This window comes from Eretmochelys imbricata, chromosome 1 (genome assembly GCF_965152235.1).
Source record: "Eretmochelys imbricata isolate rEreImb1 chromosome 1, rEreImb1.hap1, whole genome shotgun sequence".
In the NCBI taxonomy this organism is placed as follows: Eukaryota; Metazoa; Chordata; order Testudines; family Cheloniidae; genus Eretmochelys; species Eretmochelys imbricata.
The window spans coordinates 23,582,764-23,726,942 of record NC_135572.1 but is presented as its reverse complement, the minus strand read 5'-3'; the positions used below and the strand labels follow the sequence as shown (position 1 = coordinate 23,726,942).

The 144,179-nt window shown below is 42.2% G+C and overlaps 1 protein-coding gene across 20 annotated transcripts; it reads left to right on the top strand.

Annotated features, from left to right (window-relative positions):
* The first annotated feature begins 28,709 nt into the window (after window positions 1–28,709).
* PICALM (phosphatidylinositol binding clathrin assembly protein) lies at window positions 28,710–142,342 on the top strand. 20 transcript variants are annotated; one of them, XM_077807890.1, is made up of 23 exons: window positions 28,711–29,091; window positions 54,684–54,826; window positions 62,248–62,323; window positions 67,075–67,177; window positions 71,822–71,915; window positions 72,477–72,588; window positions 75,144–75,250; window positions 76,778–76,819; window positions 78,484–78,569; window positions 88,256–88,379; window positions 88,720–88,856; window positions 96,443–96,543; window positions 106,282–106,434; window positions 108,111–108,191; window positions 111,476–111,583; window positions 114,109–114,240; window positions 114,334–114,364; window positions 115,866–115,965; window positions 118,244–118,267; window positions 120,775–120,834; window positions 122,752–122,856; window positions 133,540–133,642; window positions 141,006–141,141. In XM_077807890.1, exons 1-22 carry the CDS (start codon window positions 28,962–28,964, stop codon window positions 133,630–133,632), a joined length of 2,142 nt encoding a protein of 713 aa, XP_077664016.1. In that variant the 5' UTR covers window positions 28,711–28,961; the 3' UTR covers window positions 133,633–133,642; window positions 141,006–141,141. The 20 variants fall into 20 exon arrangements, 19 of the variants coding, with proteins under 19 accessions (XP_077664023.1, XP_077664075.1, XP_077664016.1 ...); XM_077807943.1 differs by lacking the exon at window positions 28,711–29,091 and adding an exon at window positions 43,248–44,121; XM_077807922.1 differs by lacking the exon at window positions 28,711–29,091 and adding an exon at window positions 45,435–45,570.
* The last annotated feature ends 1,837 nt before the right edge of the window (window positions 142,343–144,179 follow it).

Below are 144,179 nucleotides of genomic sequence, written 5' to 3'. Positions count from 1 at the left end.
TGCAGCAGACTTTATATATACACAGAGAATATGAAACAATACCTCCTCCCACCCCACTGTCCTGCTGGTAATAGCTTATCTAAAGTGATCATCAGGTTGGGCCATTTCCAGCACAAATCCAGGTTTTCTCACCCTCCACCCCCTCACACAAATTCACTCTCCTGCTGGTGATAGCCCATCCAAAGTGACAACTCTTTACACAATGTGCATGATAATCAAGTTGGGCCATTTCCTGCACAAATCCAGGTTCTCTCACCCCCTAACCCCCCTCCCAAAAACCACACACACAAACTCACTATCCTGCTGGTAATAGCTCATCCAAAGTGACCATTCTCCCTACAATGTGCATGATAATCAAGGTGGGCCATTTCCAGCACAAATCCAGGTTTTCTCACATCCCCCCCACCCCCATACACACACAAACTCACTCTCCTGCTGGTAATAGCTCATCCAAACTGACCACTCTCCAAGTTTAAATCCAAGTTAAACCAGAACATCGTGGGGGGGGGGTAGGAAAAAACAAGAGGAAATAGGCTACCTTGCATAATGACTTAGCCACTCCCAGTCTCTATTTAAGCCTAAATTAATAGTATCCAATTTGCAAATGAATTCCAATTCAGCAGTTTCTCGCTGGAGTCTGGATTTGAAGTTTTTTTGTATTTTTTCATGCTTTGTGTGTATATAAAAAGATCTTCTACACTTTCCACAGTATGCATCCGATGAAGTGAGCTGTAGCTCATGAAAGCTTATGCTCAGATAAATTGGTTAGTCTCTAAGGTGCCACAAGTACTCCTTTTCTATTTGCGAATACAGACTAACATGGCTGTTACTCTGAAACCTGCTTTCATGTAGGCTCTCCATGGATATTATACTGACAAAATAAAACATTTAGTTGTACTATATCACCAGTTGTTTCAGCATCATCACTATTGAGCAATATACAACTTCAAATATGAAAGAAAAAAAACTTGACAATAACCAGCTGTTAGGCTAATGATGTAATACACTTCCCAAAGACATCTGGCCTACAGTCTGTGATTCCTCCTTTATGGTGTTTCCCAGTCTCAATCCCACTCACTTCTGTAAAATTACAGGAAACTTTACTGAGATCCAACTCCAAATTGAAGGCTTGTCTACGTTTACAGTGCTGCAGCTATGCTGCTGTAATGCTTAGGACTTGTCTACACTGGCAAGTTTCTGCACAGTAAAGCAGCTTTCTGTGGTGTAACTCTCGAGGTGTACACACTGCCAAGCCACTTAGTGCACAGAAACTGTGCGGTTACAGCGCTGAAAAAATCCCACCCCGCCTCTTCTCTGCCTCCTCCCCTGAGTGCGCCACGTCCCTCCTCCTACCCCCACCCCTTCCTAGAAAGTCCTAAGCGCCACCAAACAGCTGTTTGGCAGCAGGAAGCGCTGGGAGGTAGGAGGAGGAGCGGGGACAATGGTGCACTTGGGGGGGGGGGCGAGGGGAGCTTGGCTGCCGGTGGAGTCTGCGCCTATGGCGGGCTGCAGGAAATAACTCAGCTATGTCAAGTGTAAGAGGAACCATGCCATTAAAAAAATTAATTTATTATTTTCACAAAAAGAACATTCAATATATAAACATGAAAGCTTTATATTGGCATAAATACAAAGGCAAAGTTGTAAAAATAGAATAATAATTTAACTAAAATATGTTTTGAAATATGCCTGCTTGCATTATAAAATAGTTTCAAATTAACATATTTTTGTCTATGATTTCTTAATTAGTAGATATGAAAACTTTATGTCTACAGGAACACAAAAGCAGTTACTGTTATACAGACTGGCTTACTAAATGGAGGCAGTACAACCTACAGTATGTCTGTTTGCAGATCACATTAATTTTAACACTGAAATTTAAAACATTTTCTTTTGTGATTTTTGGAGAGCTAAGTCATTGATGATGTCCTCAAATTATAAGCTACAGAGTTTGTCACTTTTGATGCACAGAATGCATAAGGCAGATAACTTTTCTTGCAGCATTTTCTAGACAGACTTCTCTCTTCACGTTCACTTCTCTATCCTCTGTCTCCCCCAGGACCACTAATTAGTCTCGAGTAAACACCTCGGACATACAGAGTGACAAAAAGCTATATGCGGGAAAGAGAAAGAAAGAATTTACCAGTAAAAAGACTGGTATTCTCTAGACAGGCATTGAGAAAGTGAGAAAGGCTAGCCTATATTCAAGCAAATATAATGAATATTATAGGCTTTAATAGCCTATAACTCATATGTGTACATAGTTTGAAATAACTTGCTCACCAAGTACTCAAAATATTTTAATATATATGTATATCTTCCTTCACTTCTGTCAAGGTTCTTTCCCCACTCTGAACTCTAGGGTACAGATGTGGGGACCTGCATGAAAACCCCCTAAGCTTATTTTTACCAGCTTAGGTTAAAACTTTCCCAAGGTACAAACTATTTTACCTTTTGCCCTTGGACTTTATTGCTGCCACCACCAAGCGTCTAACAAATATATAACAGGGAAAGAGCCCGCTTGGACACGTTTTTTCTCCCCCTCCCAAAAAATCCTCCCAAACCCTACACCCCCTTTCCTGGGAAAGGCGTGATAAAAATCCTCACCAATTTGCATAGGTGAACGCAGACCCAAACCCTTGGATCTTAAGAACAATGAAAAAGCACTCAGGTTCTTAAGATCCAAGGGTTTGGGTCTGCATTCACCTATGCAAATTGGTGAAGATTTTTATCAAGCCTTCCCCAGGAAAGGGGGTGTAGGGTTTGGCAGGATTTTTTTGGGGGGGGGGAAAGACGTTTCCAAGCGGGCTCTTTCCCTGTTATATATTTGTTAGACGCTTGGTGGTGGCCATTTAAATAAACCAGAATCTAACACATATCTAGCTAGATTACTTTCTAAGTTCTAAGATTCCATTCCTTTTCTGTTCCTGGCAAAACAACACACAGACAGATAGAACCTTTGTTTCTCCCTCCCTCCAGCTTTGAAAGTGTCTTGTCTCCTCATTGGTCATTTTGGTCAGATCCCAATGAGGTTATCCTAGCTTCTTAACCCTTTACAGGTGAAAGGGTTTTTCCTCTGGCCAGGAGGGATTTTAAAGGTGTTTACCCTTCCCTTTATATTTATGACAACTTCTCTCAAAACCGTCTATTTATCCTTTCGTCAGCACTCTCTGATATTTACTGTGAAGGTTCCCGAAACTGACGGGAACTGACTGGTGCTCAAAATGTCGGCCAGTTTTGTACCCCTGACAGAACTCAATAATGATTAGCCACGAGCTTCCAGCTTTTGACTATGGGGAGGGGGCATAATGTATGTACATACAGCAATGTCTGTCCTTAATGATGCCTTCCACACTAGATTCAAAAACAGCTACTGAGCATGGTTAATAACTTCCTGCACTCCCTCTAGTGTGCTAAAATAGCAACTACTTCTCTGCAGTCACTCTATGCTGCCACCTTGTCTGGGAATGTTTCTATATCAACTCCGAGCAAGTAGAAACAGCAGCTGTAATTACAGCAATAAGTGTTTTTGGCTGAAAACCATGAAATAAGAAAAAGAAAAGGGGGGTACACCTAGTTAAAGCATGATATGAAAGAGATTGGTAAAGATAATTATCTTGCCCAAATACTATGGTGATGAGAACTATATAAATACTTAGGGCTTGTCTCCACTTATGCGTGGCGATCGATCCACCAGGGGTCGATTTAGCGGGTCTTCATTAGATCACTCTCCTGATCGCTGATTGCTCTCCCGTCTACTCCAGTACTCCAACAGAATAGGAAGCATAAGGTAAGTCGACAGGAGAGACACCACAAATATTCACGTAGCTGGAGTTGCGTAACTTAGATCGACTTAGCCCCATAGTGTAGACCTGCCCTTAGATAGCTCCACCTCACTGTGCACTAGCCTTTTTCCAAATAACTGCATGATTTTTAAAAAATATTTCTCTCTCTTCTTCCTCCCCCAGTCATCTTTGTGGCATCAAGTGTTACTAGTTTGTGATCTCTCTGAGGCTGGCACCACTTTGGGGTGCTGTTACTGTAATAACTAGTCATACAGACAGGCGAGAGACTTCTCTGCTGCAGGTATGATGTATAATAATTGGGTCTGGTTTTGGTTGTGGTTGGGTTTTTGTGTATTATGATATTAGTTGGAGATTGGTCCTGCTTTGAGCAGGGGGTTGGACTAGATGACCTCCTGAAGTCCCTTCCAACCCTGATATTCTATGATTCTAAGCCTTCCAGATGGTATAACATACAGAGGGGAATCTTAGACCACATTTCAAAGTAGTTTCTACACCTAAACAGTATGCCCAAACTGGACCCTCCACTTGACATGTTTGCTGGAAAGTGGACTGATAGTAGAATATAACAACAGCCAGGCGCACATAACCTGAAGGCTCCTCAAGTAACTCTCATATTTCATGGATCAAATTCATCCCAAGTGCAATTGCACTAACGTCAATGGAGTTACACCAGCAATAAATTTGGAAGGAAGAGATTTCCGTCATAAAATGCAGTTCTGCTATGAAAGATGCCTCTGTAAAAATGACATCATGAGATTCCATAGCTGTTGTTGCTATTACTATTATTTGTAATACTGTAGCAACTAGGAGCTGCTGTCATGGACCAGAACCCTGTTGTGTTAGGTGCTGTACAAACACAGACCAAAAGGACAGTCCCTGAGAGAGAACTTACAATCTCAGTAAGTAAGTAGTGGTTGTCTCATTCTAGATCAGATTGCTTAGTTTTCACATAAATACTATTGTTATTGTTTTGTTTTTCAAGCTGCCAGCACTACAAATTCATGTTGGGATATGAAAATCAAGCTAGATTTTTCGCTTTTGCATCACCATCATTAGTAAAGATACTGCATGCCAAACGTTGCCCTTAGTTATGCCTACACAACCCATTAGCCAATCAAGTATCTAGCTACTGTGGACATGTCAAATAATGCTGCCATATCACAAATCTAAACCTGCTAACAAATAAGTAACTGAAGCACAGGGCCCTGTTAATTGCACTTCCTGAGGACTTGATCCTGCTTCCATTGAAATCAATGGGTAAACTCCTGTTGACTCCAGTTGGAACAGGATCATGCTCTTAAACAGCTGTGCTTTTTAACTCCAGAGAGGCTGCAGTCAGTGTTATCAGTTTGTAAAGTGCTTTGGGATCCCTTGGGAGGAAAGATGCTATGTAGCTGTAAATTGTTAACATCAGTGCTACTTTCAAGGGACTTATTCTGTAAGGATTTGCACCCTTGTGTGGTCATGTTGGGTGATCACCTGAGGCACCAAAGTTTGGGCCAATCTGATGTGGGGAGAAGCAAAAGAACAGAAATGTTAAAGCCCCGTGTGGATGCTTGCTGAATATTGAGTACATACTGCCAATGCTTACCATTGAATTCATCCACCCATGCTTTCCGTCCGCTTCCAATGGCTTGAAGGCTGTGCTCAAACGTCTTGAAGGAGTCTATATGGGAAGCCTCCAGGCATCCCTGGGTCAATAAGAGAAACTGACAGACATTTGACAAGTAAGTCAGTACCAGGGCAGCAGTGAACTGACTGAGCATCCTGGGGACTCTGGTACATACAGAATGGTAGGAAAAGAAGAACAGAATCTGGGAGTGTCAAGGCTGCTGTCTAATTGGCAGCTGGCTGTAGACTTGCATAAGTCGAGCTTTTCCAAGTGTAAATTGCTTGCAAAACTCCTACAGGGAGATTATTCTGTATTATTGGTACAAAGGCGTTCTGTGTACTACTTCTGTGTACTACTTGCACTTAACAGGAAATGTGTGTGAAATGAGCATCTTGCAAAGGTGGGTTCTGGGGAATGCCATCCTTCTCTGGGGATGCAGGAATTCCTGACCTGAGACTGTTTCAGAAATACCGATCTGCAGTCTCATGCATTTCAAAGGTAAATATTTTTTCTCATCAGAAATATTTTTATGAGCCAGAGACAGGAGGGGTAACTAGAGTCATGGGAATTCCTCCACAATCTCCCAGTCCACTGTTCTTTTCTGTTAACTGTTCCATCATCAGGTGGTTGATCCTCCCCACATGGAACAAATGGGGGTTCAGTCCCAAACCCTGTGAATCCTGGAAGATGTGTGGTAGCCACCCTGCTGGCCATTCCTCTCCCTGTCAACATTGCCCCATTGACAGAGCCCTGCACAGATACAAAATTGGAAACCGCATCCAATTCGCAATCCACAAACATGGTCCGTGGACATAAAGCAGATATCCACAGATTTGCAGGGGTCTACCCACTGGCTGACCCTATGCTGTGCAGCTGCAACTTTGAAGCAGCATTGACAGCCAATCAGGCTGCCAAGAAATATGCAGGGTCACTAGAGGTGATACTGTTCCTTGGCTCCCTTCATCACCCCTGGGATAAGGCTTAATTTCCATCACTTGTAAGGCAAAGGAGAGAACCCCAATTAGTCATGATCCACATCTGGGAGGTGATTAACTAATTGCCGCCTGGTCAGAGAAGGCAGAACTAGACCTGATAAATAGACCGAGGGGAGCTCAGGTGGAGAGAAAGTGGTCTCTTTGGCAGAGAAAAGCCCTGGGATAAGGTTTAACAGACAGGAAACAATGGAGAAAGAACACTATAGGAGCAGGTTGGGCTCCAACAGGGAGAGCCCAGAGGTAGGGCCAAGAATTACTCTGAAGCTGAAAGGAGTGGAAGGGTTTGAAGATTTGTTTGGACTTTTGTGCTATTTTGGAAGGGGTTTATACACTTCTGTGTCTTGGCCCTCTGGCCAGGGCACATAACACCCAGAGCAGGAGTTGAGGAAAGATGCAGGCTGAGAAAGGCCCATTGCAGATCTGGGGGAGAGCCAAACAAGGGGTGCCAGAGATGAGGATCTCTGTGATGCTGTGTCCAGGCACGAGGGGGTATCCTAAAGGTGAGGCTGTGTGCTTACTACCCCCAAATTCTTCATGGAATATTGAACTCCACAAGTGGGAACAAAGCAGCGTCCAACAGGCTCCCAGGAATGGACAGAGCAGGTCACAGAGCAACGCCTGCCTCCTGGCTATCCACCCCCGAGCCAGGATCTAACAAATGGGGAAAGAAAGGGCAGAATATTGCCCTTAATCTGTAGCTCAGTTTCCTCATCTGTAAAAGGGGGATAAGAATACACACTTGCCTACCTCTCAAGGGTGTGGAGAGAATAATTGGTTAACCTTTATCAAGAGCTCTATAACTGCTACAAATTTTATTGTGAAATGTGTGAGCAGCATAATAAAAAGAAATCCTATTTCCAGTTAAAGCCATGTTTTAGCTGAAGCCTTACAGTAAAGCAGCAACTTAAAAATAGCAATAGGGAATTCTGACTGCAATTTTAATATTGCAGGAAACACAGAGTGGAGGCAAGTAGCCACTGGTGAATGAAGTGTATGGAGCGACCTGACTCTGTGTCTGGGGAGACATTGCCCTTTTATTCCATCTAAACTAGTGCAATAGTCCTTATAATAGAGTATAAGTGGTGGCTAGGTTTGCCTTAGCGCCATGCACAGGGTTGAATTTCACCCCATTGTGTTACTTAATCCTGCCTCGAATGCAGGCGCCTGGACTAGAAGACCTCTCGAGGTCCCTTCCAGTCCTACAATTCTATGATTCTATCCAAGAACAGAGTGTGGCCTCACATGGTTCACTAGCCAGCACTGATGTGGTTAACACCTTTCCTGTTATATAAATAGCAATATTTACACCATGCAAAAATAAAAAGCGTAGGTGAGGAGCTCAAGTAGCCTGAAAGCCGAAGAACTCTACCTATCCCATAATTAAATTTAAAAATAGTTGCAATCACACCTCCACACTGCAAGTAAGGCTGCTCTGTTCATTTGAATAACAGTGGATTGGCTCTCCTCGCCCTTCTTTCTGCTGACTCCCACATCCGTGTCAAAGGTATGACTGCATGACATCCAAAGTTTAAGTACATGCTTGCTCAGATCTACAAGGTCTGTTACTGCCGGTTGGACATTTGTGCTACCTGCAAGAGAAAAGCTGCTTTTTTAAACTTGCTGTTTATAATGAAAAGTGAAAATACCCAGAATGGTCCCTGAGGAGGAACTTCTCCATGGTGGAAACCAAGGCAAGGAAAACTTCCAAAAAACACATTCCAGCCAGCTAAGCTTTTCTCTAGGCCCCGATAAAATAAAGTCCAGTTTTTATAATGGGTGCTAAGCAAATCTCCTGTGGGAGATTCAGATGCCTCTGAGGCAGCTCAGGACTGGAAAGCCAGCAAATCCTGAATTCTAATCCTGTTCCTGACTCTAGGCCTGATTTTCACAAGTATGGGACAACCACAACCCCAAGTGAAATTAGTAGGAGCTTCAGGTACTTGACACTACTGAAAAACAGGCCTTTGATGGCTGGCCTTTCGCAAGTCGCTGTACGTCCCAATCTAGAGATATTAGTATAGTACTTTGAACATTAAAAATGCTACGCAACTGTAATTATCTCGCCTCAGCTGTGTTAAGGCTGAAACCGGGCTTTGAGACCTATGTGTCTTTCATTCATTCTTATTTGGCTGGATATCAAAGGCATGAGGAAATCATGCTAGCCAGGGACAATGTCTTGTGGGGCAAATATTCAAATGGCTGAGACCAGACTCCCTTCTGGTGCCCACAATCACATAGTTAGAAAACAAGTTCTCAGGTTTGCAGCCACATGTCCAGGATGTGGGAGCAAATTTTGTGGGCACGAAGTGCAGTTACAGAATGGAGGCCACTCCCTTGAAAATGTGTCCCTCTGCATTTGTTTAATCTCAGAATTTCAAAATCAATGTTATTAATAAACTATTTTTTCCCCATTCAGGTATAGTTTTTTAATTGAACAAATCCACTATAAATTCCCTTGTCCTTAAACTGTAATTCAAATTTTGTTTCCCAAAATAAAAATGCTGACATCTGTTTTAAACAGCAGTGTCTCAGCCAAGTAGAATTTTAAATCTATCCTGGGGCCACGCAGTGCTCTTGACCTGAGTGCAGAACTCCCATACAGGCCCTCAGGAATGGAAACTGTTAAAATTACTAACATTTCAAATGCTCCTCAATTTCAAAGGTCACTTGAGGATTCTATTCTTTGTAATGCTTAAAATGTTTTGTACTCACTGTTTAAAACCCCTTAGATGCCTGAAATGAAAATGTGTCTTCTTTATTGAGCGTCGTTTCCATTGTAGGCATGCACTGGACTTGGTTAAGAGGACTTGGTTGTTGGCACTGGTTTATTTTTGAAAAGAAGGCTGGTGGAAACAGTGGAGTATTTTATTTTGTGTGTGTAAAATACATAAATTAGATGACCCTGCCAACAAATAATGGGGGAATATGAAGGGGAGAGGGCTGGAAGGTAAATTGCAAGTCTACTAATCTTGTAAAAAGAAAAGGAGTACTTGTGGCACCTGACAAATGTATTTGAGCATAAGCTTCCGTGAGCTACAACTCACTTCATCGAATGCATTCAGTGGAAAATACAGTGGGGAGATTCATATACACAGAGAACATGAAACAATGGGTGTTATCGTACATACTGTAAGGAAAGTGATCACTTAAGATGAGCTAATACCAGCAGGAGAGCGGGAGGGGCGGGGGGGCGGGGGGCTTCTTTTCCATGGGTCCAGATGATGAAGATGTCATCAATATAGTGCAAGTAGAGTAGGGGCATTAGGGGACGAGAGCTGAGGAAGCGTTGTTCTAAGTCAGCCATAAAAACGTTGGAATACTGTGGGGCCATGCGGGTACCCATAGCAGTGCCGCTCTATATTGATGACATCTTCATCATCTGGACCCATGGAAAAGAAGCCCTTGAGGAATTCCACCATGATTTCAACAATTTCCATCCCATCATCAACCTCAGCCTGGACCAGTCCACACAAGAGATCCACTTCCTGGACTCTACGGTGTTAATAAGTGATGGTCACATAAACACAACCCTATACCGGAAACCTACTGACCGCTATTCCTACCTACATGCCTCCAGCTTTCACCCAGATCACATCACACGATCCATTGTCTACAGCCAAGCCTTACGATACAACCGCATTTGCTCCAACCCCTCAGACAGAGACAAACACCTACAAGATCTCTATCAAGCATTCTTACAACTACAATACCCACCTGCTGAAGTGAAGAAACAGATTGACAGAGCCAGAAGAGTACCCAGAAGTCACCTACTATAGGACAGGCCCAACAAAGAAAATAACAGAACGCCACTAGCCATCACCTTCAGCCCCCAACTAAAACCTCTACAATGCATTATCAAGGATCTACAACCTATCCTGAAGGACAACCCATCACTCTCACAGATCTTGGGAGACAGGCCAGTCCTTGCTTACAGACAGCCCTGCAATCTGAAGCAAATACTCACCAGCAACCACACACCACACAACAGAACCACTAACTCAGGAACCTATCCTTGCAACAAAGCCCGTTGCCAACTGTGTCCACATATCTATTCAGGGGACACCATCATAGGGCCTAATCACATCAGCCACACTATCAGAGGCTCGTTCACCTGCACATCCACCAATGTGATATATGCCATCATGTGCCAGCAATGCCCCTCTGCCATGTACCTTGGTCAAACTGGACAGTCTCTACGTAAAAGAATAAATGGACACAAATCAGATGTCAAGAATTATAACATTCATAAACCAGTCGGAGAACACTTCAATCTCTCTGGTCACTCGATTACAGACCTAAAAGTCGCAATATTACAACAAAAAGACTTCAAAAACAGATTCCAACGAGAGACTGCTGAATTGGAATTAATTTGCAAACTGGATACAATTCACTTAGGCTTGAATAGATACTGGGAGTGGATGGGTCATTACACAAAGTAAAACTATTTCCCCATGTTTATCCCCCCCGACTGTTCCTCAGACATTCTTGTCAACTGCTGGAAATGGCCCACCTTGATTATCACTACAAAAGGTTTTCTCTCCCCCCCCCCCGCTCTCCCGCTGGTATTAGCTCATCTTAAGTGATCACTCTCCTTACAGTGTGTATGGTAACACCCATTGTTTCATGTTCTCTTTGTATATAAATCTCCCCACTGTATTTTCCACTGAATGCATCCGATGAAGTGAGCTGTAGCTCACGAAAGCTTATGCTCAAATAAATGGGTTAGTCTCATAATAAGGTGCCACAAGTCCTCCTTTTCTTTTTGCGAATGCAGCCTAACACGGCTGCTACTCTGAATGTCCCTTTTAAACTACAGTTGCAATAGTTATGGAAACACACCATAGCACCAAAGGTGCAATGAATGCTTTACCGGCAAAGGAGAAGATAGTCCGTGCTCTGAGGAGTTTGCAGTCTAAGGCCATGTCTACACTTACAAGCTTACAGCGGCACAGCTGTACTGATACAGTTGCGCTGCTGTAAGAGCACTGGTGTAGCCCCGTGATGCTGATGGGAGGGAACTCTCCTGTTGACATAATAAAACCAACTCAATGAGTGACAGTAGCTATGTCAGCGGAAGAACGTCTCCCGCCAACATAGCGCTGTGCACACAAACACTTATGCCGGCAAAACTTATGTCGCTCAGGGGGATGTTTTTTCACACTCCTGAGCGACAAAAATTTTGCCGACATAAGTGCTAGTGTAGACATGGCCTAAAGCCGTCATCCTCTGAAGATTTAAGCTTACATACTTTAAGCACTGCAAGTAGTTCTATTAATTTAAACAGGACTACTTACAGTGCAAAAAGTTTAATGTTGTTGCCAACTTTTGTGATTTTATGAGGCTCTTAATACTGGGTGTTTTTCTTAAAGCCCCAGCTGGTAGTGTCTTGTGATTGTGAGAATTTCAGCTATCATTTCAAAATAAAAGTTAGTTTCTAGCCCGCTTGGTTACAGAGAAAAACTTGAAAACATGAATTGTAAAGGCGCAAAAAAACCACACAAAAAACAACAACCAGAAGGCAAATTTTTTAAAAAGCCCCACATTTAATATTTGTTAAATTTCATGATTTTTAAGCCACTCTCATGATTTTTGGGCTCTGACTCACAATTTTTGAAGGCTTGGCATTGATAATGTTGAGTTAAGCAGAAGAGTAAGTCTCTACAGGATCTAGGCCTGCATCTCTGGTTCAGCAAGGAGCTCTGCATGGGTGGACCCTGTACTTACATGGCACTCACTGAAGAGGTCTAATCAGACTACATAGGCTGATGGATGTTGGATGGTATATGACAATCACATGACTCAGTGATGCTGTTTAGCACTTGCCTTATCAGTTGCATGGTTTTTGTTTTGTATACTGTTATTAGCTATTTTATTAACCATTCTTTAAGGGGAGTGTAACTTGGTGGCTTGCCCCACAGGCTGGAAAGGCAGGGGTCAGCCAACCCTGATTACATAATTAGCCATACCTAATAGGGATCAGGTGTTTTCCCTATAAAAATCAGCAGGAGGCTGTAGTCAGGGGAGGGGTGGGCATGGTAAGAAAGACAAGAAATTACCAGGAGTCAGCAGGCTCCAGTAGAGAGCCCTAGGATGGGGGATTGAAACTATAGGCAGGAACGGCTGGGGAGTGACCCAACAAGAGGGTAAAAATGGATGGATTTGGTTTGGGGACTTTCAGCGTTTTACTTTCGAGTTTACTTTGGGCAGGTCTAAACTTAAAAAGCTGCAGCAGCAGCATGGCTGTACTTCTGTCATGCTTCAGTGAAGATGATACTACACCCACGGGAGAGCTTATCCCATCGGCATAGTTAATCCAACTCTGTGAGAGACAGTAGCTCTGTGGACGGGAGATGCTGTCTACACTGTGCTTATAACTGTGCTGCTCAGTAGTGTGGATTTTTCACACCCCGGAGAAACACAGTTATACCAGTGTAAGCTTGTTGGGTCGACCTGGCCTTTATCTAAACAAATCGAGAGCCCAGGAAGGCATACTGTGATTGGATGAACAGATGCGTGTGGAATCTGTGTGAATGGGCCTGAATGAAGGCGAATAAAGAGCAGGGCAGGGCAGTGCAGTGCAGAGGCACCCCTGGCCAGGAGGGGGCACATGGGTGGTGGCTAACAATATTGTAGGGAGTGCTGGGGTTTTTATGCCTCTTGCTAGAAGCAATGTGCCTCAAGGAGGGCAGGTCAGGGATGGGGGATTCCGGGCAGAGCAGCCACAGGGAAGAAGATGTTGAGATGAGACTGGGAGTAGGGCACAAAGTGTGTGTGGGGAGGCGGGGTTGATATGTTGGGTGGAGCAAAGGGAGCAAGGAGGGGAAAGAAAAATGACAGCACGGAGATGGGCAGGTGCTAAACTGTGCAGGGGCTTGAAGGGGAAAAGAAGGAGCTTACATATGAAGTGGAAGGCGTTCAAAGAGCGTCCGTCTGATCATGGCTGGAGCACTTGTAAAGAAACTGATAGATTTTTACGGCAGTGTTTGAGATAAATAAAAGAGGGCCTGGGAAGAGTCTGGGAGGCCATGTCTTTCTCCACATTTTCTGGTGATGGGCCACCCAGGGTCTGAAGCGAGTGACTCAGATGTTCTGACTGGCAGAATGTTTTAATTAAACAAATTGTTTCAGCCCTATGCTGTACAAGCTCCAGTCTCAATCTTCAAAGCTCCTCCTCTCCCAGTGCTGCGTCAAAAACTCATGCCGCTTTTTTGGCCTCAGGAAGTATCAGCATAGCTCTAAAGCAGAAGATGTGACTCCTGAGGCTCCTGGACTGGCTAGATTTAAATAAGCTTTTATCAAATGCTCCATACTCCCAGGAAAACACCTTCAATAAATTACAATCCCACAGTTGCTCCTTTTTTGGCCATACATGGCTGTAGCTGCAGTTTGGTTTGCTAATGTGTTTATGTTCCTCTGCTTTTTTTAAGAAAGGAGGCAGTATTGTTCAGGGCTTATTGCAGAGGACTGGGAGTTAGGAATGTGTTCTCAGCTCTTCCACTTTCTCCCTGTATATCCTTGGGCAAATCACTTAGAGGCAAATCCATCCCCTACCCTCTTGGGTCAGAAGGCCTTGGATGCAGTGGCATTAGTGAAGTTCTGCTGTATGTCAGGAGGAAACGATGAGAATCATATGTGAGGATTCCCATGCACCATAGCCATGCTGGAGAGTCATGCACCCTAGCACAAATGGGATTTCAGAGATGGTGTAGAGAAGAGGTCTGTGGATCTCGAACTATGGGGATCAAAGGTGGTCAAATACCCCTCATATGGTGGGAGGTCACAGCAGCTGTGTGGGGTTGGCTGTAAAGTGAGTCAGTGGTGGTCACTGTTATGATCTGCCTCTGGGGAAGGTTTCTGTCCCACCATCAAATCATCATGTCCTTAATGTCTCTATGCCTTGGTTTCCCCAACTGCAAAATGGGTTGCATTACAATTATCCCTACCTACCTCACAAGATGATGCATTCATTGTCTGTAAAGTTGTTTGAGAGGAAAGCCAGTGCAGAAGTACAAATAGCCATATTGTGCCATAAATTTTTAAGCTACATCTGCCAGTGAAAGCAGGGGGGCAGGTGTGAGTGGGGGTTGGGGTGGGGATCCCTGGTGCACAGCTCTGTTTGAGCCAGAGAATGGGGAAAGGGGACACAGAGGCACTGAGCCAGCAAGAGTTTGTACATGCTCTCTTTTGAATCCCACCAGAGCTGTGAGGTTTGAAAACTAGCTTTGTGACCTTCTCCAGAAAGAGATAAACTGCACCTTCCACTGAACACTGGGGGAGAAATTCTGCATGGGGATCTTCCTTCCTTTTAGCCCTATCCTGTGTGTTCTAGCCCAGGCAGGGCAATCCAGTCTGTGGAGTGGTACTGAGGATCTGCAATTCCTACAGACTTCAACAGGAGATCTGGGCGCTCAGCATCTCAGGATCTGGCCTGAAGAGATAAGGAAAGATCACAAAGAATAAGCACATCCAAAAGCAACTTGTTCAGAGGTACAAAGGTCCTCAAAGTTGGCCTGAACCTCCCCTTGTAAGTTCTATCCTCCCACTACAAGTATGAGATAAATTTCAAGGGGACACTACGTGTTTGTCCACACTGGCACTGTGCCAATAGTCCAGTTCTGACAAAGGATGTATGTCACTCTGGAAAAGAGAATAACTGTGCTGGCAAAAAATAAATGGTTTTGTTGGTGGGATGCAAAATTAAGTATGGACACATACCAGGCTGTGCTGACAGAAGAGGACTTTTGCTGGTAAATCTTTGTAGCGTAGACGAGAACTCAGATTATGCGTGCTACACTTCTTGACCTTTGGAAGGATGGTATTTTTTATCAGGCAGACCATCTCCACAGAGGAAGGACACTCTTGCAGAAGTGCCTGTGAAACTGTGAGCTGTCCTTTCAAGGAAATGGAACACTTAAGCGATGAGAAGAACTTAAAGATATGTTCCTCCCTGCATGGTGGAGAAGTTCTTCAGTTAACCTCTTCCTCTAAAGCAGGGCTATGAAATGTCAAGTCCATAAACAAGAAGAAACATCCACATAATTAAGTTCTTGGGGGTGGTGGGGGGAAATGGCACACATTTCTAAATATAGAAAAGGCTGGTAAATAATAAATCTGCTAATTCACTGTCAACATATCATGTTTTTTTTCAGAACCCACAGCTGTGGATATTAGAAAACATTTTATGTGAATTTCCTGTGGGGTTGACAGTCTAGATAATAAGGTTGTCTTTGAATGCACAGAACAGCATAGCATGGGCAACAGCTCTTCACCATGCCACTCCACCACTATGCCTTAACGCTACCCTGGAGGGACCAACTCGAAGGAAAGCCCCTTCAGACTTTGCAGAGACCACCAACGGGCTTTGGCAGCAGAAAGTCTACCCAGAAGAGGTTTGCAGTGCCACAGACCACTGAGAGGCCCACGGCTGTAGCGAATACATTCCCCAAATCATGCTGGCTGGGGAGCGGGTATGACCAAAGCAGCTGTTGTATGCACGAATTCAGTGCATTTCTTGCACAATTTCCACTGGCAGGAACTCACATCAAAACTTCATGCTGCTTTTCCTCAATGGAACTCCCAAAGAAAGGCAGCAGTGCCCATCCCCAAAGGTGAATGTCCCCTGGGGTGAAATGTCCTGCACTGGCTCCTGAAGAATCAGTTTTTCCTTTGATAGAGGACGTGAGCCTAAGGCTACAAACTACTGCCAAATGCAGTGGTGTATTTTCTAATGCAGACACCTGTCCCCTAAGGACTGATCTGGATTGAAATTACCACCTGATTTCTTGTGGGCCACCAAATAAAGTCTTTCCAATGGGATTTTTGAAAAAGACCACTGAGTCTGGGTGCTCCATTGTTGGATGCCCGACTTGAGGCAACAGGGACCTGATGATAAAACATGGGCACGCCCAATTCCAGCATAAACCCATGGGAGCAGCAAGGGCTGAGCACTTCTGATACCTCTGCCTTCCATTTGCTCTAAAGGGTTACACTTAGCAGAAAATGCAAAGCTGCCACACATCCTCCAGGATACTATGCAGTGCTGCATGTACTGCTGATTGTCTCACAGACAGTAACTACAAATAGGCTAAACAACAACAGCCTTGCTAAAAAAAATTAATTTGATAATTTACTTAACTAACAGTAATAATGTATCCCACAACCTCAGTTCTCATTGCAATGCTACATGACTCACTAGCTGGACACCCCAGAAACAGAGCCATTCAAAAATTGGTGGCCACTATTGAAAATGCTGTTCCTAATTTAAACAGTTTGCAACTCAAATTGTGTAAAGAGACTAGATTCTGAAGCCAGTGGGACTATTTGTATGCTAAAGTGCTACTCATTGAGAGTAAATGTATCCAAAAAGGCCCAAGGACTTGACTGATTTATGTAATATTGTCGTCATCTTTCAAGTCTATAGAGGATTGTTGATCATTAAACTTCACTGGTTTAATTTTTTTCTGTAGTCCACAATTTTACGGGTCTGTTCTTCCAGTTTGTTAGAAAGTACAGACTATTCCCCAGTAAATATTTAATTTAATATTTCAACAGGATTTTTGGTTACCACATTTCTTGTTTGTGCCAAGTATTTCATTTTTTTCATTTCCCACACAATCAGGACAAATTGGATATCTCCTGCTGATTTGGCTATCTTTAAACTCTGCTAATTATAGTAAAGAAAACAGCAGCTCTATTTTTATTCTATTTTAAAACATTACAGATGAATTCTTAACAAATAGATCTATTTTGGTGAACTACTATTTAATTATATATAAAGTTATTTCTTTCTCCCCCACTCCCCTCCCCCCACGCCATAATGCTAAGGGATTCCATGTGAGTGCAAGGGTCTATCCATGCAGATCCAACTGCAGAATCAAGGCCTAAGAATGTACATTCTGACAGAATCTCAGTTATCATAATGTCACTGGTCGGGGATGGGGAAAGAGGGAGAATAACAGTGCTCAGCTTTTATTAAACTTGATGGGCAAAATTGCTGTCAAATCTCTGCTTTAAAGTGAATTTTTTTTGTTTAACCAATTTTTAGATATGCTAAAGTAAACCACTCAGCAAAGTTTACTAGCATTAAACGTGTTTGCAGTCAGACTTTAAGGTATTTAGGATTTTAAAAATATAAGGTAGCTAAAAGGGGGCAATGAGGGCAAAGTACATTGCTTTTGTTAAGTTGGAGATACAGTGTTAAGAGAGTCAAGATGCTGAACTTTTAGTGTTTATTCCACATCCAGAGCACCCTTTTCTATAGACACTCCATCAGTACTGCTCTGCATGCTGTCAACTGAGACAAATCCTTCTCAGTTTGTTCTCAATGGTCATTTTCCCATTGATTCAACAGGACTGGGATTTGGGCTCTGAAAATAGAGTGCACATGACAAAATATGTACTTGCAAAATACCAGATATGTGGCTTCACCTGCCGATTTCATTCTTTTCCTTACAGCTGTTCTTACTGAGATGTCCTTTTGAGCATCTGAACTTTGAGGTCAACAAACTGTTGCACAAGTGACTTATCTTCTCCTTTCCCTGCAACTGGATTATGTAATATGAACAAGTACAACTCAGACAACAGGACAAAAATGCCTATTATCTTTTGCTGTTTTATGGGCTATGGGGGCTAATAAAATGATGTTGCAGACCAAGCTCAATAGTACAGGTCCAATAGTAAACTCGTTCTGCATTCAGACTTCTGTTGCAATGAACAAAGGCATTATTAAGCAGGTAGCTAAGAGACAGTTAAAAATGGATACAATATATGCTGGATTAGTGTCTAACTTGATGACATCTCAATGCAATTCAGCAGCTGTATTCCATTCCTATGGATCATGCTCCTTCATTCCTACAGTGATAAGCCCCGTCACTTGTCTGGCTTTCCCATTAAAAAAAGCAGGGTGTTTTTCATTTTTAATGAATAATAATAGTTAAGTGTTGACCTGTACAAAACATGAAATAAAGATAGTCTGTGACGCAAAGAGCTTACAAACTATGGCCCCAATTCTAGGAACACTGAGGAAAGTGAATACATTTAAGCACATCATTAATCCAATTGAATGTGATGGAACTACTCGTGAGCATAAATGCTCGTAGGGCCAGGGCTCAGAGACAGAAGCAGAGAACACAGGGTGCTTAGAGGACTGAGCTTGCTCCTTGCTCCTGTGTTACTAATAACATCTCAGATCATTAAAACTGAACTAATTTAATTATACAATCCCTTGCCATTTTGTACGTCCGTTATTTCACCCAATGGCAAATATCAAGTCACTTTCATTTTTGTGTTCAGGTACATTGGAATGTATTAAAACAAATCTATTAATTTTAGGTTTCATGAAACCTTATACACAATCTAATTAGCCTCTGGGTTTGCACACTACAAAAATAGAGTGGCTGTATTGCACACATAGGTTTGCACACACAAATTACTGCCATGTAGAAATACACAGCTAGTCCCTGAGAGCCTTATTCACAGGAGTCATCCCATTAGCTATATTCAGACCTTGTGTAAAATGAAGTCAAAGGAGTGGCACCTACTTACACCAGGTCTGAATTTTGCTCATTGGCATACATGGAACTAGTGATATGAGTAAGTGAAGCAGGATACACCCTTGTTGTACTGATTATAGGCCTGCTCCTGAAAAAAACGTTTACATGTAGCTTTTCTGTTAAGTGGGTAGTCCCATTGAAGTCAGTGGGACTATTCATTTACGTGCTTACAGGACTGTGCCCAAATGTAGTTATTCCCCTGGTGTAGTTAGCAATGTAAGCATCAACATTTTTTATCTCTACATCAGAATTCATGTAGGTGTAAAGCTTTGCCAGCCACTGATAGAATATGATAGCATGAGCCTAAATGCTATGAAATTCTGCACTCTGTGTATATGTGTAACTACTAATTGTAGCTTGGCAAGAGGTTGAAGTGGCTATTCTATTCTAACCCTCTACTTCCAGTTGATTATAACTTTCTTTAAAAGTATTCCTTTGGGGCTCAAATTTGTTACCCTTGCTCTTGGGTCAAAGGTGATTGAAGAAAATGATAGGGGATATTTCCAAGTTAAATGATCTTGAAAGGAATGCAGTCCCTCCTGGGCTCTCTCTGATGCCTTAGTCCTTGTGAGCTGGTATGGGAGTGAAATTAGTTAAGTGTGGCCCTCTGTGAAGTGCTCAGAAGAAGGATCCTTATCAAGTTCGATCTCTTGCCAAGTCCCATGAACATGGCCAGCCTGGTATGATGGGGAAAAGAGCACTGGCAGCTGAGAGTGGGCACTACTTGAGGAGCAGGGGAAGGGTTGGAGACAGTTTCTTTAGTTGGGAATGGGAGAGTTGCTTTGCCTTTGGAGATGGTCTTGAGGAATTTGTAGCTACCTCAGGGGTGTTAATCAGGGCACTTATCACTGGGGTTGGGTAGGGTTACATGGACTTTTTCTTTTAGCAACTGGATGGGTGTAACAAGTGTACCCTTTAAGGGTAGTAGAGACTAGGGGGTCAGTCAACCCCTGTTTGATGGCATGACCCTTTAAGGTTTCTAAACTTGTGGAGCAGATGAAGACTGACGGGGAAGCAGAGGCAGGTGTTAGGAAAGAGGAAGTGGTTACAGGGAATAGCTAATGTTTGGAGAAAACACAGACTATTGGCTGTTTAAGGGCTTGGAACCAGGAGCCTTTAGGGTGGGGCAAGGCTCCCCTCTTCCCCAGCAACCAGAATAAGCACTGTAAAAGAGAGCAGTATGTAATCTGCCTCTTCCCTCATAACAGGGAAGGACTGCTCTCCTAGGTCATGGTCTAGGGCCTGCATTTCCACAGGTATTTAGTTTCCTAAATTAGAAGCCTAAATACTTTTAGTGATCTAGGCCTAAATAAAAAGAGGCCAGCTGGTAAAAGTTGATCTAGGGCTGTACCTAGTCTGAATCCACACAGCCCCAAGAAGGGCAGTGGGACTCTGAATGGAGGGAACTGAAAGGAGATGGGGTCAGATATCGGTTGGGGCTGAGTGGCATAATCCCTTGAATGCAAGGGCAGGGAGTTTGAACTCGATGCACAGGGCAATGAGGAGGCAGCTAGAGGATGTGGTCAGAACAAGGATGTGAGAGAATTTTGGCTGGAGCATTTTGTACAGATTCCAGGGGGCTAATGTGAGTAGTCTAGAGAAAACCAGAGAAGAGGAGGATAAACAGGATGTGGCCAGGGACTGGTGTAAGGGAAGGAAGAGTGGGAGGAGTTGATGTCCAGTTTATGGGCCTGAGTGGTAGGTATGATGTGGGTGCAAACAACTATAAAGGAGAGAGCTAACAATGAGAGAAAATGAATCTGATTCTGTAGTGTGTTGTTGCTCTTTTGTGCCATTCCAGCAGCCCTAAATCTGACTCCCCACCTGTAAAAGGGACATCTGTAATCCATTTGGCAATGGCAAAAGCAGCATACACCAGTGGTTAGAGCAATGCCCCTGATCTACTCTCTTCTCAACTGTGCTACTAACAAGTGTCACTTGACCTTAGACTTTTTGTATCTTACCAATTTTGTATCAGTACTGTAGGGTAATAACACTTGCCAACCTCACAGGGGTATCAAGGCTTAATTTAATTAATGTGTAAAATTTTTGGATGGAAGTTGTTATAGCAATGCAAATTACAGCTAGTGCTTTTTGTAGTCAATGTTGAATATTATTCTAAATGCCTCAGAGAAATCCACAGAAAATAAATCTTTCTTTGCAAAATGCTTTGAAAATGTCTTTAAAATTATTATACTGTAAGAAACTGAGTAGTGCTTATGTCCCTTTACTGGCACAATTGGAACTGTTCAACTAAGGCTATGTACACAAAACCAACTAAGTTGGGGTCAGTTATGTATCTCACGGGTGTGAATAAGCCACCCCCCTGAGCAACGTTAAGTTACACTGACCAAAGCGCCAGTGTGGACAGTGCCCTGTCGGCAGGAGAGCTTCTCCCACTGACATAGCTACCACTGCTTGCCGGGGCTGGAGTAGTGAAGTCAATGGGAGGAGAGCTCTCTCCTGTCAGCTTCGAACATCTGCACGAGCAGCGCTACTGTGGGGCAGCTGCATCAGTAAGTTCTGTAGTACGGCCATAGCCTGAGTGTCACTGGCCCTAGGCTGCGAATACTGTTAACAAAAAGTTTCCATTAGCAAGATATAAGGGTTTGTGCTATTAGAGAAATGGGAACTGAATCCTAGCCCTGCTTTCATCACAACGTTCGGAGACACCATGAGGTGCAGCGTAAGTGACAAAAGAGGCCATGGATTTATTATAATGTTATCACAGGCACATGTAGAGCCCATACCTGGCTACGCTGGGAAGTTGAAGGGCTGAGGTTTCCTTTCAGCTTGCACCCATAACCTCCTCCTTCTGGCATTTTTTCTCTGTAATTTAAACAAACAACAGCAACAAAAACAAATAAGGCTGACTTCCTATGCATTTTTTATTAAAAATTGGGGGGAATAGTATATTTACCACTGTAACTTAATCCCAATAATGGTGGATCTCAAGAACTGTTTTCATTACTGCATGTTTGGATGGGACCTGTATCACTTTCATGGCTGCACTCCAGAAGTCCTAAGATCATGGAGGCTGTTCCAAGAATGTTTGAACTCCCCCACAAACCTGAATCTCAGCCAAACCCCCTGGGTTTTGGTATGGTGCTTGCTACAGTTAAGTTGAATATGATTACTATAAAAATGAACAAAAGTGAATCTTTCTTCACAGTTTGCTGAGTACTGTCAATGTGTTTGGCATCATAGGAGGCAGAGAGGATGATGAGGTGCCAGCTGTATGGTGGGCACCCTATAACACATGGTGGATGCCTTAAAACATAGAGAAGTTACTGTCTCATGAATGTATTGGGTGCCATATAATGTATTGTGGGAGGCCCAGTCCTGTTAGGGTCTTAGGCACCCTTCAACACATAGAGGGGGCTATGCTCCCCCCCGCATGACTGTTTTCCCCAGGCCAGGCAAGAGAAATTTGGGGTCCCGTATATAATTTTTGCCTGGTTCCCTCCCCCTCCAATTTCACTGTATTTACACAGATGTTGCAGATTTTGCTATCTGCTTTGCATTCCCCAGTAGAGTTAGATATGGGCTCGGGGGGATGCAGAGCAGTTTGTTTATGTACACTGGGATGTACGTGGCAGCCTCCTGAGAGATCTTGATGAAACTTCCATGGAGATACACTGCAGCCGTATTTCTTCTTCCACAGTAGGACACTTTCCCATGCCAGTCGGAGATAACTTTGGCAGGCTCCATTGCAGTAAACACGCTAGTGGCATGGGGCCTGGGCGACGTCGGGATGCCAGCGGCAGCTGTGCAGTCTCTGCCTTTGTTACCCCCAGGAGTGAAATATCAGCTAAAACCACCAGCACCTGTAGAAAATGGTGCCATTATTCAGTGCCAGTGCCCTATACTCATAGTTTCACGCAAACGAGCAACTCCCTCCTTGTTTCCTTTACCCCGTGTCATACTCACCATGGCTAGAGCTAAAATTGGCACTGGACACAAGCAGTCCAAAGCAGAAGTGTCAAAAAGCATGTCTTTTTTAACACTGCAGGGGTGCAAGGGAAGGGGAGAGTTCTGAATCTTAAGTTTTTCTTTCCGTTCCTACTATGGTACCTCTGTGTGTTTTATCTGTAGCTGTGGCCATTGCAGCCTTGAGGGGTACCCCCTCCACGCCACTACAACAACTGACTCAGAAAAGGAGGAGAAAAAAGAAGATGCAGGACGCCATGTTCTGCAAGATCCTGCATCAGGCCTTGAACAGAGGGCCTGGACGATGAATACTGCAGACTTTATGGTGAAGGAAAGAACAGACAGGAGAAAGGGCAGGAAAAGGAGAGGAAGATGCACCAGGACATAATGGGGCTTCTCAGTCACCAAACTCAGATGCTGACGACTCTTGTGGACCTCCACAGGCAACAAGCCAGCACTGGACTCCAATTGCAGTCTGTGGAAAACTGCAGTGTAGCACTTCCCTACCTCGCCCCACCCAACATTCCACAGAGCCTCAGGCTCTAATTTTTTATGTCCATGTGCGGAATGCATTTTGTTATGTGCACCAATATGGAGGTGATGTGTGGCAGTGGTGGGGCTGAGGGGTTCGGCGTGTGGGAGGGGACTCAGGGCTGGGGTAGATGGTTGGGATGCAGGGGGTTGAGGGCTCTGGCTGGCCATGCAGTCTCTGGGGTGAGGCCGGGGATGGTGGGGTTTGGGGTGTAGGCTGCCCCAGGGCTGCAGCATAGAGAGAGGACTCCCCCAACCCTCTCTTGCTGCTGCAGCAGCCCAGGTCTGAGGGAGAGCACCTCTCCCCACCACAACAGCTCCGGTGGGCCGGGGCTGGGGCAGTGGCCGAGGCACCTTTCCCCTGCCATGGCAGCTCTGGTGGGGTAGGGGAAAAAGGAGGGGTGCCTCTTCCCGGCTGCAACAGCTCCAGTGGGGCCGGAGGAGAGGGAGAAACACCTCTCCCCAGCTGTAGCAGCTCTGGCGGGGCTGGGGAAGAGGCACCTCTCCCCGGCTGCGGTAGCTCCCATGGGGCCGGCAGAGAGGGAGAAGCACCTCTCCCCAGCTGCGGCAGTTCTGGTGGAGCCAGGGCCAAAGCACCTCTCCCCGGTGCATGCCTGCATGGCCCTTAATAGCCTGCTGCGTGGCTGCACAGCTTAGCAGGAACTTAGGCATCAGGACCTACACGCCTACCACTCCACACCAGGGGAAAGCAGAGACAACCACAGCTTCACATACATCAACCATGGCTCTCACAGCTACAATGGACATCAGTGTTCCTTCCTCTTGTTTACTTATTGAAGTTCCTATATTTTACTTCTAAGTTCTTCAGATTTTTTTTGGCTGTTCTTGTAAATGAATAGATCTCTTTTGTTTTAAAAAGTTGTTCACCTTTATTAGATTACAACACATGGTGTATAATGCCTGCTGGCAGTGAAAGCAGTGGTCTTGTACACTCACAACCCATAAGATCAGTGCCAAACAGTGTAGTCATCATAAAATGTACAGGAAGCAGCCCAACAGTAATAGGAGCACTGCCAGTGATACATGTATAGATATGCAAAAAGCACCACAAGATTCCTAACAGATCCCCAAGCTGCAGCGCCAGGCTGAGCACCGTGCATCATAGCACATTATTGTGGCTTTTTATTATAGTGCTCTTTCAAAGCCTCCCTAACCCATATAACTCCTCATTGAGCTAATCTGATAGCCCTTGTGTCTGGCTGTTCAAACTCAGCACACAGGCGTCCCACCTCCAACCCTTCATCAAGTTTTCTCCGTGGGATATTTTTTGCACTGAGATCCCATCTGGTGAGTAAACAACACCAGCAACCTTTCAGTCAACCAAAAAGCATATTCAACTGTCCTTCTGCACCTGCTGAACCGTAGTTGAATCTTTCCTTGCCGCTGTCAAAGTAGCCGGCATACGGGTTCATGAGCCAGGGGACTAAGGAGTAGGCTGGATCCCCCAGGATCATTATTAGTATTTCAACATTGCCAATGACAATCCGCTGGTTGAGAAAAAAGTTCCTTGCTTGTAGCTTTCTGAAAAGTCCTGTGTTCTTAAAAATGAGCACTTCATGCATCTTCCCTGACCAGCCCACACTGATATTAGTGGTGGTGGTCCACCAGCTCTTGCACAATCATGAAAAAGTAGCCTTTTCTGTAGATATGCTCTGGGGCCAAAATAGGGATGTGCATGCTGTCTATTGCTCCACCACAGTTTGAGAACCCTGTAGCTGCAAAGCAATCCACTATGTCCTGCACATTGCAGAGAGTCATGGTTGTGCATAGCAGGAGATGATTAAGAGCCCTGCACACTTGCATGACAGTGGCCCCCACAGTGGATTTTCCCACTCCAGAATGACTTCCCACTGAGCGGTAGCAATCCGGCATTGCAAGTTTCCAGTGTGATTGCCACTTGCTTCTCCACTGTCAGTGCTGCTCTCAGTTTGGTGTACCTGCATTGGATGGCTGAGGCAGGCACGGCACACAGATCCAGGAATGTGACCTTGCACATCCAAAAGTTCTTTGGCCACTCCTCATAATTCCAAACCTGCATTACAATACAATTTCACCAGGCAGTGCTTGTATCTCAGCCAGAAGCAGCACTCCACCCTGTTCCATGAACAGCAACAACAACCTTGAATTAGTTTTCACTATATCACCTGTGTGAGCTGTTTCTGCCCCACTATGCAATGCCAAAACTACCCAACAGAGAGTGCACTGAATGGTGGCAAGTTACACAGTTGGATACCCATTCATGGTGCACCAGCACAAGCACGCATAATGAGTATGTGTAGTGCCAACACAAGGAGCCAGCTGTGCACGTGCACAAGTGATATACTAACTGCAGCAATCATGTGCCAACGTAACTTGCAATGTAGACATGGCCTGACTTTAAAGTCAGCAGAGACAAGGAGGATGAGGTAATATATTTTATTGGACCAACTTCTGTTGGTGAAAGAAACAAGCTTTTGAGCTTACACAGAGCTCTTTTTCAGGTCTGGAAAATGACTCAGTGTCACAGCTACATACACTGGTGGAATAGTTAACACGGTATAACTAGACCATTCAAGGTGAAGTAGGCAGTTAATTCATAGGACAAAGGAGGGTTAGTGGGTTACAAAGTGTTGCTATGAGCCATAAATCCACTGTTTTATTAAGTCCATGATTTTTGGTGTCTAGTAGAGTTGTGAATTTAAGTTCCCAGGCTTGTCTTTTGAAGGTGTTGTTCATGTTTCCTTTAAACACAAGAACTGAGAGATCAGGTAGGGTGTGATCATTTTGTGAAAAATGTTACTCACAGATGATATGATGGTTTTGTCTTTTATTATTTTTCTGTATGAGTTCATTTGAGAGCACAGTGATTGTCTTGTTTCACCTATACAGTTGTTATTGGGGTATTTATTGCACTGGACGAGGTACATCACATGCTATGATAGGCATGCATATTGAAAGATATGTTGCGGATTTTACTGATCATTGCAAAAATAGAGATATGTCTGCAGGTTTTGTATGTCTTGTTATGGCAGGGTCTGCTGCCACTGAGTTATTGGGTCCTGGTTTGTGGGAAGCTTGCTTCTGATGATGAGTTTGGCAAGATTCAGGGGGTTGTCTGAAGGCCAGAAGAGGGGCTTCAGGATGTGGTCCCCATTGAGTATTTGTTGTAATTGTTTAATGATATGCCACATGGATTCCAGTGTGGGGTGATTGACGACAACTAGGGGTGTAGGGTCAGAGAGTTGTTTTCCCTGTACTGAAATGGGTTCTCTTGGGGCATTGGGTAGCCAGTTCCATGATGCAAACTACTTCTCTTTTGGAGTGTCCTTGTTTGGTGAATCAGGTTTTAAGTATGTTACAGTGTGTATCCTGGACTTTCTCTTCAGAGCATTTTCTGTGGTGTCTGAGAACCTGGCTGTAGAAAACAGATTTCTTGGTGTGTCTGGGTAGTTACTAAATCTGTGAAGATAAGCATGGCAATCCATAGGTTTCCTGGTTTTGATGTCAATAGGATTCCATTGTTGAAGCCGATCATGATGTCCAGGAAGTTGATGCTAGTGTGGGAGTATTCTAGAGAGAGTTTGATGGATGGGTTGCGGCTGTTGAAGTTGTGGTGGAAATCTGAGAAAGTTTAGGTCATCTATCCAGAGGATGAAAATATTATTCATGTAGCACAGGTATATCTTTGGTTTCATGGTTCATTTATCCAGAAATTCTTCTTCACGGTGTCCTATGAAGAGGCTGGAATATTGGGGAGCTATCCTACTTAACCCAGCTGTTCCCATGGATTGGACAAAGTGTTTGTTGTTGAGCATAAAATTGTTATGGGTGAGGATGAAATGGATGAGTTTGGCGATGTGTTTGGGATAGATATCTGAATATTGTCCATTGTCTTTTAGCTATTTAAGGCAGGCAGTTATTCTGTCATTGTAAAGGATGATGCATAGGGAGGTGACATCCATGGTGGCAGGGATGGTGTTCTGAGGTGACATCCATGGTGGCAGGGATGGTGTTCTGAGGGATGGTGTTCTGAGGGAGGCTGTTAATGTTGTGGAGTTTCTGGAGGTAGTCAGTTGTGTCCTGGAAGAAATTGGTGCTTTGTATGGTGACTAGTTTGAGGATGGTTTCTACAAGTCCTGACAGTCTTCAGTAAGAGTGCTGTGGCCGGATAGGTTGGGTCTGCCTGGGTTCCCCTGTTTGTGTATCTTGGGAAGTATGTGGAATGTTCATGGGGTGGTTCGTGGAGGATGAGGTCATAGAGTTTCTCTTGAAGTTGTTGGGGGCACGGCAGAGGAGGCAAGTTCTTTTAAAGTGTTTCCTTCTATCTACCTGCACAGCCTTAGTCTTGCTTGGGTTCAGCATTAGCCAGCTATCTTTCATCCTGGTGCAGATCTCCGAGGACTTTTACATATCCTGTAAAAGAGACATAGAGCTGAGAGCATCATTTACCCGTGGCTTCCCTTTCATTCTGTGTTTACTTTACATATCAAATCCCCAGCCTAGCGACTTCCCGTGGATGAGGTGCAGGCATGGACCCAGTCTGGAAGAACCCTTCAGGAAGCAGTTCTGGAAGTGGAAGAACATTTGTGAGCCTGTGGGTTTGGCACTTACATTCCCTCCTGTAGCTTCTTGGAGGCGGGAGGGGCATTTTGTGATGAGAGGCGCTGAATGCTGCAGACAGAGCCAGCGGGATGAATTCTGACAAGGGGCTGGCAAGTCCCCACCAGAGGAGCAAGGCCCTCACACAGCTGCCAGGGGCACACTGGCGGACATGGGATCGCGCTAGGGTGACCAGATAGCAAATGTGAAAAATCGGGACAAGGGTGGGGGGTAACAGGAGCCTATATAAGAAAAAGTCCCCAAAATCGGGGCTGTCTTTATAAAATCGGGACATCTGGTCACCCTAGATCGTGCTGACACCCCACTTTTGCAAACTGCTGTATCGCAACACTCAGGGACCTGTCCAAGGTCCCAGCCAATCGAGGCAGCGCTGGTGATTGGGGAGCATCAGCAGCCTTAGCACGAGAAGGGCTCGCACCAGGGCACCGCCGGCGACCCACCCCAGCTGGCGCTAAGAAGGCACAGGAAAGGCGGCGCAGCACCACGTGACCTCCTGGGCCCGCTTCCCCCTTGTTGCGCCAGGAGGGAGGCGTGTCACGTGACGTGGGCTGGGGGAGAGGAGGAGCAGAGGGAGCTACGTGACCAGTGCGGGGCGGGGCCGGGGGAGGGGAGGGTTAGTCACGTGATTCGGGCGGCCGGAACGATCCGGGGAGGTGCTGCGCGGCCGCCATTTTCCTGCGGCGCCCAGTGTGCGTGAGTCCCCCGACCCCGGCCGAGCGGAAGCAGCGAAGGGCGGGGGCGGGGGGCAGGAGGCGGGGGCGCTGCCCGGGTGACAGGGCCGTCCCCGGGGGCGGAGCGCAGCGGCCTGCGGCGGGGCCGAGCGACGTGTCCGAGCGCAGCTGCCTGCGGCGGGGCAGAGCGACGTGTCCGAGCGGGTCGGTCCCCCTGTCCCGTCCCAGCCCGGCGCCGCGGCACCATGTCCGGCCAGAGCCTCACCGACCGCATCACGGCGGCGCAACACAGCGTGACCGGCTCGGCCGTCTCCAAGACCGTCTGCAAGGCCACGACCCACGAGGTCATGGGGCCCAAGAAGAAGCACCTGGACTGTGAGTACCGGGGTGTGTGTGTGGCGGAGGCTCCCCCGGGGACCTGGGGGTCTGTGAGTACCGGGGTGTGTGTGGCGGAGGCTCCCCCGGGGACCTGGGGGTCTGTGAGTACCGGGGTGTGTGTGGCGGAGGCTCCCCCGGGGACCTGGGGGTCTGTGAGTACCGGGGTGTGTGTGGCGGAGGCTCCCCCGGGGACCTGGGGGTCTGTGAGTACCGGGGTGTGTGTGGCGGAGGCTCCCCCGGGGACCTGGGGGTCTGTGAGTACCGGGGTGTGTGTGGCGGAGGCTCCCCCGGGGACCTGGGGGTCTGTGAGTACCGGGGTGTGTGTGGCGGAGGCTCCCCCGGGGACCTGGGCTCTGTGAGTACCGGGGTGTGTGTGGCGGTGGCTCCCCCGGGGACCTGGGGGGTCTGTGAGTACCGGGGGGGGGGTTGTGAGTAACGGGGTGCGGGGGACTGGCAGAGGTTCCCCCGGGAGCCGTGGGGGTCTGTGAGTACGGGGGTGGGGGGAGAGGTTCCCCCGGAGGCTGTAGGGACTGTGAGTATGGGTGGGGGGGCACGAGAGGTTCACCCCTGGGAGCCGTGGGGTCTGTGAGTAACGGGGGGGACCGGAGAGGTTCATTCCGGAAGCCGTGAGGTCTGTGAGTGGGGGATAGGAGAGGTCCCCTCTAGGGGCCGAGGGGACTGTGAGTGGGGGCAGGAGAGGTTCCTCTGGGAGCCTGATAGGGGCATCTTGAACATTTTCCACCCATCCTCGGGGTATGGTAGAACACCTGGGTTGCAAGTAACCAAAATGTTCAAATACTTATCTAGCTTCTACACATAGGGAATCATGGGACCACTGGATTGCAAGTAACTAGGGGTTTCCCCTTGGGCTTCTGCTGGGCCCCCTGACCAAGGCACAACATGAGAGGGAGGGCATAAGGAGCATGTGTACTCTGAGTAACTGAAACTCCCCCACATACAACAGGTGAATTCAACTGCTTTTCAGAGGCCAATACAAATGAGAGGGTGGAGGGCTTTACTAGAGTCCCCAGGAGCAACTCTCCCACCGTAAGGAGCTGCTGTTAAAGGAGAAGTTGTTGGGATTCATATAAGCGTTGTCCTTTGTACTGTGTACAGGGGCATCATCTTTCATACAAATCTTCGGCTAGAAGGTGCTTTATGTTTTGAATTTCCCAACAAAAGCCTACCTCTGGTTGCCAGCTCCTTCTTAAGACATGAGATTATGAAGTTCAAGAAGAAACTTCTGCATTACGAATATACCTATACTGACATCAAAACCTATGACCATCAGCATCCATTCCTGAAATCACCTTGCTCTGCAGCCGAAGTGCAGCATGTAGACTTTGAATAGCTCAGCTCTCTGCCTTCACCTCAATCCATAAAATCATAGGCCCCCAAAAGATGCACCTGGACTGATAAGTATGTCCCTAATAAATCCTCCTATTCCTTCCCACCACATTCTTACAATACTATTTGACCATTTGTGAGGGACATCTTTCTATCAAAGCAGTAATATTAACTGAAGTTGATAGACTAAGCAGTTTGTTGTATTTTCACACCATGCATGTGTCAGTTCAGTTCGTAGATGGTACAATAATACAATTAGTAAAAGCTTGCTGTGTACCGCACAAACACATCGACATTCTCAGTATAGGACAGTTTACATTTTAAATAGACAGAGGGGGAGAAAGGAAGTATTTTTTTCCATTTTAAAGATAAAGGTCAGAGACAGAGATTAAGTGAAAAGAACAGGAGTACTTGTGGCACCTTAGAGACTAACAAATTTATTTGAGCATAAGCTTTCGTGAGCTACTTCATCAGATGCTGTAGCTCATGAAAGCTTATGCTCAAATAAATTTGTTAGTCTCTAAGGTGCCACAAGTATTCTTTTTGCGAATACACGGCTGCTACTCTGAAACCAGAGATTAAGTGGTTTGCTCAGTGTCATACAGGAAGTCTGTGGAAGAGCTGGGAATAGAACCTATTTCATGAATCCTAGTCCAGTGCCTCAAACATAAGATCAACCTTCTTGAAATACAGCAGCAAATAAGTTGGTTAGTTTTTTGTTGTTTTGTTCTCTGACAGATTCTCTTCCTTTTTTGCTTTGGTGATGTTACAGTACTTTACCAGCTTCATATTTTTGGTCTGCGTTGCAGGATCACCTGAAGTCCTGCCTTGGCCTTCCCAGTTTATAGTTCATTGAGATATTTCTGAAGGCCAATTATGATAGCTGGTTATTGTGCAAATCTGGATAATGACAGTATTGTGACTTTTTTTTGAGCTATTCTTCCATCTTCCTTTCTGGATTCCTATATGATGGTAGCTTTATATCACTTTTCCTAGCTTTCCTTGGACGACTTCAAGAACATCTAGTCTTGCCTTTATCAGCATACAAGAACTGTGACTTTCTTGTTCAAATCACCAGTGTGTTACTTGGTTCTGCAGCTGTTGTCTTTAGCTTGAATCAGTTCTCAGGTTCTTTTGAGTTTCTGCATCTTCATCTGCAGAACACTTGCTATGTTTATGCCAGGTATCTTCAGTTGATGAGGCAACAGAAATCTGAGCTTGTTCAATAACGATGCAATTTTGAGCTACAACATGGTATGACTTTTAATAGGGCCATCATTTAACCTTAATATCTTGTGCTGTTCCAGCAAAGCTGCACAGGAAAGGTTCCTCACATTCTTTTGCAGGTCTGTATGACCTAATAGGCCATTTCCATCTCCGGCCTCTGATTCTGAGAACTGTTCCTCGATAATTTGTATGATAAGTAAAGGTTTAGATTTAATTTGAATTAGGTTGTTTAGAGATTTTACATTTGGAGCACAAAGTAACAATACTTTAATGACAAATACTGCAAATATTGGATAATGTTTATCCAACATTAAATTGTTTTTCTGCTCCTTCCCATCTTAAAGGTTGCATTTTATAAAAACTCCATGGTGGAGATCATCAATAAGATGTACTACCAAATGATATTAATAAAATGCTGGGAGAGTTTTGAGGTGTGTGTTAAGCTACTAAAATACTTGAGAATTCAATCTACCTGTAAAATATTATGCATTTTTCCAAAGTACACATTTTGGTAGTATTTGTATGCTTAATATTTCTTTGAAAGCTTGATCTTTTATCGGCAGTCTTAAGTCAATTTATGCATGAATCCTAATAAGGTCAGATAAACCTGTCCCAATGTGGTCTTCTTAAATTTGTTTCAGTTGTGCAGGAACTCTGTATACATATACTTGGTCTAGTATAATGTGCATACGTGCTTGTTAGGAATCTTGGAAGTCCCCTTGTAGTTCGGTAACAGATGTTACATTGTTTACCATTTCCAAATAGTTCTAGTTTAAGAATAACATCCCCTTTTACCTTACTACAATAGATTTAAGTGGCCAAGTGTTCAAAAAAGGCAAACTACTCTCTCTGTGTTATAGTAGGAGCCTCCTCTTCTGTGGTAGCTTGCTAACATTGCTTTGTGTTTTGAGAATGATTTAATATATCCATTGTTATGCATGCTTGATCACTCACTCCAGTTTCCTGCCAACTCAAGTTTTTTCTTTAAGAGAAGTAATAATTTGGAACTACTACCTTGCTGGCATAGCACAGGGAGATCCCTAAAAGTTAAGGATCACCCTCGCAGTGGATTTGAAAGCAATATCTAGGCAATGAATGTTTAGCTAAATGTAGCTGGATAACTTGGCATCGAATTGTTTTAGTTGCTTTTTCTTGCTATTTCACAGGTTCTGTGTGCGTTTCAGAACATAATTCAAGCAAGCAACTCTACTAGAATCTGTAGGGCATTTTTGTGATAGTGGTTGACGTATGTAAAGTGTTATGGAATTTTTTGAATATTGATTGGCATACTCTGGCATTTAGTCTTATAGAAGTGGATCTTGGAGAAGATGTCTCAGTGCATATTTTTCTGTTTGCTTTATATTATGACTAGTGATGGGTCAGCAGTTAACACCTTTTTTTAATCTCAGAACAGTTTTAGTATAATTACTATTAATGTGGTACTCAAGTCTGTGTTAACAGACAATTCATGTTACAAAATGTTTGCAACAGGTTGGGCATTGGAAGTCCAGGTGAGCAATAGGGCAATAGTTTGAAGTAATTGATGTGCTTTTTTTTTTGGATTTAATTTTATTTAGGCAAGCTTTTCACAAAGTGACATAAGAAACATAGTAAAATGTACAATGAATAAATCTACCTTTGACTGACTAACCCTTCCTAAAGTTCTTTTGCTGAGGTAATGTCTGTATGGACTATTAGAGGTATTAAACCCAATCAGAATATTTATTTTTTAAGGAAAATGACAGCTTGTAGAAGCCTAAGGCATGAAATGACTGGTCCTGCTACACCAAAAATAACTCAGCCCCTCAGTTTCTAGGACAAAGTATTAGAATATGTACTGGAGGGACCAATGCTGCAGTGTCTGGAAGGTGGAATAGAAGTCTTAATAGGTGTCCTCAATCTCTGACTCCTGTGGTTTTGATTCTGTGATTCATATCAGAAATGTGTTCAGATGGGTCATTGTCTTGCAAATGACACACAAAGGTCAAAACATTAAAAAAGGGGATTCTGTCTTGAATCTAAGTTCAGATGATCTGACTCTTCCATAAATCTTTCATTTTCCGATACCGGAATTAGATTTTCTGGCGGCATTGCTTTATTGGGCTGAACTTTTTGTAGAACTTATTGTAATTTTCTCCCCTTTCGCGTGCATGTGGTTCCTCCTCACCAAAACAGAAGTGTTCAGTTATTCTCCCTCAGGAACCCTTAGTATTAGATATAAGCAGCTGTTCTGCTGTCTAGCACTAGATGTGCTAAAGTCAGCACCCTTTAAAAATGCTCTCTGGTATTCTCTGTATGTACACTTATTATGGTACCTTGTAGTAGTTTCCAGTTTAGCTACTGCAGGTGTCAAGTGTATAAGGGCACCCACTGTGTCAGCAGTGGATATCGATCATTAGTAACACTTGTCTCACATGAACCACAGTGAGATGGTATTATGTGCCCAAGAAGCAATTCTGTAGTCTGAAACAAACTCTGTTTCCTTTTCTAACATATTGTTGTAATGGATTTCCTTTGAACATGATGGAATTTCACAAATGTAATTAATATTGTTGGCATTCTAATCAGCATTGACAGTTCTCATTTGTTTTATGAGAACAGAATTATTTGTTAGTGAAACCAACATCCAAAAGTGATCATCGTTACTTGCATGCCAGGTGATAATCCTATTTTGTGAATTTATAGAAAAAAAAATTTATAGAAGGAAACTTTGTGTGACACTCTGAGATGAGGTTGAGGAATTCTTTGGAGTTGAGATGAAAAGAAAACTACTTTTTCAGCATTAAAATCAGCACTACATACAAACTTAGCAGCATCATTCCTGCTTGGCTAGAAACTAGAGCGATTTTAATGCAAATTGTGAAACGTCAGTTTAATACTTTGAAATTTTGCATTTCTTCAGTATATTTGGTATAAACAACATTAACTATCTAAAATGATGCTTTTGTTCTATATTACCAAACACCTTTGCTAGTGGAATTTTTAACATGCTTAACACTCACAACTTAAATTTGATAGTTTTTACAAAATTCAGATGAAAAATGTTTTCATGAAACTATTTTTAAAAATGCAATAAAACTGTTGATTTGTTTTGAACTAAATACTCTGCTGTAATGTTTGCGTCCCAAATGTTGCAGCTTTGAGAACCTGGACTGACTGCTGGAGAACCTAAAACTAAGTGGAAAGTCCATTTAATAGGTTTATGATTCATATGATATGTCTCCATCCATGTTTTACGGCTGAAGCCATAATATTGTTTTATTCTTAGTTACACTGTCTTATACCTACAACCAGCTGTTTGTAAAATAGAGGAATTATTGTTTGTTGAATAACATGAAAATATATTTCCTTAGCTCTTAAAAATGTAATTATTATTTTTCCCTCTAACTTCAGTGTTGCTTCCGTGTTAGCTAATCTCAGACAGTGACACCTGTTCAATGGACAGCTTTTGGTGTTTGAATTTCTGTGCCATGATTCTTAAAATATTTCATCTTTCACTTCGATTAAAAATTGGTGTCTTTCACTAATATAGACTAATTTTAATTTGGGGAATTTCTTTCTAAATTCTTACTCCAGTTGCAAATGTATACATTATTCCTCCTTCCCTTAACTGTTGTGTTATGTATTGCTGTATAGCTGCTTCTTAATTTCACACAGTAATGGCTGTATGTCAGCTGTGGATGATAGTCTTGGAAGTCTAGTATCTAATGTCACAGAATAACTTGGGGGTGTCAAAAGCAAGGACTTTATTCTAGCTATAAAGATGCTTTTGAAAGGTTTGTTTATATTTCTGTGCTGAGCCCTCCCTCTGACCTCTTCATTAATTGGTGTATTGTGTCCACATTTCAGTGTGTGTTCACCTTTAGTTTCAATTTCTGTTCTGGTGGATTTTTCTTTTTCTTAACAAGCATTTGAAAGGCACAGTAGCTCTTTCTCTTCTTCGTTCATGTTATCTGATGGAAAGAGTTTCGACCAGTGACAGGTAGATCTATAAACCTTGGAAGAACATGGACTAAAGTAGTACTTGGGGTGTGTTTTGGGAGAGATGGAGGGATGGTTGAGAGTATTAGATTATGCCACAGTTTTTATCAGTTCTCTGATTTTAGCAATTCATAGAGAACTGGAGCTCAAACTTCATTCTGCACATACTAAACTGTTTGGCATGATCACAGTAGCAATGTTGATTTTGGACATTTTTGAATTTTTTGATCAAAATATAGCTCAGAAAAACCATTTTTCAATAAAAAATACAGCTGAAGTGTGTGAAATGTTTTAAGGCTTAAGATAGGGTAAATGTATCCTTTATTTATTCATTCCCCATAGATGCAAAGAATAAAAATAGCAGCAGGCCTACATAAGAGTGATATTTACACCTTGGTAAATCATCCTCTGCCCAGCTAACTCCATCACTAGGGAGAAGTAGGCTGCCCTGGCTGAAGAAGTCTGAATCTCTGAATGGGGTTGCTAGCCTCCAGTTCTTCCTTTTCTAGGACTTTGAGGTTTTAGATCTTGTTTTATCCCAGACTTTATATCCTTGGAAAGAGTAAACCATTCTAGCATGGATGGAGCTATACAGGTAGTTCCTTCCCCCACTGATGGCCCAGCCATTGTTATCTTAGCCTAAGAAACACACCTTCAAAGCAGCAATCTTATCTATTTCCCCTTGTTTATTTCCCCTCCCACTATCCTTGTAAACTTGATTATCACTACAAAAGGTTGTCCCGTCTCCCCCCTCCTGCCCCCCAATAGCTCACCTTTCCTGATCACTCTTGTTACAGTCTGTATTGTAACACCCATTGTTTCATGTTCTCTGTGTATATAAAATCTCCCCTCTGTGTTTTCCACTGTATGCATCCGATGAAGTGAGCTGCAGCTCATGAAAGCTTACACTCAAATAAATTTGTTAGTCTCGAAGGTGCCACAAGTACTCCTTTTCTTTTTATGGATACAGACTAACACGGCTGCTACTCTGTAACTTATCTATGTTGTTTCATTCCTTTGGGTTTTCCCCATTTACAGCCTCCTTTGCTTTAACTTCACTAGCTATACTGGCAAACATTTTCTAATATAGACGAGGCCTCTAGTGAATGGCCTCAGCTGCAGTGCATGCATTAGTTATATTTTCTTACTGGCAGATGTTTTAGTCATTTCGATAAAATTAAAAGTTAACTTGTAGTCTTGTAATAAGCTAACTTTGCCATATAAATTCCAATTTCATGCAGACTTCAGAGCTGCAACTACCATATACGTTGGAAGGCCTTACACAGGTTTAAGGTACTTTGTAGTAGGAAGGGCCTTTCAGCATCAATGCTTTTCAGAAATTGAAATGCCGAATCTATCGGCGTGCTTTAACGGTGCCCAATGCAAGAGCTAAATCTAGGATCTTGATTTATCTTTTTAAAACTAAATGTAAATAGTTCTTTGTCGCTTCCTTAGAAAAGTGGGGCAACCTGCCTCAATTACAAGACAAAAGTAGTGTTTAAATATATATTTTTTAAAATTACCATTGCCATGTCAGTGATAGGGTAATTGAAGGACTGCTGAGACGTTTCTACATTTATGAAATTCCCGTTTGCCAAGATGTTTCGGTTTCTGTGAAACAAAATGAAAATAAATTAAAAGGTATGACTATAAAAATTGCCCTCCTAAGTCCAATAAAAATGAAGAAATAGCTCTATTGAATGAGAGGGAGGGCCAGACATGGAAAGGAAGCCCTCCTGGTATAGTGAATGGCATAGCTTGACCAATGGGTTACTTTCATGCTATCGCCAAGATGTGTTTTTCATAGGAGAGGCAGGGCCAGAGGTGGATTAAGCTTTTGTGGGGCCCTGGGCCAGAACAGGTGGTGGCCTCTTCCCACCCTTTCTGCGTGCAGTCCCTCCCCTGCACTTTTGCTGGGGAAAAGGGGCTGGGGTGTGGGGGCCTGCCGCCTCTCCATCTGGCGCTCCTGCCAGGGGTTGGTGCACAGGGGCTTGCCACGCCCACCCGGTGCTCCTGCTGGGGAACAGGAGAAGCTTGACCCTGCTCACCGGCAGGAGTGCTGGGCGGAGTGGTCGCCTATTTGCCCCAGGCCCCTGGGTGTGGGTCGTGTTGGCCCAGTGGCTAATCTGCCACTGGGCTGGGCATATATTTAAGGATTTTGCCATTTTTGTCTCAGAGCAACTTCTTTCAAAGAGGGAGACCAGAGCGAGTATCTTGCATTTGCCTAGGACCAAAACTTATTTTTTCCCCAAGTAACTTTGAAAGGAAACTAAGGAATGAGATGTAAAGTTCTGTTCTGGATTAGATGTTGTTTGACAGAGGAAGATGTGGTAAGTGTTCAGTTTATAATATGGAAGGTTAAAATAGGATGCCCCAAACTGGGCTAGTGTTTATTACTGAGCTAGGGAGGGGAGTGAATAGTCAGTACAGTGGCAGGTGAAAATGAAGGTGGGAGGAACTCAAGATCATGCTGAATGGAAAGAATAATTTGAATTGCACATATTTATTAGTTCTGAACTGACTACATCGTCAGAAAAAAGATCTAGACAACATTGTAGATAGCTCAGTGATGATCTCTGTTCAGTGAGAAGTGGTAAAAATAAAAAATCAGTGTTAAGATGTATATACAATAATACAGAAAGTTATGCCATGACATAGATCGATGGTACACACTCACCTTAAACATTATTCAATTCTGATCAACCCATCTCAAAAGCTACATAGTAGAAACAAAGCATCCAGAGAAGGATGACTAAAACTAGAAGCATGAGAAGACCTGTATGTGCTTAGACAAGGGGTGGGCAAACTTTTTGGCCTGAGGGCCACATTGGGGTATAGAAATTGTATGACGGGCCATGAATGCTCACAAAATTGGGGTTGGGGTGCAGGCTCCAGCTGGGGGTGCATGCTCTGGGTGGGGCTGAGGGTGAGGGGTTTGGGGTGCAGGAGGGTGCTCTGGGCTGGGACCAAGGAGTTTGGAGGGGAATCGGGGCTGGGGTGTAGGGGTGCGGCTCAGGGGTGCAGGCTCTGGGCAGCGCTTACGTCAAGCAGCTCCTGGAAGCAGTGGTATGTTCCTACCTGGCTCCTACATGGAGGCATGGCCAGGCAGTACTGCTGTGTGCTGCCCTGTCACAGGCGCTGTCCCTGCAGCTCCCATTGGCCACAGTTCCTGGAGGCGGCACTTGAGGTGTGGGCAGCATGCGGACTGTAGCCCCCTGGCTGCCCTTGTGTGTAGGAGCCGGAGGGGGGAGCATGCTACTGCTTCTGGGAGCCATGCGGAGCAGCCCCCAACCCTGCTCCCCGGCTGGAGCGCCGGAGCAGGGCAAGCCCCAGACCCCGCTCCCCAGCGGGAGCTCGAGGGCCGGATCAAAACAGCTAACAGGCCAGATGTGGCCCACGGGCTGTAGTTTTCCCACCCCTGGCTTAGAGATTTGAGGTATGTCTATCCTGCACACCTTGTAGCATAGTTATAAATGGCAGTGTAGACAGTGAGGCACAGCTTATGCGACTAAAGATGCACCTATACCCATCACGGCTCTCTGTGTAGAGACCAACTGGTGCCTCTCTTGTCTACACTGCTATATTTAGCAGTGTCATGTCCTTCTGCTTCCCCACTGCTGGAGTCTTTCCCTATCATGGGGAAAGGCTCCAACATCAGGAAGGCTCTGGCAGGAGGAGGTAGCCAGGAAAGGCATCTTCTGCCACTGAGGCCTTTCATTGACGTGTAGCTACATACTGCAGTGTGTGCTCAGCCTGCTTTTTGCTGCAGTGTGTAGCTACACATTCCTTGCATGCAGGCACCAGTGGTGTGCAGCCTTAAATGATTAAGACTGCTTAATTTGGAGACGTACTGGAGATATAGACTGCTAATCGAGTTGTCAAGTTATTTGGGTGCTCCTATTTACTCAGAACAACTTCTCTCAAATAGTGAAACAGGAGCAAGCCTCTTTCATTTGCCTACCACCGAAGCTTATTTTTCACCAAGTAACTCTGTCAGGAAACTAAGAAGTGAGATGTAATGCTAGATTAAGGGGTCACCAATGAAACTGAAAGGCAACATGTATGAGAGCTTTTGAAAACTTTACCCTGTGAAAAACAGTTTCCTTTCATCAGTGTCAAAAGTGATTTAGGAGTTTGTCCCCTTGAAAAACAGTGAAAAACTTATTCTGTCATCCATGGTAGGACGCTTTACTTCGGCACCTGTGTCTTTGGAACCTTTGAAAAATGTATTCATGTTGAATAATTAAACTGGGGAACTCACTGCCTCAAGTTTAGACCAAGAGCTTTGCACGGTTCAAAAGTATTAGACATTTATGAATAATACCTTACAGTATACAGAATTTGGGGTAGCGTGGACGCAATTCAACGCTTTTGGCCTCCGGGAGCTATCCCAGAGTGCTTCATTGTGACAGCTCTGGACAGCACTCTCAACTCAGATGCACTAGGAAGGTAGACAGAAAAAGCCCCTGGGACTAATGAATTTCATTTCTTATTTGGCCAGTGTGGCACTGGTGACCATGGTCACCTCTGCTGATGAGCTCTGCATGGAGTCCCAGAACATCAAAAGAACTCCAGCATGGACCAAATGGGAGGTACTGGATCTGATTGCTGTATGGGGAGACAAATCCGTGCTATCAGAACTCCATTCCAAAAGATGAAATACCAAAATATTTGAAAAAATCTCCAAGGGCATAAAGGACAGAGGCTATAACGGACCCACAGCAGTGCCACGTGAAACTTAAGGAGCTCAGGCAAGCCTACCAAAAAACCAAAGAGGCAAACGGCCCCTCCTGGTCAGAGCCCCAGACATGTTGCTTCTATGATGAGCTGCATGCAATTCTAGGGGGTGTCCCTACCACTGCCCCACCCCATACGTGGACTCCTGCAAGGGGGGAGTCTCATGCAACAGGGATGAGGATTTAGGGGATGAGGAAGATGATGAGTAGGAGGATGAAACCGTTCTCCCCGACAGCCAGGAACTGTATCACCCTGGATCCAAAACCCTCCCAAGGTGGGCTCCCGGACCTTGAAGGCAGAGAAGGCACCTCTGGTGAGTGTACCTTTGAAAATATAATACATGGTTTAAAAGCAAGTGTGTTCAATGATTGATTTGCCCTGAAGACTTGGGATGCATTCGCGGCCAGTACAGCTACTGGAAAAGTCTGTTAACATGTCTGGGCATGGAGCGGAAATCTTCCAGGGACATCTCAGTGAAGCTCTCCTGGAGGTACTCCCAAAGCCTTTGCAAAAGGTTTCTGGAGAAAGCAGCCTTATTCCGTTCTCCATGGTAGGACACTTTACCATGCCAGGCCAGCAGCACGTAGTCTGGAATCATTGCATAACAAAGCATGGCAGCGTATGGTCCCGGTGTTTGCTGGCATTCAAGCAACATCCGTTCTTTATCTCTCTGTGTTAGCCTCAGAAGAGTGATATCATTCATGGTCACCTGGTTGAAATAGGGGAATTTTATAAAAGGGACATTCAGAGGTGTCTGTTCCTGCTGGTCTGTTTGCCTGTGGCTGAAAAGAAATCATCCCCGCTGTTAGTCACGTGGTGGGGGGAAGGGACGAAGCGATCATCCCAGAGAATTGTGTGTGTGAGGGGGGGTTAGTTGGGTTTATGCTGCACATTAACCCAAAAACTGCAGCCCCTCCTTTTAAAGGGACAACCCATTTTAAAGGGACAACCCAGTGCGTGCTTGGTATGGGAAATGAGGGCGCTGCTGTTTGAAACCATTCCCACCTGTTATGTGAAGGTTAAAGAAGCCAAAAGACCATGGCTGCCTGCAGGCCGAATTCTGTTGCCCCTCCCTGCATGTATGATCTCACACCAAACTGGCAGGCCCTCAATATAAGAGGCAAAATGCAACCTTGTACCGAAAGCACATGTACAATGTAATGTTAACAGCTTGGTTCACCATGAAAGAGTCTACCCATTGTTCTCTAAAATGTATCTTTTTAAACACTACTCTCCCTTTTTTTTCTCCCGCAGCTGCAAATGTTTCAGTGCTCCCCCTATCATCTCCGACCAGAGATTAGCGCAGATAAGAAGGCAAAAAAACCACACTTGCAATGAAATGTTCTCTGAGCTCATGCAGTCCTCCCGCACTGAAAGAGCTCAGCAAAATGCATGGAGGCAAGCAATGTCAGAGTCCAGGAAAGCACAAAATGAACACGAGGACAGGAGAGGTTGTGGGAGCAAGAGGAGAAGTGGCAGCAGCGTGATGAGAGGAAGCAGGATGCAATGCTGAGTCTGCTGGAGGATCAAACTGATATGCTTCAGCGTATGGCTGAGGTGCAGGAAAGGCAGCAGGAGCACAGACTGCTGCTGCAGCCCCTGTGTAACCGCCCACCTTTCTCCCCAAGTTCCATAGCCTCCTCACCCAGACACCCAAGAACGCTGAGGCGGGGCTCCAGGCACCCAAGCACTCCACCTCAGAGGACTGCCCAAGCAACAGAAGGCTGGCATTCAGTAAGCTTTGAAGTGCCGTGTGGCCTTGTCCTTCCCTCTTCCCCCACCTCTCCCGGGCTACCTTGGCAGTTATCCCCCTATTTGTGTGACAAATTAATAAAGAGTGCATGAATTTGAAACAACAATGACTTTATTGCCTCTGCAAACGGTGTTCGAAGGGAGATGGTCAGTTGACTTTACAGGGAAGAAGAGTGAACCAAGGGGGCAGGTTTTCATCAAGGAGAAATAAACAGAACTGTCACACCATAGCCTGTCCAGTCATGAAACTGGTTTTCAAAGCTTCGCTGATGCGCAGTGCGCCCTGCTGTGCTCTTCTAATCACCCTGATGTCTGGCTGCGTGTAATCAGCGGCCAGGCGATTTGCCTCAACCTCCCACCCCTCCATAAATGTCTCCCCCTTACTCTCACAGATATTGTGGAGCACACAGCAAGCAGTAATAACAATGGAAATATTGGTTTCGTTGAGGTCTAACCAAGTCAGTAAACTGCGCCAGCACGCTTTTAAATGTCCAAATACACTTTCTACCACCATTCTGTGCTTGCTCAGCCTATAGGTGAACAGCTCCTGCCTACTGTCCAGGGTCCCTGTGTATGGCTTCATGAGCCATGGCATTAAGGGGTAGGCTGCGTTCCCAAGGATAACTTTAGGCATGTCAACATCCCCAGCAGTTATTTTCTGGTCTGGAAAGTAAGTCCCTTGCTGCAGCTGTTCAGACAGACCAGAGTTCCTGAAGATAAGACTGTCATGTACCTTTCCCAGCCATCCCATGTTGATGTTGGTGAAACGTCCCTTGTGATCCTCCAGTGCTTGCAGCACCATTGAAAAGTACCCCTTGCGGTTTATATACTGGCTGCCAAGGTGGTCCGGTGCCAAGATAGGGATATGCGTTCTGTCTATCGCCCCATCACAGTTAGGGAGTCCCGTTGCAGCATAGCCATCCACTATGACCTTCACATTTCCCAGAGTCACTACCCTTGATAGCAGCATGTCATTGATTGCGTTAGCTACTTGGATCCCAGCAGCTCCCACAGTGGATTTGCCCACTCCAAATTGATTCCTGACTGACCGGTAGCTGTCTGCCATTCCAAGCTTCCAGAGGGCTATCGCCACTCGCTTGTGAACTGTGAGGGCAGTTCCATGAAACTGCCCTTATGCATGCGAAAGTTTCGCAGCCACTGGGATAATCCCAGAGCTGCAACACTGTGCAGTCCCACCAGTCAGTGCTTGTTTCCCGGGCCCAGAATTGGCATTCCATGGCATGAGACTGCCCCATTGCCACCAGGACGTCCAAATTGCCGGGGCCCATACTTTGAGAGAAGTCTGTGTCCATGTCCACATCACTCTCGTCACCATGCTGCCATCGCCTCCTCGCCAGCCTTTGCATGTTCTGGTTCTGAACATACTGCAGGATAATGCGCAAGGTGTTTATAATGCTCATAACTGCTGTAGTGATCTGAGCGGGATCCATGCTTGCCGTGGTATGGCATCTGCAGGAGAGCAGAGTTGCAGCGGAAGTGATGGCTGACAATGGATGCCATGAGAATAGATATTTATAGAGAGTGACGAGAGGACCGGTGAGGTGGATTCATGAGAGCAGGAGAACAGAGTTGCAGCGGAAGCGGGAGCCCATGACAGCCAACATGGAGATATTCGCTACTGAGACAAGAGCATGAGAGCAGAGTTGCAGCAGAAGCGGTGGTTGGATGACCAGTTTTGCAGACCTACTGCACCGTCTGTTGCCAGCATCACCAGGACACAACAGTGGCAGTGTCGGTGAGCTGAGCTGAGTGGGCTGCACACTCGCCATGGTATGGTGAGACAAGAGCAGGAGAGCAGAGGTGCAGTGAAAGCGGTGGATGATGACGGTCATATAGAGGACCTGTGAGGTGGATTCATGGCACCAGGAGAGGAGCAGAGTTGAAGCGGTGGTTCGATGACGGCAGTTAGCAGTCCTACTGCACCATCTGCTGAAAGCAGTATGGCGTCTCCACAGTAAAAAGGTGTGAAATGATTGTCTGCTGTTGCTTTCACGGAGGGAGGGTCGACTGACGACATGTACCCAAAATCACCCGCGACAATGTTTTTGCCCCATTAGGCATTGGGAGCTTAACCCAGAAGTCCAGTGGGCGGCAGAGACTGTGGGATAGCTACCCACAGTGCAACGCTCTGAAGTCGATGCTAGCCACGGTACTGTGGATGCACTCCGCTAACTTAATGTGCTTCTTGGGGACACGCACAATCGACTGTATAAAATCACTTCCTAAAAACCGACTTTTATAAATTCTACCTAATTCTGTAGTGTAGACATACCCTAGGAAGCATCCCAAAACACTTTACAGTATATTCTGTCTGTACTATTGAGATACAGCAACTTTGTCAGCATGCTTCAAGTATTACTGTGCTCACTTTTCCTCTATTTCTGTAGTTGAAAATGCATGGAAAATATTTAGATAGGTAGAATGTAATTACCTAGGTTGGTATTTGGCGAAGACACTGGGGCTGACTTCTTCACTTGTGCAAAATGGCTCTGCAATAAAAAAGTTGTCATGTCTTCTGTTTTTGTTATATAAATTGTGGCACGTCAAGCAGCCTGACCCCCTAACACTGAAAAGCTGCCAGCTACAGATGGTGTGTAGTTGCAGGTCACAAACATTTAGCTGAAAATGCCGGCCCAGTACTTAATGCTGCATCTTGCTAGCTAATTCTGTTCCTTAGTTTTGTAGTCTTGTCAGGTGACACAGTTTGTCCATTGCCTCCATCTTGGCCTGCATTAGATTGTGGGGAAACTCTTTTGCATTGTGGGCTACCAACACCATTTGTCCATATTGCAAACGGTTCAGTCACATAAAGGACTTCTATAGTTTAGCAAATAGTGGTCAGCAGGACTTGAAAAATGTACTAATCTGTTAGAAGCCTAATTCTAATAACCAGAGATAGTTATCCTTGGCGATTTAGGCAGAAGATTTCTTTTACCCTTCTCATTCAAGACTTCAAGGCTTCACTTGTGAAGATTTTATAAACTCTAAAAATCTGAAGTGGTACTCACTGCACTCTTCTATTTCCTAATGTATCTGTTTGAAAGTAATCTTTCTTTCTTTGGCTTTCAGGTAGACCACATTTGCATTATTGTCATAGTTCAGATTGCAATCTTGGAGTATTAAACTAATACAAGCAGTCATTATTTACCCGATAACTAGGGCTTGGAAACTGCTTGCGTGCATCCATGTGCTCTTTTGACCTCTTTCTGAAGCTATATTTGGTTTCAGGAACCTCAGCTTCTAGGTTTTGGTGGTGAGAACCTCAAATGTAAGCTATCCAATGCTGAGATGTGTCTTTGAGTCTACAGAGAACCTGAAGTAATAGCCTTGAGAGGCATGAACTGCCCGTTAGCTCACTGAGATGATCCCAGATGCCCACTGATCATTTCAATTACAGCTTGTATTACCATGGTAAGTAGGAGCCCTAATTATGGATCAGGACTCCATTGTGCTAGGGTCCAAAAAAAGTCTCTGACCCCAAAAGTCCACTATCTAACGAGTGGATACAGACAGACAAATGGAGGAGTACAAGGAAACATGAGGATAACATTCAGCAGGATAGGCAGTGGTTTCAGTTCATCAGCAGCCTAACTCAGGTATTTTTGTAGGCATCATAGCAAAAAGGGGGGGCGTAAGGAGGATAAAAAGATATCTTCGCAGATGTTCACAGGGAGCTCCTTCCAGGTGTGGTGACGGTGGCATGGGACAAAGCACAGAGGTGTTAGAAAAATTAACAAGTGGTTGATGGCATGATTGGCACAAAGTTGATATTTTGATAGTGAACGAGAGATGATAGGATAGGCTGTGAAGAGCTTTGAAAGTAAAAATGAGCAGTTGGTCGGTATAGTAGAGAAATTGGGAGCCAATGGATGAAGTCAGAGTGAATATCAACATTATTAACTGTTTGATTCCTTGTTTAATAAAGACAGAGGATAATAGATCTGTAATCATTTTATTGAGTAATGTCTTATTTCGGTGACCGAAGTGGGTGGTATTTGGGAAATGCCAGTTTTCCCGCCCAATCAAGGAATCAAGCCCATAGAACTGTACCTTCAAACCGTCTCTGGAGTACAGAAGGCCTGAGACTTTAGCTGTTTTAAATTTACTGGTTTACTGAGGGCAGGTCTACACTTAAAATGAAGTGAGCTGTAGCTCACGAAAGCTCATGCTCAAATAAATTGGTTAGTCTCTAAGGTGCCACAAGTACTCCTTTTCTTTTTGCGAATACAGACTAACACGGCTGTTACTCTGAAACTTAAAACACTGCATCAGTGCAGCTGCACGGTAGTGCTGTAGCACTTTAATGAAGATGCCTCCCTGAGAGGTGATAACTATGTTGATGGCAGAAGCTCTCCTGCTGACATAAAGCTGTCTACACGGGGGATAGGTCAGTATAACTATGTTGCACAGGGGTGTGGATTTTTCACACTCTTGAGTGAAGTAATTATATTGATGTAAGTCTGTAGTGTAGATCAGACCTTACTTTAAAGTGGCTAACATCAGAGTAGTAAGGGTCTGTTCAAACAGTTGTCGTAGAAGTACACGTTAACAGTTAAGCATGGCCTGCACTTAAAAATTAAACTGACCATACTACATCAATCTGGGCTCTGAAAAATTTAACACCCTGAGCAACATAGTTAAGTTGACTTAACCCTGGATGTAGATTTGGCTAGGTCAATGGAAAAATTCTTCAGTCGACCTAGTCACAGCCTCTCAGCAAGATGGACAAACTACACAGATGGAAAGGCCCCTTCTATCGATGTAGGAAGCATCTACACTACAGTGACACAGCTGCAATGCTGTAGCTGGATCACTTCAGTGGGTGTAGGGTAGGAGTGCCTTTAAAAGCTATAACTAAAGCAAGAGCACTAATTTTTGTGTCCACTGAAACATGCTCTGATTTAATCTAGATGAGGACTTTCAGGTGTAAATAACAGTATGAAACACACAATATTAGATGGGATGACTGTTTTCCTCCTTCATTCAAAAGAAAAAAGCAAAGTACAAACTGATGGCATCATCTAATGAAAACTTTTTGGATGTACAGCCAACAATTACTGTTTCATATTAAAATGAAAAGTTGCTGTTATGCCTTTCTACACCAATCAGTCTGGTTAGATAATGAGACTAGGCGGGGAAAAAACCCTGAATCTCATTTTGCCTGTTAAATTCTGAAAGACTTTGGGGTGTATTTGTTTTCTATAGGTGCCCCTTAAAATTGATTTCCATCCATGTTTTGAGGCCTTTCCTCTGCATCATTTGGACCGTAGCTCTTGAAATGACATACGGTGGGGAAGAGGATAGTTAATCTGCTCTTTCGCTTGAGAAACATTAGCAGTGTAGGCTCCATACTCCCTTTCTTTACTGCCAACAAGACTGAAATTGTTTCACCTATTTGGGAATTGAATGCAGACAATTCCAAATTGCCAATACCAGAGGTGTTTGACTAAAATTAGATTTATTGAGATCAGAGGGAAAAAATTAGATTTGGACAAAGCAAATGTGAAGCATAGCATGTCTTGACCTGTAATCTGCTAATCCAGACTTCCTTTGTGTAGTTACAAGAAAATAGGCAGTATTTTTAATTTCTAGACACACATTCTTGCTCAAAAATCATTTTGGCAAGCAGCATGTTACATACATTGATTCAGATTACTGGTGGCTTTTGACACCCTTTTTTTGAAAAATCCACACCCTTGCCCAGAGTTCTTCCAGGGAGGCACATCAACTCATCTAGATATTTGCCTAATTTTACAACTGGCTACATAAAAAGCACTGGCGAAGTAAGTACAAACTAAAATTTCATACAGACAATAACTTGTTTATACTGCTCTATATACTATACACTGAAATTTAAGTACAATATTTATATTCCAATAGATTTATTTTATAATTATATGGTAAACATGAGAGAGTAAGCAATTTTTCAGTAATAGTGTGCTGTGACACTTTTGTATTTTTGTCTGTTTTTGTAAGCAAGTAGTTTTTAAGTGAGGTGAAACTTGGGGATACGCCTGACAAATCAGGGTATGTCTACACTACAAACGTTATAGCGTGGCTGTGCTGCTGCAGCAGCGCTGTGACGTGGGCAGTGTGGACATGCTTTGTTGTCAGGGAAGAGTTCTCCCAGCAATTAAAAAAAAAAAAAAAAAAAAACCACCTTGAATGAGTGGTGATAGCTTTATCGCTGGGAGCGTCCTTCAGGATAGGTTGTAGATCCTTGATGATGCCCTGGAGAGGTTTTAGTTGGGGGCTGTAGGTGACGGCTAGCCTACTACTCTAGAAAATTAGGTTGACCCAGCAACATTGCTCAAGGGTGCGAAAAATCCCCTGAGCGGTGTAGTCAAGATGACATAAGGGATGGTCTACGCTGAAAAGTTACATTGATATAGCTGTCTCTCGGGTGTGAAAAATCCACACCTGTGAGAGATGTAACTAAGCCAGCCTAACTCCTGGCGTAGGTAGTGCTAGATTGATGTATGGATTCCATTAACCTAGCTACTGCTTCTCTGGGAGGTGGAGAATCCCTCCCATCAATGTAGTAGATGTCTATGCTGAAGCACTATAGGAACACACATGTGCTGCTGTAGCATTTTAAGTGTAGACATAGAGTTAGGCTACCTTCCTTGCATGTGAGCTTGAAGAGACAGAGTTCACACTTTGGTAGTTCTCTCAGTGTTGCTTGTACTTGATGTATCAAATAAGATTTATTGACTCTGATCTGACTAGTGATCTGTTCACTCTTATTGTAATGTTTGTGACTTCATGCAATTGATTTGTGTGGTGATAGATTTTGGAAATTTGTATTTGAATACATCAATCTAAATATTGATTGGGATTGGGGTATATTGATGTTTGAACTGCTCTAATTGAAAGTTAGTTTCCAAAAGGTTTTACCAAAGTTTATGATTTGTTGAAATAAAGTTAATCCCTTGATTTTTGGAAAGTGTTCTGCACAATATTTTGTCGTAGCTATTCATCTGCCTCAGTGTTCCCTCGTTACAGGTTAACATTTTCTGAAAGATCTGGATAAAATATTTTCTGCACATGGAATTCTTTATTTATTCTGGAATAAGTGTCCACACATGGAATTAATCAGGAATAAACCCCATGTATAGACAAGCTGCTAAAACTGCTAAATCTCTTCTAGAGTATCTGGTTCAAATGAGAATAAACCCTGAGAAACAACTGGGACCTGGTTAACTCCATAAAGGGCTTGTGTCAAGGAGAGTGAACAGTCAGCATCCTCTGCCCTGTTTCAAAATGGTCACTGTACACAGTATAGATTGAAAAAACTTCCCCTTTGTTTCTGCCTTAGGACCACTTATCCTCATCATAGATCCTAGGTCCCTCTGACCAGAGGGGCTACTTGGACTTTTCATCTGCCCAAAATGAGAAAATGAGCTGCACATACCACAGTGAGCCAAAAGGGATTAACTTACTTCTTCCTGCAAAGTCTGACGCCAACTAAAAGTGGATCAATATGAAAGCCCAACAACTGTGTTACAAGCAGTTTGGCCAGCTTTAATCCAATATTTAATTTCACTTGAACTGCTAACATTGAAGTTGCTAAGTGCAGAACTTGTCAGGAAATGCCAAAGTCCCTGGGGGGTTTTCGATTTCCTCTGAAGCATGGGGCATGGGTCACTCGCAGGTTTAAACAAGTGTAAATGGTGGATTCATTGTAACTTGAAGTCCTTAAATCATGATTTGAGGACTTCGGTAACTCAGCCAGACATTATGAACAGGAGTGGGTGGGTCAGGCTCTGTGGCCTGCAATGTGCAGGAGGTAAGACTAGGTGATCATGATTGTCCCTTCTGCCTTAAAGTCTAAGTCAAAACTGCCTATGCAACCTTAACTTTACCTCTGGTAAATATACATAGATAACTGTCTTTAATTACATAATCAGAACTTGCATCTTTTTTTCTGGAGGGCCTCTGCTTCATTTAGATGCTTATTGGTTGATGCGCAGTGAATGTTGCAGGGGGATACGCCAGTTCATTTGTGCATTATTTTTGTCCCAGGCCTGTCTTCACTGTTACGTATCTTATTCTGCATCCATTTGCAGTGGAATGTGAAATTTTGCATAAGCACATTTTTACGTCCAATAAAATGTGGCAAGACTTCTATAAAACTTTGTTTTTAAAATTAGTGCACATGCATAAAGTCTTTGTTTTGGTGGATTTTTTTAGTTAAAGTTTTAAAGCAAAATAAAAAACCACTTTGTTCTAGTACTTGGCAGAGTCTAAACTCACTTTCATTAGGTCACCTCAAACCATGTGTCTTAAGTTTAGGGACTAGCTCAATGATGAATTTTAGTGTGCTATCGCAAACTGCAGCTGTACTAGCTGTTTTTTTAATAATAAATATCTGCCCTCCAATATTTAAATAGCTGGACTGTGCTCAGATTTAAAACTAATCCTCCTCACACAGGCAGCATGTTGAGTATTAATCCTGAAAGGGAAAAGTTAGAGTTGGTGATAACCAACTGCAGAGGCCTTCTAGACAGGAACCACTGGGGCTACGTTAATTATAGTTGTTGCTGTGTGCTTGGCCTCCAGTGATTAAGCACATAGCATCTGCTTTGCCATGTAGTTCTTGATCCACGTCATCTTCCTCTTCAGCTCATTTGAAGTTAATCCATATATTACTGCAAAAGATTTCTTTCTTGGCTATGTGCGTGTTCTGTAGAATTTACTAAAGTTAGAACAGTTTCATAGGAAAAATTACCAAAACTATTAAAAATCACTTGTTACAGTTCCATTTACGTAAAAGTGGAATCAACCGCTTCCTCCTCCTTTGTGTTTTGGACTCAAAGGTTTTTGTGGACAAAATATGTGAACTTAATCCAATATATATCTGGTGTATGTTTTATGGAATGGATACATGGACCCATGTTTGAATCAAGAAATGCACTTTTTTCTTGACAAGAATTATTATTAATCTAACTATCTACTTATTAGAATTCTTTTACCCAAGAGTATGAAGGGTAAAGGCAAATTAACTGCTTTGTGAAATCCAGCAAGCTTTGTTGTCAGCAGTTCACCTCTTTCTATTCCTGGAATGTTGAAATGAATATGCATTTTTATCAAAAGTTCTTACTGTGTGGTTGTTTTTTGTTTTAAATACAATTACATATATTAGGCAAATTGTGTATGTAACATTTTCCTTAGCTGGCTTTTTAGTGTTCTGTAGTTTTTTCTGAGACACAGTTATTCATAATGACAGGTTTCAGAGTAGCAGCCGTGTTAGTCTGTATCCGCAAAAAGAAAAAGAGTACTTGTGGCACCTTAGAGACTAACCAATTTATTTGAGCATAAGCTTTCGTGAGCTACAGCTCACTTCATCAGATGCATAGTATTTGTAAAGAGTTTAAACACATCAGGGTTTGAACACTTTTGTGATAGGGATAAGAATTAGAGCTGTCAAATTATTAAAAAAATCATGATTAATTATGAGATTAAAAATTTTGAAATTAATCGCAATTGTAATCGAACTTAATAAAACCTATTTAAACATTTTTGGATATTTTTCTACATTTTCGAATATATTTGTATTCTTTGTTGTAATTGAAATCAGTATATTTGGAACTGTAGAAAAACATCCAAAATATTTATAATTTCAATTGGTATTCCATTATTGTTAAGCAGTGCAATTAAAACTGTGATTAATCACGATTAATCTTTTTCGTTGAGTTAATTTGTTCAGAGTTAATTGCTTGAGTTAACTGCTAATTGACAGCCCTACTAAGAATACTTACCAATATTTTAGGGTGGGTGAAGGGCAATGTCAAAGAAAAGTTAGGCATCTGTTTAGTTTAGTAAATTACATTACCTCTTTCATAAAAATATTGAAACATCTGTTTCATTGGGATGCTAACAGTCCCAGAATTGTATCTGAATTGTTTAATTTAGGGCTTATTACTTGTGTAGATCTCTTACAACTTTTGTGCTTTCAACATATAGTTATGATAGGCCAGAGTAAGTAGAGGGAAGAATTTCTGGAAATCACATTGGACTGGCAGCCAAATTTTTATTTACTTTTTATTATTTTTATTAATCTTCCTCTCTTTTTAACATCTGTGAAATTATTAATAGTGACTAGAGCATCTTTCCAGCAGCTGGGGGGTGTGTGTTTTTTTTTTGTTTTGTTTTGTTTTACTATCAGTTTTAGCACATAAGAAATCTTTTGTTTGATCTTCAGTGTCTCTAATACTGTGGACAGTAGTTAAATGTAATTTTCAGTCTGAGGAGCATAAGGAAACCCTGTGTTGATATGATGACTGGAAACTTTAAAGCCTGTTTTTGCTGCCTTTATTGAGCTGAGAGAAATTGAAAGTAAATATTTTCTCAAATTATATGCAGAAATTACGTTTTGTGCAAGAGTGGTTCTGGCACATGGGAAAGGTGATTCATTTGTTCCTTTTAGAATGGCTTAAAATTGAAAAACGTGTCAATGGTGTACATGGAAAAAGTACTCTTTATTAGGGCTGTCAAGCGAATAAAAAAGTTGTGATTAATCCTGCTGCTAATAATAGAATACCATTTATTTAACTGTTTTGGGATGTTTTCTATCTTTTCAAATATATTGATTTCAATTACAACACAGAATACAAAGTGTACAGTGCTCACTTTATATTTATTTTTGATTACAAGTATTTTCACTATAAAAAAACAAAAGAAATAGTATTTTTCAATTCACCTAATACAAGTAGTGCAACCTCTTTATCCTGAAAGTTGAACTTACAAATGTAAAACTATGTACAAAAAAACTGCATTCAAAAATAAAACAATGTAAAATTTTAGCACCTACAAGTCCACTCAGTCCGACTTCTTGTTCAGCCAATCACTCAGACAAACAGATTTGTTTACATTTGCAGGACATAATGCTGCCCAATTCTTATTTACAGTATCACCTGAAAGTGAGAATAGGTTCACTCATGATACTGTTGTAGCTGGCGTTGCAAGATATTTGTGCCAGGTGCACTAAAGATTCATATGATCCCTCATGCTTCAACCACCATTCCAGGGGACATGCATCTATGCTAATGACAGGTTCTGCTTGATAACAATCCAAAGCAGTGCGGATGGACGCATGTTCGTTTTCATCATCTGAGTCAGATGCTACCAGCAGAAGGTTGATTTTCTTTTTTGGTGGCTCGGGTTTTGTAGTTTCGGCATCAGAATGTTGCTCTTTTAAGACTTCTGAAAGCATGCGCCACACCTCGTCCCTCTCAGATTTTGGGAGGCACATCGGATTCTTAAACCTTGGCTCGAGTACTGTAGCTTTCTTTAGAAATCTCACATTGGTACCTTCTTTGCGTTTTGTCAGATCTGCAATGAAAGTGTTCATAAAATGAACAATGTGTGCTGGGTCATCTGAGACTGCTGTACCATGAAATATATGGCAGAATGCAGGTAAAATGCAGAGCAGGGAGGATACAATTCTCCCCCAAGGAATTCAGTCGCAATTTTAATTAATGCATTATTTTTTTAACAAGCGTCATCAGCATGGAAGTAGGACTGAGTGGTCTTGTAGGTGCTGAATTTTTACATTTTGTTTTTGAATGCCATTATGTAACAAAAATAAATCTACATTTGTAAATTGTACTTTGACAACAAGGAGATTGCACTATAGTACTTGTATGAGGTGACCTGAAAAATACTATTTCTTTTGGTTATCATTTTACAGCGGAAATATTTATAATAAAAATAATATACACTTTGATATCTAAATTACAACACAGAATACAATATACCGGTATATGAAAATGTAGAAAAACATCCAAAATATTTAATAAATTTCAATTAGTATTCTATTGTTTAACTGTGCAATTAAAACTGCAATTAATCGCAATTTTTTTAATCACAGTTTATTTTTTTGAGTTAATCAAGTGCGTTAACTGCAAATAATCCACAACCCTACTCTTTATTGAGAAATAAAGTAAAGAAGAGCCCTAGGAAGGGGACTACATGACTCAGGGAGCTGAATACAGGATATGAGGACTTTCATATCCAGCTCACTAGTTTGAGTCTGGCCAGTGTCAGTGGTGATAATGTTACCATTGCATGGCTTTTAAGTGGTCCATATGAAATAGGTAGTATCAGTTCAGTTTCTAGCAGACAGGTGTTAATCGTGAAAATTGACATCATAGTTAACTAATGGTATAGCAACAGTATAAGCAAACACCAGGGATTAAATGGGCAAGGAAAGTGACTCTTAATTGCAGAAAGTCCTTTTTAGAATACATTTGAGAAGCTTATTTTTATTCATACTGTCTATTCTGTGGATGAATGAAATATTTTAAAGGCTCTCAAACTGCAGCTCTTTGAGATTTTCCTGGTGGGCCACAGAATGAAAACCTTTGAGAGCTAAATCAGAGGTATTCTGGAAAAGGCTGCATAATTTCTAGATTGCTCCATTGAATGAAAAACTGAAATATATGTGTACCATCGTGATAACTAAGCTTCAAGAATACTAAATATACAAGTAAAATAACAATAATCAATTCTGTTTATTACAGATTTAATCCAGTGCACAAATGAGATGAATGTGAACATCCCCCAGCTGGCAGACAGCTTGTTTGAAAGAACTACCAACAGTAGCTGGGTGGTGGTCTTCAAGTCCCTCATCACAACTCACCATCTAATGGTGTATGGAAATGAGGTAATACAATGTCTTTAGTACAAAAATTGTATCTTTGCTGTAAAGATACATCATGGAGATGTCTTTGACTAGGTACTTTTATAAGAAAATCTTCACTATTTCTGCCCTTCTACTTACTAGGTAGTTAGAGAACTGTAAAAGGGGGTTCTTTTTCTATGCCAGTCTTGTTTTTATTATCGTTTAAAAAAAAAATTCAGAGAAATAACAAAAAAACCCAAGTATGACGTAGGATAATAAGAGCCGAAAATGAAAGAGACTTACTAGGTCACTTAGTCAGGCATCTGACAAAACAGGTGTTTTCTGTATAGTCAGAATGGTTTGTAAATTGTATGTTTTTTCCAGACTTCTTAGTTGGGGACCAACAATCTTTGTATTTATATTTGATTTAAAAATATGAAGACTGTTTACATGTGAGCAGTAGGCACCCATAATTAACGTTAAGTTTGCAATCAATTAAATATGAGCTAACAGCCCAAAATCAGCTGATTTTAAAAAAAAGTAGTAAGCTCCATCCTGCTGCATACCCTCAATTCTCCACAAAACCTTTACAAAATAAGTCGTGTGGTGTTTCCATGATACAGCCCTATTTTTTAAGATGCTTAACCCAAATGAACTGTGGCTTGTAGACTTTCTACATTTAAAAAAAAACGTAAAATTTTAGATCTGTTGATCTATAGCACAGTAGACATTTTGAAGCCTTTTTTCTTAATCCACCATTTTTGAATTTTAAAAATTAATTTTGAAAAGTGGCTATTGTATATAATCCATACATGATATATAATATGTATGGTATGGGCAATATTCAGATTCCCCTTCATATTCAGTCAGATTTCTTTTACATTGAAACAATTGAAATGAAATTTCTCATACAGTTCATAGTATATGTTTGTCATAAGGAAAAAATAGAAAAATACCTTCTGACTTTTCATGGGATTCTACAAAGCTATTAGTGCTACTCTTTGGTTCCATTTGTATCTGCACAGGAATGGAAAGACCCTCAGATATTAAGGACATGCTTATTCTACAACTGCTTCAGCACTGCCGCTGAGCCGTTGGAGCACCGTAGTGTAGAAGCTTTCTGTGTTGACTAAAGGTTTTTCTGTTGATTGTAGTTAAGCCATCTCTCTGAGAGGTGGTAAGTAGGTCAGTGGAAGAATTCTTCTGTCAATCTAGCGACATCAATATCAGGGGTTTGACTGACTTAACTACGGTTCTCAGGCTGCAAAATTTTTCAAAGCCTTGAACAGTGTAGACCAAACCTAACTGAGTCAGAATGTAAATTGAAAACTGTTCTGGATCTACTGCAGGGGTGGGCAAACTTTTTGGCCTGAGGGCCACATCTGGTATAGAAATTGTATGGCAGGCCATGAATGCTCATGAAATTGGAATTGGGGTACAGCAGGGGGTGTGGACTCCGGGGTGAGGCCAGAAATGAGGAGTTCAGGGTGCAGGAGGGGCTTCCAGGCTGGGACAGGTGCGGTGCATGGAGGTGTGGGGGTGAAGGCTCCTTCTGGGGGTACAGGCTCTGGGATGGGGCTGTGGATGAGGGGTTTGGGGTGTAGGAGTGTGCTCGGGGCTGGGACTGACGGGTTTGGATGGTAGGAGGGGGATCAGGGCTGGGGCAGGGGGTTGGTGTGCGGGAGGAGGTCAGGGTGCAGGCTCTGGGCAGTGCTTACCTCAAGCAGCTCCGGGTAGCAGTGGCATGTTCCCTCTCCGGCTCATACGTGGAGGTGCAGCCTGATGGCTCTGCTGCGCGCTGCCTTGTCCATAGGTGCTGCCCCTGCAGCTCCCATTAGCCGCAGTTCCTGGCCAATGGGAGCTGTGGGGGGCGGCGCTTAAGGCAGTGCGGAGCAGAGCCCCCTGGCTGCCCCTATATGTAGGAGCTGGAGGGGGGAAACATGCCACTACTTCTGGGAGCTGCGCATCGTGGCCCCTGACCCTGCTCCCTGGCTGGAGCGCCCGAGGGCCAGATTAAAATGGCTGGTGGACCAGATGCAACCTGCGAGCTGTAGTTTGCCCACCCCTGATCTACTGTGAGCCCATAATGTTTGACTATTCAGATCCCTCTATAAAGAGTTTGTACATGTATTTGCACAGTTAAAGTATGAAATGAGCAATGATAAATTCAGTCTAATGGAGAAAATATAAATAAAAGATGGGAAGGACTGAAATCCACAGGCTCTTATCTCTCCTCCTGCACCCTGGCATTTAGAATTTCAAGGAAATGTATGTGGGATAGTTCCAGCTGAGCCTAGCAAATGATCTCTGCTCAGTGTGGGCAGAGAAGATGAGAAGCTCTTTCCTCCCTACTAGTCCCTGCCAATATGCTAGGAAAGAAAATTCTTTCCCATCCCTGATTTGGCAATCAGTTTGTGATAGTTCTTGGGGTACCCGGGGCTGAGAGTCACCTTGTTACCCCCAGCCTTCAGCATGAAGGAGACTTGCTTGTGCTTAATTGGATGTTAGCTCCCTGATACTACCAGCTTGTTAGCTATCCAAACAATCTCCTCTGGGTTATGCCAGCTCTTATTTTTCCATGCAGGTTAACAATTGGTATACCCAGTACTCAAGTCTTCTTGAAGTGTTCCCTGGTGTGTCCAGCCTCTTTTCCACTTAAGGCTCACAGAAATGCCACATCTGCTGTCCCCAAAGGAACAGTGCTTGTTGATTGTATGATTCAACTCAGGATCAACTTCTTGCTTAATATCACAGCACTGAGATACATTTATAGTGAAAACAATAATAAGTTTTTATTATCCAAGATTTAAGAGGTAGTAAGGGTAACGGAAGCAAAAGGTTACCTATAAAACAAAATCATAACATGCTTTCTAGAGACTAGACTTGACTTGACAGGCTAACCTCTTGTCTAAAGAAGTTTTTCTTACCCTAAGTGTCCTCTGCAGCATTTCAACTAAGACTGGTTTCATGAATGTAAATGAACTGCCCTTTTACTTCCTAGGTCCGGGATCACAGGGTGTCTTCTCTGTTCCCCAGATAGTCCAGCAAACCTTTGAAGTGTATCTCAAGATAAGGTTGCCTTCCACCTCTGTATGATTTCTTTTTTGACTTGATATTTCTGTTGACCTTGTATGTAAATTGGCCACCGTTGTGTTAGCCTACAGTGCTTAATTTACATGCCGACAGGTGAATAAACATCTTTTGTCTGGCAGGAAACCTGTTTCTCCACTTCTGCTGTGATACAGACTCTTTAAGACCATATTTTCAGTATACATATATAGCGTTTGTGTGTACATTTCACAACAATAGTAATGACTAATGTGACCATTGTTTTCATTTAAAACCTCACGTGGCATTCTTTGATGAACAAGAATGTACTTACCAGAATCAAGATATTATTGTAACCCCATTGCCAGTTGGCATTGAGTTGTCATGGGTCACACAGTGTAAGCTGATTCATGTGAGCAAGAATCATCATAGTTAAGATTCTAATCCCATTTATACTCAATCATTGATATCAAATTTTCCATGTATGGGTTCCAATTCTGTGGATTTTGTGAAGAGTGTCCTAGGGAGAGAAGAAAATGCAGCTATTTTTGCTCATTAGCTATAATTTAAACTGTTTCCTGTTTTTTCCCCACCCTTTTGTAAACATCAGTTTTTTAAAGTTAGACCAGCAGGAATTTTCAAAAACAAATTCTACTCCCAGACAGACTACTTGTCATGTTAGAGTGTTGAAAGTGGTCTAATCGTTGGAACTTCAATGGAGATTCAGTTGGCCCGGGCTTGGAATGTAAAAGGCTATCACTCCTCCCCTCCCTGTCCCAAGCTATGAAAAATCAGTCACTTCAGCTGAAAACAGAATTTTTCTGTTTTAGTTATCTGATGCATTGTATATTTGGACCCAATACAATGTCCATATAACCATACTCTGCATGATGATTTAGGTTACAGTGGTATTTTCAGATATAACTCTTGGCTTTTTGTAAGTGAACTAAGGGGGAAAAAGACCCGTACCATCCGGTGATAACCTCTGTCTCCCCACATATAGCTTAGCAAAACGCAGTACTAGTATGTATTAATTGTTGTATCAGTTCTCGGGGATCCGTTTTCAGAGGCAGAAATACTCAGTGCAAGATTTAGCATTCATTTTATGCACATACCTGCGACAGGGCATTAGTTATAAAGATCTTTACCCTATGAATGAATTCATGTCATCCTTGGGCTGTATAATTAGCTGCAATGGATAACACTAGAGATTACAATAAGGATGTAACTTCTTCCAGGCCCTGAATCCCGTTTAGCAAGACTCTTGTTTTGAAAATTCACTAAACTGCTGATTCAAAATTCATTTTTCCAGTGGCACTGGCTTTTCTGCCCAACTCATTTCTTCTAAAGTTAGCACATAAGGAAAAATTATGTGATAGATGACTTTCAGGAAGACATTTGTAATATGTGTAGTAAGTAATACCCTTACTCAGACCAGTAGGGAGGAAGAGGAAATAAATTTGTTCCCATACGTGCAAGTTGTTCAGCTCTCGCCAAATCCTGATGCCTCGTCACTACAGGTTGTTGACAAAACTTTTTTGTTAATCTGTTGAAATGGAAACGTTTCACAGATATGGTTCAATATCAGTGAAATTCTGCCAGAAACAAGGCAGGTTTCTTGGGGGCTTACCTGCCCACTTCCTCTTCAGCCCTCCTCATAAACTTCCCAGGATCTCCACAAAATGGAATGACCATTCTTCACCTAGCTCTCCTCTTCACTCTTTATACATCGGAAAACTTCTAAAGTAATTAAAAATAGGGCTGAGTGAGTCAGTATTCAGAATTCTTTTCATAGCAACCCTTCTTACTGGCTAGCAAAAAACTCTTCCTTTCTTCAAAGGGACTCTGAAGCATGCATGTGCCCAGTAGGGATTTAACAGTATTTAATCCTAAACAAATGTTGAAAGGCTCATTAGAATAGCAGTACACTGGATTAAGCAAGTATTTCATAACTTCTGGAGAGTTTCCCCTCAAGAGAATCCTGTGCAGGCTAGAATGTAGCGTTGAGAGAGTTTTTTATACAAGTACGAAAAGCCATGTGGCTGCTTAGAAGGCTTGGAAAGAGGTTTCTTTACTGATGAGAATTACCACCACCATGGTTTGAGGGGGAACGAAGGGAAATGAAATTGCCTGTCTCTCTCATCCTCTGAAATATGATTTATAATCCATGAAGAGTACACTAAAATTGCTCTTCTAAAATGTTTTTCATTGAAATAAAGAAAATGTAATCTTCAGCATAGAAGGCCAAATACTGGTTTTGGTTAGACATGCAATTCCTAAAGTATGAGATAGACTAGACAGGGTGAAACCTGAATTGATAAGAAAATTTCTCCTTTAGGTTCCTGAATTTATTTAATATGAATAATAATCTTTATGTAGTATTAATAGTAAATCTTCATGCTGCTGAATATCTCTTAAATAAAATCCCATAATTATATTTAAAGGTAATTAAATTAGATAACATTCAATACCTTAAATTTAACCTGAGTGTACAGGGAACTAAAGGTAAAGCTGGTCAAGAACTCCTAGTTCACTTCTTAGTACAGGTAGACATTATTTCCTGGTAATCTACTGATAGCTTGATTACAAATGCCAAAGTGTTGCAGTTCAAATACAAGACAGCACAAAGCTTTAAGCAAGCAAACAGGCTGGTCTGCCAATGGACTGGTCCTGTCAGCTTTCCACCCTCTCCTTTATTCTTTCTCTCCCCCCGCGCATTACATTCTCCAACAGATATAAGGAATACACTGGCTTTGTTTAACATTCTTATTTACCAATTTCTATCTACCGCATTCCTTGCTCTCGGGCCTTGAGCCCAGTCCTGGGAGGCTTCCCACGGTTCATGTCATCTAGGCGAGATTCCAAGGTTCATGCCCTTGAGAGGAGCTGTGTGTGCACTGCTCCTACACAACACTCCGGGTGTGCCCTGAATGTTTCCAAGTGCATGAACCTTGTATGAATCCTACACCAAAGTGTTGATGTAGGCAGTATAGGTGAAGAAAGCCTTTGTACTACAATCAGTCCTTGAAGCCACCACATGTGAGCAGTAACTGATTAAGAAGTTTTGAAAGAGACCTTGCCTGTGGATGCACACCGAACACCGTAAAACAGATATTAAAAAAAAGAGTTCTACAGAGATCTGATCCCTAGCCTGCCCCAACCACAATGTGCACAATGTCCCTTTTTTCAGTTATGGCAGAGCAACATGCTTATGTCTAAGTAATGAGTGCTACAGACGCTCATTTTCAGTTGAAAAGTTTACATTTCATAGCGTGACTACTGCTAATTTGATCTGGTAGAAAAATAGTATAGTTTTCTGCCAGTACATGTCAGAGCATCTGACGTGTATGTGGGGGAGGGGGATTTTGTCTGAAGAGTTCATGTCTGCAATACATTTACTGCTAATTCACTCCCATTAAAGTAGGCAAGCATAGGATTATTTATTGTTAAGATGTACACTTTTGCTATTTGTAGTAACTAAAGGCCTGATTTTGAGAGGTGCTGAGCTCTCAACTCCAAATAATGTGAATGCAAGCTGCAGGTGCTCAGTGTCTTTGAAAATCAGACCTCAAATACGTACTTCATGAAACCAATGCAATGTGAACCAAAGAATCACAAAACTGTTCGATAGCCAACACTAAATTGGAGCAGACCACAAGGACGTTGAAACCGAAGTTGATTTTTTTTCAAGTTTCTTGCAGGATGCTCTACAACCTTTGTTTAGAAGTTTTGATCCGAGCCTAGCCTTGAAACTCCTAAAAAAAAAAAAATAGGATCAAGTGGTCTTTTTATCTTCGAATTGTCATTTCTAGTTACCAAAAAGTTCCATCATAAGGAATATTGTTAGCCTCGTAATCTTCATAAAATTAGATTGGCATTAGAATTGCCAGGTTTACTTTGTAAGTAAAGGAGAAATTGTCTGCAAGTTGGAAGGCAACTTGTCAAACTGATGGTTACATGCCATCAGTTATCCTAACTTGAAATTGATTTGCGTTCAGTGTATCTCTTTGCGTGTATGTAGCTCAAAACATTGCTGCTAGCTGTGCAGAGAGGTTCTACAAATAGGGTATGTTTGAAGAAGAAAAGTTGTAATTATGCCAAATTTTACTGCCTTGTATCTAATTTTAATGCCTGTATGAGAAGTTTGTCCTCGTGTGGCTAATTCTAGTTTAGAGCAAAGGGTCCTTCAATCCTTCACCAATACTAGTTAAAATAGTAGTTAAACCCTGTATTCCTCCACTGACAGCTTTGCCCAGAAGTGTGTGGGTTGTTTGTGGTGTTTGCAAATTACGCTACAATTTTTTTGGAAGTTTGATAGCTCTGAGTTAAATAAACTGTTTAAGTGCAGGATTAAATAAGATTCCAGCAGAGCAATAACTTCTTATTGATTCAAAATCTTTTTTTTCTCCATCTAGCGTTTTATCCAGTATCTAGCTTCCAGAAACACACTGTTTAATTTGAGCAATTTCCTAGACAAAAGTGGATTGCAAGGTAAGGTATCTTCATTCTAAAATCTAACATGGTATTTTAGGGAATAGTGAATACTTTATTTTCACAAGTTGTGGTGAACTGCCTCTCTTCTGTTGTTAAAAAATTGCATATCATTCCAAGAAGTGAAATTCTTTATTTTAGAACACTTCTGTGGATGTCATTCATAATCTTCCAGCTGACTAGCATTTGTGGCATTGTAGAAAATACTGCCACATGGAAAGAATAGATATAATTTTTTATCTTGTATAGGTGTGATTTTTAGTCATGCTATTTATTCTAGTTCTGAACCAGTTTCCAACAACAGCCAATACAAGATAAAATGAGAGGTTAAAACTCCCACAATGTATTCCAGTTTCATCATGGGGCAGGAGATAGTTCTTGATGCTGGCTGGTACTAGTTGAAACAAAAAGACCAATAGCACTTAATTTTTATTTGAATTGATGGTCATCCAGCCTCCCCCTATGCCTGTGTAGGGTTAATTAAATGAATAAATATGAAATAAAATTTTCAGTTTCCAGGTCGGAAGAAGTCAATTCTACCAGGGAAGAAATCAGTTTAAAAATTAATATTATTGTTTCATAGAGGTCCAGCTGAGATTGGAATCCCATTGTGTTAAGCACTGTACAAGTATATAGTAAGAGACGGGTCATGCTCCAAAGATAACGATTTGATCAGATCAGACTATATTGTATTCTCTCTGCCAGGGGTTCTCAAACTTCGTTGCACTGCAGTCCCCTTCTGACAACAAAAATTACTTCACAACCCCAGGAGTGGGGACCGAAGCCTGAGCCTGCCCGGGTGGGAGAGGGGGCCAAAGCCTGAACCTCACTGCTCTGGGCAGGGGGCCAAAACTGAAGCTCAAAGGCTTCAGCCCCAGGTAGGGGGCTTGCAACCTGAGCCCCACCACCCAGGGCTTAAGCCCTCAGGCTTTAGCTTCGGCCCCGGGCAGTGGGAGTCAGGCTTCAGCCCTGGGGCCCAGCAAGTCTAAGCCAATCCTGGCTACCCCATTCAAAAGGGATCATGACCCACTTCGGGGTCCCGACCCAAAGTTTGAGAACCGCTGCTCTATACCAAAAACTTCACATCTACTATCTCACACACTGGGGTCCTCCTTTTATTATTATTATTTATTATTATTGAATGATTGAATTATATCTTGCAAAATTCTACTTGCCTCCTTGTGAGGAAGGGGTAAATAAAATTTTTAACAAGGAAATAATATTTGTAAGCTATCCATTGTCATGGTAAAGGGTAGACAAATACATCTTTGTGCCTGAGCTACTCACTTTTCATGTATTCTGCAAGGCTGGGAGAAGTATAACAAAATAAAAGAGGTTTCAGAATAGCAGCCGTGTTAGTCTGTATTCGCCAAAAGAAAAGGAGTACTTGTGGCACCTTAGAGACTAACCAGTTTATTTGAGCATAAGCTTTCGTGAGCTACAGCTTGCTTCATCGGATGCATTCAGTGGAAAATACAGTGAGGAGATTTATATACACACAGAACATGAAAAAATGGGTGTTATCATACACACTGTAAGGAGAGTGATCACTTAAGATGAGCTATTACCAGCAGGAGAGCGGGGCGGGCGGGGAGGGAAAAAACCTTTTGTAGTGATAATCAAGGTGGGCCATTTCCAGCAGTTAACAAGAACATCTGAGGAACAGTGCGGGGGGAAGTGGTGTTGGAGAGCTGCCTATGACCATCGCTTATTAGCACTGTAGTGTCCAGGAAGTGGATCTCTTGTGTGGACTGGTCCAGGATGAGGTTAATGGTGGGATGGAAATTGTTGAAATCATGGTGGAATTCCTCAAGGGCTTCTTTTCCATGGGTCCAGATGATGAAGATGTCATCAATATAGCGCAAGAAGAGTAAGGGCATTAGGGGACGAGAGCTGAGGAAGTGTTGTTCTAAGTCAGCCATAAAAATGTTGACATACTGTGGGGCCATGCGGGTACCCAGAGCAGTGCCGCTGATTTGAAGGTATACATTGTCCCCAAATGTGAAATAGTTGTGGGTGAGGACAAAGTCACAAAGTTCAGCCACCAGGTTTACCATGACATTATCGGGGATAGTGTTCCTGACGGCTTGTAGTCCATCTTTGTGTGGAATGTTGGTGGGCTTCTACATCCATAGTGGCCAGGATGGTGTTTTCAGGAAGATCACCAATGGATTGTAGTTTCCTCAGGAAGTCAGTGGTGTCTCAAAGATAGCTGGGAGTGCTGGTAGCGTAGGGCGTGAGGAGGGAGTCTACATAGCCAGACAATCCTGCTGTCAGGGTGCCAATGCCTGAGATGATGGGGCGTCCAGGATTTCCAGGTTTATGGATCTTGGGTTAGTCTATCTGCTACTCAGCCTGGACCAGTCCACACAAGAGATTGACTTCCTGGACACTGCGGTGCTAATAAGCGATAGTCACATAAACACCACCCTATACCGGAAACCTACTGACCGCTATTCCTACCTACATGCCTACAGCTTTCACCCAGACCACACCGCACGATCCATCATCTATAGCCAAGCTCTACTATACAGCCGCATTTGCTCCATCCCCTCAGACAGAGACAAACACCTACAAAATCTCTATCAAGCATTCTTACAACTAAAATACCCACCTGCTGAAGTGAAGAAACAAATTGACAGAGCCAGAAGAGTACCCAGAAGTCACCTGCTACAGGACAGGCCCAACAAAGAAAATAACAGAACGCCACTAGCCATCACCTTCAGCCCCCAACTAAAATTTCTCCAATGCATCATTAAGGATCTACAACCTATCCTGAAGGACAACCCATCACTCTCACAGATCTTGGGAGACAGGCCAGTCCTTGCTTACAGACAGCCCCGCAACCTGAAGCAAATGCTCACCAGCAACCACACACCACACAACAGAACCACTAACTCAGGAACCTATCCTTGCAACAAAGCCCGCTGCCAACTGTGTCCACGTATCTATTCAGGGGACACCATCATAGGGCCTAATCACATCAGCCACACTATCAGAGGCTCGTTCACCTGCACATCCACCAATGTGATATATGCCATCATGTGCCAGCAATGCCCCTCTGCCATGTACATTGGTCATACTGGACAGTCTCTGCGTAAAAGAATAAATGGACACAAATCAGATATCAAGAATTATAACATTAATAAACCAGTCGGAGAACACTTCAGTCTCTCTGGTCACTCAATTACAGACCTAAAAGTCGCAATATTACAACAAAAAGACTTCAGAAACAGACTCTAATGAGAGACTGCTGAATTGGAATTAATTTGCAAACTGGATACAGTTAACTTAGGGTTGAATAAAGACTGGGAGTGGATGGGTCATTACACAAAGTAAAACTATTTCCCCATGTTTATTCCCCCCACCGTTCCTCAGACGGTCTTGTTAACTGCTGGAAATGGCCCACCTTGATTATCACTACAAAAGGTCCCCCCCCCCCCCCCCCGCCTGCCCCGCTCTCCTGCTGGTATTAGCTCATCTTAAGTGATCACTCTCCTTACAGTGTGTATGATAACACCCATTTTTTCATGTTCTGTGTGTATATAAATCTCCTCACTGTATTTTCCACTGAATGCATCCGATTAAGTGATCTGTAGCTCATGAAAGCTTATGCTCAAATAAATTGGTTAGTCTCTAAGGTGCCACAAGTACTCCTTTTCTTTTTGAACATGAAAGAGCAAAAACTAAATGAACTCCTGTACATGCTGTAGTAGGGACCAATTGCTTGAAACTGTAATTGTTTCAGTCAGATGTCTCTTTGTTTGAAGTAGGTATCAGGCAAGAAACAGATACTGGTCCCTATTCCCAGGTTTCCCCACTGCTACATGTAATTCTGTTCATGCTTGGAGCCATTCTTAAAAAGTTATTCATTTGCGTGTACTGAAATTGCCATTTTGTCTCCAACTTTGCACTTTATATAGCTGCTTCAATTTTGTTTTGCCATAATTGTAGTATAATATACATACTCTTGCTGATGGCTGTGGACAGCAGTTTTCATTGTGGTAAATGACTCAAAACTGTCAAGTTGAGACTTAATTTTCAAGGGGAGACTGGTATAGAATATGAAAAGAGACCTTTACCATCTAACTCCAGTGTTTCCTCTGGGGAATAAAGCAGAGGATAGGATTTCTTGGCCTGCACCCATAGGAAATATTTTTGGATGTAATTAAGATACGTCAGTCTAATCCTACAATCTTTGCGTGTGCAAACCCCCACTTATTAATGTCAATTTAGTTCAGTGCATTTTGCTGTATTAACTTTTAAAAGAGTATGTATGGACTTTGAGATTGGCTCTGAAAACATAAGACTTTTGTACATATATGTATGCTAATTAAGAAATCTTACAACAAATAAATCAATAAGCATATATAGGCACTTTCTATGCTAGGAGCCACAAATTTATGTAAAAATACTTAATCTGTTCACTGACTTCCAGGAGATTGTTTACTTCAGATGGTAAAGGAAATTACACGGTATTGTGACATCTCTAGATATTTGCCACATAATATATAGAGATTTTTCAAGGTGTGTGCTGTACAGTGTATAGCTCTTAACACCACAATATTTTTAAATGTGCCAAAAAAAATTGACAGCAGTCTTTTGTAAGTTTTTTGTATATTGGTGGATTAAGGGAAAACTTATAGATGTTTTTTTTACAAGTGTGTATCTTATTGCCTAGTCAGAATAATTGGTTTTGTATAAAAATTGACTGGAGGAAAGATAAGCTGTTGAAACCTTTTCTCTTTTAGGGTATGACATGTCCACATTTATCAGACGGTATAGTAGGTATCTGAATGAAAAAGCAGTTTCTTACAGACAAGTGGCTTTTGACTTCACCAAAGTAAAAAGAGGGTAAGAACTGTAGTTTTTATTTTTCTTATCTTTAAGATGTGGCTTGCAGTACATACTAACAAGCTGTTCTCAGATAACCAAGCTGGTTATCTTTTCAGTGGTATTGATCAATATACTCTGTGCATTATGCACCAAAAATGTCAGTGCAGTTGAGTTGTAATGTGTCTTCAGAAATTTTGGGGAGCACTGTCTTTTGAAAAAAATGAAACGGAAATCAGTCTGTGCATCGGATTGAAGCAACTGGTGGTAGCTACCTGATCTGGCCAATAAAATGTTTCTTGATATGCCAGAAAGCTGTCTTGTGTTTGGCACCATTGGTGTTTAACTACACTTCTCATTTGAGAAGATTATGGAGATGGGCATTTATGTGAAATACCTTGCTGTACTGTCTGTTCCTTCTTCATACCACTCTCAAAGTGGCTGTTTGTACAGTCCATAGTACTATAATGTACTATGTATAATGGTAATTACACAGAATGACCATCATGCCTTTTGTGGGATGGGGAGTGGGGGAAGACACCTGATCAATTTATGTATCTATGACATACAGTGGCTAACTGCTGGTTAAGCAACTGCTTTAGATATGGCATACATTAAAGCCATGGTGGCTCTAATGTAGTTGAAGCAATAAATTAACGATGCTTCAAGTGAATGTTCACATGGATTCTGCTCTTGGTGCTCATGTTCCCTATTGACACAAGATCTGGTTCTTTTGGCCAACAGTACTTGCTGGGGCCAACCCTGTGCCCCAGATGTCTTTTTGCCCCCACCCCCACCAGTGGTATAAAGGGTGGGACCAGCCATCCCTCAGTTTCTACTTCCTGCAGCAGCAAGAAGGAACCCTTGCAGTGTCGTCCTGCTTCTCTGTGACTGTGTTATAGTTGGTGATAGTGAATAGTTAATGTAGCTGTTAAGTAGTTAACTTTGTTTGCCTATATGCCTTAAAAAGAGAATTTTTATTACTCCTTTTACTAACCTTTCATGCTTGTTAGGCATCCACCTGCATTCTTCAGCCACCTTATCCCCCGAGATACTATTGAAGCAAGAGATGGACTCTCTTCTTAAAGTAATGGGAATAAAATCCCCTGATTGTGAACTCTCCATACCAAAGAGAAAAGAAGATTGGTGTCCCATTCTGGGCATTTGTCTCAACGGGTTTGTTCATCATTTCAAGCTCGGGATGGTGATACTGGTCTTCCCAAGAGTGTTTACTAAGTACTTGGCAGTGGTAGCAGCTTGCTTAAGGAGGCAAGGAATCCAGGTCTACCCTTACCTCGATAATGGATTGATCCAGGGAGTATCCCCTCTGTAGGTGATCTTAAAGCTCTTTGCCACATAGGGCCTCAAAATCAGTGGAGAAATACCCACACTTACTTTTATTTCAAAGCTTAGAGCTCATAGAAGCAGTGTCAGCAAGAGCTTATCTTCCAGAAGACTCCAAACCATAGTGGACCTGATCAGCTACAAGCTCTCTCAAAGACATCAGTAAGACCATGACTCAGACTTCTGGGACATACAGCCTCATACTTCTGAGACAGCTTGCCAGACTTTGCCTAGTCTCCAGGAAAGGGTAGTTGAAATCAGTGCATCTATGCAGCAGATCCCCATATAGCCATGTTGGTCAGGATTCCACAAGAAGTCCTGTCCACATTAACTGCGGAAGACCCATTGCAGGTGTGCAACGTAGTACTTTTCTCTGCACCTCTACCAACTAAAACTCTGACACATGTCTGCACCCAGGGATGGGAGGCTCATCTAGATCACTTTGTAACTTAGGGCCTGTGGTCCCTTCTTGGAGCTCATCTGCACATAAATGTCCTGGAACTGAGCCATCTGCTTCGCATGCAAAGCATCCTGTCTCAACTGCACGGATCTGCTATTCCAGGGCTGATATAGCACCACAACTATGCATTATGTCAACAGACAGAGAGGTTAGGTCATCTCCACTCTGCCAGGAGGCCATTTGGCTCTGGGCTTAGTGTATTCATCACTGGACCATGCCACTGGCCCTGCATCTTTCAGGTGTTCAGAGCTCGCTAGCAGATCACTTCAACAGACAGTTCTCAGACAACCACAGGTGACTGGTCAAGAGCCCAGTGTTGCAGAGCGTCTTTCCCAAGGGGGGATATCCAAACAGACCAGACTAAGAAATGCCAAGTATTCTGCTCCATGGAGGTTTCCAGTGCAGGCTCCCTGTCATGTCTTTCTCATCCCCTGATGGCAGGCCTGAGATATGTCTTCCTTCCAACTCCCATATTACAGAGAGTCATGAGGTAGCTGAGACAAGATGCATGATTGATAATCATGACCGCCCTGATGGGGCCAGGCAATTCTGGCATTCAGATCTGGTGAACCTCTCAGTGTAGCCCACAGTCACTTTGCCTTTGATGCCCAATAGCCTTGAGAACCATCAAATTCTACAGCTGGACCCATTTTTGTTAGCCATGATCTAGACTGTCAGATATAACTGACATCCCCCAAAAGAATCTGTGGATCTGAAATTTAGAATATTCTGTTCCAAAACAGGAAAGCCTCAACTAGACTAAGCTAGCTTCATAAACGAAAGAGGCTTTCTATTTGGGCATCTTGTCACCAGCTGTCTTCCCTCAACAACACCCATTCAGCAATATTGGACTATACACTAGTCCTGAAACAATGTGGACTCGGTTTGTTCCATAACGCTTCATCTAGTAGCAGTATCTGCAAATCACCTTTCTTTCCAGGACTCCAGTGTATTTTCTCGCTCTACACTGGCTAGATTCCTTGAGTGCATTATTAATGTTTCTCCCCCAGCTTGTGCTCCCCCTCCTTCTGGGTCCTCAATGTAACAGGATTCAGGGTCCCCCACATTGAGCTCTTAGCAACTTGTTCCCTGTATAACCTACCAATGAAGACTGCCATTATATCAGCTTGAAGGGTAGGGAAGATTCAGGCACTCAGGGCGGATCTCCCTTATTTAGGGTTCCATAAGAAAAGGCCTCATCCCATGTTCCTGCCCAAAGTTTTTTTCATGTTTCAGATGAACAAGTTTATTCATCTCCCAGTTTTCTTCCACAAGTCTGGCTCACACCCTGGGAAAGCTAAACTTCATACACTTGATCTAATGGTATTAAGGTGGAATCCCTATAGACAATTACTTGGAGAGAATGGTTACTTACAGCAACTGTGGTTCTTAGAGATGTTGTCTACGTGGATTCCATGACCTGCTCTCCTTCCCCATTACTGCAAAGTTGTACTCCTCTGAGATTCTGTATTGGTGAAGGAACTGAGGGACGATTGATCCTGATCTGTCTTTTATGCCCTTGGGGTGGGCAAGAATATCTAGGGTGCAGCTGTGGCCCCAACACACACTACTAGCAAAAAGAACCCACCCATGTCCACCTGGGGTCCAGGTGCACCAAGAGTGTGATCCTTGTGGACACCCCTCTTGAAGAAGCACATCTGCTGTAGGGTAGTTAACCATTCTTTCACCACCTGACCAACAGGCAAAAGGACTGTTTTTAATTGTAAGGAATTCTGTTAACAGGAGAAAGTTATTGCTGGTGTTCGTTCCTTGACATGTTTGGCTTTTTCCAGCTGTAATAATCCTCAGCCTTTTGTGCTACAGAGAGTCCAGTGGATTCTGATTTTTAGTTTGAACAAGCGAGAGGTTATAAGAGGTAGAAGTTTTGACTTTGGTATCAAGCCTTTTTACATAAAGTGAATGTTGTTTTTAAGTCCGTGTAGTGTAGAAAGCAAATGTTTACTATCAATTTTTGTTGTTAGTTTCCTCCTAGGGCACCTTCTTTTTCTCTTAGCCTTTGTGTCTTCTCTGGGTATCTAGTTTAAAATATCAACCAAATGAAAGTTAAATAGACACAGATAACTGACATTCTTTTTTAAAAAAAAAATCCAATTATTTTATTTAAAAAAACTTGTCAAGTATAATTGTAAGATCTTGTTCAGTGTTCCTGTAACTTCAGATTTCCAGACAGTGTATTTATAATCCTACATTTTATGAATGCTTTTAAAAGATGTTAGCGAGACAAGGTGGGTGAGGTAGTATCTTTCATTGAAGCAGTTTCTGTTGGTGAGAGAGACAAGCTTTAAAAGATCTTGTCACACTGATTTGACTGCTGTTTTACGTTTCACTAATAACCCTAGATTTACAATTGAAACAACATTTAGGCAATTAGAAAAGTGTAGGCAATTTCTGTTTAAGAAATAGGTTTCAAAAGCTAATTTGAAAAGAGTTTTTTAGAATTTTTTAAAATTTGTCTTTGAAACAAGCTTTTTAAAATGCTGCTAATACTTCTGTAGCCACCTCTTGCATCATAGATCACATTGTAATAGTTCTGAGCATGGCTATTTCTGTTGGTCTTGGAGAATAAAGATCAGTCCTTGAAGACCCCATAACAGGTGTGCTGTCTTCTGGCCAAGGAGAGCTGGATGTTGCTCTTCTGGACAATCATTGCCATTCTTTTGGCCAGACAAATTGAATATTACAAGGCATGCCCCTTACTTACTTCAGTCGTCTGAATATGCTGCCTCTAGCATTGCTGTTCTTTTGATCTGTTTCATATGCTCCAGTGTTTCATATTCCTAATAAAAATATTCTTTCATAATCCAACTGGTCGTTTGTTTTCTGTTTTGTTTGCATAATAGGGCTGATGGAGTCATGAGGACAATGAACACAGAAAAACTCCTTAAAACTGTACCAATTATACAAAATCAGATGGATGCACTTCTTGACTTCAACGTAAGTTTAATTTCTTCACACATCAGAGACACTGTCAATTAACACAGCTGGACTTTTCCTCCACAGCTTTTCACAAGCTATGAAAACAAGTGATGCAATATGTACAAAGTAAAATTCCCTTCCATATTTTTAACTTGTTGTGTCCAGTCTAATATAGTTGGTTTGAAGAGCAAAATATACCTGGAACATTGCCTGGTATGCTTAACCTGAAGTACTGATGGCCTAATAAGACAACCACTTCATTAATGTTCATTTAGGGGTACATGCATTCAGTAAGTTTTTTAAATAAACAAAATTTACTCTGTTCTTTTGGCCCCTCTAAATAGGTGATATATTAGTTATGTATTTTTGTTGACCTGCTTTTCTTTGATTATTTAACTTGTCATCTTTGATGCTGATAGAAGTTCCGTTTAACTTGGAATGCTGCCATGTTCTATAAACAGTACATTTGCTAATGGAAAGCATGTCTTTGGGTAGAATACTGAAATGTAATTATTAATTGGAAGTTTTCTGATAAAATGTCAATCCAGATGAGCTAACTTTCTTTTCTAATCTCCCTAGGTCAATAGCAATGAGCTTACAAATGGTGTAATAAATGCTGCCTTCATGCTTCTCTTCAAAGATGCCATTAGACTCTTTGCAGCTTATAATGAAGGAATTATTAACCTTCTGGGTAAATATTACTCTACTCTGCAGAATTAGTTCTTTGTGTTTTCAGTAAACAAGGGTATATAAATTTTTTCAGAATTTACAGCTGTTTGGATCTTTAAAGAATAAGGCAAAACATTCTATCTTCATGTACTGCTTTAAAAAAATCTTCAGTTTTTTGGGACAGCTTTATCGCCAAGGATTCTTTTGCCTTGTTAGTACTTTCCTTACATGTAATCCAAAGTATGCAATTTCCTAAAAACAAAGTCCAAGAATTTTTGGCATAGAAAATTATTTTTCCTTGAACTGGTTTTCCTCCTGTCATCGAGAACCTCGACTCAAAATCAAATAGGAAAATTGACAGTTTTTTCTCCACTGTGATAATTGTTAAAGAAGCATAGAGAGTTTAGCTTCCATAGTTAGAACTTAATTCTAACAGTGTTTATAATCTTTTGTATGTATTATATTTGGATATTTGGCTGGCTGTGAAGGTTTTTATGTTGTTGCTCATCCCTGTGAAACGAGTACCTGCTCTCAATGATAGCATGATCTATCACGGGTAGGCAAGTGTTCCGAAGGTGGCATGTGAGCTGATTTTCAGTGGCACTCACACTGCCTGGGTCCTGGCCACCGGTCCGGGGGGCTCTGCATCTTAATTTAATTTTTAAATGAAGCTTCTTAAACATTTTAAAAACCTTATTTACTTTACATACAACAATAGTTTAGTTATATATTATAAACTCCTAGAAAGAGACCTTATGAAAATGTTAAAATGTATTACGGGTACGTGAAACCTTAAATTAGAATGAATAAATGAAGACTCAGCACACCACTTCTGAAAGGTTGCTGACCCGTGATCTATCACGTAGATAGGGACCTACCAAATTCATGACCATGAAAAATGTGTCACGGGCCGTGAAATCTGGTCTCCCCACATAAAATCTGTTTTGTGTGCTTTACAGATTTCACGGGGGAGACCAGCATTTCTTAAATTGGTGGTCCTCACCCAAAAGGGAGTTGTTGGGGGCGGGAGTCATGGTGTTGCCACCATTACTTCTGCACTGACTCCAGAGCTGGGCAGCCAGAGAGCAGTGGCTGTTGGCCAGGCGCCCGCTAGCAACAGCACAGAAGTAATAGTGGCAATGCCATACCATGAGATCCTTATTTCTGCACTGCTGCCTTCAGAGCTGGGTGGTCAGAGAGTGGTGGCTGCTGACTGAGGGCCAAGCTCTGCAGGCAGCGGTGCAGAAGTAAGGATGGCAATACCGTACCATGCCATCCTTATTTCTGCACTACGCTGCTTTCAGAGCTGGGCTCCCAGCCAGCAGCCACTGCTGCCCAGCTCTGAAGGCAGCATCGCTGCCAGCAGCAGCGCAGAAGAAAGGGTGGCAGTACCGTAACACCACCCCTCTCCTCCTCCCCCCCACCCCACCACACACACAATAACCTTGCAACCACCACAATAACCTTGCAACTCCTTTTTGGGTCAAGATCCCTACAATTATGACACCATGAAATTTCAGATTTAAATAGCTAAAATCATGAAACTTATGATTTTTTAAATCCTATGACCGTGAAATTGACCAAAATGGACCATGAATTTGGTAGGGCCCTATACATTGAGTATGCCTTAAAAGCGGAATTACTTATATCTTTTCATGTGCCAAAACACTGGAGGGACAGAGGAACTTAAACCTGTAAGTAATATTAAAATTTAAGTTAAAAGGAATGACTTATTTTAGCATCTTATTCCTGGTAGTAAACTAGGCAGATCTAACTTCTTCAGGAACCCCAGTATGTTGGTCTCATTCTGGCTCCCCCAAACTCTGTTTTATCTTGAGGGAACAAGCCTTTTTTAACTGGCATGGTTTTTTTTTCCTGTGTTCCTGGGCTTTGGCCTTTCTAGTCCAAAACTGGTTTCTCAGGTTGGCTGGGAAGTAGGGTAAAATCTTCAAAGCTAACAGTTCAAGCATTGTCCCTAGCAACCCACAAGTGTTTGCAGAGTAAAAATCCCAGTAACCAGGTCAACATCAGTATTCAGAAATTACAAAGCAGCTTCATTTCTGCCACACCCATTTTAGTTTTTTTAACTGGTGGGAGGAAGTTAATCTGTGTTCATTGTTACAGTTGTCTCTGTAAACAGCCTGCTTAGTAACTCCACCTATTTGACCAACTTTTTATGTTTGTCAGATAACCTTGTGGCTTGGCATTGGGATTTCCAGATACAGATACATGTGCTAAAATCTCTAACCATGTTAAAACATTTTTGGAGATTGAACCAAAAACATCAAGTGTCGGAGAGAGGGAAAACGTACAAAAATCATTTAATTTTGTCTTTGTCTTGGCCAGCATAAGCATTGACACCAATATTAATGTTGCCTGCTCTTCCCCCTCTCATGCGGCATCATAGTTGCCTCCACCATTAATGTTGAAAAGTGAAGAAACAAGGCTGCAGATACTTCCTTTTTCACAGTGACGAGTGAAGTAACTTTTGTCTTGCATTATAGTTACTTGTACATGTTTAAAATATATACAGTATATTTATTTCTTACGTGACTTGAATACTTTTCCCATTTTCAGAAAAATACTTTGACATGAAAAAAAACCAGTGCAAAGAAGGCCTTGACATATATAAGAAGTTCCTCACTAGAATGACAAGGATCTCCGAGTTTCTCAAAGTTGCAGAGGTAAATCTTAACTGGGCCAGAATTGTCTTCATGCTCAAACAGTTTATAAAATACTTAACTCTGATAAAGCAGCTACGTTTCCTTTCCATTTGGCAGATTTAATGTCTATCAAGGAGCATTTTATCAGAGTTTAATACGAAGGGGACCAGCTCATTAAGGGCCTGCATATTGAAAGAAATACATTTTTCAACAGTTCTTTGCTGAGAAGTAGCTGTTCTTTGCTGAGAAGAGAATACAAGAATAAATATATAAATCTCCTACTGTATAAGAGGCTAGTAGCTACTGTGGTCCAGGGAGATATTGCATGTTAGCTTGTATACACACACAAAATATGCTCCCCTTAGTCTTCTTTAAAAAGTAAAATTCGGAAGAAGAAAAGTGTGTGTATGGTGGTCTTTTTCTTTCTGAGACATGTCTAGCCCTTTTTTTGTTTTGCACCAACAATTCTGCTATGTCAAACTTGAGAGATGAAAGAATTTGAGGATCAACATTAAATCAGAAAGCAATGGCTGAAGCTGATAATAGGGGATTTCACAAGTTTTACAGCATCTAAAAACTTCTGTTGCATGCAGTGCATTTTTTTTTGTTTTTTCTTGTTGGTTCAGTGGGTTGTAGCATGCATTCTTCTGAAGCTTTGCTGAACTAATGTCCTTCAGAAGAGATTTCAGTCTGAGCAGTAGAGTGCTAATCTAAGTGTCCTGGTCAAATTCCAGAAAGGATAATTATGTTCTCCCTATCTAAAATTCTCCCTGCTGCAGTTTGTCGGATTTGGTACTTATCACTTTACGGTTCTAAATTGTTGTGTAGTGTCAGTCTGCACTGTGAAACCCATATGATGTTTTACAACAGAGATGGCTGTTGAGTTAAGATGTCTATGTTGTATAGCTTGTAGAGTGATCTGGAACTTGGAGGGTAAAAGGGGCTGTATCAATGCAATATACTATTTTTGTACTTCCAACTACATACTGTGTCAGTAGTTCTCAATGCTTACATTCTATAAACTACTTTGTAAGGAACGGAGATTCATGAGAGCATTTCTCTAACACAAACCATCACCTGCTTGATTCTCAAAATCTGTCCTGTGGACCATCAGGAAGGGCACTCCAAACTTAGAATCATAGAATATCAGGGTTGGAAGGGACCTCAGGAGGTCATCTAGTCCAACCCCCTGCTCAAAGCAGGACCAATCCCCAATTAAATCATCCCAGCCAGGGCTTTGTCAAGCCTGACCTTAAAAACTTCTAAGGAAGGAGATTCTACCACCTCCCTAGGTTAGATTTGATAATGTTTTAAACTCACTACAGCCAAACATATACATATATTTTACATAGGTTTCCTTTGATTTTTTTTTACATCTATTTTCATCTAAAAATTTACTAGAGCTCAAATTATGTAAACTAAAAAGAGTATAGGGGATTTTTTTCTTTTCTTGCATGACATCATATTAATGTGATTTCTGCTTTTTAACAAGTAATCTTTAAATAAACAGTAGTCAGTTCTAAAGCTTATAAATCTGTTTTGTTACAGCAAGTTGGAATTGACAGAGGAGACATACCAGATCTTTCTCAGGTACATAAACTGTTATGCATATGTGCATACATCTTTCTTTTTCTTTCTTTGCATGTTCAGAAAAATATGGAGTCCTGTATTGGTTTTCTTGCATACATTATCACCATATTCTTAAATTATTAGATGAGTCATGACGAAATTGAACTCTAACCAGAAAGTCTTTCACTCACAAATTCCACGATGAAATGTATGAAAATGCAAACTAATTACAGTTGCAATATATTACAATTATCAAATTAATGTCATCTTGAGAGCAGAAAATAGAGAATTAAAATCAAATATTTGAATAAACATGAAATTCCTAAGTTTAAAACCAATTTTAAAGTATGATGGAAACTGATCTGTTTGTAGCAGAGGCTCACGTAATGCAGCTTTCACAAATGAGATCCCTTAGCAAGGTGGCTACTCTAAGCAGAAGGCTTCAGAGTGCCATTTAATTACTTGTTAAGACTTTCAGTTTGTGTATATGTATGTGTGTATTGCTTCAGATGGGTACAGCTTCCTTTTTAATCTCAGTTGGCACAGACTACTCATTTCAATTGTCTGTTTTCTTTATTTTCCAACATTTTCATGGATTTCTTTTTTGATAGATTTCAGAGTAACAGCCGTGTTAGTCTGTATTCGCAAAAAGAAAAGGAGTATTTGTGGCACCTTAGAGACTAACCAATTTATTTGAGCATGAGCTTTTGTGAGTTAGTTAGTCTCTAAGGTGCCACAAGTACTCCTTTTCTTTTTTTGATAGGAGCAATCATGAGAAGGACCCTACCAAATTCATGGCCATGAAAAATGTGTCACGGACCAGGAAATCCGGTCTCCACCGTGAAATCTGATCTTGTATGTACTATTACCGTGTACTACACAGATTTTACAGGGGAGATGAGTGTTTCTCAAACTGGGGGTCCCAACCCAAAAGAGGGTCGTGCGGTGGGGTTTGCAAGGTTACTGTAGGGGGTTCATGGTATTGCCATCTTTACTTCTTTGCTGCCCTCAGAGCTTGGCGGCTGGAGAGTGGTGGCTGCTGGCCGAGGGCTCAGCTCTGCAGGCAGCAGCACAGAAGTCAGGGTGGCAATGCCATGCCATGCCATCCTTACTTCTGGGCTGCTGCTGGCGGCGACTCTGACTTCAGAGCTGGGCTCCCAGCCAGTAGATGCCATTCTCTGGCGGCCCAAATGTGAAGGCAGTGCTGCTGCCAGCAGCAGTGCAGAAGTAGGGGTGTCAGTACCATGACCCCACCTACAATAACTTTGCAATGCCCCCACTATCCCTTTTGGGGTCAGGACCCCTGCAGTTACAATACTGTGAAATTTTCAGATTTAAAAATCTGAAAATCGTTAAATTTATTATTTTAAAATCTTATGACCATCAAAGTGACCAAAATGGACTGTGAATTTGGTAGGGGCCTACTCATGATTAATAGAACTGGCATAGTAGTGGATGATATTGTACCACTTGATAATATAAAATACTTTTCTCAATTTATTATGTTCTTAGTGCCAAAATACTGTGATGTCAATATTTTGAGTTGTAGACCATGTCCGGTTACCCTCAGTTGCATTCTCTGGCACTGTGGTGACAGGATCATACCTTTCTTTTTTATTTTTTTTAGCTGGTGCCTGGTTTTGTCTTGGATTTTTCATATCTATGCCCTCACTGCCCTTTTGCAGGCACCAAGCAGTCTTCTTGATGCTTTGGAACAACATTTAGCCTCTTTAGAGGGAAAGAAAATCAAAGACTCCACAGCTGCAAGCAGGTATATCTGCCTTTTGTCCTCTTATACAGTTGTGTTAAGAATCAAATGTTAGGTTCCTTACTTTGAAATTCCCATCCTGAAATAGTCTGTATGGGTTGTGTTGAAATGAACATCATGTTGCTGTTGCAGTACTGAAACAGTTGATGTATTTGGTGCTGTTGACTGCGTAGTATTTGTTGGTTAAACAGCGTAAAGCTTTCCAGTCTCAGGCCATGTCTACACTACAAAGCTTGCCAATTCAAGTTACATCAGCAGACAGCTGCTGTAGTTACTATATTGCTTGTCTGTGTGCATACTTGGCTCCCTGCATCTGCTTCTTTCCTTCCTAACTTCCCAGCTGACCCCTTAGCTCCCCTGGCTCATGAAGCTGTACACCAGCCACCTTGACAGCAGCAAGGAAAGATTCAGCTGCGGACTGAGCAGGTGCACAGTGATAGCTGAATGTGCTTTTGATAGATTGAAGTGTCCCTGGCATTGTTTACTCGTTGGATTGATCTGTGTGAAAAATATCCCCTTGATTATAGTTGCCTGTTGTGTCCTGCATAATATCTGTGAAGCCATGGGAGAAAATTTGCCAAAGGGATGGAGGGTGGAATGGAACGGCTGTTTGTTGAATTTGGACAGACAGACACAAGGGTTATCAGATGAGCTCCGTCCTCTTATGCCAGTAGCCTGTTAATTTCTGCAGGCCCCATTGCAGTAATCACTGAGGGAAAGTGTCCTTCCGTGGAGGAAGAAATAAGGCTGCCATCCCTAAAACTTTCGATAGAGGATTGCTGTGTACTTCTGTGGAAGTTTCATCAACATCTCTCAGGATTCAAGGGTCACCCCTGTGTACATAAACAAACTGCCCTGCCTAACTCTAGAGGGGAATGAAAAGCAGATAGCAACTCTCTTTTTGTTGTTCCAGTACCTCTTCTAGTGCAAATAAATTAAGTAAAAGTTGCTAGCTGTGTCTTGCTAATTTGGGGGTGCCATCATTGTAATGGAAAATGCATTTACACACTCACCCAAGGTTCTTTTTCCTGTATCTGGCTCGCCTGCTGGGACTGACTAGATTTCAGTGGAGTCAAAAACAAGTCCTGGCTCACCCCCCCACCCCCGGCTCACCTGTTCCTTTACCCCTCCTTGCTGGTCACAGCAGGGGCCTGTAACTCGGGGTCCTTGGAAGTATCCCTGGTGGTATGCAGGGTGGTGATGGGGTGTTGGCCATGTATGGCAAAAAGCTTGATGTAAAAACAGCAGGTCTGCAGCTCAGCACCCGATCGACTAGACCTCACTGGCTTTCTGGTATGTCTGCTGCAGTTCATTGGCTTTCACGCGGCACTGCTGCTGGTCCTTGTTGCACCCTGTCAAGGTTCCTTCCCCACTCTGAACTGTAGGGTACAGATGTGGGGACCCGCATGAAAGACCCCCTAAGCTTATTCTTACAAGCTTAGGTTAAAAAATTTCCCAAGGTACAAACTTTGCCTTGTCCTTGAACAGTACGCTGCCACCACCAAGCGTTTTAAACAAAGAACAGGAAAAGAGACCACTTGGAGACGTCTTTCCCAAAATATCCCCCTGCCCAAGCCCTTCACCCCCTTCCCTGGGGAAGGCTTGATAATAATGCTCACCAGTTGGTACAGGTGAACACAGACCCAAACCCTTGGATCTTAAGAACAATGAAAAATCTATCAGGTTCTTAAAGGAAGAATTTTAATTAAAGAAAAGGTAAAAGAATCACCTCTATAAAATCAGGATGGTAAATACCTTACAGGGTGATCAGATTCAAAACATAGAGAATCCCTCTAGGCAAAACCTTAAGTTACCAAAAGACACACAAACAGGAATATACGTTCCCTCCAGCATAGCTTATTTTACCAGCCATTAAACAAAAGAAAATCTAACACATTTTCTAGCTAGATTACTTGCTAACTTCACAGGAGTTGGAAGGCTTGCATTTCTGATCTGTTCCCAGCAAAAGCATCACACAGATGGACAGAAGCCTTTGTCCCTCCCACGTCCCCCCTCCAGATTTGAAAGCATCTTGTCCCCTCATTGGTCATTTTGGGTCAGGTGCCAGTGAGGTTACCTTAGCTTCTTAACCCTTTACAGGTGAAAGGGTTTTGCCTCTGGCCAGGAGGGATTTTATAGCACTGTATACAGAAAGGTGGTTACCCTTCAATTTACATTTATGACATGCCCCCCAAATAACAGAGTGAAACACTGGCTGTGATTTCTTCCTGGAGCTCTAGGAGAAAACAGAGTTAATAAGACACATGCATCTCTAAATATACTACTAACTCTATGAAGACAAACAGTATTTTCCACATCTCAAGGACGTTTTTAACCAGTTGATTCTGGCAAACTTTCACGGAAGAGTGCATCAGCCACTTGGTTAGAAGTTCCTGAAATGTGTTGTATGTCGAAATCAAAATCTTGGAGAGCTAAACTCCACCGAATAAGTTTTTTGTTATTTCCCTTGGTGGTGTGAAGCCACTGTAGCGCAGCATGATCAGTTTGCAGGTGCAAACGCCGTCCCCAAAAGTATGGGCCTAGCTTTCCCAGAGCGTAGATGATGGCATTACATTCCTTTTCACTGATTGACCAGTGGACAGCTTCTTGCTGAGAAACATGACAGGATGGAACTATTGATTTGGTCCTTCCTGCATTAAGACTGCTCCCACACCACACTCGGACGCATCTGTGGTTACTAGGAATGGTTTGTCAAAGTCTGGTGCCCTTAGGACAGGGTCAGACATGAGTGTTGCTTGATCAGCTCCTTGATATGCTGTCATTGCATATGCCCAAGGGTCATGGAGAGGTTCACCTCTTCCACGCCACCATCACTTTTCCCTTCGTAGTATACACCTTCAGGCCACTCAGCCTCCTCTTCTCCCTGGGCTGTAAACTGACAAACCTTTAATTCTCTGGAATAAAAGGGCTTCAGAGAATTAATAGGGTACACTTTAAGCTTTCAGTTGGAGATGGGGAATGCTATGAGATAATTAACAGCTCCCAGTCGCTCTTGGACCGTGAATGGCCCTTCCCACGATGCTTCCATTTTATGGGCCTGGAGCGCCTTTAAGATCATGACCTGGTCCCCTGCTTTGAAGGACCACTCCCTGGCATGTTTATCATACCAGACTTTTTGCTCTTTTTGAACATCTTTCAGGTTTTCTTTAGCAAGGGCTAAAGAGGTTCAGAGGGTGTTTTGTAGGTTGGTTACAAAGTCCAGAATGTTAGTTCCTGGAGAAGGTGTAAATCCCTCCTATTGCTGCTTCACCAACTGTAATGGCCCCTTAACCTCGCGGCCATATACAAGTTCAAATGGTGAAAACTCTAAACTGGGATATGGTACAGCTCTGTAGGCAAAGAGCAACTGCTGCAACACTAGGTCTCAATCATAGGAGTGCTCATTTACGAATTTACGTATCATGACCCCAAAGTTCCATTAAACTCTTCCACCAGGCCATTTGTTTGGTGGTGGTAAGGGATGGCAACCAAGTGGTTCACCCCATGAGCTTCCCAAAGGCTTTCCATAGTTCCTACCAGGAAATTAGTTCCTGCATCTGTAAGGATGTCAGAGGGCAAACCTACCCTGGCAAAAATGTCTGTTAGTGCCTGGCACACACGTTTAGCCCTGGTGTTGCTTAGTGTTACTGCTTCCGGCCATCAGGTGGCAAAATCCATGAAAGTCAGTGTGTACTGCTTTCCTCTGCGTGTCTTTTTCAGAAAAGGACCCAGAATATCCACAGCTACTCGCTGAAATGGAACCTCAATGATGGGAAGTGGCTGGAGAGGGGCTTTGACCTGGTCTTGGGGTTTTCCCACTCTTTGGCACACTTCACAAGACCGGACATAGGTAGAAACATCCTTGCCCATTCACTCCCAGTGGAACGACTTTCCCAAATGGTCTTTGGTTCTGTTCACCCCAGGATGGCCGCTAGGATGATCGTGGGCTAAGCTTAAGAGCTTTACCCGATACTTAGTTGGAACAACCAACTGTCTCTGAGGATGCCAGTCTTCCTGGTGTCCACCAGAAAGAGTTCCCTTGTATAAAAGTCCTCTTTCTACAACAAACCTGGATCGATTAAAAGATCTGAGAGGCGGTGGGTTGCTCCGTGCCACCATCCAAGCTCTCTGGAAGCTTTCATCTGCTTCCTTTTCGGTGTGGAACTGTTCCTTTGATGCTGGAGACATCAGTTCCTCATTGGATTGTTGACCTGGGCTTGGTCCCTCTGGAAGCAGTGCAGGTGATGGGGCTGTTTCCATTGACTGTGAACCACTCTCCGCTGGTGCGCTCCGCATGTTGGGGTTCAGGCTTCGGCTGAACCTCTTGTGTCGGGTTATCTGCTGGTGCCAGTGCAGGTTCGGTGGGGCCCTCTGACGTTGGGGTTGCAAGTACTGGATTCGGTGCTGGTGATTCCGCTGGATCTGGGACTGGCTCTGTCTGGGTCTCTGGGACTGGATCCACTACTGCTGTTGCAGATGTTGTCATGGGGTCCGGTTCCATCATGACCGGGTCCTGGTAGAAATTTACGGAACACGGCTAGGTGTGACAGCTTGCTTAGCCTGGCTGCGGGTGACCATTCCCACCCTCTTGGCTAGCTTCACATGATTGGCCAGGTCTTCCCCCAACAGCATGGGGATGGGATAATCGTCATAGACTGCAAAAGTCCACGTTCCTGACCAGCCCTTTTACTGGACCGGCAGCTTGGCTATAGGCAAGTAAAAAGAGTTTGACTTGAAGGGTTGAATCATCACTTGGACCTCTGGGTTGATTAAATTGGGGTCCACTAAGGAAGCATGGATAGCCGACACTTGTGTTCCGGTGTCCCTCCACGCTGTGACTTTCTTCCCGCCCACAGTCACGGTTTCCCTCTGCTCTGAGGGTATCTGGGGGGCATCTGGCCCTGAGGACCCCTGGTGTGATTCCGGTGCAATGAACTGTAATCTATTGGGCTTCTTGGGGAAGTTAGCCTTTACATGCCCTGGCTTGTTACATTTAAAACATCGTTCAGCTGACAGGTCACTGGGACGAGGTGGGTTGCTGGAGAACGGTGTGTGGGACGATAAGGTTTCTGGAGTGTTCCTTGGGGTGTAGTTGGGGCCTTGGGCTGCCCCCAGTAGTAGGGTGTGGCCTGAGGGTGTCCCTTCTGGTATCCGCTCCCACTGCGAGCAGGGTTGTTCCTCTCTCCTCCCTCTACCTGTTTTGTTCCAGTTTGCCCTGCCTCTCTGGCGGTCTGGGACTGCTCGTATTGATCAGCATAAGAAGCAAGACTTCCTGCTGAGTCCATTTTCTTATCCCATAAACACTGTTTTATATCATTCTTGGACATATTCAGGAATTGCTCCTGTATCATCAAATTCCATATTCTTCCAAAGCTAGTTACATCCCTTCCTTTGAGCCATCTATCAAACAGGTCTGTCATCTGGTTTACATAAGCCACATTACTTAGTCCAGGTCCTCTCTTAAGGGCTCTAAATTTTACTCTGTAAGTTTCAGGTGTAACTTGAAATTGTTTTAAAACAAAATCCTTGAATTTATTATAGTCAGAAGCCTCCTCAGTAGGCATCTTATTGAATATGTCCAGAGCTCTTCCAGTCAATTTTGCAACCAATGTGGTCATCTTGTGAGCTTCAGGAATTTGATGGAGTGTGCACAGTCTCTCAAAGGTGAGAAAATATTCAGCAATATCACTGGATTCATTATACTGTGGACATAGTCGCTCCCATTTGTGGATTGTTGGGGATGGATTGTTAGGGTTATTCGGTATATTCTGCTAAGCCTTTGCCTTCTCCATCTCCAGTGCATGCTTCCTCTCTTTTTCCTTCTCCTCCATTTCTTTTTTCTTTGCCTCCTCAGCATGCGTCCTCTCTTTTTCCCTCTCCTCCATTTCTTTTTCCTTCTCCTTCACAGCTCTCCTGGTGTGGAAGCCTCGATTTCTTTTTCTTTGGCCGCTTGTGCATCCATCTCCATCTGTCTGAGTTCTGTCAGTCTTTCATGTTCCTTTTGTCTTTCCTCAGCCTCAAATCTGGCTAATTCCAGCTTCCGTTGAACATTGTATTCTGTCATCCTCACCTCTCTGTTTTTAACTAATTTTACATCCGAGAGTCAGAAAGAAAGCTTATGCTTAAATAAATTGGTTAGTCTCTAAGGTGACGCAAGTACTCCTTTTCTTTTTGCGAATACAGACTAACACGGCTGTTACTCTGAAACTTTTTGTTATGGCTGCTACTCTGTCCCTCAGGCAGAGAGACAGAATCTACAGCTGCAATCACCACTTACAAAACATTTTAAAATCCTGCTGTGCTTCTGGTTCAAAATGATCCCACCGCTCTGCCACCATGTCAAGGTTCCTTCCCCACTCTGAACTCCAGGGTACAGATGTGGGGATCTGCATGAAAGACCCCTTAAGCTTATTCTTACCAGCTTAGATTAAAAACTTCCCCAAGGTACAAACTTTGCCTTGTCCTTGAACAGTGTGCTGCCACTACCAAGCATTTTAAACAAAGAACAGGAAAAGAGACCACTTGGAGACGTCTTTCCCAAAATATTCCCCCCCCGCAAGCCCTACACCCCCTTTCCTGGGGAAGGCTTGATAATGATCCTCACCAATTGGTACAGGTGAACACAGACCCAATCCCTTGGATCTTAAGAACAATGAAAAATCTATCAGGTTCTTAAAAGAAGAATTTTAATTAAAGAAAAGGTAAAAGAATCACCTCTGTAAAATCAGGATGATCAGATTCAAAACATAGAGAATCTCTCTAGGCAAAACCTTAAATTACAAAAGAAAATCTAACGCATATTCTAGCTAGATTACTTACTAACTTCACAGGAGTTGGAAGGCTTGCATTTCTGATCTGTTCCCAGCAAAAGCATCACACAGAACCCTTTGCTCCCTCTCCGCCCCGCCCCTCCAGATTTGAAAGCATCTTGTCCCCTCATTGGTCATTTTGGGTCAGGTGCCAGCAAGGTTACCTTAGCTTCTTAACCCTTTACAGGTGAAAGGGTTTTGCCTCTGGCCAGGAGGGATTTTATAGCACTGTATACAGAAAGGTGGTTACTCTTCCCTTTATATTTATGACACACCCCTTCTCCTGCATCCCCTAAGCAATCTGCTCATTGATGTCAGTGTTTCTACAGCTAGTTCTGAGCTACGCTTGCACAGCCTCTTCTTCCTACGGGCCCAAGAGATCCATTATCTCCTGTGTACTCTAGGCAGGAGTGCATCTGGAGTGTGTAGCCAGCATGGTCAGCCTGGCAGTTTCACACAACAGTGGAAAGCAGATAGAGGTGTGCTCACCACCCTGTACAACCAGGAAAAGGCATTTCAAAAATTTGCAGGGGTTTTAATGGGGTTTTGAGGGAGAGCTTGTGGTGTATGTGACCCCTGGAGTTCACAATTGTGGCCAGAGCAGTCAGTGTTTGACATTTTGAGATAGCTGCTGGAGGACTTCTAGGGTTGACATAGGTAATGTAGTATCTACACCTGCTCTGAGTTGACATCTGTACATCAAGCATGACTTAATGCCACTCAGGGAGCTGGTGTTATTACATTGACATAATGGGACACTTACATCAGTGGGAGACAAATTAAGTGTAGACAAATGCACAAGTAGGCTTATGTCGACCTAACTTTGTATTGTAGACCAGGCCTAAATGTAGTGCAACTAGAGTCTACGGAACTGAGAACAATTCACATAATGGTAGAACTTTCAGACTTCAACTTGAGACACTAACTTTTGGTGCCTTTGCTTGCTGCTTGGAAATCTTCAATTTTCCATACTATTAATTAGATTGTTCTTATAAATGAATATTTGTATTTTTGTAAAATACTCAACACATGCCTGCCCTTCATTATTTCTTTTAATATCTCAGGTTGTCCTTTTGTTTCTCAGAAAAATACTGAAATAAAGAGTCGAAATACATGAGTGGGGATCAGGCACTAAATGGCATAAAAGGTGGTGGCAATGGATGGCCCCACTGCTCTTTTAACATTTGTTAAAATTCAAAATAGTCTAGGGAACTGGAGATTCTTTGGGAATGTCCCTGGCAATAAAATCTTGACAGTCCGCTGCTCTTCGTTGTGTTGCTACTAAAATTTAAGGAAAACAAAATTAAAAAATTCACTTCCGTGTAACATGTTGACAGTAAAATATAGGACTGTAACTTTTAAAACTAAATTTTAGTAGGCTAGTGCCAGTTTTCAATGATTTTATCCTCTTCCTGTACTTGTACTGTCAAAATTACAATAATGTAAAATAAAATCTAACTGGTTAATTTTTTTACTGGTGTATTTAAAACTAAAATAACATTTTTTGTGCATCTCAGGGGTTCTCAAACTTCATTGCACTGCGACCCCCTTCTGACAACAAAAATTATTATATGACCCCAAGACAGGGGACCAAAGCCTGTGCCCACCTGATTCCCACTGCCCCTGGTAGGGGAGCCAAAGCCTGAGCCCCACTTCCCTGTGCGGGGTATGGGTCAAAGCCGAAGCCCAAGGGCTTCAACCCGAGCCAGGGGGCCTGTAACCTGAGCCCTGCTATCCAGGGCTGAATCATTTGGGCTTCGGCCCATAAAATGGGGTTGCGACCCACTTTGGGGTCCTGATGCACAGTTTGAGAACCACAGCTCTATCTTAAAAGTAAAGCAGATTTGTCAAACCGATTTTTTTTTCTAACAGTTGTTTATTTTCCCATTGTTTTTAAAATGTGATCACAAATTTAAAAGAGCCACAGGATTGATTAAAGAATTAGAAAACCTGCTTTCTAGTGAAAGTTCAATCTATTTAGCTTAACAAAATGAAGGTTTATGGTTGACTTGATTATAGCATATGAGTATCTACATGTGTAACTGTTATTTAATAATGGGCTTTTCAATGTATCCAAGAAAGGTAAAACATGGTTCAGTGGCTGGAAGTTGAAGCTAGACAAATTCAGACTGGAAATAAGGTGCACATATTTAATGATGAGAGCAATTGGCTATTGGAACAGTTTACCAAGGGTCATAGTGGATTCTTTATCGCTGATAATTTTAAAATCAAGGTTGGATTTTTTTCTAAAATATGTTCTAGGAATCATTTTGGGGAACTTCTATGTATTAAACAGGAGGTTACCCTAGATTATCACAATGGTCCTTTTTGGCCTTGGAATCTGTGAAAACTCTTTTGCCTGGGAATGTAATGCATTGTATCAAGTGTGTTTATAGTCTCATAATTGAGCCAGATAGCTTGCTTAATTTAACTGTATTTTAATATAGTAGATAACTTACCAGAACTTCCTATTCCTCCGCAAAACGTACAAATCTCTGTTTAAGCTGAATTTTCATAAATTAACAGAGGAACAGAAAAAATCTTCAACGTGAATTCATATGAGGCAGGTTTGGAAGTGGCATTTCTAAGGGGAGTGATCACAGAGCCAATGTACAAGAGAGTAGATAGCACCATTTCTAGAAGGTCCTATTTTGCAGTATAGGCACTTAAATTTTGCACTGCAATATTTTATTAATGTAATTTCATTTTTCTTAAAGTAACACTTGTTTATATAATCTCAGATTTGTGTGTCATACAGGCTAAGATTACAAATTCTATAAAGGAACTGAGAAAAAACAAGCAAAGCATTTTCAATCAGCTGTTCCCATCATGTGACACATATATGAACAACCAGTTTTTTTCCCCCTGTCCAATTATCAGGGCTACCACACTTTCCAATGCAGTCTCTTCCCTTGCGAGCACTGGCCTGTCTCTCACTAAAGTGGATGAAAGGGAAAAACAAGCTGCATTAGAGGAAGAGCAAGCTCGTTTAAAAGCTTTAAAGGTAGGTGTTTTCCTGTTTACAGAAAAGTTAAGGTCACTTTTATAATTGCACATACTGTGCATATGCATCTCATTGGAGTTTCTTATAATAGGTCATAAAAGTTACGGAGGGTTTTCCCTTTATCAGTTATTCAGTTTCTAAAACAGGCATGTGACATCTTTTAACCCCGCAAATGTACTGGCTTTTCTTTCTGTATGTAAATAGACATTCATACTTGACTGCCATCTTATTGTATGAAATAAGTAAAGAGAATTCTTTAGAGTTTTGTTTTACTTACTTCAGAAGCCATATAAACAAACCTTGTTTGTCGATTTCTTATGCCAGCTCACTTTCCCAACAGGAACAACGTCTAAAAGAACTTGCAAAGAAACCTCATACCTCTTTAACGACAGCAGCCTCTCCTGTGTCTACTGCAGCGGGAAGCATAATGACCACCCCAGCCGTTGATATTTTTTCCACCCCTAGCTCTTCAAACAGGTATGTTTCAGTAGTTATGCTTTCATTATTAGTTAGCTCCAGCTGCACTGCCATTGTGTGTTGCAAAAATTTACTCTTACCTAGAATCTATCCATAAGTGATTTTTGATAGCTATTTCAGTGAGAACATCCCATTCATATAAGCATGACATGTAGAAATAATTTTTCCTCCTCTCTCTTCAGATTAATTTGATAAACTGTTTAATGACCCTTGCAATTTTTCTTGTTAATCTGAATGCCAGTTATGCTCAGCACATATACTCCCCTGCCCTCAAGGACCTTACTAAATAGGTTGGCAAAGGTCAGGCATACATTCTCACTGATGGGTCCAGAGGATGGTGCTTAATTTAATCTCTCATCTGTATTTTTTTTTTAAATGGGTTACTGATACAGGTGACTATTTGTGGGTGTTTCAGAAGAGAATTTGAGGGCAGGGGTTTGAATGAAGAGGGTGTGAGTGCCACTAGGGTAAAGAAGCTATGCAAGTTCTGTCAGAGCATTATTTAATGCTTTCCCTGGCCTCCCATACCAACAGTTCCTGCTGTTCAGTTCTGAGCTTAGTTTATAAAAATGCTATTAGGCCTGGTTTGCACCACAAAGTTAGATGTGCATAAGGCATCTTACGTCAACCTAATTATGCCAGTGTACAAACTACAGCATTGCTCCCGCCGATGTAAGTGCCCTATTACATCGTCGTAATAACTCCACCTCCACAAGAGGTGTAGGGCTCAGTGCGACGCAGTGTCCGTATAGACACTGCTGGTTACTTACATTGGCTGTTGGCTGTCATTCTTGTCAAGAAGGCTGATCACAGCTTGGGCTGTCACCCTGGGGCGGGTACGGGTTTCCAGCTAGAGCCCGGCTGCACTCCACCCTCACCTGGGGCTCCGGGCTCCCAACTGACCTGGAGCACCGGGCTCCCTGCTCCCAGCTGGGCTTTCCCCCGGGGTCCCGACTCCCCACTCCCAGCTGTATTACTCCCTGAGCTCCCTGCTCCCAGCCAGGCTGCTGCCCAGATTCCGGATGAGGATCCAAGAACCAAGGGTGGCGGGCAGCCATGCTCTCGCCGGGGAGCTGTACATGAAGCTGAGAGCCTGGGCTTTCAGACACACACACTCACTCTCACTCTCTGAAGTCTGTGGAAGCACTCCTGGTGAGGATATGCACAACCAACAGAAGGAGGGTATTGTGATCATGAACCACGGCAGTAATTACTACGGAGGCTGTAAGTTGACTTAACATAGGGCAGCTTAAGTTTGTAGTGTGTACATGCCCTTAGTCATACAAAATAGTACCATATTATGCAGGGACTTGGTCAGGATTTGAACCCAAAGAATGTTTAACCATTGCTGTGGAATTTACAGGGGAACGTGCACATTTCCTCCCTTATCTCTTCGCTGTTCTTCAAAAACTGTTTGCACTCTGGTAGGCTTTATTTCCCACTGGGCAACAAATATAGGAAATTATTTATAGGACACCAACCATTTATCAATTATCTGAATCAAATAACACATTCAGAATTACAGAAATGAACAGTTGTTAGTAACCAGAAGTCATGAGGGTAAAAACAGAAGAGTATATGGCATTTGAGTTGCTTCCTTGATAAAGGACAAAGCATTTAAAATGATCAGATGTAATTTTATTTATTGGATATCCAAAACATTTGTTAATCTCACCAATGATTGTCTGAAACCCAAGCTTTGGCAAAGCTACTTTAACAGCCAGAAAATTACATTACAGATAGACATCGTTTGCAGATGAAAAGTTCAGTAAGTGTTTTAATCTGTTCTAGCCTGCTTTGGTTTTCAAAATATATGTTACAAAATACAGTTTTGCTAACCCTCTCTCTTGTTGCTGAGATGAAGTATTTCAAGAACATACCTTGAGCAGTAGTCTTCTGAGTCAGATTTTACTTTCCTTTTTTTCTTAATGTTCTCTCATTTCCATTTTTTCTGGTTAAGAGCAGGTAGTAGAGTAGATCCCAGTAGAGCCAGTGCCAGTGTACTGATAGGCTGACAAGGGATCCAAAAGAACTTTCTAAATAATATCTTCAGTTATGGCCAAAGGCACGTCTGCCTTCAGATGGGGAATGGTGCATATCTTTGGGCACTTTAGATTTTGGGTCTCTTAGCCCTGGTCTACGCTAGGGTGGGATCGATGTGAGTTATGCAGCTTCAGCTATGTGAATAACATAGCTGAAGTCAATGTACTTAAATCAACTTACTGTGGAGTCTCTACCGCGGTGAGTCGACTGCTGCTGCTCCCCTGTCGACTCTGCCTGCACCTCTCGCAGCACTCGAGTATAGGAGTCGACGGGAGAGCGCTCGGGGGTTGATTTATCGTGTCTAGACTAGATGCGATAAATCAGTCCTCACTGGATCGATTGCTGCCTGCCGATCCGAGGGGTAGTGAAGACATACCCTTAGTAAGCAACATAGTTCTATTCCTGCTGATCTACAAGACCCACTAATGCTGCATTTCAGTGTGCGCTGAAGGGAACATACTGATCTAACTTACGGTATCCCATTAATGTTGGGCAGTAACTATAAAATGAGCCAGTTCATAGGAAGTTAGATTAATGCAAAAGACAAGCATCTTATCCGAAAACTAAGAGTTGTGTTTATTTGGGCATTTATATCACTTAAGTATACTTTTATCGTTATATACTCGCTGTAATACAGGTTGTAATGCTTTCAGACCCAGATGGACAGCGTCTAGTAATGCTGTATTCTTCTTTGAGTATATGTCTCTTCTGTGGATGCTCCACCATAGGACACTTATGTGCCTGTGTGCTCTTGACCAGAAATTGCAAAGCAGTGTCTGCAGGCCTGCACGCTCGTACTCCCATACGAAGGCGTAGAGAGAGGTGCGGACCTGCCACCATTCAGTTCCTTCTCACCTGCTTGCGGCTTGAAACAGAACATTCAGTGTCTGCTGTTTTTACAGCTTCCTACTTTTCACTTACTGTGCATTTCTTATTATTCCCTTCTTTCTTTTTTTAGTTATTTAGTTCATTTGTTGTTCTCTGGTATTTCAGCACAGTTGTGCTTTAAAAAGGGGGTTCCTGCCCCATTTATTTTGCTGAACCATTGCTTTAGTACTCTGACATTCAGGGTTATGCTGAAGACATCAGGGTTCAAGCCTTGTCAGAGCTGTCTCAGGTCTTTTCCCCATAGCAATAGGCATTCCAGCTTCTCTGGTGTCTTGGAGACACCCATGTGCTGGCAAAGTGCAAGGTCTGCATGGCATTCAAAGGCAGGTCTTGAAAGGATAGATGTGCTAGGTTGAAGCTCCTCCTGTTGTAGTGCTCCCGAGCTCCAGTGTGGGGTCTGCTTCCCCTTCTCCCCCATACATCAGCTTCAACATGTCAGGCCACTCTGGTGACTGTGGAAGCCCCAACAACCGTTCCACAGATACAGTCTTGGAAGAGAGGCTTCTTTCTCTTTTTTGTCAGGCAATCTAAGAAAAGGGGTCGGTTGCCCCATAAATTTGATTCCCGAGAGACCTTGCTGAAATTGATACCGAGGCATCAGTACTGCCTAAGTAGCTAGGATCAGACGTCTACCAGGCAGTGCAAAGTACCTACCTCAATACCTCCTGATGTATTTAAGCACCAAGAAGCACACAGCATTTCTACATGAGCCGTGATGTCATCCTCATCTCACAGCCATATAGAGCACCCAGACTGGTGTCACTGTGTATGGTACCAGAGAGGCCATCTCCTGACTGGTACTGATCCCTGTTCCAGGCCCCAGTACCAGCTGCATTAGGCTACCATAGTCCTCCAGCATTCTAGATTTCTCTCCCCAGGAGATGGTATTATATCTGAGGAACTGGAGTCTCCTCTCTTAAGGAGCTCCACAAGACCCTCCCTCCCCAATACTGCTCCGACATCTGCAACCTGAACTCCTCTTCATCGGACCAGGACCAGGACCCCTACCCTTGGTACTAACACCAATGCTAGAAGCCCCCTCTTCAGAGTCAGAAACAATATCCTCCTCTGGACTGAAGTATCGGTACGAGTCTGTGATGCTGAACCAGCATATTCCTCCAAGCTCTTATACTGAAGAGGACTTTTCAGAGCTCACTAGTCATCCTGGACCTAGCAGTTGTAAATACACTTGGGGTCATTTTCCTACTCATTGGGCTTACTGGAACTCCTGGGGACACCCTTGCGAGCCATTTTAAAGGGTACCAGCCAAAAGGAAAACTCAACACCTGCCAGTACCACGTCACTGTCTGACAGACCATCCTCCAGCACAGTCTGCTCCCTTGGTACTGAGAGACCCAATAGCACCACTGCTCTTTTATGCTGATGACTTTAGGGCCTTCCAGGACCTAATGAAACACAAGGTGGAATCCCTCCAGATCCTGTTAGAAGAGGTCAGGATTTAAATATCACTCCCCTTTCCCCAAGGAAAGATGGCCCTACCAATCAGTGGGGTTATACTATTGCCTACATGTACTTTATGGAAAACACTTGCAGTCTATCTAGCAGGTCACCAGAATACGATTGCAGACTCCCTGAACAGAAACTTCCATCAGGACCACAAAAGGGAACTCAGCAACTGTCTTCTACAGCATCTGCCAAACCTGGGGTCTCCTAGAAGAAGGCCTCTGTGCTACCCCAATCAACACAAAATGTTACCTTTTTTGCACCAAAGGAGGATACTGCTGGGTTATGTCCTGATAAGACCGTGGCCTCATACCCTGCAGGATGTTTACCTGCCTCTACATCTAATTCTCAAGATCTTGCTCAAACTGCAACAGGAAGGAGTGAGGGTTAGCCTCATAGTACAGTCCTGGCTAAGACAAGTGTGGTACTCAAACCTCCTTCACTTCTCCTCAATGTCTCTCCACCTTCCCATCAGGAGGGATCTCCTGTCGTAGAACTTAAGGACCTTGATTCCCCCACAACCCGTTGTCCCTGAATCTGTGAGCATGGGTTGTAGATGTTTCTCAGGCATGGAGTAAACCTGTTCTATCGAGCAGGAAACCTACTACTCGCAAAACTTACCTTTAGAGTTGGAAACACTTTCATTCCTGGTGCTCTCTTCACTCCTGTCAACCATCAGACACTCCACTCCCCAAGATCCTAGACTACCTGTTGGATTTCAAGAGACAAGGTCTATCAGTTAGCTCAGTCAAAGTACATTTGGCCGCTATCACAGCCTTCCACTCAGTTCCTCCCATGACCAGATTTCTTAAAGGCTCTCACCAGTTATTTCCTCCTGTTTGGAACCCGGCCCTCCCCATGGCATCTAAATTTGGTTCTTGATGTCCTGTGGAAACCCTCCTTCAAACCGATGGCTGCCTGCTCTCTCCTCCCCCTCTTTCTCAGACTTCATTCTTTATAATCATCACTTAGACTAGGTGAATGGGAGAACCTGGTGCTCTCATGACAGGACCACTATTCACTGACTTCTGCAGAGATAGTTACCCTACATCTCCATCCTGGTTTTCTCCCTAAGGTCTCATTGGAATACCATATTAATCAGGAAACCCACCTACCAGTATTCTATCCAATGCCTCCTGCCTCCAGGAAGGAAACTAGCCTATATACACTAACTAGATGTCAGGAGAACATCTTGCCTTCCACCTGCATAAAGTGCGTCTCAAGTTGCATCTTAACATGCTATGAGACTGCTGGAATACAACTCTGAGTGACAGAACGCTTCAATAGCACTTAGTCCATGTCTATAGCCCCTTTGAAAAACTTTCTGTAGCAGATATGTGCAGGTCTGCAACTTGGTCCTCCATCCATATGTTTGCCAAGCATTACGCTGTCGTACCTGCTTCTAGAACTGAAACAACAGTTGATGATGCAGTCCTCTGAACTGTCTTGCGCCTGCCTCCTTAGCACCCACCTGCATGTTAAGTTATTATTGGGGAGTGTCCTACAGTGAAGCGTCCATAGAGAGACAAACTCAAGGGAGAGGTTACTTACTGTACGGTGACTTGAGTTCTTTGAGCTGTTTTGTCCCTATGGACTCCACCTCTTGTCCTCCTTCCCCTCTGCTGCAAAGTCTCTGACTTTGGGCTTGAGAAAGAACTGAGTGGTGGCGGGTCCGCACTTCCCTATTTGACTTCATGTGGGAGCATGAGAAACTGCTCTGCACAGGCCCATGGGCGCTGCTTTACAGTCTCCCGTTGAGAGCACACTGACGTGCACAGGTCCTACGATGGAACACCCATAGGGACAAAGCATCTCAAAACGCAAATTAGGGTGCAGGTAAAGAATCTCTTCTTCCGACTCGTCACATACTTAATACATATTACTTTAACTGAAATCCAAGCAAAAGAGCATAGAAAGGAATTTATTTCAGTGGTTTGAGATGTTACGCATTGTCTCTATTTGTTTCTATCTATAGACAATGGGAGAAAAGTAAGACTAGAATTCCTCTTCTCTCACACTTCAAAAACTTACCCGAAGTTGAATTCTGTGTGCAGAGATTGGATTAGAGCAGAAGCTTCCCTGAATTTCATTTAGGGACCACTGCTGTCCTAATCTACTTACTCTGAGAAGTCATCAGATACTACAGTGATAGGCACCAGTACAAAAGTTAGATTAACCTTTTCACTTCGACGGTATTGCCAACATAACTTGGATGTAAGTGATTTTGTGCACTGGGTTTAAAGTATTTATTATTCTGTCTCCTATATTGCTGGTGATTAAAGGAGACTTTAACTGTTAATGTACTATAGGTAAAAATACGATTAGGACCTGGATGGACGCACTACTCCAGAGTTTTGAAGAAATTTATTATAACTGTAAAATCTTATGAACTTAAGAGGACTCATTAACCTGTTTTTTCCTCTCCATTGTTTGAAAGATAGTTGACATCTTAAATATAACTGTTGTAATGACTTGTGTGCCCTTCTCCCCCATTTCCATGTGTTAATCGTGGAAATTTTTCCTCTTCTCTTCAATGAGTTTTGGGGCTTGATACCTCTTGGGTTTTCGATTTGTTTCCAATGGAGAGGTAAATAAATTTACCTTTTTTTATGCATCAGCATCACCGAGGACAGAACAGCTGTGGCCAGTGTTTAAAAAAACTTCAAAAGCTTTAAAAAAGTTTATCAGCATTATAGTCATTGAGCCAAATTCTCTGCTGTACTCAATAAATGATGGTTTAGCTGAGGAGTGATCACAGAGGAGCCATTTGTAGTTCCAGTCTGGGACAAGTTCTGTGTCAGTTTGATTTCCTGGCACAGTTTAGAGATGCCACTTGCTACCAGTAGCCCCTGTGAGGTCACTTTGTGAGCTGGGCATGATTGAAGTGCAGGCATGCTTTGGCCACACTTGGACATCAGGGTCTGAAGAGAGTGTGAGAAATCGGTAGATTATACCCACCAAGCTTATGATTGCTCTCTGGTGATGGACTGGCACAGAGGGGCTTTAGCATGGCAGAGAATTGAGCTCGCTATGTTTACAATCCAAAGGTATTCCCCATCAAACTAAAAACAAACTGCTATAGTTATGTCCCCTTAATGTTCAGTGAATCTGTTCATAATAGTTGAAAATGCTGTCTTGTATTGAAAACTATTTGATACAGTTCAAACAGTTGTCCTCCTTTGTCTCTGTAGCACATCAAAGCTGCCAAATGATCTACTTGATTTGCAGCCAACCTTTCATCCATCTGTACATCCTATATCCACTGGGCCACAAGTAGGAGGTACATGGGGAGGTAAGAACTCTAAATTGGATCATGCTTCTAATTGCCATATAGCCAATCTCCCATCAGTGACATTCTCCATAGTTTAGACTATCCTTGCTAAAATAGGGAAACTCTGAAATCTTTAAAATGAATTCAGCAAGGACAAATGTAAGCTCTATATGAGAGGGAAGGATCAAACAAACACAGGTGCAAACTAGAGCAGGGGTTCTCATACTTCATTGTACCGCGACCCCCTTCTGACAACCCCAGGAGAGGGGACCAAAGCCTGAGCCCGTCTGAGCTATGCAGCCCTGGGCAGGGGCCAAAGGAGAAACCCAAGAGCTTCATCCCCAGTGAGGCTGAAGCCCCTGGCCCTGGGCAGTGGGGCTCAGGCTTCTGCTTCGGCCCCAGGCCCCAGCAAGTCTAACGCCAGCCCTTGTGGCCCCATTAAAATGAGGTCATGACTCAGTTTGAGAACCGCTGAACTAGAGGGATGCAGATCATCCTGAATGGTTTGGGGGTTTTATAAAGTACTTTAGGATGAAAGGGAGCTATTGGTAAAATAATTTAGTATGACAAATTGTATGAATCAGTACTGTAATACTTTCATGTTCAGTGCATCCAGATATTGCAAAACTACTTCATCCACAGCTGGGAGGACTCTTCCAATTAGTTGTCAACCACTTTCTTGGTGCCAAACATCCCAATATGAGACACATTTGGTTTTGAGCACAAAATTTAAAAATAGACTAATTTGAAATAGTGCAGAAAAGAGCAATAAAATTATTTGAAACTAAGATCCCTGAGAAAAGCTTTTTTAGAGTGAGAAGGCTGAAACTAGACAGGGTGGCCTGTAACCACATAAAACAAAGATGCAGATTAGGCGAGGAATACAAACCACAAAGGCTTAAGAGTGCAGCAGAGAATTTTGGGTGAATATTAACAAAATGTTTAACTAAATCATAGAATCATAGAAGATTAGGATTGGAAGAGACCTCAGGAGGTCATCTACCAACCCCATCTACCAACCCCAACTAAATCATCCCAGCCAGGGCTTTGTCAAGCCTGACCATAAAAACTTCTAAGGAAGGAGACTCCACCACCTCCCTAGGTAATACATTCCAGTGGTTCACCACCCTCCTAGAATAGTTAGGAAATAGAAAAAACTGAATGGGACTCTGTTGAACCACTTTGACTGAAGCTCATGAAGATTAGAATTGACTGATCTTCCTAAGGTTTGGTTTAAGAATAGTAAAATTATCCTGTCACGTTGCATGGGGTAATCTAGATGACCCATTAGACAGAGGTCTTTTCTGGTGTAGATTATGTTGTAAACCTGTGTACATAAAATTTGGCTTTTCTTATGGGTAGCCAACAACATTCTACAAGGCAATTAAACAGATTAAACCATTTTCCTTCAAGAGTATTCAGACCTCAGATGTTTAGCAACCTGGTATTAGCATATTTAAATATTTCTTGGCTTGCCCCAGCCTTTCATGTTTCTTTTCCTATTACTTAAGAGTGTTTGAGGATTTTGCAGATGATGATGAAACATGTAATTAATATATAAACTCACTGTTGTAATTGTGGGTATCCGTAGAGCACTAGAAACTTCAAGGAAGGGGTGTATTTTTTTATTTCTTTTCATAAATATGTTGGATTTAGTAAAATGCTGAGCTAACTGAGGTGACATTTCAATTCCAGATTTTGTAGACATAAAATGATATGATAAATACACACGTTACCTTTCCAAATGAGCCCTGAGTGCTAAACTTCCATTTGGATTTGAGAAAAGAACTTGGTTTCAAACCAGGCATTAGAATACTTTACTTAAATACTTTTGGATTAATGAAAATATAGGCATTGGAACAGTGTTGTTTCCTGGTTTTTCTTTAACAGGATGAGAGCACTCAACATCTTGTCTCATTCTTCATTTTGTGAGCTTCGGCCTGCTTCAACTAATTTTTTCTACCAGCAAGAGTAAACTTTCTAAAACACATACTGTGTGTGTTACCTGTTATTCCCTGTGGGCATGTATGTGTTCACATTCTGTATAACCTTGACAATTAACATTTGCGTGTAGGAAAGCTTTGCACACAATTCCAGGTAATGCATGGTGGTTCTACTACTAAATAGATTTTGTGCCTTATTTAAGTTTTAATATTTCAGGCTTTCACAAGGACTTTTAAAAATTTTGCTTCATTCTCCAGTGCTTCACCAGGTGCTGTGGTGGTGATGGTGGTGCTTTCAAAAATAGAATAATTCATCTGTTTTTCCTTTAATACAAAACACTACTGAGCAAAGCACCTTCCTCAGAAAGAGAGTCAGTGGAGGGCCTGTCAAGCTGTATTGAAATTGCATGCCTAGGATGAGTGAGAATTTAGAAATGGAAAAAAACTATTAACTGCTCTTACTGGTCTCCTTAGATCTTGTATGACTTTCTAGTACTTGGACAAGTCCAATTTTAAATGTCACAGGCAAAAGGGATTAATACCACTTCCTCACAAAAACCACATCCTAATATCTCAGTATTTTAGCGTTCCTGAAATTCAGCCTAAATTTCTCTTCTAGTAAGAGTCCCTAATAATAGCCATTCCAGACTGTTCTATCTGCATAGGTGAAAACACCGTTTAAAATACTTGTAGAGATATATCAATAGCTACAAAGGTTTCAGGATTGGCTGGTGCTAAATTGTTTTGGATTATGGGCCTGAGAATTCTTTTTGTTTTTGTTGCATTGCATTTCATCCAGATATCTAAGCAGCATTACAAACGTTAACCCTCAACACTTACGTCAGGTAGGTAAGAAGTATTTTCTTCTTCGAGTAGTGTCCCTGTGGGTGCTCCACTGTAAGAGTGTCTGCACCTCTGATTGGAGATTTTAGGTAGCAGTGTCCGTTTGGCCCACGTACCTGCTCTCCCTTCCACTTTCTCTCCTTGAGCCTATCTAGCTCTGTGTGGGCAAACCGCCCTCAGTTCCTTCTCAGACGCTTCTTGCCTGAGATAGTGAGTAGCAATCTGATTTACTTACCTCCTGTTTCATTATAGTTGATAGATTTTAATTCTGTTGCTTCTTATAGAGTTTTTGTAGCATATCTAGGACTTCCATTTTTACTTTTCCAAAACCCAACAAAAAAGTTTTTTTCTTTCTCCTTGTCGCCCCCCACCCCCCCACCCTCAGTTTGGGCATTGCCCCCTGAAGGGGAATGCCCAGCTCCACCAAGTTTAAACAGTGCCTCTTCTGTAGAGAGGTAGTACTGGTTACGGACAGACTGTGTCCGGTGCCTTGGAAAGGCTCACATTCTGCAGAAGTGCACCTTCTGCCGGAAATTGAAGGCTAGGTCCTGAAAGAACTGGGAGTTAGAGTTGAAATGCCTCCTCATGGAGGTTGCTCTTAAATTCACACCCGACCCCTGTGCCAAATCCCTCCACGGTGAAGATCATTCCCAGAGCCTTCAAATTCTAGGGAGGGAGAACCACAGAGAAAATTGTCTGACTCCCCTTTCAGAGCTTCCAAAAAGAGGGCTACAAGCCCTCAAGCTGAGCTCCTGACCAGCCAGAGGAGATCCCCAATGCCATTGGTCACCTTGGCACCAGTGGCTCCAAAACACGGTACCCAGAAGACACAGGACCTTTGGGTACAAGTTCTGCCATAATGCCTTAAGACCTGAAGGGCACAGGCTCTGAAGTGGTAGCATCATCTGCCAAAGATAACAGCGGAGACCCTGCTGCCTCTGCAAAATCGGTACTAATGAAGAAATCCTTGGCACTGACCACCTCGAAGCAGTCTTGATCGAACTGTGCCTCTCATAAAAGATCGTCGGTACCGACAAGTCAGTGCAGGCAACATCTGACAGTAGGTTGCAACGACAGTACTACAGGAATTTCACTTTTCTAGGGACATCATGATCTTGGAGATGCCAGAGTTCCTGTTACTCAGTACCGGGGCTCTGGTACTGAGCATGTCCCGCTCCCCAGAATGACCAGTGGCTCTGGGGGCATTCGCCTCCAGCTTTCCTGTCAGTCACACCCTATTCCAGTGAGGAGTTGGACAGTGACCAAAACAACACTCTGGCCTCACACCATACCCCCTCATTACAACAATCAGGACCCTCCCATGCACACTCCGATCCCCAACCCTCCTGGTATGGGCACCTCTGGGTGCCGCTACCCATGCGTTTTCCTCCATCCTAGTGGCCATACTGGGACCCGTGGGCAGCCTACAGGCACCATACTTCTCAGGCATCTAGCATCTCCTACAGAGAATCTACTAGATAGTCTCCTACAACCTCTGTATCTAGAATTCCAGAACTACAGGAGGAAACTTTTGAGAAGCAGGAGGCCAGACTACAAGAGGAGACTACACCACCGACAAATAGCTCCTCCTCACCAGCTGAGGCTGTGATGCCCTCTCTGCCATGACCGGCCAGTGATATCAAGTTTTTTTTTGAAGAGGTGAACGACACCCACCACAAATTGCTGAACATATTTCATACCTTCTTCTCTTCAAGGATTGCCTTCCCAGTCAACGAGGTGCTTTTAGATCCTGCCTAGATTATCTGGCAGACACTAGCCTCTATTGTGCTGACATGTAAAAGGGCAGACAAGAAGTATTGCTTTCCCCGCAAAGAGGCAGACTTTTTTTTACTTTATATATATAATCTCAGCCTAACTCTATCGTTGTAGATGCCGATAATTCGCTAGGAAAGCAACAACATGCTAAATAAACCCTGTACGATAGAGACTGGAAAAGGCTAGACTTATTTGGAAGGAAGACCTACTCCTCAGCATCTCTGCAATTCAGGATTTCAAACTACCAAGCCTTAATGGCAAAGTCTGATCACATGAATTATGGGAAACTCAGCATGTTTATTGACCACTTGCAAGAAGCACAATGAGAACAGTTTAAAGCCATCATCCATGAGAGCTAGCTGGTAGCAAGAACAGTGCTACAGACCACACTGGATGCCATGGATACAGTGGCCCACCCAGTTTTGATAGCAGTGTTAATGAGGCGGGCTTCGTGGTTTCAGCTCTCATGGCTGCTAAAGGAAGTACAGACAATGGTTGAGGAAGTCTCTTTCAAAGGCTCCAGACTCTTTGCTGATCAGACTGACACATCACTTCACACTTGAAAGAATTCCAGAGCCATGCTGCACTCTATAGGAATCTACACACCGGGACAGAAAAGAAAATTAAGTTCACAAGCATCTTACAGATCCCACCCACCCCAGTTCCCCCCACCTCAGCGATACTACGAGGCACAGTGCAAGAGACCTCAAATGCAAAATGGGAAACAGTCAGCCTCCCAATCCTCAACATCTCAGCCCTCAAGCTCAAACACCAGTTTTGATGCCTTGGTCGAGACCCCGAGAAACCACTCTTCACAACAGCTGCAAAACGTAGACTTTCCACATCCCTTCAGATGTCGCATAGCTCTCTTCCTCTGGAATTGGGAAAACATCACATCAGACAAATGAGTCTTGATGATCATTTCCAAGGGTTATTCAATCCACTTCACCTCTCTCCCTGTCCCTCTTCAGGGACCTTTCTCATAAGAGACTGTTAGGTCAGGAGAAAAAAGAAAAGGAGTACTTGTGGCACCTTAGAGACTAACAAATTTATTTGAGCATAAGCTTTCGTGAGCTACAGCTCAGTTCATCGTATCACCTGCTGTGCCTAGGGACCATAGAACCAGTCTCTGTTCGCCCTAGAGGTAAAGGCTTTTATTCCAAATATTTCCTATTCCCAAAGAAAAAAGGAAGTTGGAGACCCGTATTAGATCTAAGAGTACTAAACAGATATGTGAAGGTGCAGAGATTCAAAATGATCACGCTAGCAGCTATTATTCTGTCTCTGGAGCAGGGAGATGGATATTCTGTATTCACCCATCCAAGAACACACAAATTCCTCAAGGGCATGGGAAACCTCTTTCCACATACCAGATGCCCCACTCCAATATGGGACCTCAATCTAGTTCTAAAGACCTTAATTAGACTACCCTTTGAACCTGTGGGCAACTGGCTCTCTTCTACACGTGTCAGTGAAGACCATCACCTCAGTATGACAAATAGGGAAAATAGCAGCATTGATGGCACCCACCCTTCACAGTCTTCTTTAAAGATAAAGGCACTCTGAGTTCCTGCACAATGTGGTCTCATGCTTCCACATGAACCAACTCATCAACCTCCCTACCTTTTCCCCAAAACCACACTGCAGCAACAGGGAGGCAGTACTACATATGCTTTATGTTAGAAGAGCTGTAGCATTTTATTTGGATAGGACAAAGTGCCTTAGGAAATCTCCTGAACTCTTCCTCTCCATTGTGGATAGATCCAAGGTCTCTGCAATATCAGCTCAATAGCTCGCCAAATGCGTCTTGAACTGCATTAACTATTGTTATCGTGCCCGTTACTAGTTACCTCCATCAGGAATTCACACACACTCCTTGAGATCCATTTCCACCTCAGTCACATTGGTTAAAGGTGTTCCCATCTCCGATATCTGCACAGCTGCAAATAGGCCTATGGTCATACTTTCGCGGAACACTGTGATTACTCAAGACTTCTGATGTCATCTTTGGCTCCACAGTATTATCATCAATAATAGACTCTACTCTGAAGCCCCAGCCCCCCCATATATGATACAGCTGTGAAGTCACCTACAGTGGAGTGGTGGTGAATCCTGGTTACATCCCACCTGAGGTACATTGCGCATAAACTAAGACGACGACCCATAGGGACACTGCTTGAAGAAGAGAAAGTTACTCACCTTGTGCAGTAACGATGGTTCTTCGAGATGGGTCCCTATGTGTGGTCCACAACCCATCCTCCTCCCCTCTGCTTTGGAGTTCTCAACAAAGGGGCTCAGCGGTAGAGAAGAAACTGAAGGCAGTTCATCCGCTCACTGCTAGATAGGCCCGAGGCAGAGCAGGAGGGAGGGAGAGCGCATGTGCAGGCTGAATGGACACTGCTACCAAAAATCTCCAGTCAGAGTTGGAGGCGCACAGACTCGCCTACAGTGGATCACCCATAGGGGGTACATCTCAAAGAACCATTGTTACTGCACAAGGTGAGTAACTTCCTCTTCCCCATTTTACAGATGGGGAAACTGAGCAGTTAAGTGACTTGCCTGAGATCATACAGCAAGTCAATGGCAGAGGCAAGATTGGAACCTGAACTATTTCCAGTCCTGTGCTCTAACCACTGCACAGCATCCCTCCCTTAGGTAAATCTCTAATGTTGGTAATGTTTGTACCTAGAGAATATGATAGTTTAAGGGTATATATGGTAATTAAAGGGTAATGAACCAGGTATAACTTGGCTTACAATGGGGCTTGAGCTCCTTCTTCAGTTAGACACGTCTGAACATTTTATTCACCAATCCATTAAGGATGTACAGGTGGATGTACAGCCAGCTACAAGGGCATTAATATTTTGGTAGTGTCTTGAGATTCTGGTTTTCTAAACTGTTCAGAGCTAGGGGGATTAGAAGTTGACCAGCTATTCAAGAGCAGGAACATATTGAGTCACTTAAGAGTTTTTTTTTAATAACATGATAGAAGCCACTGAAAAAGCTGAGGGTTTGTTTTGTCCTCTGTTGCTTCTGAAATACTTATAGTGCGGTTATTTGCAAAGAGAAGCTGGCCTGCAAAATGGAAAATGACTGGGGGAGGAAAAATAAGTCTTAGCTCCAATACAGGCCAGATTCTGCCTTCACTGTGCAAGCAGGGCTCCCACTGAAATAAATGGGGGCTGTGCACGTGCAAGGGTGGAACATGGTTTTAAGAACTGAAAATTGCTGCTTGCAAGAGAGCATACTACTCTGTCATGTTTCTTATGTTGAGTATGCAAGGGCCTAAATGAACCCAATGTACTTCATTCTGATGAAGTTGCATCTCTTATATCAGAAGTGTAAGTACAGTAAGTCACACTGAGAGCTAGACAAAATTGGAAATACATTAACTGGAATCAAGGTGGGACAGAGTGGGTAGAATCTAAAATTTTCAAAAATTAAGATCTGAGTGTTGAAAAAAATGGACAGGAGGTTTGTAGCTTTTTATTAGCTTTGACAGTGTTAATCAACATTCAGGTGGGACAAACAATACTAATGCAATCTGAAACTTGGTGTTCAGGGAACAGACACTGTTCCAATGTGTTAAGTAGCCTATTCATTGTGCACATAAAATACTAAGAGCTCAATGGACAATACCTTTAAAGCAGCATAAACTGATCAAAATTTTTAAAGCGTTCTTTAGTGTTCTCTTAAACCTTCTGCTGTTTTTGTCTGAATTATTTAATCAAATAATCGGTACATAATTGAAAAAATGAAGTATTTGCAAACTAGTGTTTTAGTTGACAGACTGACTTGTGTGTGTTCTTTTTGCCAAGTGCCAATATGTACCTTAAGCTTCAGAAATCAAAAGGCAGAAGATGATGTATTTTGAAACTTCCGTAAACTTGGAGTTGACCGTAGTTTGTCTTAAATGTTCTGTTTTCTGTTGATTAGAAGAGAAGGAAATACAACCAAGAGAGGACAAAACTTGGAAGGGCAGGATGGCAAATGAAAATCTAATTTCATTTACACTGTTTTAATCTGTTTGTGCCAGAGCTCAAATTTTCTTGTATTAGCATCCATTGCAGACAATGATTACAAGATTTTGATATTAAAGCCTAAATTGTGGGTAAGACACATGAGCACAGGATTTTCTATTGCCATTTTATAATAAGCTTATGGCATTATTTAATCGTGCTTGTCCTTTACTAAAGCACTGTTTGTCAAGCAGTTGACTAAAAACCATTTTCTTACAAGGCCTCTGAGCAATTCCACTCTTGCAGTTGAGCCAAACTGAATCTGTGGGGTTTTTTGTGTAAAATAGTCTGTCTGAAGCCAAATTCAAAGTGTTTTTTTGATGCTAAGAAAAATTGCAGCCACAATTCTGAAGTTTCATGCTGCTTGGGGCTAAGGTGAGACCAAAAGCTCTGACTTAGCCCTATCTTACGCAGTACTTGTTGTGGCAAACTGATATAAATTAACTCAGATTCATGCTGAGTATATAATATTTTGCAAGTTGCATTTGAGAAACTAGGACAAGTCTTAGTTTGATTTGCAAGAGTTTTGGATTAAATCAGTTTGTCTCTACCGCAAAGTGTAAAAGTGCCAGAAATTGAAAACTACTACTAAAAATAGCAGAATCACAAAATCTTTGACTTCTTTTTGCCGGATATATTCCTGTTACTTTCAAGCCCCAATCCCAGCATGGATTCTTTTTTGGCAGGCAGCCTTAATTTTGGCTACTGCTGCCTGAAGCAGAAGCAGCCGGGCTTTGCTCCTTTGCAGCCAACGTTGCATTCCTACTGAGTTTATTGCTGCTTGTGTTCCAAGCAATGGGGAGACTTTCTTTCACAGAAACAGGAAGCAAAGTAGATTTGTATGGTATTTTCAATCCTGTCCCCCCTGCATGCATTCTTTCTGGAAAATTACATGGCATTTAGAGACTGGGTAAGGCTGTAAATCTGTTTTAGGTTCTTCTCACCGGTTTGCTGGCTTACAATTCTGCCGTATAAATTATTAATTTGTATTATGGTAATGCATTGGAATCTCATTCCAGAACCAGTACCTGTTGTTCTAGATGCAGTACAGACTAAAACAGTCTCTGCCCAGAGGGGAAAACAATGTGAACTCTTTTCTCTTCTGCTGTTTCTAACAATTAATTCCTTACTAATTCAGTTCCCCTTTTCTCTTTATCTTACTCGCTGGCATTGCACAGATCCATTCTCTGCTACTGTTGATGCTGTTGATGATGCCATTCCAAGCCTAAATCCTTTCCTCACCAAAACTAACGATGCTGTTCATCTGTCTGTTGTATCTTCTGATGTATCTACTTTCACCACTAGGACACCCACCCATGAAATATTTGTTGGTAATGTACCTTTTAGCTAAATAACTGCTATAAAATATTTCAGAAATTGGATTATTTTTAAGCAAGTAGATTTTTTTTTCAGCAACAAACTAAAATCTGTGTTCTAGTTTTGATTATTGATGTGGGCTCACTATTTTATTTTAAAACTAGAGGGACTAGAAGTTATCATAGCTGTATTAAAAATCATTGCTTAGTATACGTAAGTAGTCATTGTCAGACATTTCAAAGTTGTAACTGAAGCATTCTTGCTCAAGTATGCTTATGTAATATAGGGCTCTTATATAAGTATATGTAAAGACCATATTTCATAAAATTCATAGGCATGCAAGAATGAGAATGGATGAAAATGTCGCTTTTGCTTTTGTCGGATTGTCATGACCTTGTTGTAAACGTGGCAGTTGAATCTGAATTTCTTTGGAGTCATGGAGTTTTTGTTTAGATATTGTAATTTTTTAATTGTGGTGATAACATTTAATATTGACATCACTGACCTAAAATATCTGGTTACTTTATTGACTTTTTAAAATTCTTCTTCACCCAGTGAACAGGTACTAGTTTACCATATAAGTCACCATTTATAACTTGCTTTAAAAACAATAACAAGTACACCCCCCCACACACACAAAACACAACTTTAGCCAGTGTAGACCAAACATCAGAGCTGCTATGTTAAAAATCCTCCTAAAACTTGTGTTAGGGGAAGTACATAGTAATTGGATTGTTTCTCAATGTGAAGAATTGTCAGTTAACTATTTAAAAGAATAAAAGATGACTAATTACATGACAGCTTTTGTTTTTTAGAGCAAAGCTATTTGTGAAGACAGTCTTGCCAGACTGGCAGATCTTTTATTTTCACTGTAAAAATCTTTCTCGAAATTGATCGGGGGGAGACCTGATAAGTCTATATAAAAACCAAGTCACAAGCGAGAATATATACTTATAGCCAAATCATAATTCCCTGAAAACAAGGTTTTTAATATGAAAGAAGCCCCATAGGCACTACTTTAACTGTATTAGTACAAACAAGTTGCTACAATGTAAATGTGATTTTTAGATAACTCCTGGTTCTTTAGCTCATTTCAGTCCATTTGCTGAACCAAACCCCCTTGTGGCAACAAAATACAAATCCACTATTCAACTGTATTATTATACTTCAGATATTAGAGAAAATGCCTTAAGGTTTTTACAGAGACAAGGTAGGTGAGGTAAGATCTTTTATTGTACCTGTTGGTGAGAGACAAGTTTTTGAGCCACATGCAGAGCTCTTCTTCAGGTCTGGGAAAGGTACTCCCAGTGTCGCAGTAAAATGCAAGGTGGAGTAGATTGTTTAGCATAAATAGTTGGCACTTAAGGTTTTTACACTCATTTGTGTCTTCCAGAGATGTAAAATATGACATTTGAGCTAAAAAATGTGCATGTGTTTTAGTTGTAATTTTGCAACAGTCTTTTTCCCTTGATGTTCTCGATAATATAAAACTTGTTTCCTTTTTTAAGGTGTTTGATATATTTGGGTGCCTCTTTTGGTTCCATTTTATGATTAGAGTATACACAGGTTTCCTTTTTTTAATTTCAGTTCAAAGTATTTGACAAAATAAATAGTACGTCTTGGTTCTTTTCTTTCTGTAACTCTCTCTATTCTTTCTCTGCTCTTCCTGTTCTATGATATGACTTATCAGATTCATTTTGTGGCCCTCAAGCTTATCCTAATGCTTCTCATTTCCGCAATGAGCCCTCTACTGTAGCTGGTCTATTTGGAGGTAGGTAATGTGATGTGGTTTTATCACAGACATAGCAACTTGAATTAATTTGATATGTGCCTAGAAGAGGGAAAACCTCTTGGTGCATTAATTGGCTGAAAAAACTGCATTGTTTTGATACGTTGGCTAAAAATTTCCAATTACTCAAATATCATTGCTTACCTTAAATACGTCATTGCAGATAGACAAGTGATTGACAAGACCTTATGCTTTAAACTTGTGCTAAATGTTTGTTTTAAGCACTAATGTGCAATAAATAACTCCTCTGTTTCAAGGACACCTTTCTAATATTCTACCATTGCTTCATCCCACACTGAACAGTTCCTTATGAAAAGCAACTGTTACAGCAGGCTCTAATTTTGTTTGTTCTTAATGTGTCTACAAATCATTATATAGGTTGTCAGTCACTGCCTATCTGGTGTACATGTGCATTATGGGCCCTATTGCTGTTATAGGGGTGTCTTCTATGATTTGCAGAGGAGTTATTGTTTGAAGACACTATAGAATTGCCTTTCAGTGAAGTATACAGGAATTGCTAAAGTAAGAGAAACTATAATTCACAGATTTCAAGGCCAGAAAGGACCATTGTATCATCTCATCTGACCTCCTGTGTACCAAAGGCCATAGAGCTTCCCCAAAAATAATTCCTAGAGCATATTTTTAAAAAAAATCTTAAATCTTGATTTAAAAATTGCCAGTGATGGAGAATTCACCATAGCCCTTGGTAAATAGTTCCAATGGTTAATTATTCTCAGTTAAAAATGTATGCCTTATTTCTAGTCTGAATTTGTCTAGCTTCAACTTGTAGCCATTGGATCATGTTATACCTTTTTCTGCTAGTCTGAAAAGCCTATTTATTCCCCATGTAGATACCTATAGACTGTGATCAAGTCATCCCTTAACATTCCTTTAAGATAAACAGATTGATTTCCTTGAGTTCTATCACTAAAAGACATGTTTTCTAATCCTTTAATTATTCTTCTGGCTCTTCTCTAAACCCTCTCCATTTTATCAACGTCCTACTTGATTTGTGGATGCAGTATTCCAGCATCTAGTGCCAAATACAGAAGTAAAATAGTCTCTGTACTCCTAGTCGAGATTTCCCCTGTTTATCCGTCCAAGGATCACATTCACTCTTGTGACTGCAGCATCACGTTAGGAGCTCACGTTCATCTGATTATCCCCTCTGGCCCCCAAATCTTTCTCAGAATCACTGCTTCCCAGGATGCAGTACCCCATCCATTTAATTAGAATTCTTCCATGCACATTTCAAGGTTCATGAAAAAGCAAAACAAAGCAAAAAGCTTACTCCCTATCAAAAAAAGCATGCAGAATCACTGGTTCTTGTTAACTCCTGTTTTCTCATCTTTCTGACGGGATTATTAATTGCTAAACACAAACTCCCTTAAGGATTTATAAAGTTGGGTTTTTCCCTCTTCACTTGCTAAAATCTTCAAAATAAACTTGTGGCTGAACAATTGACTGGGTTGGTGGCAGAAACCCAGGAGCAAAACTGCCCTCCCCCACTACACACTTAAAAATGGATGAGTCCCTAATGCTGTTCTCTTGATTTATGTTTCTTACAGCTGAAAAATCCTAAAGTGTGAGAGCAGGACACTTGGTTTGCAGAAGCAGACTCATTTTCTAAAGCAAAAACATAGACTTTATTTAAATCAGTCTTTCTCTTTATGTAAAGATTGTTTTAAAAGAGCCACATTGTATCCTGCCAGATGGATTCCTCACTAAAATTTGAAATCTCTGAAATGCACTTATTTCCCTTGTCTTGCCTTAAACTCAGTGTTTGAAGTTGCTTTGTAATAAAAACTAGCTGTCTAGCAGTTCTTTGGCTCTTTATTGTTGCTTTTGCCTCAACTTAACTGTGTATTCCTTTAAGGCAGCTGAAATGGTGTGACTGGTAACGAAAATTTTATTTCTCCAAGGGGTTTATATTTTGTCAAGGTTAAACAGCTTTAAACACTAATTTTGTTGAGGTGAAATGTTTTTTCACTGTAGGTAAACAGATAAATTTTAACAGAAAATTGCGGGGGGGGAGTATGGTCTTTGATCAGTTGTTTTTGATTAAGATACTTTTATTCCTAGGTAAACTTTATCTTGTCTAATCTACATTCCTTGACTCTGTGGTATAAAAAGCAGAGCTGCTACTGTTACACTGGTCAGGGAAACAAGTTTTAAAATGTTAAATATTCTTATGGTGCCTTTCATATAATAGAATTATCTTACTAATTTATCTGCCAAAGTAAAATGACAATGGTTGCAATATACACTTAAATAAAACTGAGTATGAATTTTGTTTTTATGTTCCTGTATTTAATATAGTGAACTGGGTCATAAACTTCCACTTATTACCTAGTACTTAATAGTATATTAAGCTTCCACAGTGGTGGTGTACAAACATTAAATAATTCTTGCAACATATGAGATAGTGACTGCATGTCTGTTCTACAGATGCACAGAAAATGAGGTGGAATAGCTTTTGGCAAGGCCACAGTTAGTGAAAGAACTGAAATTAGAATTTGTGTCTGACTCCCAGTCCCCCTGCCTTAACTACTAGACATACTACTACTGCATTCCACATAGAATTGTATAAAATAACAGACATTATAAAAATATTGGTAGTAACAATGCGCAAGTAACTTCTATTACCAGTTGTCTCATAGTAGATTGTCTTTGTTTGTACATTGGTGAGACATCTGCCCTAGGAATGTGATTTTCTGCAATAAAACCATGCTGTTAAGTGTAAATGTAGCTAGGTTGACAGAAGAATTCTTCTATCCACCTACGTACCGCTGTTTGTGGAGGTGGATTACCTACATAGACAGAAAAGCCCCTTCCATTGATGTAGGAAAGCATTTCTACATTATGTCAGTGCATAAGTGCAGAGTAGTGCCTCTCATGGAGACATGCCTGAAGTCTCACCAAAACAAAGAGTGAGTGTCTTGGGATTCGGTGCCTGTATATTGCTGACCTTGCCTCCTGGGAATCTGTTGGGGATAAAAAAACACTGCCCCTTTTAAGGGAAGGAAAATGGATTTGGAAAACACTACTTGTAGCAAACCACTACCCAGATACTGTGCGCATTTCTACTTCAGGGAGTGATCTGAGCCTTAAGAGGTTTTTTTCATACACTCCCTTATTCAATCATTGCAGATGTTGGATAATACTCAAATCTATACACATGGTTTAGTATATCCTTTTTCACACAGAAAGTGGAGTTGTGGAACAATTGCTATATAATCCATTTGTACTCTTTATGTTTTGTTCAGGGTTCACTCCTTCTCCTGTTGCTCAACCACAGCCCGTAGCTGGCCTTAATGTTGACTTTGAGTCTGTGTTTGGAAACAAATCTTCTAATGTCGTCATAGATTCTGGTGGTAAGAAAGGCTTTCATTAATATTAATGTGGGCAACAAATGTGCTTTAATCGTTTGGCATCTGTGGAAGGTAGATCTCATAAGAACGGCCATACTGGGTCAGACCCAAGGTCCATTTAGTCCAGTATCCTGTCTTCCGACAATGGCCAATGCCAGGTGCCCCAGAGGGAGTTAACAAAACAGGTAGTCATCAAGTGATCCATCCCCTAGTCATCCATTCCCAGCTTCTGGCAAACAGAGGCTAGGGACGTTTGTTCCTGGTGTGAACAAATGCAGAGTGCTATGAAGAGACTCCAACTGGTGAAAGCAAAGTGAAGTTAAACTTGCAATAGCAGCATCTTTCACTTCATTTGTGTCTTTTTTTTGTATTTTGTTAATTAAAGGGCTTCTCCTTTCTACTGAATATTTCTGTAGGGATTGCTCTATAATATTTAGAATCACTCCTTTTATTTAGACCCTGATCCTGCAAACACTTATGCATGTAGGTAACTTCACACAGGTTATTTTTACTAACTTCAGTAGGACTAAGCACAAAATTCAGCACATACAGAAATATTTGCAGAACTGGCCTTCGTTACCAGCTGATCAAAAGACTATATAATTTAATTGAATATGACATGAAATACAAAGTTAAATTCTGTCTTCACTGCATAGTGCTGTGAAATTAAAAGGCATTTTTCTACACTGTTTAACATAATGGCCATGCTGAGTCAAATCAATGGTCTGTCTAGCCCAGTATCCTGTCTTCCAACAGTGGATGATGCCAGATGCTTCAGAAATTAATGGAACAGGACAGTTATCAAATGAGGCATCCCCTGTTGTCCAGTCCCAGCTTCTGGTGGTCAGAAGTTTAAGGACACCCAGAGCATGGGCTTGCATCCCATCTTGGCTAATAGCCTTTGATGGACCTATCCGCCATGATTTACCTAATTCTTTTTTGAACCTGGTTATACTTCTGGCCTTCACAGCTTTCCCTGGCAACGAGTTCCACAGGCTGACTGCACTATATGAAGAAGTACTTTTTTACATTTATTTTAAACCTGCTGCCTTTTAATTTCATTGGGTGATCACTTGTTCTTGTGTTATCTGAAGGGGTAAATAACACTTCCTTATTCATTTTTCCCCACCATTCATGATTTTATAGACCTGTATCATATCCCCTCCCTTAGTGGTCTCTTTTCTAAGATGAAAAGTCTGTCTTTTTAATCTCTCCTCATATGGAAGCTTTTCCATATTCCTAATTATTTTTGTTGCTGTACTTTTTTCTATTCTAATATATCTTTTTTTAAGTTGGGGCGACCAGAACTGTATGCAGCATTCAAGGTGTGGGCGTACTGTGGAGTTATATAGTAGCATTATATTTTTTGTCTTATTATTTATCCCTTTCCTAATAGTTCCTAATATTCTGTTAGCTTTTTTGACATCTGCTGCACATTGAGCAGATGTTTTCAGAGAGCTATTCACAATGGTGCCAAGATTTCTTTCTTGAGTGGTAACAGCTTATTTGGACCCTATCTCTTTCTGTGAATAGTTGGGATTATGTTCTCCAATGATCATTGCTTTGCATTTATCAACATTTAATTTCACCTGCCATTTTGCTGCCCGATCACCCAGTTTTGTGAGATCCTTTTGCAATCCGCTTTGGACTTAACTATCTTGAGTAATTTTGTATTGACTGCAATCTTTGTCTCCTCACTGTTTACTCGTTTTTCCAGTTCATTTATGAATATGTTGAACAGCACTTGTCCAATTACAGATCCTTGGGGATCCTTGCTATTTACCTCTCTCTACTGTGAAAACTGACTGTTTATTCCTACCCTTTGTTTCCTATCTTTTAATGGGTTCTGATCCATGAGCACCTTCCCTCTTATTAATTAACCTAAGGTTAACAATTAACCTAAGCTTTCAAAATCTGTTTAATTTCTGATTTTTTTTATTTGTGTTTAAATAAGTTGGACCTTAATCTTCTTTTTAGGGCATGATCATTTTAAGATTAAGAAAGCAAATTGCCAAAGCCAGTTGGTACACACTTAACAGAGAAATTGGATTTATACTGAGTACCTTTAATTCTTTTGAGCACTCAGTAGTTAAATCTTTTCTGCTTGATGGATTTTATGCACGTTTGGGTTAGCATTCTTGTGCCTTTTTTAAAAAAAAAATTTTTCTGCAACAGGAATAGTTAGAGGAGTTTTGACCTTTAAAAGTATAGATGCTATCCTGAAAACCTTCCATACTTGGCATTTGCATTGTAGTGAATGGGAGTTTCTCACATACAGGGTTTGAAGGATCAGTTTCAAAGCAGCTATTCTTCTGTGCCATTAATATCCCTGTTTGCAGTTGAGGTATAATGGCTTTATTCCCTTTATATACTGTAGTTTTGTGCAACATTTGATTCAGTCTTCCATATTTTTAACCAATGTTTTGTTGGACTCCTTACACCCTCCCCCCCTTGGTGTAAATGTGTAATCTGATCTTCAGTGGAAGCCTCAAGTTTAAGGTCTGTTTTATGTGTTTTATCATTTTAAGGCTTTGATGAATTAGGGGGACTCCTAAAACCAACAGTGACCTCTCAAAACCAGAATCTTCTGGTTGCCAAGCTGCCACCTAACAAGTTAGTATCAGATGATCTGGATTCATCCTTAGCCAACCTTGTAGGCAGTAAGTATTTGTTGAAAATCTGAAGATAAGTTTTTGTGTAATTCTATAAAATGAACAGGCTATTTCAGTAATGTTTTTCCCATTCTGTGGCAGATTTGGGCATTGGAAATGGAACTACTAAAAAGTAAGTGTGTTTTTAATCAAACTTGGAAAATGTATTGAATTTTTAACGGCTTATTCTTGATAGTACTTAGCACTTCATGTTCATAACCACTTTGTGCATATCAATCTTGAAAGCATCTCTGAGGAATTCAGTATTATCTCCATTTTACAGGGGAGGAAACTGAAATGTAGATGAAGTGACTTGACCCACAGCTACCTGTGGTGTGGGAGCAGGGCAGCAGCAACGAAGCTTGGATTAGAGTTCAGGGCTAAATCCTGTTACTGGTACTGTGTTAATTGCTCTGGACCCTGCTGCCTGTTGCTCTTATTTAGAATAATAAATAATAATAACTGAATAAACTTCATAAAATACGTAGTTGATTGGTCATTCAGTATGTGAGGTTTTTTATTACAATGCATGCCTACAATAACTAGCAGCCCCTTAACGGACCTCAACACATCCCTTTTCCAAACACCTGAAATAAAATTAGCTTTGTGTAGTATCCCAGGAAGTTTAAGAAATCTGGAGTGTGATGGGCCAGTAGGAGGAAAGGGAACTCCTGATCCAGAATAATTGTGATCAGCTTTGATGTTGTATTTAACATCAAGCGCAATTAGCCTCAGCAACTCCATCACCACTGCAAAGAAAAGAATCCCGTCAGTCCAGTTAGGGCTTCTGTGGGCAGTCTGTACACAAAAACTGTTCTAGCCTTGAAACCATCCAGGAATTTGTACACATTTGCTCCTGCCCAAGTTATAATTTGACCTGCAAAAATCGAGCTAATAGTATTACACCACATCTAGGCTAAGAAAAGAAGTTGAGTTTAGGTCAATCTTAGCTAGCTTATGTTAGCTGAAAATGAGCTACATTTTCCCTAGTCCAGACCAGGTTTATCATAGAATATCAGGGTTGGAAGGGACCTCAGGAGGTCATCTAGTCCAACCCCCTGCTCAAAGCAGGACCAATCCCCAATTAAATCATCCCAGCCAGGGCTTTGTCAAGCCTGACCTTGAAAACTTCTAAGGAAGGAGATTCTCCCTAGGTAACGCATTCCAGTGTTTCACCACCCTCCTAGTGAAAAAGTTTTTCCTAATATCCAACCTAAACCTCCCCCACTGCAACTTGAGACCATTACTCCTTGTCCTGTCCTCTTCTACCACTGAGAATAGTCTAGAACCATCCTGTCTGGAACCACCTCTCAGGTAGTTGAAAGCAGCTATCAAATCCTCCCTCATTCTTCTCTTCCGCAGACTAAACAATCCCAGTTCCCTCAGCCTCTCCTCATAAGTCATGTGTTCCAGACCCCTAAACATTTTTGTTGCCCTTCGCTGGACTCTCCAATTTATCCACAATTTATTGTGACTGTGCAACTTGATTTGGTGACTGAGCTCTTATGGGATCAGTATTAACGTACATTTTCACTTTGTGGAAACATGCAAGACTTATTGGACTAATGTACTATATCTGAGGATGGTGCAAAGAAAATCTGTTTTCTAACATTTCTTTAAAAATGTATTTGAAGTGATGTAAATTGGACTCAGCCAGGCGAAAAGAAATTAACTGGTGGTTCCAACTGGCAGCCCAAGGTTGCACCCACAACTGCATGGAATGCTCCAACAATTGTAAGTCAATGAAGATTCTGAAGTAGTCAATCTATGTAACTTAAAATATAGACAAACATGTAATATAAAGGTGTGGAGGTGATGAGTCATTACAGTGAATAGGTTATGAAGATTATTTGAATAATAAATATTCAGTTTGAGAATGTATATTGCTGTAGTAACAGTAACTGGATGGTCAACTTCATTTAGATTATTTACCTTTTGTCAGATATACTGTGTCATTGCATATGACTAAGGCTAAGATTTAATCATGGGTAATTTTAGTAAAAGTCATGGACAGGTCACAGGCAATAAAAAAAAAAAAAATTCACGGCCCCATGACCTATCCATCACTTGTACTATATACTCCTGACGAAATCTTGGGTGTTCTGGGGGGCTCCAGGGTCGGAGCTGCTGCTCTGGAGGGGGGGGCGGGGTCGCCTGCTGTATGTGGGGGGGAGGGGGACTCTGGGGCACCCGCTGCTCTGGAGGGAGGGCTCCAGGGTACCCGCTGGTATGGGGGGCAAGGTGGGGTGCTGGTATTGGGACAGGCCCTGGAGCCCCGGGCCACTGCTGCTGCAGGGGTGGCCCAGGAACACCTGAGCTGCTCCGGCAGCTCTGGGGTCAGTCATACCTGCCAGCTGCAGAAGTCATGGAGGTCCTGGAAAGTCACAGAGTCCGTGACCTCCATGGCAGACTCGCAGACTTACGTATGACTTATTCTGTAATGCGAGTGTGAATTTATACTGTAAACTAAAAGTATTGCTGGAGCAGAAACTTAGGTTGTAGAACTTCAAACCCTTTGTAATTATTTGAGTAGAGTAATTTGACCTTTTGGAAATAGTGGTGATGGTTAGGCCTACTCTTCATTCTGACTGCTGTTTGGAAGTGTGGAAATATACTTGTTCTTGAAATACAATACTGTGTGGTAAACTTGTATGTCAGTGGTTTTAAACCTTTTCAGATGGCGGCGTGGACCCCATTGAAAATTTTAGACAAGTCTGTGGACCACAAGGTTGAAAACCACTGTTCTGTGGTAACTGCTACCTTTTGTGGACCCCTGAGACATAGTCTGTGGAGCCCCAGGTTAAGAACCATGGTTGTATTTTCACAACACTCAGCCTGCTCTGTGACTTGAGGCAGGAAGTAGTGCATTGTCTGCTACCCAAGGGTGTGGGAAGTGATGTTACAGGGATAGGTGCCTTAGAAATCTGTACAGCTAGTACAGTCACACCCTGAAGTTTGTGCTTGCTTTTAATACGTCTCCACTTAATATCTTCAGTGACCAGTATGATTTTTCTCTAGTTTACAACTCCATTACAGATAGCATGTATTGTGGATCACATGATTGTTTTTTTTTTTTTATTGAAGTGATTTGTTCTCCCATCCATTAATGTATGTATTGAGAGAGGGAGACAAGGATATACTTGAGTAGCTCCCAGTAATGCTGGTTGAGACCTACCTGTGTAAATCCTACTCTTCCTTTTACCACAAACTGGAGAATAGTATACAAGCATAGTAAACATAACAAAACAAGTGTTTTGAGCTAGTATATCAAACTGTATTAAACGATTTTGTGATTTAACAATGAAACACATGATTTGTTACAGATTTGGAAAGAGAAACAATATCTCTTTTCAGGTCATCTCCCTGCTCTCATTTTGGGTGGCAGCTGCCAACTCAGATCTTGTATGCAGGTGAAAGTGGTTGTGGATATTACAGTTTCCGTAGTACTCACCTATTGCTTGAATGACTTGCTAGCAGTTGGATATTTCTCATGTGCTTGAATATACTTAATTGTTGTCAAGCAAAATATATGGTATCTTTTTATGCATCTTGTAACATTTCTAACCAGTTCTTTCATTAATATTTAAAGATGCTGTCACGGCATCTTGCTTTATACAAAACCTTTTACTCACTATTAAATTGTTTGAAAAAACTTAGAAGGATTAAATTGGAAATTGGGTTGTTCAAATTCTTCTCCACTTTGTCCATTAGTCTGTTTATTGTAGTGTTGATTCTAAGTGCTGCGGTGCTGCTTGATAAACTTTTGAAAACAAGGAAGAATGTGCTTTGAAAATAAGTGCACATAAAAATAAATGGATTGTACAAACAGGTATGAAACCTGTGTCACTTAACAGATTTATTCAATGACTTGAATTACAAGAATTGTTATTTTAGGGCAGACATTAAGTGTACTTGTGAACTAAAATGCTATCTGTGTATATTCTGTTGTGTAAGTACTTGTTTCTAATCCAGTATTATTGCATTATGTAATTGTTCTCCCTGGGAAATACAGAATGGCATGCATTTTCCACACTACGTAAGTGAAAAAAAACCAACAGCCTTTTTGCACTCAATTGGCATGCTGTATTAACCCCTGCTGTAGCAGAGTCTCATAACCTTCTTGCTATTACACATTCCTCATATTAAGATCTTTGGTGTGCAGAAGATTTGAGCTTTTCTTAGCATATACAAATCTCATGGGTGTTCTGCAGGCTCTTGACTCGAATGATGGCATGGGAAATACTGAGATTTTCTTTCCTTGCTTAAAACTGTGCCATTTGCTGCCAGATAGCTGGGTCTGTGTCTGTGCTGCCTTTAATGCATCTGGTAAAGTTTGAATGAAGATAAGTTGTGTGTGTTTGAATAATTGCATGAAATCTCACAGGCTTCTGTTATAATTGGCACGTTGTTCACTTTTATTGACTATCTTGTTCTCAAGTAGGGAGAGACCAATATGTCATTTATGTTCAAATAAACTAAGAGAAAATCCCAGCTCATGATTAAGTTTATAAAGGGCAAGCCATATCTTGTGCATTGTTTTCGTGGAGGAATGCAGTCTTACTCACAGATAATCTTTTTGTATTTCAACAATATTGGTCTTTCCCTGTATTCAGTTTTCATTATGGGATAATTTTAACAGTGGAGAATGTACAGACTGTACTGGAGCACTCTAAAAAACATACATACATACATTTAGCCAGCATTTGTGTGTATATGTATGTGTACACATATATATGATGTGAATGATTTAAAGAATGTTCAAAGCTTTTTGAACTGAATAATATTTAGATAGTTACTGTACAATCTAGCTAATTCTTTAAACAGTGAAACTTGTGCTAATAGCTGCTAGAATGCTAATTACCATTGGCTAGTGCGTATTAAAGAGCAGCTGATACCTCAAAAAATTAATGTTCTATTCAGAAATAGTCCTCCTTATATCACACTTTTGGGGTTGGGTTGTGAGAGTGAAATTACCTGCCTGTGGAATGTTGTTCCCTATAACATATCTTCTTTCTCCAATGTAGTTCTGAATGTCACAAGTAACACTTATTCCACCACTTTCCTTGAGTCTCTTCCCAAATAAAATCTTTGTAACACAAAGGCATGCATGAAAGCATGATCTTGGAGTTTGTTTGGTTCAGTCTTCTGTAGTGTCATGAATTATAATTTCCACAGTGAAGAACTGGGATGTCACAAGCAGAGCATTATTATTTGTAAGTGAGGGATTAACAGGAGGTGGAGCAGATAAAGATCCCTAGATATCACAGTCCATTGGTACTTTATAAGTACTCAGCTAGATAATGTTCTTAGACAAAGTTCTTGTCTCCATGCAAAAGTCTGCCCTAATAAATAGGGTCAGGAGCATGGGAAAGTGGAAGGACAAAGGAAGGAATATACGAGTGTGCAGAATTGCTTTTAAACAGAATATATCTTTTGCCTCCTACTGCTTTCTAAGAGGTATCAGAGGATCTTTATATATGCATTGCATTTTTTAAACAATAGGGGATATATTATCAGTTTACTGTTGACGGAGATAAAGCCTAGAGCAGGGTTGCCAGTCTCATTCTTCCACTTCACGATAGCTGTCATATAGTGATGTTAATTTATATATGCTGAATGGCATTAGTAGTGATTTTACCACGTTTTAATTCCTTGTAATAACTAGGGTATTCCTAACAATTTAAAAGAAACTCATTTTAGAGTAGCAGCTCAATGTTCTGTACCTACTTGTAAATACTGTGGGGCAATCTCTTATCATTGCTTCAGCACAGGTGCAGCTCTACCAGTGACCAGCACTGAACTGTGTTACCATGTCAGCTAGACCTCCTGTGAATGAGGTTAGACAGCAAGCTGGTAAAACACTGAAAGCCAGCCTGCACTAGAGCTCCCACCATTGCTAGGACAGGTGCAGCTGTATCAGTGCTGAAGTAATGGAGACACCCTTCCCCCCCGAAAAAAATCTTTAGTGTGTATGTAGTCTGGTTTGACAAGAAAGAGCTTCTGATGTTTTTACTATAACAGCAGTAACTTGGCCTTTATATTTGGTTCCATTTTTAGAACTACCTGGGCAGAATTACTTCAGTAAAATAAGTAGTAAGTTTTATACTTCATAGGATTCAGGCAGTATTCACTTTTATCAAAAATCATTTTTATTTTGTGTATATTATATGTAAATATTTCCTCAAATTTCCTATTAAGTACAAAACATACATATTTAGATCTCTATACATTCTTTGGACTGAAGACTCAGATAACTCTAGGTGGAACTTCAGATTACTGTGAGCCAAAACCCGATATGGTCTTGTCTGTTATACATATGTCAAGTCTTTCTAGAAACCTTGAGCATAAGTGTTGCTATTGATCTGAAATCAGATAAACTTTAACACAAACCTACAAATGCTAATAGGTGTCGGTTGATCTTTTTTGCTATATTAGTAATATGCTGTCTACTCAGTGCTCTGTTTGACACTTAACGGCAATTTATCATGTATGCAACTCAGTCAGTCTTCCATGCAGTTCAGTTTTATCTCTTTTCTGTGTTAGGCACCACCTGTAATGGCCTATCCTGCTACAACACCAACAGGAATGATGGGATATGGAATGGTTAGTGAAATTTCCTGTTACTTAATTTATTTACATAAACATGGTTTACTTGTTACTTTTATTATGAGTTAACTGCAAACATAAAGCATTCTAGGAGCAATATGTCACTTGGCCTAAACGTTTTAAGTAGGTTTAATATCAATTTCTCTTGTTTGTTCTTCACTAAATCATTTTTCTGCAGGAAAATTAACTATGGCTCTTAAACTCATCTCTACCCGTTTCTTCTTCACCTAGCCCCTGGATGACTTATTCCATACATTTAGTGTGTATTGAATGAAGTAGTCATCAAGTTACTTGTTCATCTTGCCTTACTCACTAAATTCTCCCTCAGGTTTTCATCTTTCCAGAACTCCCCTTTCGTGTCTCCCCTTTTTAATGTCCTTATTGAGGCAGAAAAGTTTTATTGGATAACTATTAAGGAAATACTTAGAGCTCTATTTCAGGAGACTCAACATCGTGAAGAAAGAAAACTCACGTAGTTGTATGTTGGTCAGATCTTTGTCTCTAGAACTTCACCTCTAGAGTAGCAACACAAATCTATAGAAATCTCGCTCTTCACACACCGTGTAAGACTGATTTGCCATATAATTAATGTTACAAGAAAATCTAATGGTGAAAACATCACAGTAAATTTATTACCGACCCTTAACTTGGATGATTCCCTTTTTGCACCATGCTAGGAGCATTGCTATCACAGTAAGTACTTCCTTGAAATAACAGTAAGAGGTGGAGACTTCCAACTGTCCAGTTAATCCAGATATGAATGGGACAATTCTGTGTAGATTTTAAGAGGAACGAGTACTCCATTACTTAATAAGGAAAGAGTTACATACACCTGGGCCTGCTCCTGAATGGCGGGGAAAACATCTAAAAATAATTCTTCACCTAAATAATAGAAAAATCTTTCTCACTATTTTTTGTACTATTTAATCAATGATTTTATTTATAAAAATACCATTGTTAATTCAGGTTTAAAGTTTGCTTAGATTATTAACCATTCCTTCTGAATTTAATTCCCTCTGAACCCCACCAAAAGGCACCCATTACCACAGTAGCTAAGTACCAAACACAAGGAAGGATTGCACAGAAAATCCTGCATAGGAGCCTACTCTCCACTATTTTATTCAGCTGTTATTACTTGTTTAAAGCTTCCATCACCTCAGCGTGATGTTGTGTAATTGAAGGATTGACTATGTGCAACAGGAGGTTTCCTGTTGTGTTCTGAAAACAGTCCAGATTTGTTCAGGATTGCCACAGCTGGGGGTCCTTTTCCAAGAATGATGACCCTGTTAAAACATGCATTAAATGTGGGTAATTGTTGTTGTAAACAAATTACCTAGGATAGAACTTCAGTGCATTTTGAGGTTAATAGTACCAGGTTTTTCCACTAAACAGTGGCTGAACTGTAATGTAAACCTAAACTTCAGTCAGACAAATTGGGAATTAACTCATCTTTATTTTATGTACGTATTTCATCAGTTCTTGAAAGTGCAAAACAGCCACAACAATGGCATCTTAAATACCCATGTTGTGAAGGTGACTTCTTCTTTCTAGTACCTCCAACTTAATGGAGAGGGGAGAACTCTGTCAAAGCTTTAGTGTTTGTGGTCAACATGTTTATGGTGCTAGCACAAGTTCTTCATATATTATAAACAGCTGCTTCGATGGCCCAAACGTTTTGGGGGAAGATTACATAGAAACAGCTTCAGCATCTATACTCCAGCACAAACATGTTCTCTAAAGTAAAGGTCTGCAATGTTCATTTTTAGGGACCCTCAGTTAATAGTCCAGTTTCAGAAGTTCTTTCCAGTTGCTAAGAGTCATTCTTCACACATCTCCTCCTGTTCCTTTCCTCCCCCCGCCCTTTTATGTGTTTAATTGTGTTTTGTAATTCTATGCTGTTCTGGATTTTTTTAGCCAACACAGGTGGGAGGTGTACCAGTCATGACACAACCAACCTTAATATACAGCCAACCTATCATGAGACCACCAAATCCTTTTGGCCCCGTTTCAGGAGCACAAGTGAGTAAAAATCCAAAATATTTATATTTACTGATGCGGGAAATTGGTTGATAGCCAGGACACACATCGTTTTGTGTTATTTACACCCTCGCTGTTTGTTGTAACGATGGTTTTGTCCTTTAGTGTGGTGGCATATGGAGTCCATTTCTATTGTGCTATATAGAAAAGGGATTGGGTCTTAGCTGCTTATTCAAACTTGGTGTCAACAAATTCCTGTTCAGCAAAAGTAAAGTAAAAGGATGGCATTCTCAAGGGTCAGTTCCCTTGAGGAGGTGGTGATGTCTGTCTTCCCTTTTCTTTAGATGAATGGTGATAGGAACTATTTTTAATCTTACATTTGTGCATCCCCTTCAATCACTAAGCTTGTGTTCCACTGTATCTCACCCTCATATTATTCATTGCAGCTTCTCCTGGAAGCATATCATTATGCAAACTTGTTTCATGCTAGACTCCTGAATTGCACTCCAGTGCTACCTCTTGTACTCTTAAACTCATACTTTTCACAAGTAAAATAACCCAAGGCTGGTATAGCATAAGCCCGTTTATTATAGCAGTGTGTGTCAAAATTGCAGGTAATTCCAGAGGTCAAATTTGGGCACCCAACGTGGGCTTTGCGAATCTGTGAAAGATTTCAGCATCTTGTGACACAGTGTAGTCCTGACTTTCCAAACTCTAGGAAGCACACTCTCCCCATGCCTCCCAGAGATTATACTGACCCCCTTTTCTGAGTGTGCTGAATGTACCCGCCTGTGTTAACTGCGGAGTTTAAAGCTGGCCAGCACCTCTAAACCAGTCTTGGGCTCAGAGAACTAATGTGCAGATTTTTAAAGCCTGGATGGATCCCCAGTTCTGCCAAACATCGTATCTTTCCAAGTTTTTGTGTGTCCCCTATCACACATGCGGGATAAATTCAGGTTATATTGTATGTACGTATATAAAGGATACTTAATTTGTGTTGGCAGTTTAAAAAAAAAAAACAAAACTTTTATGTTCAGTTTTTAGTAATGGATTGTACCAAACAGGGACAGCCTCTGATTACTCTGTCACACACTGCCTGCTTCTGTACTCCATTGTAGACATCTCAGTGAAAAGGAAGCCGGTGTATTATCCCCTTCAGTGTTCATATTAGCTTGTCTGATGGAAGTCTTACTTTGAAAAGTGAGTACAGGCAATAAGTATTGGAGTTGGGTTCGTACCCTTTTTTCTCCTGATCTATGCCACTTCTTTAGTTCAGTCCAGAGCACTTTTCCATCTTGTAAGAAATCTCATCCTCTTATTCAAGTAAAGATAGAATTTTGAATGAGAGGCTCTAAAAGGAAAAAAATTTCCTGTGCTCTTGTTCCAGCCTTTGAGAGGACTTTAAAACAACATCAGTTGCTTTGGGGAAATCATGTCCACCTCCATAATATTAGAGGACATATAACTTTAGGGATATCTGATCTTCACAGGCTGGTGGGATTAAATACTGAAGCTCTCAATTTTTACATTCCAATTAAATTAGTTTTTGTTGTTGTTAACAAAGTTAGCTTTTTTCTTTTTATCTGAAAGTAGTAGTGATTGGAGGGTGGGGGGCTATAGCATACTCCTTTTTCGGCAGAGAGCTTTGCCTTTTTACCATTGATCACGATGGGCCACTTAAATAGAGATGTACTGTATTATATAACATGGGGTAGTATGTATTGCCACATACAGAGAAATAAAACGTGCGTATACACGAAGTATCCATATTTTTAAATTAAAGCTATTATATGTCTGTCTGCCACTGTTAATACTGCTGATGCAGTGACTCTACGTGGTTCCCTTGCTCCTTGCGTTTAGGGACGCAGCAGCGGTGCTCATCCAGGAGAAGGGCCTCACATCATATTGCAGTGCTTTGCCCCGCATCCCAGGCTGATCAGAGTAGCCATGTCCGCATTCAGCCTCACCTCTTTGAAGTGGGGGCTTCGGGGTAAAAGAAGACATCATGATCTGGGAGGGACACTGGGTCAGATAGAAATGGGGTTTTCAATCTGAAGAAATAATGTTTTCCCTTTCATTGTTTCTTTTGGGCATATAACAGCCCTCTCTGTGTGTAATCACTATTACTGTTCTCCCATCTAGTCAGTCAGCATCCTCAGTTTTGTATGGATCTTCCTTGCAGCATTAAGGATGGAAAGAGATGTTTTTTAAAATAGGAAAATGTGGCTATCAGGGGGCCTCAAAGATACGTGGACTTCATTTTCTACTTCACTAAATTTCAAATTGACTATTCTTTTCAAAACAGAAGCAAACTTTACTACTTGCACATTTATTCTGTCACTTGAATGAATTCATTTCTAGAGTAAACATGTTTAGATTTATTGTGAATTGTTAAGTGCAACCCACCCATTCCCATTGACATTGCAGGTCTTGGGGCTGGATTAAGACCCAGCTGGCTGCCATAAAGCGGGGGAAATGAGAGAATGCAGTTGCAAGTGGGCAGTGTTCTTTATCTGGTGATGTGTAGGTTTCCTTTAACCCTTATATTGGACTACAAATCACCCATCTATTTCTGTATTGGGGTCTTGGAGACCCACAGTATGTCAGAATTGGGGGAAAAGACATATGGATGCATTTAAAACTAACTTAGGTTCAGAAGCACACTATACAGCATTTATGTTGGGTTTAACTGACCCCAGGACGTTTTTGACATATTGCATTTTTGATGTGTTTTTCTATCTCATTCTCTGGAACGGATGTAACAACTTCCTCGTTTTTCAGTCTCTGGGTTGGTGACCAGCACACTAGACACTTCTTCCCTAGAGCCCTGAGGCAAGGCTGCAATGATCCTCTCCTGCACCAGGGACTTCACCATTTCTGTACCCAGGTCCCTGAGAAACACTTGGGTCTTACTCAAAGATTTGTTATGCCACATGTGATTCAGCAAAATCCAAACTATATGTGCATTCAGACATGCAATGTGCATGTACAATGCAACAGCGAATCTTTGTCCCAGCAACAGCATATGCCAAATGTGGGTTTGCCAAAAAATGTATTGACAGTTTTGGCTTCCCCAGAAAACTCATCTTAGCAAGCATAGGCTTTCCAGAACATCAGTTGGATAGTCTCTTCTGGAGACTCTTGTGATAATACGTGAGGCAAATGTTATCTGGGTTATTGCAGATCCCCAAGACCCTTTCAGTGCATTTTTTGAAAAACAAAAATCACTGAAACTATGGTAAAAACAATGCTGAAAGAGTCATATACCCGTGTCATAACTGCTGCCTCAAAATAAAAACAATCTGATGCTGGAATACCTGCGTAATTAATTTGGGGTCTAATTAGGGTGACCAGCTGTTCCGATTTTATAGGGACAGTCCCGACTTTTGGGGCTTTTTTCTTATATAGGCTCCTATTACCCCCCACCCCCACCCCCATCCCAATTTTTCACATTTGCTGTCTGGTCACCCTAGGTATAACTGACCCCAATAACCTTTTGAGTGACTTTTTTTGCTATGCTAAAACTACAACAGGTAGGCAGCCAAAACCAGTGCTAACAGTTGTTTTCCTCATGGTTTGAGAATGCTGAAAGAAAAGGCACTGGTTTGCCTATCATGTTTTACTTACATTTTGTACGTTTGGGGTCCAAGAGATCCCCAAAGACCTTGGAAGTGAAGTACTTTCTTTTCCCCAGTGACTAACACTGAAGGGTCTAACTGACCCCATTACCCTTTTAATTACTTTTTTTTTTCAAAAACTTCAGCAGGTAGGATGATAAAACAGGTGCGGAAAGATTGACCTCAGCCTAGTTTGAGAATACTTAATGTGTGAAGAGGCACAGGTTTGGCATGAAAATTATTTACTTTTGTGTGTGTTGGAGTCATATAGACAAAACATTGGGAGTTGCAGTTCCTTCAGAAACTACTGATTTTACTGGCAACACATCCTTTTGTTAGGCATTTACTTTGCAACCAAGGAGAGTTTGACACTGGCCCAATCACATCTCTTTGCAGTTGCTAAGTTTTAAAATAAGTCTGAGATCAATAAAATCTTAGAAGGAACAAAGGCTTGTTGTGGGAGCCTCTTCACCATGCTAAATAGGGACAGTGTTGGCTGTAGATATTTAAATAATTCCTGAGTTGGTCTATAATAGTCTGTTACACTAGAAAGATTGTATATTGAGAGTTCCAATGATCATTTCTATATTTGGGCTTAGTTTTCATTAGATTCTTTTTTGGTGAGATGTTGGCAGTGGTCTTGTTAGCTGAGCTGTACAATTTGATTGCTCTGAAGTGAGGTTTGTTGCTTGTTAGCAGTTTATTTTGTTGCAAAATAAGCTGTTGGTTGATTCATAGTAGACCAAAGTCAGTGCCATGAAGGTGATACCTACTGCCTTTGGTCACAAGACGTCTTAGACAAATACCTTGAACACTTTGCTCCCTGCTTTACCTGTCCATTTGTATGTTCATTTTTCACAACCTTTTCTCTCTTCCTCTTCCCTTAAAGCACACTAATCCAAATATCTATTTTGGCTTTTACCTTCTGTAAAGTACTTGGAAAAGCGCTTCGAAGAAGTCACCATAAGGCCACTCAATGAATTGTTTGGGCAATATGCCTATTTAATTATTGGCCCATTAAAAAAAAATTTCAGTTTTTAATTAGATAATAGTACTGATCTTACCATTAGATGAAATAGCAAACAAGCAAAATGTTAGGGTTTAGAATTATTTGCTCTTAAAAGTGCCTTCCATAGGGGGGATGGGACCTATTCTCCCCAAAATACTTTTTTCCCCAGTTTATTTTAGAAAATTACAATTTATATTCTCTGAAAGATTCTGGTGACTGGAGAAGTGATGAAAGTCTGACATCAGTCAAAACAATGGAGGCTGAGTAATTGAGCAAGAAAGTAATTTTTACTTAGACTGTTTTATTTGTTGGTTTTATACATATTAAACTTCATTGACTAATGAATACATTGGAGCCAGGATATCTTGGTTAAAGATTGAACTCCCTCTTCGCTTGAATTAAGGGGTGAGAAGATTCACTACACAGTATTCTAGCAAAACCCAGGAAGACCAGACTAGATATTCCTGTTGCCTATAAGAAAAGCAGAAGAATAAAAAGGGAAAGATTGTTTTATGTTTTTATTTAAACCTTTCAGATTGCCTTTTACGGTAGTAAAAAGGCACAAGCCAAGTCTGACTTCTTAAAAATCTGTGCATTTCTCTTTAAATAACCAAGTGTATATGACAGTATAAACTGTCATTTCAGTACAAAACATTGTGAAATCAGCATTATGATCTTCCATGTAATGTGCCACCACACTGCTCAGAAAACCTTCTGCAACACAAAAAAAAACCAAAAACAAGAGCCTTATTGTGTTTGTGTGTCCTTAGTATCAGACTACTGTGTATTTGCCAGGAGTCAAGATAGTTCATTTGCAGTAACTTGAATGACCCCAACATACCCAATATATATCTATAAAAAGGGAAGCAGATAGGTCCATCTGTGTCTTAGTAGAAATATGAAAGATCTGCTTCAGCTACAGTAAGATAGTAAACCGATCAGATAGTTAAATGGCATTGCACTATCTCCAACTAGGCTGGGTTTTTTTATAGTCGAGTGCTTTTTTAAATTCCAAGTACCAACTGCTCTTCACTTGTCTCCAGTCTCTGGCCACCTCCATCAAAGTTGTTGCCAGTAAAAATCCTAGAAATTAGACATGATGCATACTAATGCCCTGGAGGTCAGTGCAGCCAATATATATTGACCATCTAACTAGGTCTAGTAAAACATAATATTTGGGGTCTTCAGTGATTTGCATAGAAACTAATTAAACTGGGCAAGGTTTAGAGTTCATTTCTTTGCCCTTTAAACCAGTGTTTCTCAAATCATGACCTTCAAGCGCTGAAAATATTTAAAGAAAAATCCCCCACTCCCTGCACACCTTTACTTTTCAAGGCCAAGTATTCTGTCAAGCTCTCAAGCACACAGATATTAGATAGGCTTGTTATATTGATATTCTTTTAACTCAATTTTATAGTAACTGCTGGGGTGAGCGTGTGAACTTTTTTTACTTCAAATACCGATTTGCCATTTTGAAACAGTTGAGAAGCACAAGGAGGAGATGCTAGTCCCAATTTAGGACTGGGTTACACATAGCTGTTCAAGAGGTTGCTGTAGCTGTGCCATTAATAGTAACACAATTTAAGTTCAACGCTTTTGGAGGAGGAAAGGTACCAGGAAACTTATGTGATGTCAGTACTTTGCCTCTATGACAGGCAGAGGATAAGAATCATCAATTTTCATCATGGTAAAAGTTAAACAGCAGGATGCCTCAAGGTTCTGTGTTAAGACTAGAGTATATTGTGTAGTACATTTCACAATGAAAAGAGTGTGAACGGTATGGTGGCAAGACTTGCAGATGACACAATTTAATTAAGTAAAGACTGAAGAAAACTGAGTAACATCAGAGGGGCCTAACAAAGCTAAGCAAATGGACAAAACAATGGCAAATGAAACTCAATGTTGACAAATGCAAAGTTATTCACATAGAAATAGTGTGAACTACATATGCCTAACTGTTTTCTAAATTAGCTTTGAAACTTGGGGAAAAGATTTGGGTATCATTGTGGACAGCTTAGTGAAGACCTCTTTATGTGCAGCAATGGTCAAAAAAGCCAACGGTATCCGGATACATTAAACAGTGGGATGAGAAATGATGTGGAAAAGATTACATCATTGTGTAAGTCAATGGTATTCCCTTAGCTGGACTTATTACTACGTTCAGTTCTGGTCAGTGCTTTGCAAAAAGGATATTGCAGTAATGGAGGGTGGGGTGTGGAGCATACAGAGATGGACAATAAGAATTAGACATGGAAACACTAGTAAAACATAGTAATGGAGTGAAAAAAAGATTGTTTAGAGATGAAGAGGGGGCATGATAATTAAAGAAAATACTGGAGCATATAGAGAAGAGAGATAGGCACTACTGTTTACCCTGTCTCATAATCAAGCACAAGGGAACATTCAATGAAACTGAAAGGTGACATATTTAAAACCATAAAAGCAAAATGCATTCTGGCAATGTACAGCTGACCTGTGGAACTCATTGCCATAAGATCACTGTCAAGACTTTAGCAGGATTCAAAGAAGGAGTAGACTTCAGTATGTTAACAAGAATATCCAGAATTCTAATAGTAAAAATTTTTAAGAAGCCCAGGAGTTTTGGAAGAGACATAATCCAACTTCTAATAGTGGGGTTCAGGAAACAACTCTGTTTGTGGGCAAGTTATTCCATAACTGCCTTGTTCCATGATATTTTGTACCTTACCCTGCAACAGTTGATACTGACCACTACCGGAGACAGGATACTGGGGTAGGTGGACCACTGGTCTGATCTAGTGTGGCATTTCCCATCTTCCTGTGTTGTAAATGACCCAAGCACTTTATATCAGCAAAAGTGCACATTACTGTGGGGTAAATATAAGGAGAGAACATACACCATTGGTGAAGAGGAGGGTTTGTGATAAATATAAGCTATACTTGAAAACTAATAAGGATTTAACTGCTCGACAATGTCAATGTCTGGGAATCCAGAAAAGAGATTTTAGTTACTACTGCTACTAGAACTTGTAGGTCCTTAGCCCTTTCCAGTAAAAAGAAATGTTCTAGAATTCTACAGGGGAATTCTATGCTTCTACAGGGGAATACTTCATCATAAGCGTTTAGAGCCAGCATTTTAAAAAGTACCTTTAAATTACTAAAAACGTTGTCTGGTCTTGTCTATGCAGAAAAAAGATGCAGATTTAATTAAATTGGCTTAGATACTGATTTAGTTAAATCAGTGCAATCCCCTTTAGTAGTGGACACTTGGTTCAATTTGAGAGAGCCCCTATTGACTAAGCCCTGGTCTACACTACGAGTTTAGGTCAAATATAGCAATGTTAGGTTGATTTAACCCTGCACCTGTCCACACGACTAAGCCATTTTAGTCGACTTAAAGGGCTCTTAAAATCGATTTTTGTACTCCTCCCCGATGAGGGGATTAGCGCTAAAATCAACATCGCTGGGTCGAATTTGGGGTAGTGTGGATGCAATTTGACGGTATTGGCCACCGGGAGCTATCCCAGAGTGCTCCCTTGTGACCGCTCTGGACAGCACTTTCAACTTGGATGCACTAGCCAGGTACACAGGAAACGCCCCAGGAGCTTTTAAATTTCATTTCCTGTTTGGCCAGCATGGTGAGCTCATCAGCACAGGTGACCATGCAGTCCCAGAATCGCAGAAGAGCTCCAGCATGGACCAAACGGGAGGAACTGGATCTGATTGCTGTATGGGCAGATGAATCCGTGCTATCAAAACTCCATTCCAAAAGACGTAATGCCTATATATATATATATATGCCAAAATCTCCAAGGGCAAATGCAAGGTGTTTACAATGCTCACAACTGTAGCAGTGATCGAAGCGGGCTTCCAGTTGCAGTGCTATGGCATATGCACGGGCAATCCAGGAAAAAGGGCAAGAAATGATTGTCTGCCGTTGCTTTCACGGAGGGAGGGAGGGAATGGTTACTGACAACATGTACCAAAACCACCCGCGGCTAGCTTGTCCCTTATCTCAATTTTTTTTAATTAATAAAGAAAGAATGCATGGTTTCAAAACAATAGTTACTTTATTTCGAAGGGGGGAGGGTGGTTGGCTTACAGGGAATTAAAATCAACAGAGGGGGTAGGTTTGCATCAAGGAGAAACACACAACTGTCACACCGTAGCCTGAAACTGGTTTTCAAAGTCTCTCTGATGCGCAGCGCGTCCTGCTGTGCTCTTCTAATCAGTGTCTGGCTGCTCAGAATCGGATGCCAGACGATTTGCCTCAACTTCTCACCCCGCCATAAACGTCTCCCCCTTACTCTCACAGATATTATGGAGCACACAGCAAGCAGCAAAAATGAGGAATAGCGCCAGCGAACTTTTAAACGTCCAAACGCTCATTCTACCACCATTCTGCACTTGCTCAGCCTATAGTTGAACTGCTCCTTACTACTGTCCAGGCTTCATGAGCAATGGGAGCAAGGGGTAGGTTGGGGTAGGTGCGACTGCGCGGTGCTGCTGGCTGGGAGAGCAGCCTGAGGCAGAAGCCTCCAGCTCGCAGGAGATCAGGATAGCAGAGTTGCAGCGGAAGTGGTGGAGCGAGCAAAACACCGTTGATGAGGACGGCTAGCAGTCCTACTGCACCGTCCGCTGTAGAGTTGCAGCGGAAGCAGTGGAGCTGTTCACCATTGATGCAAAGGCATCCAGGAGCTGGTGCTGTGTGGCCAAGGCAAAAGAGCAAGAGCCCTGGAGCTGTTACATGCGGAATGTGTGGCTGCAAGATTTTTTCACCAGTGACAAAGGACAGGAATGTGATGCACCTAAAATCTAAAAAGGCCCACACGTTTGCCAGAGTCACTGCCCTTGATTACAGAACGTCAATGATTGCATTGGCTACTTGGATCACAGCAGCCCCCACAGTAGACTTGCCCGCAACAGTAGTGGTGATGGTGAGCTGAGCGAGCTCCCGCTTGCAGTGCTATGGCGTCTGCACAGTTAACCCAGGAAAAAAGCTGTGAAACGATTGTCGTCTGTTGCTTTCACAGAGGGAGGGGCGACTGACAACATGTACCCAAAACTACCCGTGACAATGTTTTTGCCCCATCAGGCATTGGGAGCTCAACCCAGAATTCCAATGGGCGACGGAGACTGAGAACTGTGGGATAGCTACCCACAGTGCACCGCTCCAGAAGTAGATGCTAGCCACGGTACTGTGGATGTGCTCTGCCAACTTACTGTGCTTAGTGGGGATGCACGCAATTGACTGTATAAAATCGCTTCCGAAAAATCGACTTCTATAAAATCAACCTAATTTTGTAGTGTAGACGTACCCTTAGTTTATCAGTAAGGTATAAACTTAATCAACATTTTATAAAACACACTTGAAACCAAATAAGTGTCCACTGTGCAAGAGGTCTGCACTGATTCTGATTTATAAACCAATGTAGTCAAATAGTACAATTTACCATTTAGGCCTTGGCTACATAGAAATTTTAATACTATGGTCTATTACTAAACCCTATTCTGTTCAACTTGCACTGGAGTTTAGAACAGGGAGAGAGCTCTAATGAAATATAGGCTGCTAGTATTTTGTTCACAGCCACAAATACAGTTGGTCAATGTGCAGATTGTAAAACTAGATGCCACTGCTTTCCCTGTGGTGGCTGTGCCTGGCCATAGGGAATTCCTGAATTCTAACCCTGCTGCTGACATTCCTATTGTGACAATGAGCAAACCTTGTAATCTCTTTGCCTTGGTTTCCCTAGCTCTACAATGGGAAGAATACTAGCCTCTCTCTCAGGGGTGGGTGTAAGTAGGCCTAATGTTTGTAAAGTGCTTTGAAGGAGAAAATCTCTATGTAAGTGTGAAGTATTGTGAACTTGGTTGACACTCCACCCAGAAATGTTCCCTTTACCAAGTGTAGGGTAACACCCAGCTTGTTTCCACGTTACACATACCATCGAACAGGTCTTCAGCTTCCCATGCAACCAAATGTTTGGTTTTAATAATCCATTTCTGTCTAGAATGCCTTTTTTAGATCCCTCCCCCTTTCATTACATTTTCACCTTTCATGTTCTGTCATGCTGAGACCTTTTTTCTTTCTTTCCCTCTCTCTGTCGTCTTCTCTACCAGCTGTCTGCAGCATCCAGTCCTTCCAGTCAGAGTCCTCACAGAGCCTCAGGAAAGGATCCCTTTGCAGAGCTCTCTCTCCAGGATTTCTTGTAAAACAACTTAGGTATTGCTCACTATTCTGGGGAGATGGTGGTTTTTATAAAGTGAAAGATCATTTAAAGAGACAGTTCTGTTTCCTTTTTATATTTTCTTGGAAACAGATATAGTTCTGTAGTGGTATTCATTAATACACTAAACAAATTAGTGTTGCACTGGGGGCATTGTGGAAGTACCCAACTGATTGATGTACTCCTGGTAGGTGCTTTGTTAGACATGACCTATTTTCACTGCATCTACTATAAGGGCAAAACCAGGAAGAATCAGTTACAAAATACATCACATTTGACGCTTGCCAGGAGCTCCCTAATCTTGCAGAACTTTTTTTTCTTGGAGCTTACAGAGCCAGTTAATTATATATGTTAGACCCACATTATTGTTGAAGGAGTTTTATAGTATATGACTGGAAATCGTGAATAACATGGTTTCTTCTTCAAGTGATAGTCCCTATTGTATTCCACTGAGGGGTTATACGCACGTGCCATGCACTCAGTGTCAGAACTTCTGAAAGTAGTACTGTTCGGCGATCCACACATGTGCCCTCTGCCAACTCGTGGTCTTGCCTGAGACCGTAAAGGATACGGTGTGTCACCAACATTTCCAGTTCCCTCTCACCGCCGCATGGTCCAAGTCAGAGCTTCTGCTCCTGTTGTCTTTGTGATGCACTTTTCAGAACTATCCTTGGTACTCTTAGTAGTTTAGATTTCTTAGTTGTTGTGCATTTACTTTTTGTTTTCTGTTCAATTCTTCCTTTTGTACCTGATTTAGGACTTGGGATGCAGCTTCAGCAATGTTTCCTGTCAAACTTTTCCCTCCCCCCACCTCCAGTACTCGAGCCTGGGTATGGGATTATGCCAAAGATGCCAGCATTCAAAACCTGTGCTTCCTGCCCTTGCTCATTTTCCATCAGCAACGAGCATCAGCACTGTTCGTACTGCTTGGAGGAAGCCCACATCGTGTTGAGGTGCAGTATCTGCCTCTCCTTTCCTGCTTGTACTTGGGGAAAACTGGACTCTCCATCTCAGGAAACACCTTACGGAGTCTGCCATGGGATTGACAGCAGATCCTGGCCAGGGGACGAAGAGTGCCTCCTCTGCCACAGAACCCCCATCAGGCTCTGTAGTACCAGTGCTAGGGACCTCATGCTGGGGCCTAGATGTGAACAAAGGAAGCAAGCACACAAGCATGGCAGTAAGTCTTCCTCCAAATCTAAGAAGGATTCAGCACCATCCACGAGTTCTGGCCATGAAGGATCCATGTCTCACAAGAACAAGAAATGGCCGCCCTGATCACTGGATCCATAAGTACCGATCATAGACCCGGCGACTCTGCCACCGTCCTGCAAACCATCCATCTCCAGGCACTTGCTCCCAATACTGATTCCTCCAGCGGAATGGATGCATTGACCCCATGGAGACTCAGAGGCACTCTGGGTCCCCACGAGTTATTCGCACTGAAGGGACTTCCATGTTCACGACCACCAATCAAGTCACGAAGTCGAAGGGTCCCTTCACCTGTTATGCTCCTGCTGACTCCCATTCTGACAGTCCTGATTGCACCACCATTTGGTGAGGTGTCTGACTCCTGATTCGGATGATACGGATGTCCAACACAGTCCACCACTCCCATTCCAGAAGCGTGACTAGTGGAAGCTTCCAATGGCAATGCGTTACCCGCAGAGTTTTTGGCATTGTTGTCTCAGGCTACACAACAGTAGGGTCAACCAGGTTGGCCGTACCGGTGCTCATGGCCACAATATTCACCCTCCGAACAGTCCCACTCGGTCAGGGAGTACTCCCCCACTTCACCACCACAATCCTTATCAAGTAGGCGCTCCAACATAGCTCTGGATGATACACTCATTAGCCCGACTCTAACAGTATTGGTGGATCCGAAGAGGCATCCCTCATCTTCCCAGGATGCATCTGCCTCTTCGTTCCCCTTCTCCCCTCCAGATGATTATTGCCAGTTCCAAGAATTGCTGCAGAAAATAGCTAAGACTCTACAGATTCCCTTAGATGAAGTACAAGTCTGTCAACACCACCAGCTTGACATCTTGCACAGTTCGGTACCGGCGGGAGTGCCCTTGCCAATCAACAACGCTATCCTCCAACCAGTGCACAAAGTATGACACACCTTGGCCATGTGTCCACCCATCCCAGAGGGGGCTGACAAGAGATACTGTGTCCCCACCAAAGGGTCAGAGTTCCTGTTTTCTCATCCTCCACCAAACTCATTTGTTATCCAGGCAGCCTCAGAACATTTCAAACAACACCCCCCACTCCACCCCATCCAATACAGCGGGTAAGAGAATGGACCTTATGGGCAGAAAAGTCTTCTCAGCAGACTCCAGTTTCATATTTCAAACTACTTAGCCCTGATGGCCAAATATGATTTCATGAACTATGGGCGATTGGCACAGTTTGCAGAGAAACTACCATCACAGGATCGCAATCAATTCTAGGCAGTGTTGGAGGAAGGCAAGTTACTCACCAGATCCATGCTTCAACAGTGGACTCCACAGACACGGCCCCCTATGTCTTGGCAACAGGGATCATCATGAGGAGGGAATCCTGATTACACTCCTCTGGCTTCCCCAGGGAGGTGCAAAACACTACAGAAGACCTCCCATTTGACTATCGCACCTCTTCAGTCAGAAGACAGACAAGTCCCTACACTCCCTAAAGGACTCTAGAGCCACTCTAAGGTCTCTGGGCATCTACACAAAAGCACCCAAGAGGAAATTCCACCACCCGCACCAATCATATAATTACGGGGCTCCACAGCTATACCACCAGTGTACCTATAAGCCTCCTCAAAAGCACCCTCAGGTCCACAGCCCTTTCAGCCTACATCGACCATCCAGCCATCAGTGCAGTACACCCAAACATCACATAAACAGTATTTGAGTGTCCTTAGCTGTCAGCCACTCCGTACACCAATGCCCATTTCATGTATTCTCTTCGGGGGGCACCTCAAACTTTTCCTGCCAGCATGGAAAGCCATAACAGTGGACAAATGGATCCTAGATATTATCCAGAGCGACTGTCATAGAATTTACAGCAACACCTCTATCTCACTGCCCTCCTCGATCTGCGTGCATGAAACACACACAATGACCTCCTCCTACTAGAGGTAGACTCCCTATCGCAGAGGAGAGCTGTGGAGCTAATCCCCTACTCCTTTCAAAGAACAGGATTCTACTCAAACTAGTTCCTAATCCCCAAAAAGACTGGAGGGTGAAGACCAATATTTGATCTCTGCCTCAAGCGTTCGATTTCCAAACTAAGATTTTGTATGGTCACACTTGCCTTTTTCTAAGGAGGGAATGATGGTTGCATCTTATTGATAGATATGCAAGATGCCTACTTCCATATTGATATACACCCAACCCTCAGAAGGTTCCTGAGGTTCAAGGTGGGGACTTGGCATCTTCAATACAGCGTCCTACTGTTGGGACTTTCCACTGCTCCATGAGTATTCACAAAAGTTTTCTTGGCAATGGCAGCTCATCTCGGACATCAAGGGATCCTTGTTTTCCCCTCTCTAGATGACTGGCTGGTAGCAGCACTGTACAAAGAAGCAGCCCAGGAGTCGACATCCCAACTGCTTCTACTCCTCCCTGGGGGCCAGTGTCAACGACAAAAAATCAACTTTAAACCCTATGCAATCCCCGGAGTTCATAAGAGCTCTCATAAGATGCGACCTCTGCCTAAGCTTATCCACCAAGGGAAAGATTCCAGACAAGGACGGAATTAATCACTTTGGTATCCTCCACACATGGCAGCCTGTACATATGTCACACCCTTTGCTTGTCTGCACCTGCACTGCCTTCAGCCGTGGCTGCGAAGGGTCTGCTCCCCCATGCATCAATCCACATGCACACTGCTCCACATGCCATCACAAGATTTCTCCTCACTCTGGTGGTGGATGAACCCACTACAGGTCTGATCAGGGATGAGCTTCCTCCCATCCTTGCCCACCATGACAATCATATGACGCATCCCTCACAGGCTGGGGCACCCACATCCGCGATTGCACAACACAAGGCACCTGGATAGCATGAAAGTTCAGGATGCATATGAACCTATTGGAACTCCAGGCAGTATGCAAAGCTTGCCAGGTGTTCCTGCCAACCATCTGAAACCAACATATTCTTGTCATGTCAGGACCACCACCACCACAGTCTTCTACATAAACAAACAAGGGGGAACAAGATCCGAGCCCTGTGTGTGGAAGCTATACACCTTTGGGTATGGTGCATCACACACCATATTCTTTTGACAGCAGCCTACCTATCGGGCACCCAGAATGTGATTGCCGATGCTCCCAGCGGAAACTTTGCAACCAACCACAAATGGGAGTTGCATGACTCTGTAATCATGGACATCTTTGACCAATGGGGAATCCTGCTGAGGGATCTTTTTGCACCCCATAACAATACCAAATGTGCCCAATATTGTTGGAGGGGAGGAGTTGGAATTCCATCACAGGGGGACACCTAGTCCTCAATTGCTTGGACTAGACGAATTATGCCTTCCCCCCCTTACTGCAAGTGATCCACAAGATCAAACAGCAGAAGGCAACAACCATCTTGACAGTCTCATTCTGGCCTCACCAATTGTGGCATCTGCTCCTTCTCTGAATATCGAAGCACCCTCCAATCACACTTTGAACATTCACAGAGCTGCAGACTCAGACACCCCACTCACACACTCTTCACCTCTTGGCTTGGTTTTTGGATGGACACCTCCACTAGTGCGGAAATGCTCTGTGGCAGTACGAGATGTCCTCTCAAGCAGCAGGAAGGAGTCCACAAGGTGCTTGTATCAAGCCAAGTGGATGTTTCACTTCCTGGGCTACCAAACAGGGCCTTGTCCCTGAAGCAGAGGGCATCCTGTTACTCCTGGAATATTTCCTTTATCTGAAGGACTCAGGACTGACTGTCAGTTCCATTAGGAAAAAAGAAAAGCAGTACTTGTGGCACCTTAGAGACTAACAAATTTATTTGAGCATAAGCTTTCGTGAGCTACAGCTCACTTCATTGGATGCACATTTTCCACTGCATGCATCCGATGAAGTGAGCTGTACCTCACGAAAGCTTATGCTCAAATAAATTGGTTAGTCTCTAAGGTGCCACAAGTCCTCCTTTTCTTTTTGCGAATACAGACTAACACGGCTGCTACTCTGAGTTCCATTAGGGTGCATGCAGCTGCCATAGGCACCTTTCATCTGCTGGTAGATGGTCATTCAGTCTTTACCCGCCCTTTAACTGTGTGGTTCTGGAAGGGTCTCCTGCGAAAATACCATCCTATTCAACCTTTTGCTCCCAATAGGACCTTAACCTAGTCCTCACCTTGCTGATCACCATCTTCAAACCTATGCTTGCTATCTCTCCTTTCCATGAAAGTCGCCTTCCTCATCGCCATTTCATCGGCTAGGAGGGTTAGGAAACTGGGGGCCATGATGGCTAATCCCCTTCACCACTTTTCATAAAGACAAGGTCTCTTTACAATTCCACCCCAAGTTCCTTCTGAAGGTGGTTTCCCAATTCCACGTCACTCAACCCATACACTTACCTACCTTTTTCCCCAAACCTCATGCCTTGAACAAGGAAAGAAGGCTTCACTTGTTAGATGTTTGAAGGGCATTGGCTTTTTATCTTGAGCAAACAAAGCTCTTTCAGAAATCTCCCAGGTTTTTTGTTGCCATAGTGGAGAGAATGAAAGGACAAGCCATTTCCATCCAGAGAATTTTCAAGTGGGTCTGAGGGTGTATTATGCGCTTCTATCATGCAATTCCGCGTGAAAGGATTTGAGCCCATTGCATGAGAGTGTAAGCATCAACTACAGCTACACTCCACAATGTGCCTCTCGCAAACATATGCAAGGTGGCCACATGGAGTTTGGTACGCACTTTTTTTGACGCACTATGCTCTAGTGCATGATTCTGCGACAGATGCTTTATTCGGAGCAGCAATCGTCCATTCCACAGGCTCCTCGCACCATCCTACGACATAAGTACTGCTTGTTAATCACCCTCAGTGGAGTACAATAGGGACCATCACTTGAAGAAAAGGTTACTTATATGTAACTGAATGTTCTTTGAGATGTGTGGTCCCTGTCTGTATTTGAAACCCACCCTCCTTCCCCTCTACTGCAGAGTCAATAGCTCTGCAGTAGAGAAGGAACTAGATGCCAGCAGCCCATCATGCCCTTTATCACCTGGGGCAAGACCATGAGGCTACACAGGGCACGTGCGCAGACTGCCGAACAGTACTATCAAAAGCTTTGGCTCCAGGCATATGGCGCATGCAGATAACCAGTCAGTGGAATATGGATGGGGACCATGCATCTCAAAGAACATTCAGTTCCAGGTAAGTAACCTCAGGTTGTTTTGGCTGAGGTGTAACTCCAAAAACAGTGATTCACAGAAATTATGCTCAAGCAGTGCAGTTACAAAGCTTGCTGAAACACATGAATTCTAATTTTGCTTCTGTCCATTGGAAACACAATATGATTCTCCCTGTTTTGAGCTCTTTCCTTACTAGCTGCTGACAGCATGCATACCAAATCTCCTGACTGAAGAATCAGGGACAATTGTGCTCATTGAGCAGAGACTATCTGGCAATTATTTCAGTAGGAAAATTTGTGGATCTGTGTTTTTGCAACAGGCATACAAAATTGTCTTATGAGTATCTACCATCTGTGGCATACAATCTAATTGACCATCCTCACCATGATGAGAGAACTGAACTATTTATCTGCTATGGGGAAAGAGATACTACACCAGCTGGCTGTTTCTATACAATAAATGGCATTGGAGTTTTCTTTTGCATCAACAGTGACGTTAATGTGTCTGCTTTAAATGTTTTTAAAGATTTATATAATTAAATGTGTGTGCAAATATAAACTACTTTGGAAACATTACCCTTTAAAAGTATTGATTTTAGTGTGCATAACCTAGGGAAAACTGAATGCTGTCTTTCTAGAGTAAAGAGAAATAGGAATTTGAGCTTTTCCTTTCATGTCTTAGTGTTAGATTAGTTTCTTACAACGCTTGGGCAGTGACAATTTTGTGATGACTACTTCATTTTTCTGATCTTTTGGATAAACAGTCTAACCAATCCACAGTAACACTACAGAAGAGTGCGTACTTGGAAAGAAATCCCAAGGGCTTGTATACATCTTCATTCTTGTTGTAAATTTTTATTTTGATCAGCATCTTTAGAACTTTTATTTCTGATAGTCTGGATGTGGAGGACTTTCCATGTCCAACACATTTAAAGGGATCAGAGACCTTTATTTCTAAGTAAGTCTCATTATATTGAGTAAAGAAAAGTAAACTTTGAATGTTTTTTGTCTTTCCAGATACAGTTTATGTAATCATGCCAGATGGAAGAGAAAGGAACAGCTCCAAAAAGACACGTATCAACAGCAAACCCCTACTTCCAGCAAAATCCAAATTGCTGTATTTTAACTCCTCTTCCTTTAAAATGATGCAGGAAAATCATGAAGGCCCACAAAGGAAACTGGGACAACTCTTTAGGAAAGTGTCAATACACGATATAAAGCCAAGAATTCCCCTAATTTAAGATGTTTTTTTCTGGTGACTAACGCGTCAGTACTTTCAACTCCTATTAGTATCCATAATCAGTAACATACTAAGAGAAGCTCTTATTCTGAAATCGTAAGATTTGTATTTGGAAATGCTGTGGGCAATGAAGATGAGTGTCCTTTACCAAAACTCAAAACAAGATTTTCTTCGGGGGATCAGATCCTAACTCTTAATTCTGCAGTTATCTTTTCTTCAGTCCTCACAAATGTAGACACAGCAATGAAAATTAACTTTTCTTTTTAAAAAAAATTATATATTCAGTTTGCAGTAGACATTCCTTATGTATTGTTTGTATTTATTTATGATTATCAATTTAAGTAACATTAATATTGTATCAAACTCCTTATGAAAATGAGTATGGATGTATACAGTATGTCTGATTTTTATCCACAAGAATGATTTTGATTCAGAATGCTTTTCAGCTGACACATAGAGAGCACTAACTATTTTAAAGGCCTGAATCTTATGAATTCTCAGTCTGTATGGGAATTAGGGAAGTTATAAAATGCATTAATCCTTATAGTCAATTCTGTGCCGAGGGTTTTGCAAGGGAACAGTTAACTGACCAGGAGAAACACTACATTTTTAATTCAGCATTAGTGCGTTGGGAAGGAACTTTATTGCTTTGTGCTTGGCATGTCATCATTTTAGATTTGACATCAGGCCCTTCCAGAATGAATGTGAGGAATTGCTTTCACTTTAAGACTTTCCTTTTCTTTAAACACTCTAGGAAGTATTATGTGAAAAAAGCCTTGATTTTCATTTGGCTAGTGCCATGTTTATGATCATGTACCTTTAAAAAAAAAAATAAAATGGGGGGGAAGTAGGATCTTTACAAATGACGACTAGCAAGAATTTAGTTAATGAGGAATTAAAGCAGCACTGTTGATCGGTGCTTTGCGTAAATACATAGTTAACTTTTGGGTGGAAAGGGGCCTTCAGAAGGATAGTCAATGATATGAAAGCAATTCTGTACATGAATTAAGCATACTTGCTGCATTGTCTCTGCAGATTCTATTTTTGTTTAAAATATTAAAATGTATGTTAGCAAAAATGGGTGGATTTTCAAATAAAATGCAGCTTCCACAGACCTTTTTGTTACAGTATGAAAGTATGAGGTGCTTTTTTCTTTTTGCCTCTTAAAATGGGCAAGAATTACTACTTTCTTTCCTTACAATACCAAATCTGTTTGTTTACATGCATATTACATGTTAGGAAGTGCACCAATCTGAATGTCTAGATTTTTATACTGTGCCTCTCCCCATGGTGGTACAGCACCTTCGTGTTATTGAAGTGAGCGAATTCAGACTCTCACCAAGAGCTGGATCTATTACTTGAAATCATTGGTGTCCGGTGTCCCCTAACATTCTCAAAATGCTTAGAGCAGGCAACTTGATGCTTGTAACTGGGAAACAGAAAGAAACATGAACAGGCTTACACCAGTTTCCCTTACACAACGACCTCAAATGTTCCAGACTTGGGCCATGGCTGACAAGCTAGAAGCATCTTGCTGACTATGGAGACAAAGTTCCCATCATGAAAGCAAAGGACTTACTCGAAGTCTAGGAAGAATGATATAAGCGCCTGTTCATAATGAGGGGAACCTAGTAGGGCTGTTTTCAGCTATTCTGAGGTTTGCCCTGATGTTCAAATCTTGACCTTATATTGGCCCACATTGTAAAATGGCTACTACACAAGTAACTTTAGGGACTCTGTCTAAAGAAACGTGTGAGCGGGGCTGAGCCAGTATTGTTCTGTTAGTATGCAAAGTGGACATATTGCCTGTATTGGTTGGTAAAAGGTTTTGAATCTTCAGTATTCCCTACTAATGCTCTTCTCCCAGGCTGCTACCTTCTACTTCAGAGATTCATTTGAAAAGTCTATAGCCCTTTGTTGGTTGCAAACAACCTTTAAAATGAAGTGTCTGATGTGGTGATGGCCTTGTTTTATAAGTAGGGCCCTACCAAATTCGTGGCCATGAAATATGGTCTCCTGCCATGAAATCTGGCTATTGTAGGGGGGTTGCAATATAGCCACCCTTACTTCTGCGCTGCCTTCAGAGCTGGGTGGCCAGAGAGCAGTGGCTGCTGGACAGGCACCCAACTCTGAAGGCAGTGCCACCAGCAGCAGTGCAGAAGTGAGGGTGGCATGGGATGTGGGGGAGCAGGGCACCCTGGGCGTCCGTCACACACACACACAGAGCCAGCCCAAAGTCCCTTTAACTTCTGAGCACTGGAGAGGAGCAGAGCTGGGGGCTCCTACCCTGTGCCAGGCTCAGGCTGCTAGTCCTGGCCAGGCTGTGGAGGGATGGGACTTCCTTTTCCCTTGCATTGGCTGCTCCCAGGGCTGGGTCAGACCTGCCTCTGGTGCTGGCACAGAAGGGTGGCAATACTGCGAACACACACTAGCCTTGCAACTCCCCCTCCCCCCGTAGTCAGGACCTCCACAGTTACAACACTGTGAAATTTCAGATTTTAAAAATCCTATGACCATTAAATTTACCAAAATGGACTATTGATTTGGCAGGACCCTATTTATAAGAGTACGCCTTGATTGCCAATAAAAGGTATGTTAATGCGGGTTGGCTAACGTGCTAGCTGACAGGTTAAAATAGCAGTGAAGACATAGCAACTTGCCTTAAGGTTAGCAGCTCCAGTTCAACCCCAGGCTACCCCTACAGGCTTTAACTCGAGCTGCTCATCTCAGTCCCATGTGGCTGCTCTCCTTCAGGAGTAACCTGTTCTCATATCCGTGGGCTGTGTTAAGCTGGGAGTTCTAAGGCACCTAAGTGAGTTGCTCAACTCATGTTACTTTTCAATGAAAGTTGAGTACCTCATACAAATAAAACAATCCAGCCTATGGGAAAGAGCAGGAACTCCTGCTGCAGAGCTGCCACCTTCTTGCTGTTCTGTACATCTGATTCAGCA

Coding starts and splice junctions, on each gene's coding strand:
- PICALM (XM_077807890.1), top strand. CDS start 28,962: ATGTCCGGCCAGAGCCTCACCGACCGCATCACGGCGGCGCAACACAGC. Junction 115,966..118,243: donor CATGGAATGCTCCAACAATT/GTAAGTCAATGA, acceptor TGGGAAATACAG/AATGGCATGCATTTTCCACA. Junction 118,268..120,774: donor GCATGCATTTTCCACACTAC/GTAAGTGAAAAA, acceptor TTTCTGTGTTAG/GCACCACCTGTAATGGCCTA.